Source organism: Helicoverpa zea, chromosome 7 (assembly GCF_022581195.2).
Source record: "Helicoverpa zea isolate HzStark_Cry1AcR chromosome 7, ilHelZeax1.1, whole genome shotgun sequence".
NCBI classification, from domain to species: Eukaryota; Metazoa; Arthropoda; class Insecta; order Lepidoptera; family Noctuidae; genus Helicoverpa; species Helicoverpa zea.
In genome coordinates, this window is record NC_061458.1 from 5,003,364 (window position 1) to 5,145,954 (window position 142,591).

General features: G+C 36.1%; 15 protein-coding genes and 1 long non-coding RNA gene across 17 annotated transcripts; 8 read left to right on the plus strand and 8 right to left on the minus strand.

Annotated features, from left to right (window-relative positions):
* Positions 1 to 4,372: 4,372 nt before the first annotated feature.
* On the plus strand, positions 4,373 to 7,317 carry LOC124632051. The gene is made up of 2 exons (XR_006984571.1): positions 4,373 to 4,492; positions 6,391 to 7,317. It is a non-coding gene; the product is annotated as an uncharacterized LOC124632051 (long non-coding RNA).
* A 123-nt stretch (positions 7,318 to 7,440) lies between these two features.
* On the minus strand, positions 7,441 to 9,074 carry LOC124632050 (signal peptidase complex catalytic subunit SEC11A). The gene is made up of 4 exons (XM_047166703.1): positions 8,911 to 9,074; positions 8,570 to 8,829; positions 8,240 to 8,417; positions 7,441 to 7,643 (listed from the first exon to the last, which is right to left on the minus strand). The coding sequence occupies exons 1-4, from the start codon at positions 8,956 to 8,958 to the stop codon at positions 7,593 to 7,595; spliced, it is 537 nt and encodes a 178-aa protein (XP_047022659.1). The 5' UTR covers positions 8,959 to 9,074; the 3' UTR covers positions 7,441 to 7,592.
* A 600-nt stretch (positions 9,075 to 9,674) lies between these two features.
* On the minus strand, positions 9,675 to 11,670 carry LOC124631805 (NEDD8-activating enzyme E1 catalytic subunit). The gene is made up of 6 exons (XM_047166414.1): positions 11,198 to 11,670; positions 10,959 to 11,119; positions 10,674 to 10,842; positions 10,345 to 10,594; positions 10,051 to 10,270; positions 9,675 to 9,971 (listed from the first exon to the last, which is right to left on the minus strand). Exons 1-6 carry the CDS (start codon positions 11,533 to 11,535, stop codon positions 9,757 to 9,759), a joined length of 1,353 nt encoding a protein of 450 aa, XP_047022370.1. The 5' UTR covers positions 11,536 to 11,670; the 3' UTR covers positions 9,675 to 9,756.
* Positions 11,671 to 12,108: 438 nt separating this feature from the next.
* Positions 12,109 to 18,092, plus strand: LOC124631804. Its single transcript, XM_047166412.1, has 10 exons — positions 12,109 to 12,247; positions 12,704 to 12,899; positions 13,015 to 13,176; positions 13,407 to 13,691; positions 14,054 to 14,216; positions 14,472 to 14,619; positions 14,763 to 14,922; positions 15,301 to 15,544; positions 15,829 to 16,569; positions 16,648 to 18,092. Exons 2-10 carry the CDS (start codon positions 12,711 to 12,713, stop codon positions 17,964 to 17,966), a joined length of 3,411 nt encoding a protein of 1,136 aa, XP_047022368.1. The 5' UTR covers positions 12,109 to 12,247; positions 12,704 to 12,710; the 3' UTR covers positions 17,967 to 18,092.
* Positions 18,093 to 19,488: 1,396 nt separating this feature from the next.
* On the minus strand, positions 19,489 to 21,245 carry LOC124631601 (ATP synthase subunit beta, mitochondrial-like). The gene has a single exon (XM_047166086.1). It carries the CDS (start codon positions 21,150 to 21,152, stop codon positions 19,602 to 19,604), a length of 1,551 nt encoding a protein of 516 aa, XP_047022042.1. The 5' UTR covers positions 21,153 to 21,245; the 3' UTR covers positions 19,489 to 19,601.
* Positions 21,246 to 21,655: 410 nt separating this feature from the next.
* On the plus strand, positions 21,656 to 23,602 carry LOC124631602 (ubiquinol-cytochrome-c reductase complex assembly factor 1). Its single transcript, XM_047166087.1, has 5 exons — positions 21,656 to 21,809; positions 21,976 to 22,143; positions 22,338 to 22,616; positions 22,977 to 23,171; positions 23,441 to 23,602. The coding sequence occupies exons 1-5, from the start codon at positions 21,783 to 21,785 to the stop codon at positions 23,519 to 23,521; spliced, it is 750 nt and encodes a 249-aa protein (XP_047022043.1). The 5' UTR covers positions 21,656 to 21,782; the 3' UTR covers positions 23,522 to 23,602.
* Positions 23,589 to 28,356, minus strand: LOC124631600 (sphingomyelin phosphodiesterase-like). Its single transcript, XM_047166085.1, has 10 exons — positions 28,212 to 28,356; positions 27,987 to 28,132; positions 26,997 to 27,158; positions 26,725 to 26,883; positions 26,257 to 26,637; positions 25,873 to 26,048; positions 25,461 to 25,655; positions 25,028 to 25,198; positions 24,414 to 24,591; positions 23,589 to 24,138 (listed from the first exon to the last, which is right to left on the minus strand). Exons 1-10 carry the CDS (start codon positions 28,273 to 28,275, stop codon positions 23,809 to 23,811), a joined length of 1,962 nt encoding a protein of 653 aa, XP_047022041.1. The 5' UTR covers positions 28,276 to 28,356; the 3' UTR covers positions 23,589 to 23,808.
* Positions 28,357 to 31,110: 2,754 nt separating this feature from the next.
* Positions 31,111 to 37,172, minus strand: LOC124631659 (60S ribosomal export protein NMD3). The gene is made up of 9 exons (XM_047166158.1): positions 36,977 to 37,172; positions 36,631 to 36,765; positions 35,130 to 35,280; positions 34,552 to 34,795; positions 34,100 to 34,393; positions 33,827 to 33,936; positions 33,381 to 33,538; positions 32,445 to 32,627; positions 31,111 to 31,373 (listed from the first exon to the last, which is right to left on the minus strand). Exons 1-9 carry the CDS (start codon positions 37,024 to 37,026, stop codon positions 31,187 to 31,189), a joined length of 1,512 nt encoding a protein of 503 aa, XP_047022114.1. The 5' UTR covers positions 37,027 to 37,172; the 3' UTR covers positions 31,111 to 31,186.
* Positions 37,173 to 37,590: 418 nt separating this feature from the next.
* LOC124631658 (ATP synthase subunit beta, mitochondrial) lies at positions 37,591 to 39,381 on the plus strand. The gene has a single exon (XM_047166157.1). It carries the CDS (start codon positions 37,708 to 37,710, stop codon positions 39,247 to 39,249), a length of 1,542 nt encoding a protein of 513 aa, XP_047022113.1. The 5' UTR covers positions 37,591 to 37,707; the 3' UTR covers positions 39,250 to 39,381.
* A 1,356-nt stretch (positions 39,382 to 40,737) lies between these two features.
* Positions 40,738 to 42,579, minus strand: LOC124631662 (60S ribosomal protein L24). The gene is made up of 5 exons (XM_047166162.1): positions 42,483 to 42,579; positions 42,282 to 42,357; positions 41,979 to 42,064; positions 41,250 to 41,411; positions 40,738 to 40,907 (listed from the first exon to the last, which is right to left on the minus strand). The coding sequence occupies exons 1-5, from the start codon at positions 42,485 to 42,487 to the stop codon at positions 40,769 to 40,771; spliced, it is 468 nt and encodes a 155-aa protein (XP_047022118.1). The 5' UTR covers positions 42,488 to 42,579; the 3' UTR covers positions 40,738 to 40,768.
* Positions 42,580 to 42,746: 167 nt separating this feature from the next.
* Positions 42,747 to 43,579, plus strand: LOC124631663 (protein MIX23). Its single transcript, XM_047166163.1, has 3 exons — positions 42,747 to 42,907; positions 43,033 to 43,305; positions 43,394 to 43,579. Exons 1-3 carry the CDS (start codon positions 42,866 to 42,868, stop codon positions 43,499 to 43,501), a joined length of 423 nt encoding a protein of 140 aa, XP_047022119.1. The 5' UTR covers positions 42,747 to 42,865; the 3' UTR covers positions 43,502 to 43,579.
* A 417-nt stretch (positions 43,580 to 43,996) lies between these two features.
* LOC124631664 (UPF0389 protein CG9231) lies at positions 43,997 to 45,373 on the minus strand. The gene is made up of 2 exons (XM_047166164.1): positions 44,993 to 45,373; positions 43,997 to 44,407 (listed from the first exon to the last, which is right to left on the minus strand). Exons 1-2 carry the CDS (start codon positions 45,202 to 45,204, stop codon positions 44,194 to 44,196), a joined length of 426 nt encoding a protein of 141 aa, XP_047022120.1. The 5' UTR covers positions 45,205 to 45,373; the 3' UTR covers positions 43,997 to 44,193.
* Positions 45,374 to 46,853: 1,480 nt separating this feature from the next.
* LOC124631661 (importin subunit alpha-7) lies at positions 46,854 to 55,321 on the plus strand. The gene is made up of 11 exons (XM_047166161.1): positions 46,854 to 47,009; positions 47,562 to 47,735; positions 48,110 to 48,322; positions 49,047 to 49,270; positions 49,568 to 49,677; positions 49,771 to 49,924; positions 51,094 to 51,298; positions 51,557 to 51,684; positions 51,793 to 51,959; positions 52,161 to 52,390; positions 55,012 to 55,321. Exons 2-10 carry the CDS (start codon positions 47,562 to 47,564, stop codon positions 52,349 to 52,351), a joined length of 1,566 nt encoding a protein of 521 aa, XP_047022117.1. The 5' UTR covers positions 46,854 to 47,009; the 3' UTR covers positions 52,352 to 52,390; positions 55,012 to 55,321.
* Positions 55,322 to 55,616: 295 nt separating this feature from the next.
* Positions 55,617 to 61,960, minus strand: LOC124631660 (juvenile hormone esterase-like). Its single transcript, XM_047166160.1, has 4 exons — positions 61,667 to 61,960; positions 60,669 to 60,832; positions 56,184 to 57,481; positions 55,617 to 56,100 (listed from the first exon to the last, which is right to left on the minus strand). The coding sequence occupies exons 2-4, from the start codon at positions 60,816 to 60,818 to the stop codon at positions 55,887 to 55,889; spliced, it is 1,662 nt and encodes a 553-aa protein (XP_047022116.1). The 5' UTR covers positions 60,819 to 60,832; positions 61,667 to 61,960; the 3' UTR covers positions 55,617 to 55,886.
* Positions 61,961 to 64,684: 2,724 nt separating this feature from the next.
* Positions 64,685 to 67,334, plus strand: LOC124631963. 2 transcript variants are annotated; one of them, XR_006984564.1, is made up of 3 exons: positions 64,685 to 65,596; positions 66,672 to 66,764; positions 67,057 to 67,334. XR_006984564.1 is itself a non-coding variant. In XM_047166611.1 (3 exons), exons 1-3 carry the CDS (start codon positions 66,269 to 66,271, stop codon positions 67,313 to 67,315), a joined length of 423 nt encoding a protein of 140 aa, XP_047022567.1. In that variant the 5' UTR covers positions 66,259 to 66,268; the 3' UTR covers positions 67,316 to 67,334. The 2 variants fall into 2 exon arrangements, 1 of the variants encoding a protein (XP_047022567.1); XM_047166611.1 differs by lacking the exon at positions 64,685 to 65,596 and adding an exon at positions 66,259 to 66,339.
* A 9,349-nt stretch (positions 67,335 to 76,683) lies between these two features.
* On the plus strand, positions 76,684 to 79,439 carry LOC124631916 (leucine-rich repeat-containing protein 40-like). The gene has a single exon (XM_047166551.1). The coding sequence runs from the start codon at positions 76,845 to 76,847 to the stop codon at positions 79,377 to 79,379; it is 2,535 nt and encodes an 844-aa protein (XP_047022507.1). The 5' UTR covers positions 76,684 to 76,844; the 3' UTR covers positions 79,380 to 79,439.
* Positions 79,440 to 142,591: the final 63,152 nt, after the last annotated feature.

The following is a 142,591-nucleotide window of genomic DNA, read 5'->3' on the forward strand; positions in this document are numbered from 1 at the left end:
TGTTATGTGTCGTGTAAAACAATAGCGAGACCAGTGTCGAACACTTGTGTCAGAGTTTCAAAACGCAGCTGAACGTTGGGCAAACGTCAACAGTGCGGAAATAGAACTCAAATGTACGGTGTTGCCATTTATCTCGTACTCTTAAGCGATTTCCAAGTATCAGATCGGCTTTCAGTGTTACCAGGATACAGCTGAATTTGAAAACAGATCCCTGTACAATAAAGATCGTTATTAATCGATTCAATGGTTGTGAGATTTGGAGTCCTTAATTAAATAAGTAGGTACCTAAGAATGTTGTAATAAAGATATTATCTAAATGCTACAAACTGAACGTACCATTTGTAGTTCAACAGAATAAACAGTTTCACTGCACTTAAAGTTCAACAAATAACACACAAAGTCATTTCATAGCCAGATGGCATTTCACAGTACCACGACCAGCTGCTATATATGTATACGTACACAGATATATAATATATTTGCTCCGTAAAGTTTCTTCGCTGTACATTTTGTAACGGTTGGCATACGACTTGGCACTAAATTGTTGATACTACACCTGCTTGAAATTAATCTGCTAAAACTTAGTGTCTACCTTTGTAAACAGCTTTAGTTTCTAAATTGAATAGAAAATTCAGTTTGTATTTAATGTCTTGTATAAATGAAGTGGTTTTTCTCTGAAATTACTGAACTGATCGTAAATTACGTCAAAAAAAGGAAGGAACGCGGGAGAAAACTACTATAGTTATTTTTGCAACCAGATCTTTTCTAGGGAAAATCGTCAATACTCATAACTCTGGGCGCCTAAAAAACCTTTGGCAAACTGATAATTGTATTCCGGTCCTTTTAAGGTTGATTAATACCGAAATATTATTGGTAAATAGGAACTTTCGTTATCTGAGATTAGGTGGTGGACTATAAATGAACACATAAAGTAATAAGTTCAAAATACATTTAGATATAAATGTTCTTCAATTATACTTACTGGCACTTACTTATGTATTTCAACAATAACAAGTCTCAAAACTGTAGGAGCTAGTTTCAATGTTTCTGTACGAATTGTTCCAATAAGTAGGTACACATTACAAATCTAAACTAACAGTCAGACACAAAACATTTTTCATTCAATAACCATCATGGTATTCGAACAAAAAAAGTTTTAAATTTTTATGCAACGGCAATGTTTGGCCATCATGTTTTATTTTTGAATCAGCCTTAAAAAGAAGGTTTAGAAGTTAGAAGCTTTCATTTATTCTACGCAAAAACTTTGTTTTTGTTTCGATCCTTCCGGTGCGGTAACAGTATAATACAATTAACCTTGTGGTATTTAATATAATGACCGTAAGGTATTTAACTAAATCACAAACACTATTGTTATTCGAAGCGTTAATTAATGCACACAGCATTCAGCAATGATGATTAATAAATGTGGCTGTTGTTGATTTATCTTGAAATACGATACATTATTGTGGATCATGTTCGGTTCCTAGTCATTCTGTAGCTTCAATCCTCTCCTAACCTAATTTAGTTTATTACAACGCTATCTAATCAACTCCTAGACTTGCCGTTGGTTATTTCAACAAATGTTTGCTTTTACATCCGCTTACAGGAAGCTACTATAATCCTGCTCTTCCTAAATTATACTAACATGATTTCAGTCTTTGTTTTATGTAGATGCACCGGTTAGCCTACTCTATCAGTCAGTTGCGACTGACATGCTCAGAAAGCAGACGGAGGCATTTGATAAAAGAACAAAGTTTAAATCTAGTAAGTAAAATCTGACAAATCTACTATTAAATTACGATGTTCCTGAGTTGTTTTTGTATAAACTGCGCAGGTAGCAACAGCAATTAAAGATTGTAAGCACAGAACAGCGATATCATATGCGGGTCACGAGCAGGAAGTGCAGTCGTGTGCAACTACAGATTCTGTTTGTACACTGCACTGTGCACTACATTCCTCGAATTCAGCAAGACGGAAGGTATGTACAAGTAGTGTTAGAGCAGCTAATTCGGAACTCTGTGCAAGCGAATTAAGGTGCCTTAAGAGTTGTAGTGAAGGAGTTTAAAGGCAGCTTTTCTTGCTCACAGCTTGCGTCGGTTAATTAGCTCCTCGGCACGCTTTGCCCGACGTATTTCGCATCCCACTTTGCCAAGGATCATCCAATGAAGCGTAACGCGCTACCCTAAATACTTGCCAGATAATAGTAGCACTGTTGTATTCTTTGACGTAACATTAAAAGTACAAAACGAAGAACAAAGCAACGAAAGAAAAATAGACAGATATGGATTTAGCAAGAAGTTGTTCCTTCCGTTGAACCAATTTTGAAAACTTAAAACAGATTCGTAGTTTCCTTTGGGATAACTAAACAATTTTGCAAGAGTTACAATAATAAAGGCGATGGCAGTAAAACTAGGAACAATAAAACTCTTACAGAGGAAGAATGAGGAGCACTATTGATATTAAACATTTAGGAAACAAAATGGCAGCCATTAGAGAGGCCATTCGTCTCGTGTTGGGGGAACATAACGCACCATGGTTACTGTAATGCTTGACACATACTTAATGAAGCGGTCAAATGTTGTACCTAAGAGGCTCTTGTAATTACACAGTTTTAGTTTATTGTTTTCGTTCAGACCACACGTCCACAGGTGCAAATTAACTTAGGCTGTTGTACTAACATTTTGTAAATAACTTTATTAAACTTCTAAGACATTATTACTTTTCAGGATAATTGTGTGTACCTAAGTATGTGTTACGTAACAATGAACATACAAAAGCAAGATTCCAATGAATTGAGAATCTTCTTTTTGGGAAGACGGTTAATAAGTTTCTTTATTAACAAGATAAAAATTGATTAGAAAACCACATTGAGGCGAATAACACTTAAAATGCAAATATTTAATATTAATCGTTGCTCTCCCTTATTTATTTCCCAAGTTACAGCTTGTTGACTTTGTAAAACGTCGCTGGGGAAATATGCTTTCTTGCTCTGAATTTGTTTCTTGACCGACTATGAGAAAGTTCAACACTTTTTATATTCTTTGATAATGCTGGTTAATTATTGGGTGATTAATACATGGATACTGTTTATATTTAAAAAAGTACCTAAAGATATTATAGGTACCTACTTACAAAAGTGAACTTGTTATTTTGATAATAGGAAACATAGATAGAGCTACACTTTCCATGATAGGTGCGTCCCAACCTACCTACCTAATGAACAGTAGGTAATTTGTACCAATTAAGTATCGGATCCCACGGCAGTTGAGGGAAAACAGATATCGCAACATTAGATGTTGGAATAATGGCTGATCTGATAAACAGATAAGAATTAAGAGATTGTTCTTGTTTTAGGTAACTACATAAACAAATAATTAAATTGAATAGGACATTTTCGATTTCTTAAAAAAAACTGCCAGATCCAAGCCGAGTCTGAAAACCTCATTTACGAGCAGGTACCTAGTTAGCTCTTCATAAACCTACAAGTAAAAAGTTTTCTCCCAGAAACACCTCAAAAGACTATTGCCAAACTACCTAAATCATAGTCAAGCTACATTTTTACAAACCGATAAGATAGATACATATTGTAACACCGATTGACAATTTTTACCGCCAAATTCTGGTAACGTTTGCCAAGTGCATACCTACGTAGTTGTATGATAGGGATTGGGAATTGGGATGCACCAGCGGGCCGGGCGCGCGACACCGTAAATACACAAAAACTTCCCTGCCAAACTTCCGCTGCACTTGTTTATGAATACGGCCACCGCCTGGGGATCGACCATCCGAATAAATGATGACCTGCGTTATTTTTGAACGCAACAACGTTTATATTGAAAAAAAATGGCGCCGATTTTGTTTTTAGTCCTTATAACACAGGTTTGTTTAACTAAATCGTAGATCACGACTGGTTCATCGAGATAGGAGAAAAAAGAGACCTACTATGCCGGTCAGTTGACTTTTTTTACTTTTGTGTGTAATTTGTGGTGTGTTTTTTCGAAGGGACATTCATATCCTAGGAGAAAAACCTTACTTACCCGCTATACTATGTAGGTGGGCAAATGATCATGTTCAAACTTAAATCAAACATTTCCAGTCAATTTCACCCAAATACATGTACAAAGTCACGCACGAACAACTCATAAGGAGATCAAAACATGGAAATTCGAAAGGCAATCAAATCATCGCGCCGTCCAGTGACGAGTAGAGAGTTGCACAGATTGAACTAGTAGGTACACAGTACACACAACCTACCCGTACGTGCTCATGTTGAACAAATCTACGGATGCAGGCAGTTCGTTTCATTTTCGAAACACGATTTCCCGCTCACTACCCTGCCGGTCATTTTTCATCATTCAGTGAACGAGACTCGTGGTCGCATCATGATCAATTTTCGATTGTATTCGCTGTGTTAGCTGGTGAGATTGTTTGGAGTTTTTCGTTTGTTAAAAGGATTCAGTAGATACCTGTCTATATTGTTTCCTTTGTCTAGGTAAGTTATAAGCTATGCAACTTTGAATTAAATAGTTCTTAATCGTTGCGTACCCCAATTTTCTTCAACCATGGCAAGGGGCTTTCCTCAAAGGCTCCCATCTATCCCTATCATACGCTTTTCGTGGCCATGTGGTAATGGTAAAGGAAAATTCTATTTAGGTACTCAAATTGACATACAACAAGTAGGTACCTGCTGACTTTGGCCCTGCTATGTTGAACTTGTAATGATCGTTGAATACTGTAATTTAATGTTTTCGTGTATCATGTTCCTTTACAAAAAATAGCTATTTGTCCATAAATAATAAATTGACGATGTGATCGAGCATTTGGCCGAATAGTTGAACCTAATGTCAATGGTTTGGAAATTATAATATTTTGTGTTAGTTTAATTATTGTGAGTAAATACGGCAAATGAGATATTTACTCTTTGTTACACACCACATTATATAGGTATATGTAGGTATCGTATTTCAATTTGCCAGGTAGTAAATATGTAGTTGAAAGTTGTGAACGGACACATTTAGAGTAGACGGTTGGATATTCGACAAGGTGCTCTTTACAAAGAACTTTCACACGCCCCGACGGATCCACGTAAACGCCCGCACGTGTTTGCACTAAGCTTTAACGAAACCGACTCAAGAACGAAATTGTTGGAGATATTCTAGGTACAGCAGGTCGTGGTAGTATGACACTATGGATAGATAGGTATGTAGGACTTTGGTCTTATATTTGTGAATGATTTGTAATTCCTGATTCGACTACGGCCGGTTTCTCCAGCTTTCTCTGTTAGATTTGCAAATCTATACTGGGAGATAATTGATGTGAAGTCGGAAATTCTTATATTTAATGTTTTACAAAACATCCTAGAAGAATACCTAAGGGGACCTCTACTATGTATGTAGGCTCTATCTATGTATTAACTCAGATATTCTACATCTGAAGAAAAAGTAGCGAATTGTACATTGCTACCCACATAAGGTATTTATAATGATGTGTCTGAAGATAAGTGAGTAATGACTTAACACTTTTTCAACTCAAGATGGTTTAAACCAGATCAGTGGTCCGTATCATTACCAGCTTCTAGCAAATGTCGGCCCGGGATGAAAAAACTATCAATCTTATGATTCTCAACGCACTTTTTTCTTGGCAGATTCCCACTTATAACTTAAATCTACTTAAATAAGTTGAAATCATTATGACCAAGCGATAAAAAGTAGGTAGGTGAGTGTATAGATAAGTCGCTACATAAGTCTATCTACGCGCTTAAGATGCAAGTCAGTGATAGGCCATGAAAGAATAACATATAAGTTCTAACTCAGATCAAAGATCTGAGAGTTCTAAGATCTTTTTACATAAAGTCGATGTGGTTCCTAGGTAAAACTATCAGGTGGCTAACACTAATGTAACCGAATAATATGTAACTACCTAGACACCTACGAAGGTAGTACCTACGTACATATCTGTGGGTTGTATTAGTCGGTTTCCTATAATTTATTAGTCTAGGTGGTCGCAATAGCGTTGTCATGCATGATGATGCACGGAATGTCGGGTCAATTCCTGGGTCGGGCCGAAATCACTCTGGGTTTTCCAATGCAACCCAGAGTCTGATAATTGTGATACACTCGTGCCTTTGGGCGCACGTAGTTAACTGTAAATCGTAATGGCTTGCGTCTGATCTCTCTCTGATCGTGTCGAATTAAATCCATCAAACAATGAGGGTGGGAAACAGTGTCTGCGCAGACAAGATAATAGATAAGGATAGAGATATTAGGGTTTCAGTCCTAGAACAGGCAATATCCAAGGGCTGAGCCATAGACAAAATTACAGGGTACCTACTTTGTCCACGAAATAAGTTTATGTCTCATTATTATTTTTTTTTACCTTTTTATTTCACAGATCACATAATGCAATATTAACGAGACTACCAGTTTATGGATTTCTTCATTGGAAACTACGAAGCACTATTATTCGGCCGAACAAGTAGTGTCAGCTTAACGCAATTTCAGCGCTAAAGTAGCAAGCAGGGACTGGAGCTAAAATGGATAGACTGAGCTTAGTACTGTACCTTGCGAGAGGCAATTCTTTCCAAGATTGTTAACGCGAGCGAATGGATTCGCTTCCTAGTTTTACATATATTATGAAGACGTTTTTTTTTTGTTTGTTTGTCTCTGCAACTGCTGAACCGATTTGTAAAATTCTTTCACTGTTGAGAAAGTATATTATCCTCGAATAACAGGCTATATTTTATCGGGCAGTACAGTAGTTCCCGCGGGACGCGAGTGAAACCGCGGGAAAACAGCTATTCTGGAATATGCATAGAAAAAGTCCACTATGTCTTTGCATAAATTGCCTAATTAAAATAACAGCAGTTAGCAGTTGAAACCAAAAAACTCATGTGTGTAGAGAAGACACATCTATATAGCAATTATAATGTAATATGATGGATGACTTTGGAAAAGAATAGGTACTCAATTTAGTTTAATCCTCCTCCTCCGAGCCTTTTCCCAACTATGTTGGAGTCGGCTTCCAGTCTAACCGGATTTCGCTGAGTACCAGTGCTTTAAAAGAAGCACTGCCTATCTGACCTCCTCAACCCAGTTCCTCAATTTAGTTTAATCTTTTCCTCAATATTTATAAAACTGGTTTTACAAACAAGTATTAGTACTTCTATAAATCTAGTTATGAATCATAGTGTCTTCCTATTTTGTACTAAAACATATCTTAAATTCAAGCATACAGCTACTTAATTTTACAGAATTTACGATCAGTTATTCAAATTTTAAACCTTTATCACATTGAAATTAAAAAGCTGTTGCTATTGTTTTTTCACTTGTTTTAATCCTTGTTTTGTTACACTTATTTCAAACAACTTTAACACTAGTTAGTGATTCTTATTTGAACTAAATGTCTAATAAATAATAACAGCGTCTTAAATAAAACCCCAAATAAGTCTTGAAATTGTTGCATTAAGTAAAACAATGGCTTTAAGTAACACTAGAGAGAACTTTCATTTAATCATAAAATTAAATACATCCACAGAGCCAAATGCATCTCTTTAGACGGCCATCTTAACAACACTTCAGATCAAATTAGAGCTGTCACTCCCTGTGTACCAATACGTACATTGCTAAGCATGCCAGCACCGCAAACTGCAACAAAAAAGTACATTTTAAGTGGGGACTTGAACTAATAATTACTTTTGTTAAGGGCAGATTTTTCAATCGCCAGATAGATTTCATCTAAGGAATATGTTTTGATATTTGACAGCTTTCAGACAGTAGGGTCAGTCAGGTCTGTTACATTAATTCCTCATATAGAACTTAACTGATGATTGAAAAAATGGCCCTAGTTGATTGTTAGCTTGTACAGTGGCTGCAGAGTAAAACATAATGTATGTTTTGTTATTTCTGCCATCTTTGAAATTGGATTGAATAAATTGATCATGTGATGCACTGAGCTAAAACATATTTACTATCATGTTTCAATTCCTGCAGCATGCTCACAAATTCTGCAAATGCTAGAAGTGGCATATGGCCATATGTATCATGATGATAAGGAAAAAAGGAATCTCTATAAAACAGGATCAACTCATCTAAGGATGGATACTTCTACATCCAATATTTCAAGGAAAATATTTGTTTGTTAAAAACAACACCTTTAGGTGAACAGAAACAATGATTTACCCATATGAATCTAAGCTTCATCTATTACTTGAAACAAATTCATGAAAATATGGACCATTTACCTTAAACTTTGGATATTCATTCATATAAATTGTGACCATTCCAACATAAGGCAGAAAACCTCTTGCACGGCCCACTACATCCTTCTTAGTGAGCCACAGCTGTCCCTGAGCGTACAAGCCCCGGTCATCAACACTGTTGTTGTCACCTTTAGTCAAGAATTTTACTGTACCATTGTTCCTGAAATATTAAACAATCAATCATTAGACAATAGGTCACCAGTATAATTAACTATTAATACCAAGTACAGCAGAGAAAATAACTGAGTTCATAAATTACCATAGGCAAAGATGCTTACTTTACTTAAATTGACTTTTAACAAAAGTACTCACTTTTCATGAAGCTTTAGAACTCTGTGAACGATTGGAATGTCGCGTCCCTCTACTTTGAATACAACAATCTCCCCGACACGCACGGGTTCCTCAGGATAGTTCGTCAAAAACAATAAATCACCTCTGTGGAAGGCAGGTTCCATACTACCAGACAACACCACAACTATCGGGCTTTCACTGCCAGTTACAACCATGAGTCCTTTCCATATCATAAGGGCTGAAGAAACTATCATACCAAAACTTAATACTTGGTAGATGAACTGAAAAATAAATGGCACAAACATAAAGTAACAGCCGGTAAAATACTGGCGTAGTTCTACAAATTTTCAATGAAACATTACCTGCCGTTTGTTCATGCGCTTCACATCATCGAATATGCTGTCCAACATTTTGGTTTTTGTAAATATTCTCTAACAACTACAGGAAAGGTATTTTATTTTTTGGTTATCGCCTTTCCCTGTTGTCGTCTTGTCGACAGCACCACGTCAGATATTTAGAGTAAACAACGTTTATCGATACAATTTTAGACACGCCTAAGCTTTCATTGCATATTTAACCGAAAAAATTAACGATAATTCTAATATATTTATATAAACAATATTATAAGAATAACAAAGAACGAATAAATTATTAACTTATTACTGTCGTCCTCACCAATAAATGTAACGATTGCAAAGTCCACCTCTAGTCTCACCGCCATTTCGATTTTCCACAGATCTACTAAATTATCTATACTCTATGACATGAACTATGCGGAAAAGGCGCGGAATTTTGAATTGTGGAAATGTTTCAGGACTGATGGCCCCTATTCATATTATAATATAATGAAGAGGAAACATTTTTTTGTTTGTATCACAAAGGCTTCAAAACTAGGTACTGAACCGATTTAAAAATTATTTAATTGATGTAAAGCTAGACTATCCTCACATAACATAGGCTGTGCATTGATTTACATTTTCAAACCTGTACATTATCTTAAAAAAAAACTAGATCTATACAAATATTTCCATAAGGCCATTGTTTTCTAAAGTTAATTAACTAAGGGTATTTTCGAGTGCAGTGATTTTTCTTATAAAAGAGGTAAAAGTAAAGAAAAAGTACAAAGTGAATCTGAAAAGCTTTATTCATGAATACAAGGCATAAAATAATTTATTTCAATTTTTCATCAGCTGAAAAGGAGTATATTCTTATCGCCCCATCTCAACATCTTGATTCTCCAGAAACTTCAGTTTTATTGTAATAGTGTTGGGAGTTGTAATATCAGCAACAAGAATATCAGCACCATTGTACAATCCTAATGCTGTTATTTTCTTCTTCAAATTATCTCTAGTTCTTTCTTCTATGCTTTTAATGGACGACATGTATAAAGTCTTGTTGCGGCCATTGATTACTGTAGTTATACCTGAAAAAAAAAAGATTTATTGTGTTAAGTTCTCTTTTAACTACAATTGCCATTTTGATGATTTACAAGTTTATCAAACCTGGGCTCTTCATTAAAAATGCAGGATCTTCACAGAGCTTGTCATAGATTGTTTGTAGAGTTGCATCAGGGTCAATCTCAACAATTCGAGTGGTGTTACTGCAAGCAACACAATCGGGTCTTCTCTCCGCATTAAACGTGTATGTGTACACACCATCGGCCATATTCATCACCATATAGTTGTTCATGTTTGTGCAGCATGATGAGGCCAATTTGAAAACCTGTAAGAAGGTTTATATATGTTACTTACACATTTGGATTTCTAATAGACAACTATTTTTTCTTCTAAACGTACCTCAGTAGCACAGCAAGCAGCAATTGCAGCATTGGTACTAGCAACCGCAGGAATAATATTTTTCAAGACACCTTGAGTTAGTCTATACGTGACATTGGATATGCCATGCTTCAATGCCCTATCCTGTGCTTTCTCAAACACCCAGGCTACATGCTGTGGATCATCACCATCTAAAGCTATATTGCCACCCCATGGGTTCTCTTTAGCCCATTGAATGACTTTCACATACTCAATGCAATGTTCTGGCAACCTGAAAAAAAAGCTAATGTTATTTCATGCCCAAAGTGAAGTTAATGTTCTAAAAATTATATCAGATATAAAAATGATACCTTGGCGTATTGGCAATGGTGCAAAGTGGGAAAGTTTTCTGTGGTGGATACAGATCTAGAGTACACTCGATACAAGCACTCATGCCAGGCAGTATTACTCGAGCATTGCCTTTGAAACCCTCTGTCCCTCCATCAACCAGGGGAATAACACTGCTTTGGTCTAAACTTCCTGAAAATTAATTAAGTATCTTTTTATTTCTAAATTATTTTGTCACAATAGGTCCCTGTAGTTCTTCACTATTGGAACTCTGGCATACTCATAAGAATAGTTCATAATATGCTTACTGTCATCGTTATACTGCAAAAGTGACATCAGCATGCCATTGAGCCAGCGTCTAGCAACAATGGAATCAAGACCACAGACAACTATGTGGAACTGTCTATAAAATCCCTCATCTAGATCTTGTATTGGACAATGATGGGCAACCGCTTCACAGCCAGGTACCCTGAAAGGAATCAGATTGTACTAGTAGCCATGTAACTAAGGTAGGAGGTTTCTGTATATTGTATATTCCCATATTTACCTTTTGTTGACAAATTCGACGGCACATTTAGCTTTAGATAATCCAATATCGTTTCGTCTAAAGAGGAACTGTCTATTTAAATTAGACAGTTCTATCGTATCCATGTCCACAATATGAAGCTTTTTGAATCCCATCAAAGCCAAGTCTTTGAGTAATTCACAGCCGAGGCCTCCCGCACCCACGATGAGCACTTTACAGGAATCCATAATGAAGTCCAGTATTTCTGGAGAAGGCTCAAAATCTGGATGGCAGAATGGTCCAGATCGTTCCAAAAGTTTTCTTATATGATGCCATCTTCTTTGCTGATTATCAGATGTTAGACTCTCGCCGGATGCCATGATACTAAGCAGATACGAATTAGATACTGCTGAAAGGGACCTTTTGGTAAATAAAACAATAGAAATTCCTTAGCCGGTATGGATTACAACAAACCCCAACATAAACTCGTCTGTCTGTTGTCTGTCACATTTAAGTTCATGTCAATGTCAGAAGTCGCATTTCCGCATTTTCTTTCTTGTATGTACAGGTAAAATATATCTTCAATCCTATTGTCATCAGAATTTGTATAGCATTTAATAAAATAACTAGGCAACAAAAGAACTAGATTTTATTAAATTTTGGCATTGTGCTAAAGTGGGTAGGTACTCTTTTAAAATCTTCATTATAAAACAAGTTTCAAAAAATACTTTAGTGGCGCCCTAGTCCTGGTAGCGGTAGATAATGGGAAACGTTCGAATGGAAACTGGGGTACTTTAATTAATCAATGAAAATACCACTATTGTAAACAACCATTATTGCTGTTTTTACCAAATAACATGAGTAATGTTAATAATAAATAATAGTGTTATTTATTTTATCATTAATAAAAATGTTACATAAAAACTCTATTCATATTTTTTTCTTTACATGCTATAGTTTACTCATGGCCATGAGAACTCAGTTACGTACTATAGCTGATATTCATTTGTTGAAAATGGAGGCGTGATGGAGGTGCAGTTGTCGCAAGACTAGGTTTTTCAAGTTTGCGGTTGTGAAGATTTACTCGTAACTGTAAGTGTATAAATACCTGTGTCGTAATCTTTATTGATTATTATGTTTATTAAATATCTTTATGTGGCATAAAATCTCATGTTATTGTGTATATTTGAGGGAGAGACGGCGAATGTCTTGGTGGCTGTGGAATATGATATTACCATGCTTGAGGTAGATAGAACTAATGAGTACGTTCCTCGGCCCAATATTTGAGGAAATCGTTAAATAATAGTATGGTTAAAGTTGAATGTATTGTTTATTTATATGTAAAGGTTTATCTGTTACTTCATTGTCAACATGGTTGGTCAGCGTTATACAAAACGGTGCCAACATAAAATGCGTGGTAGATGAATTTGAAATTTTCGGCAGTAATTTACTGATAAGTTACTTTTAATCGAACATTTTGCGTATTTTCGTACATATTCGCGTATAACACGTCATATGCATATCTAATAATAGTGCTTATCATTTTAGGTTCAGCATGGCTGGTAACAAGGTGAATACCAAAACAAAAGGTAAAGAAGATAGAAGTAAGACTAATTCAAAAACAATAGTCCAAACTACTGAAGAGGCAGAAGATACAGACTTTGCTTTGCTTAGAAAACCTATTCAAACTAGCATTACAGGGTTTGGCCAAGCAAGGAAAATATTTGACTTGGCTACTGAAGAAGTAAGTAAAAAAATACAAACAAATTCATTTTTATAAACCAAATTGTTTCATAAAAAATATTTTTTTTATTTTCAACACATTTCATGTCAATTAATTTATATTTTTACTCTTTCAGCTCAAAGACTTATTATCAAATGAGTGTGATTTACTATATGAATGCAAAGTCTGTAGAAATATATTTAGAAGCTTAGCAAATTTCATATCTCATAAACGTGTGTATTGCAAGGAGAAGTTCAACTCTGGCATTCATAGCCACTTTATCAATGCTACTTCAACGGTAAGTAATACCAAACTTCTTATGTATTACATATCTATGTTATACCAGTGATGGGATTCCCCCTTGTATTAAGAACACAAAACACATTATTATCTACTACCTATAGACTCAAGTATAAGGGGGATGTTACAAGTGAATAAATTTTTTATTTTATTTCCTCCACCCAATAAACAAACATTCCTTTTGACTATGATGATATGATACTTACAAGTGTAACTTTCTTATTACAGATTACAGAACTTATGAAAATAAAACACTTGGAGCAAGGTTATCAGGATTCTCTAAAGGAAGCTATTGAAAATGAAAATAAAGAACCTGATGAGGTTGATGACCGGGTACCATTAACAAAGGATTTGACAGCAATTGTAGAAAAAATTGCTAAAAATAAAGGTGTCTATGAAAATAATGACCAGGATCAACAAATTGAATTACATAAGATACCTAACAGTTCTGTAGCCGTGTTCCAAAATGTTCAGTCATGTGAAGACAAGCAGAAGGAAAACATGAAAGTACAGGTTTGTATTTTGTTTAAATTTTATTATAAATAATAATCTTACTATTCTCAAAAAACTATTTTTGGTGCCTACTGTCTCTGTACAAATTAAGGTAGGTACTCCTATGAACAGATGGCATTTTAACTTGCTTTACACAATATGCCATATTTTAATGCTTTTCATAGTAAAAGGTACATTAAATGTATATTTAAGATACCAATGTACTCTGCTGTTTTAAAATGGCAACTATTAACAAAATATGTATATGTAGAAGTCACATACACCAGGAATCAAACCGAAGACCAGAGGACCCAATTCCAAGATATTATACTAACCACTGTACACATATTTTATATTTAAAATTGAGTTACTTCTATTTTTAGGTGAATGAATTGGACAACATTCTATCAAGAGATATAGCTGTATTACAAAGTGATGGCAATTTCAAAATAAAGAGTTCTGTTACTGAGGAAGTTGATAATGTCATTCAAATAAGTGATGATGATGACAATAGTGATAACACTAATGTACTCAAATGTAAAATATGTAAGTAAACCTTATTATTTAATACTAGCCTCTGCTAGAAGTTTCACCCAGATAAAAAGTAGGTTACTTGTCATTCTGATGCATAAGCTATATTACTGCCAAGTTTCATCAAAATCTGTTCAGACGTTTACACATGAAGAAGTATCAAACGTTTTTATATTATAAGTGTGATATTTATTAAGATATTAGTTTACTGTTTTTACTCTTTTTCTTGTCTTTATGAATCCTAATTGAATCCGAAAAACTATGTTACAGGTGACATGCAGTTCTCAACTCAAAAGACATTGAAATTCCACATGAAATACAAACATGTTGAAAGTCGTTTGGTATATCCATGTCCTGATTGCTTGGAGATATTTTCCACTTCTTGGAGTGTATACAGGCATCTCTTCAAAGTACACAGGTGATTTTAGTTCATAGAACAAATTTTTTTTGTAAAAAGCCAACTAGCCTGAAGGCGCTAGTAAATTATTTAAACTTCTCTGAGTTTGAGTAACTTTTTAAAAGCACTTTTGACCTATTTCTTAAAAAGATATTAATTTTCAGAAAAACTGCAGCTCAAATCAGGAGACTGAGGGAATCAATTCAAGCGAAAGCTTTTAAAATGAACAATCCTCCCGCCTTCTATGAGAAACGTAAGAATAACATGAAGTCTGCTGCTGCTCAGAAAATTACTGAGGAAGAAAGATTGGAACAAGAAAATCAGGTTGGTCACAATCTTAAAATAATTTTCCTACATTGGGACAGCAATAATGCTGTCTGTATTTGCTGTATGTAAGCCTTGGGCTCTGATAACAAAAAGAGCTCCTAGACTCCTAGTACATATGGAACTCAGGGTAACCCCGACTTTACGCTTGTAAGTTGCTTCCATAAAAATTACATAAGTAACTTCTGTGAGTTCAAAGAAATGACTATAAATGACTTATGAAGGAGTTCAACATTTGTAAGTTAATTACGTACCTATGCTACTCGCGACCAAAACTTTCAGGTGTAAAACCGGCCTAAAAGGAGCCGGCAAAAGATTAACCCTATCAGACAGCCTTTAATTACGTTTACTTTAAAACTATTTCCTCATCTCCTGTAGGCGTGGATGGACAACATGGAGGGTGACGGCGAGCTGCCCCGCTGCGGCGGCTGCGGACGCGCGTTCGAGCGGCGCGCGGCGCTGGCGGCGCACACGCACACGTGCCAGCCGCGCTCCCGCGCCCTCTCGCGGAGGCCGCAAGAAACTAAAAAGATCGAAATTCAAATCCGCAAAGACTACCACAAAGGCCCACCTGCCAACATTCCTAATATGAACTTGCCTGCCAAAACTACTGATGCTAATGGTAATTGCTTGCTGTATTTGCTTGTCCTGTTTACCATTAATCTATACTTACATGCATAATAGCAAAAGATCACTCTCACTCACCATGGAATCTCAGAAACTGTGCAACTGTGTAACAAGTGCGGAGTAAGGAGTCTCAAATCTTGCACGGTGGTTAATTTTATGACGTTAGCGCTTATAACAAATCGATTATTGTTCTTAGCTACTAAAAGACCTTGTCAAAAAGCTTGTAGTACGCAAATAAATTATATTAATATTAATTACAAAAATGTATATTTTTTGCAGAAAACAAACTTCCCAAAGAAGATCCGCCAATGTTGTCTAAAGCAAGCAAAGAAGAAGAAAAGGAAATTGTGGAAGAAAGCAAAGATGACGGCGATGATGAAGAGGATAAAGATGGAGACGATGATGCCGCCATGGATGTTAGTGACGATGAACAAAAGTCCAACGATGCAACTGATTCACCAGAAAAAGAACCTGAAATAAATAAAATAGAAGCACCTAAACTTAATATAAGATTACCATTTGCACATCAAGCAGAAAAAAGTAACCTTGCAGCTTATAAGCAGAGAATCCAATCGGAAGTAGACATGAACAAACTGATCTGTAAGAGATGTGATGGCCAATTTAGTGAAATACAAGAATTATATGATCACGTAGCCGATCACATTAAATGGATGCGTTATGCTTGCAAATTGTGTAACTATAAACATTATTATTTCGAAAAGCTACCAGAGCATGTCAAAGTCGTGCATAAGCTGAAAGGTGATAAAGACTTCTATTTTAGTACCTTAAAAGCTATTGATGGTACTGAAGCATTAGAACTGTGTGAGTCTGTGGATGAATTGCCAGAAGCTAATGAAACTAGTCCTGATTCTAGGCGGCCTAGTCGATGCTCCAGTGATTCGAGTCGATTATCAGATGACAGTTCTTCAAGTAGTACCCGGTTAGAAGGAGTAAGTAGAAAACGAAAAATTTATCAGACTAAAACTGGTGCAAAACGAAGAAAAGAATTTGCGATTAAAGGTAGGTATAATCCTTGTTGGACTGAAATCGGACGTTTTTTCTTATTCCTCAATAATTTCATCAATTTTCCTATTTCAGCTAATCAAGACAAAGATGGCGATATAAATCTTGATAAAAATATAAATCTCGTGGAAAACTACACTTCGTCAAATATCAAGAACTTTGAAGAAAACTCCTCAGACATGGATGATATTGATGGCAAAAGACAATTACCAAATGACAATGCGCCGTCTGTGGCATCTAGAAGACCAGTAAGAAGGAAAGCAAAACCTAAAAATGCAGATTTTGAATATGATTTGTCAAACTTATTAAAGATGGAGGCACAGGGATATAGAGATTCTTTAACGATGGCGGTTGCGAAATCGGGTCAAACCAAGAAAAAGGTTCAGCAAGAAATTCAAACAAATTATGATAATGCTAACAGAGATTGCTGTGGCGCTCTAGTCACGATGTCAAAGAAATCTGTTGAGAAAGCTGGAGCACACATGAAAACTGATTTCTCTAACATTTATCCTCAAAAAGAGGCAAGACCTCCAAATATATTTGTGAGACCTATGTTGCCTAAGATTATTTCTAGGGGTGATAAAATTTCTCCTAAAAAAGACAATAACGAGGATCCAAAAGAGAGTGCTAGTCCTGTGAAAGAAGTCATTCCTAAGAAAGCCCCTGTTGAAGAAACTAGTACAAATGACGTTAACCCCGTTATTGAAGTAAATGAAAAGACTGTTTCACCTAAAGAACAAACCAGTTCAAAAAGTAAATTGAATGAAATAATAAAACCAAAAAGCCTTCCTGCCGTAGTCCCAATTAAATTTCGTCGTCAAAGTTTAGAAGTTATGAAAAATCCCATAATAAATAAAAATATCACAGATTTTACAAAATCTGGTTTGAAGACTAAAATATTAGTAATCAAGCCAATCAATAGAAATAAGGACGGAACACAAACGTTAAACACACCTCTTAAATTTCAAACAATCAAATTAAAGGATCCAAATAAAAGAAGCTCCAAAGACGATCAGGATCAAGTTGTAGTTGTAAAAGTTCCCAAAGTTGACTGTGCTATAGCTAGACCAATCACTGAAGGATCTAATAAAAATAATGAAGTACTAACTTCAGCGTCTTCCGAAACACCAATTGAATCCTCAACAGTAAATGATGGTGATAATGTAAAAAAATCTGCTGAGGTTGATGATGACGTTATTATAGAACCGCCTAAACTCGACGCAAGCACTGAACCCACCGATGCTGATGAGAGTGCTTCGACTGATAATGAGGATGTCAAAATTGTAAATGATGAATCAAGTACCGTTGACGATGGTGCTATTATACACGACGACAGTATTGAAGAATGTGTTACTCACAATAGCACATCAGAAATTGTTAATACAACCGTTTAAGTATGGTTGTGAGAAATTATTGAAACATTTATTTTTGTTCTTGCTTCGAAGCACATTTCGTTTTAACCATTAGTACCTATTACAATATGCTTTAGGTAGAATAACAAATTACATTACTATAAGGAATTTTCGTGATTTTATTTATCCCATCTCAGATTAAAGCTAAGATGTCTACGAGATCTCAAGTCCCTAGTACGAGTTATGAACTTAGCCCGGGCGCAACCATTGTAGGTACCTACTTAATTCGATTGATCACATTTTACGCATAATCCACAAACCGATTTTGATGAAATAGCCTAGATAGCGCTTTAAAAAGGAGACAACCTACTTTTATCGTAATGTTGTAAGTTCCTTCAGGATGTAGACGCGGACGAGGCACTAGCCCTACGAAAAGAAGTTGGTATTTCTCGAAGAGTAAATATTACCTTTATTAGCTATTGTTTTTGACCTTGGTTCAGTTCGCTTTAACTCATTATATACTTAGGTACCTAATGAAGTCGTGTTGTAATGCTGATAATGTGACAATGTTCATTTAAGATAGGCGCAATAAAGACTTCTACATCCGTGGTCAGTTGTTATAGGACAAGTTATTTACTGACCTACATCTAAAAAACTAAAGCTAACTATGGGTAGGAGGAGGAACGTTGTCCTGTGGGTTTACCTTTGTAATTTAACCTAGCCAATTACTATAAAATTAACCTTCGAAGGCTTTTAGGTGCTCTTTTTTGGAATTTTATCACACTATAAATAGATACCTTGTTTATTAGCTATTATCATAAAGTGAAGGATGGTCCTGTGATCACCCTATTCCGTAGGTACTAGATTTTTTTTAGTCCGTGAGGTGTAGAATTTTGCAAACAGTAGGTCAAATTCAGCAAATTATAATATTGCCTATATAACCAAATTCGTGGGATTTAGCAGGTATACCTACCTACGTTGCGATTGTTTTCATATTAAGTTGAGATTCTTAATATTTTGGTAGGTACCACTATTGCATAACTGTACAATTCGTGTTTTTTAGGTTAAGGTCGGTGTTAAAAAAAATGTTAGGTAGTAGGTAAACAGTAGAATAGGTACATAAATATAATGGCAATAATATAGCAAATTTTCAAGTAGATATCTAGAAGGAAGGATTTGATCGACTTATAGATCGGTGCAACCGATCTATAACCTAACCTAGAATATAAAATAATAGTATTAAAAACAAAACTCAATTTTATTTCGTTAATTTGTATCGGTAGTATTGGAAGCTTAGTACAGTCGGCAAGAGAAGTCCATCCCCACAATGAAAATTGCAAATTACCTGAATAATAAAATCTCCTATCTCTTCTCGTTACGACATCAAAACAAATTAACCTGGACATTTCAACTCGCTCAACAGAAGACAGCTTTTGCTTTAGAGCTTTGTGTTCAGGTATTTTATAATTTTGACCGTTATAATTGCTTAGTTTTGCTGCTGACTGTACTTCAAATACGTGTAACACGTTAAAACACGGGGACGTAAATAAAACATGATGAAATGTTATTTTCCACTAAGTTTATTTAGAAATAACATAACTCCCTCATGCATACATGTGCCAACAACTGATTACGGATTTATAATGGTGCCTGCCTCAACATCTCTCTCCCGGTGATTTACGACTTGGCCAGGGTTTCGGCCTTAGCCACAACTTCCTCAATGGGTCCAACCATGTAGAACGCTACTTCAGGTAGATGATCATACTCGCCCTGCAGGATTTTAGAGAAGCCCTTGATAGTTTCCTCAAGGGGGACCAATTTGCCAGCGTGTCCAGTGAACACCTCAGCCACTTGGAAAGGCTGAGACAAGAACCTCTGGATCTTACGGGCACGAGCCACAGTCAGCTTATCTTCTTCAGACAACTCATCCATACCCAGGATAGCAATAATGTCCTGGAGTGACTTGTAGTCCTGCAGGATCTTCTGGACACCACGGGCAACGTTGTAGTGCTCAGCTCCAATAATGTTGGGGTCCATGATACGGGAGGTGGAGTCGAGAGGGTCCACAGCAGGGTAGATACCCAGCTCAGCAATAGCACGGGACAGTACAGTGGTGGCGTCCAAGTGAGCAAAGGTGGTGGCAGGGGCAGGGTCAGTCAAGTCATCAGCAGGCACGTAGATAGCCTGCACAGAGGTGATGGATCCCTTCTTGGTGGTGGTAATACGCTCCTGCATGGTACCCATGTCAGTGGCCAAGGTGGGTTGGTAACCTACAGCAGAGGGGATACGACCCAGCAGGGCAGACACCTCAGAACCAGCCTGGGTGAAACGGAAAATGTTGTCAATGAACAGCAGCACATCCTGTCCCTCCTGATCACGGAAGTATTCAGCAACGGTCAGACCAGTCAGAGCGACACGGGCACGCGCGCCGGGGGGCTCGTTCATCTGACCATACACAAGAGATACCTTGGAGGTCTTGTCCTTCAGGGAGATGACTCCAGACTCAATCATTTCCTGGTACAAGTCGTTACCCTCACGGGTACGCTCGCCCACTCCGGCGAACACGGAGTAACCACCGTGAGCCTTGGCGACGTTGTTGATCAGCTCCATAATGAGTACAGTCTTACCGACTCCAGCACCACCGAACAGACCGATCTTTCCTCCCTTGGCGTAGGGGGCGAGCAGGTCGACGACCTTGATGCCGGTGACGAGGATCTCCTGCTGGACAGACATGTCTACGAACTCAGGCGCCTCGGCGTGGATGGCGGCGGTCTTGTCAGTGGGGATGGGGCCGCGCTCGTCGATGGGCTCACCGATGACGTTGATGATGCGGCCGAGGGTCTCCGCGCCCACGGGGATACGGATGGGCGAGCCGCAGTCTTGTACGGGCTGGCCGCGGACCAGACCCTCGGTACCGTCCATAGCGATGGTGCGGACGGTGTTCTCTCCCAAGTGCTGCGCCACCTCCAGCACCAGCCGGGGTTGGCGGTTTTGTACTTCGAGAGCATTTAGGATGGGTGGCAGGTTGTCTTCGAACTGAACGTCCACTACGGCACCGATAACAGCGACTACCTTACCTTGCCCTTTGCCAGCGGCGGCTTTAGCTGCATAATCCCTTTTGTTGATGGCCGACACAGTCGCGATTTTGCCACATTCGGTTAGGGTTTTCTCAGCTACCGACTTTACGGCTAAAAGGCCGCTTCCAACCCGACTTACAGCCCCCAACATTTTTGATAATTTAATGCACTTGGGCGTCGAATAGGCCGCCCGTAAATTATGTAACCTTAAAAATACTATAGACAAGACACGAAATAGCAAAACGTGAACTTATTGAACGGGCCAGTGTTGTCAAATTGTAATTGCATTGTCTATGCTATGTTCTCGAAAGTTAAAATAAATGTGTTTTTCAGAAACTAATTAGTTAATATTCGACTTATACTACAAATAATTGGTGAAATTAATGAAGTTACTTACCGGAAAAACTTCTACTCTTTCAAAGCTGTAAAATCTAAATAAATCCTCTGCTTTTTATACTGGTAATGCCCGGGATAGTGCAGTTGGTGTCTCAGTCAGCTTTATCAGGTGCCAGGGCATCGGGTATCTTTACGACATAGTTCTTGTTCATATGATATTTAACCCAGTTCGATGGTGTACCGATTTGAGGTTTCTTGCAATTTCCAATCAGTCAATCATTTTATAGTCTGTTAAAATTATGACATTTTACTCGGGCTTGTCAATTAGTGTCAGTGTCATGTCAAGCTAAAAATATTTCCTATGGAAATGTGATTGAATGTGATGGGAATGTTGTTTTCGAAGTGCTTGCATATTTTGAATTTGGTATAAAATTCTGTAAGCAGCATGTTCCGCTCACGTGCAATATCTCGAGTATGTGATGTGATAATTAATTTACAGAACCATTGACATTATTCACCTCATCTCCAGAGTTCTGTTTCAAACTAATTTTAGGTTCAGCTGACCGTTTTGGTCAGATAAGCTCTGAAAAAGACATTTTAGAGTTCTTCTTGTGTTAAAATTCTAACTTAAATTTCAGTTACTGTGGCAACAGCGGGGCTGCATCAATATCAACTATGCAAGACCGTGCGTTAGTGGCTTATGTATTACGAAAGCAAACACAAGAAATCTGAATACTGTGGCTGTTGAAGACAGCTATGTTAAGAAGTTTATGAATGCTATAGGATGGATGGACCAATCTAGAACGGTAAGTATTTTTAAGCCATCGAAATGTATCCCACTCAGATGTTCAGGAATATAAGTCACCTACAGTACCCTGCATATGTTTAGAATAAGGTTAAACTACGATCTTTTTATTCATTATTCAGTAAATAAGCAAACTTACATAAATAAAATGTATGTAGGAGCATCATAGACAATAACATCATTTTCTTTTTCCAGCGTTTAAAACTCACAGGCTACTTCCTCTATGAAGGCATACCTGAGAATGTCTCTTATGCAGACTGGTTTGAGAGCCTAGAACTTCCAGACACATTTGTCTCATGGTTCACAATCACAGAGTTGCATGTCTGGTTGCTTATGGTCCGATACATGGCTGAAGACGTTGTGTTACCAACTGGAGATAAGAAGAAGTACATAAAAGGAGATGGGCATTTTATTAGAAATTGTATCATTGAAGCCCTTTGGGCAGATGTGGCGAACAAAATTAAACTGTTGGAGGTAAAGCTCTTATTTTTAACACACTTTCATTGTTTATTCTTGTAAACATTTTTAGGAGTAGATTCTTATGTTATATTTTGGCTATAAAGTATATCAGAAGAGATACTATTTTACTGTATGTAAAAAGCTTTTTAGAGATAGGAAATTGATATTTTGGTATGACACTAATGTCAAAATTCTACTCTATTAAGCTATCCCTAATAAGCAAATGCAAAGATAGATTGTTTCTTGAAATCCATAGTGAGTGGAAATTGACAAGAATCCAGTAGATTGAACCTTTTACTCCATGAAATAAACCAATACAATATCAATACCAATATAACTATGTAATTATACGTCCCTTGTCCTATGTAATTTCAGGGAGCAAACCCAGCAATAGCAAGAAAGCAAGTGTCAGAGTTGTCGGAGCAGTTCCAAGCAGCCCTGGTAGCCTATGATGAAGGGCTCAGCGATGACAAAGTTCTGGCTGCAGCCATCTGGAGGAGGTTCTACTCCTTATCTGAAGATGTCAAAGCTGAACACATTGAGAGGCTTGTCAAGTTTATTAGACACCAGGTAACTAACAACCTAATAATAGTCTTTGCTAATATTTTAAATAATATGAAGGAAGAGCTTGTTTCCATAGGAGACCGTTGAACTACGGGCAGCTCCTAGTTTATTCACACAATAAATAGTTTTCTTAAATACATTAGCCTAAAATAAATTACTTGCATGTTTTCCATACGTAAGTCGAGATGTCTTAACTAAAACTCACTTGTAGCGCACTCAGAGATAAATCTATACATTAATTTCATGTCCTAAATATTTTTGTAATTTGTTTACAGATTTCACAATTAGATAAGATCCCAAGTGAAGACTTGAAGTCCAAGCCAAACATAACTTGGTTAAGTATATTAGATCACTAAAGTTATTTAGTTTGTAGGTAGTTAGAGAATTTAAGTTATGTAAAGAAAAAGAAAATAAAATCGATTGTTGTTTGATAAAAATATTATATTTCAGTTACCCTTCATACAATCATAGAGCATAGAATTAAATAATTAAACTGTACATTTTTGCTTTCATAATATCACTCAAAAGGTTTAAAAAGACTGGAGGTTGCAATTTTCTTTGTAGAATGGCTGTCTTCCAACATTCTGCTCAAGTTTCAAGCCTTTAAGCCATAATTAAAAAATAGGAGCCTCTCTCACTTTCCTTACCAGAAAAGCCTCTGTAATTCATCACACTTCTGCCTTTGCCATAATACAGTGACAACAGTTTTGCACAGATTATCTATTTTGCACCAATCGTTGCACCAGCCCATGCGATCATCGCTCACTTTTGAAAAGAAGGCTGAATACAAGTCTAACAATTCTCTATTGGTTGTGACCATTCTAAATACTAAGTCGTTCATGGAAGCAGCCGATAAGTCTACGAGTCCAAATGTGTTTTTTATGTCATAAAGTTGGAACCAATGCGGTGGGCGGTTTGGCCATAGATTCGCTTCAGTTAGGTTGTACACGTAGTTGACAATACTTTCTGGTTGCTGTGGATAGAAAAGGATAATTATTATAGTTTTGCAAGCTCATTAAGTTAATAATATTCAAAAACAAAGATTTGCGCCTTCGTGTCACGTCAGTGTATTTTTTAGTTATTTAAATTCATCATGTAAGTTCTGTTGGCTTCCCCTTATATGCTAGCCCGGTCTCTAACTGGACCTTAACTGGACCTTTTCGAAATTGCATAGAATAAGTAATCATTAAATGTCTCTGAGTGGGGAGGTAAGTCTTGAAAAGGACTGTAGCTCCCAAAAATACTTACATAAGTAACAGGGTTAAATTCAATAATTTTGTAGTTGACGTTGTAGAAAGTATAGCTAGTTGTGCTTCCAGCCCCCCACGCTACATTAATAGGGCTCCCATCCGTTAGACTGTAGAATATCTTGAACTCGTCCGAATGAGTGTGACCGTTAAATTCAGCCGCTATTGTCTTCGAAAACCTGCGCATAGTAGATATTATCAGATACAAAACTTATCGCATAATTAATCTTCTGTCCAAGTTATAATTGCGTCATTATAGGATTAACATGCAATAACATTCCTTAAAGGTACTGTGTGGGTACCTAAAATATGAATTCGCAAGTGTTCAAAAATGTTGAATCAATGTGAGAAGACTTCTTTTATGGGAAATCATCAAAGGACCCCTCCCGCTGTGGGTTAGCAGCGTGAGGGAGTGTCAGACTCTTATTGACTAAAACCCATCATGTCCCTTTCGAAGCCCTTTATGTCCCTGGGCCGCAGTAACTCTTTCGAACAATCCTGCAGCCCCGGCAGGCTTTGGCCTTGGATTTTAGTACCTTTTGACACACTCCCTAAAAATGAGGGAAGGTTCTCAATTCGGGTGTTTGTATACTTTTCAATCAATCTGTATTTTACCTGTTAACGATTTTGTTATATTCTCTGGTCCATGTGAGTGTAAGATCGCTGACTCCTGGAGGGATGTGAGCCAGAATATGAACCTTCTCTCCAGCCTGCTCTGCTTTGTATAGTTCTTCTATCAACCAGTCTAAGTGTCTTTTCTGGTCTAGGGGATCGTAGACTAGCCACCTTTAAGGAAAATATTACAGAGTTTGTATATAAAAAGGCAGTGATGTTATTCTATTTTTATTAACTCTGGAGACATTGATGTAGGATGTAGATGTGGAATAATTGAAGTTAAAACCTCTTTTGAAGATATTGCTTCTTGCAAAAATCAAAAGGTCCTTTTCTATTATTTAGAGATGCTAATGTGATCGAGTCAGCAATAAATGGGTCCTCTTAACTAACGCAATCGTTTAGGGGTATCCAGAAGTCCAAAATAGATCCTTACCAATTATATTTGTAAGCTACATTGTTATTTAAGGTAATAACTCGTAACCCCGGTCTGACCATTAAAGAGAATTCCCCTCGATCACGTAAATGTTTCTTTGCTTCTTCAGTCAGATAATAACGCCATTTCCTGGCAAGGCCTTCATATAACCAGGTTGTGTTTAAATGATCGCCCACCACAGAAGAAGGTGCAAATCTGAAAAAAATAAAAGATCCTGTGAAATTTTTGCTTTGGACTTTCGTTCGTTTTTGCTTCCTTTCGACTCCTCAATATGTTTCTTTTGTCTATTATATTCAGACTTATGTTTCGTCTGGCAACACCCTTTGGCATTGAAATATTGTTCAAGGGACACTTCGTACATTTGCGTAGGTCATCTACTAAAAACTTGTAAGTACTTGTATGAGCGACTTACTGGTTTGTAGGCTGAGATTCATGATTTCCTATAACTGGAATGACAGGTACATTGTCGCCGAAGTTCTTTCTGATTTTGTCAATGACGTGCCTGTTCATATCTTCGATCAGCTCATACGATGTTTCCCAAACGCCATGGTCGATAGTGTCTCCTATGTAGTATACTACGTCAATTCCCTGAAATACCATTAAACGAGGTTTAAAAACATCAGAAAATAAGGCTGATTTGGTAGATTTGAATTATGTATCCCTATTGGAGCTCTATTACAGAGTTACCCCTTTCACTTTATCAAAGATAGGATACCTACTATCACTCATGTTTTTGCTACCGATCCAGTTAAGAATTTCCTAACAATTTACAAGATTATAAAATTCGTTCAGTTACCTTATGTGAGTCAGTAATGGTATCAATAACGTTATCAAATGCCCAAAGTGGTGTATCACAGTTTCTATAATCGCCCCAATATCCGGCCGGTTGTGCGTTTCGTGGCGCCGCAAATCGTGTTTGGGAAGACTTTCTTAATTCACGTATTTTTGAAGCCACACTCAAATCTAGTACAACATCAACGGTACTGTTCTTAATACTTTCTTCAATTATAGATTCTTCTATGTTAGATTTGTAGGTGTATCGTAGAGCGGGTTTTTGTCCTTTTCGGCAGCAAACAGGTTCGTCGCAATCGGCTACTCCATGGGCTTCGTACATTGGGTCAATGTGAGCGTCAGTGATGACAGCGACTTTCAGTGGTAAACGATCGGGGGTTGGTGCCTGTTTGGGAGTAGTTACAAGGATCGTCTTAGAAGTTAATCCAGAAAATACAGAGCAAATAATTTACGCTATGAAAGCTTGTCTTACATTCGTTGTCGGCGCCGGATCGGGTAGTTCAACCTGCCATTCGAACCTAGGGTCGTCAATTTTGCAGGCATCGGGGCTACCAGCATTTTGTTGTACTAGTCCACAAAATGCTCTGGGTGTAGCAGCTGGTGTTGTTCTGATGATGTGTGTTATTATAGGCTGTAAATAAGTTTTGAAAATAATTGAAACAAATTATATTTTATTTTCGCAAAAACATATAGATAATGTTTTGAATAGAATGTTCTGAGTAGAGTAAGTTTTATACTTCTTACCACATTAGTCCCAACAGCTCCCTCGCAAACGTGGAAAGATTCAATTCCCAAAACTGAGCAGAGGTTAATAACTACTTGTGTGATTTCCTCATCTGATTGACCGTTCTTCACACCTTCAAAAACAGTAGCAAACGCACTTCGACAAATCAAGCAGTCCAGGGTCTGGAAATTTATGTAAGTAAATACGAAGTAATATAATTTTTAAACCTATTTAAACTGTCATTTTCAGTAGGTACATGTATCTTCTAAATAAGTTTCTTAGACTCGATAAATAATTTTGCCGCCCCAAGGGTGGCTACTAATGAATACTAGATAGTGAACGTATTATGAAAACGTTGCGCATGACGAGGTGTCTATAAGCTGATTTCAGAGGGATGAAGTTTTTTAGACGATCTTTTCTAGGGCTTTGTCATGGATGTATGCAGGTATGTAACGTAACAATGCGCAACCAGATATTTTTGTTTATAATCCATAAACCGCCGATTTGATTTGATGATAATCGTGATTTTAAGTACCACGATCCCATAATGTGTTACGATAAGATACAAACTAGCCGTCTTTACGTTATTTACCTACATACTGATATCGAATTAATACATGCAATACATAAAGCTTTGCATACTTAGGAAGTAAGTATTACTGTAGGATGAATGAACTTACATTGCACCTAAGTTTCACATTATGAAATGTCAAAAGTCTAGCAGGCGTTTTTGCAGACTATGGGAAGATAGCGATGTTTTACGTTTAACCGGTGCATTTTAAAAGCACCGATTTGATATGGAAATAAGAGGAAATCCGGAGAACTATGTATAGGAAAAGTTGGTAAAACTACATTAAAAAAATAGCTGGAGGCAGTGCCTGTTAATTATGGACTTCTAATAAGGCAACTTTATCAAGTACCTACTTCATTTATTTTGATGTGCCCTGCACTCAGAATTTCTGCACATTGAAAAAGTGTTTCCTATGAGACTAGAAGTAAGTGGACCTTACCGTTCTGAATTCTGGAGCGTCCTCGAAATTCGCTCTGGATATATGCTCTGGTCGGTGCAGTATATCAATGACATCCTGCAGCTGTTGAGATTCCGGCTCACTCAACTCATTTTTTACGTATTTTTTAAACAATTCCTCTATGCCATCTAAAACACGAATACGCACTTTCTAGTTTTGGAACACAATTTTTTTTTTAATTTTAATTAATTTATTTTTAAACATTACCTATAGACAACTGAGTTGCAAAAGTCGTAGTTAATAGCGTTAATAATAATACTAACGCCCTCATCTTGCCAGGCTGATTGCTCGACAACGAATGATAACAATATAATTCCACCTTATATGGATAAACGAGATAAGCGATAAATAGCGATAGAATTTATTGTAATTTTTTGAATATCGCCATTTATTGATACTATGCGGGCTACACTATTTACATTAGATAGCCCAAGTATGTTTATTTATATAGGGTGCATTTTCTGCCAGTGGAAACTTGATAACAAAAAGAAAATTCATTTTTAATAGAAAGAATAATTGAGAGAGAGTTTTTGTTATAAAAGAGTGCAAAGTTGCTTTTTAACCGCGGGCTAAATTTTTACCACCGAGCAAGCGAAGACTAGACTGGTGTCAGACTTACTGGCTTCTGGCTACACGTAACGACTGCCAAGGATGTTCAATGACAGCCGGGACCCACAGTTTAATGTGCCATCCGAAACACAGTCATTGGTGTCTAAGACAAGATATACTTAGAAAATACATAGGGGAAGTCCGGGAGACTTGAACCGCTATTAATATAAAATATCATAATTATTTGTTTATTGGATTTAGAGAATCGATTATACACTTATGTGATGCCTTACTTTAGTAGGTATATTTGTGCTTAATTATATTGCTAATAAATGCGCTAATAAAATTTTATTGGCATTTTACAAAAAAATGAAAGATGAGTCAAGTCTCCCTACCAACAGGGACACTTGAACCGAGGTATGGGGAGAGTTGACCATATGATTTTTGTGGAAAATAAAAATCATTTTCAGCTTCAATCAGAGTTTTAATATCTTACCTTATACAATAATTAACTTGTTTTTAATACTGACATCAAAGAAAATGTAATTAACGTAACAAATTTATGTAAAATTGTTTCAAAATAAACATAATCACAATAGTAACTTTTTATTAATAAACCAATCTTTCCTAGCGGAGTTGTTCTTCGTCCAGTTCTCAGGAAACTTCTTTGAATTCACTGTCAAAAGCCTATAGCATTGCTTGTTTTCTTGTCAAACCATAATGCATTTTACTGCATGTCAATGACAATAATTGACAAGAAGCTTTTCCTCGGCCGTTGTAAACACCTGTGATGCTTTATATTGACTGTTTTCTTCTTCAAATTTATTAATTTCATCTTCATAGATAGATAGATAGATATATTCTTTATTATGCACACCAATTAAAAATCAACAAGAACAAACAAAAATGTTGAAGTCGTCATCTAATTCATATCGCCTCAAAGTAGTTCTATCTATGCCATATTTATTTGAAGTTTGTCGAATAGAAGCGCCTCCCTTAATTTCATCTATGGCATTTTGCAATTCCATTTTTGTGAGTTTTTTTCGTTTGCGAGCATTTTCAGGAGGCTTTTATTGAAAAGGCATCGTACAAGTTGGCACTGCAAATACAATAAATTATATAAAGAAAGAAAAAAATAAATAAAATTAAGTAGGTATAATTTCCCTGCACAGGGAGACATGAACCACTGAGCAAGTCTCCCGCAACCACCCTGGTGCAACTCTCCCGCTCACACAAATTCCCCATTTAGGTTATGACAAAGAAAAACCTTAGATCGTAGAGAAAAAACACTAAGCATACGTCAAACTACATTTGTTTGGCAATATAATAATAGCAACACACAATACGTACCTCAATAAATACGACAGCAATTACAAAACTACTTAAAACAAGAAAATACACTCCGCAGCAACAAAAACACGTTTTACATTGTCACTGACGAACTACACCACTAAGATGCAAAATGGCTGCATACTTATGGTTGGCCTCTTGAGTGTGACCAATGAACGCTTTGACGTTTCGTTCGCGCTAAATTCAGATACAATTTTGAAAGGTGGTTCAACTCTCCCACCTGGGCAAGTCTCCCGGTTTTCCCCTACAAACTTAGAAAAGTTGCATTGGAACTTGCCTGACCTGGAATCGAACCCACGCCCTCATACTTGAGAGGTTGTTTCTTTACCCACTAGGCCAGGCCACCACGACTAAAACCAGTACCAAGTACCACAAAACAATATGCCTAGCATAGCAAATATTTATGAATACCGATTTACCGCATTACAAAATTACCTATAGTGTTTCTAAATAATTTTCCACTATTGTACAATGTATGTACATACCTAGATGCATAAAAATACTTATTTTCTATTTATAATATGATTTGTTATGGGTCGGAACAAAAGTTGTATAGAAAGAATAACATCCAAAGTGCGATTCAGCGCACAAAGTAGTTCAACACAGATTTTGAGTGGTGATAAATGAGTGTACCACCGAATTTCGTTGACTGTTTTCAGCAGGTAGGTAAATCTATAGGTACTAATAATATAATATTAGGATATTTTTTGTTCTAAAGGCTCTGAAACTGCTGATCAATTTGGAAAATTATTTTACTGTTGGGACCGGGTGAGTATATGGCTAGAGAAAGTAGTTAGAGAAAGTAAAAGTAGTATCTAGAGAAAGTAGTTTCCAAAGGACGCAAGCGAAATCGTGGAAAACGGCTAGTTAAAAAAATGCCACCTTACAAGACGCCTGAGATAAACTTCAGATAGACATATGTACGTATCCGGTATCAATCATTATCTACACTATTCACGTGCGTGTCCTATGGAAACTCCCATAGCGCTTCTAACATCGATAGAAATGTTCTATTATCTTCAGTAGTTTATCTACAATATCAATGTTTATCTCAAGCTTTGATATTCTCAATCAGATAAATTCATAGATGACTCATCTTGAGCGCCACTTAGGTAATTAACTAGAGACCAAAAACTAAGATCTGGATAGGACAAACTACTGCCTAAAAATAATGTTTTGTTATACCCAATACAAATGAAACAAAATCTAAATAAATAATATACATACATATTTATTAACCTTTTAAAAAACAGCGTATTTATACAGAACATAACACTCAAAATCTACACTTCTGTCATATCAACGTCTTCAATGACCAAATCGTCCAACATTTCTGCGAGTGTAATGCGCGGGAGTGCCGGGTCGATCTCATCGGTGTCCACAGGTATCTTGTTCTCATCCTTAAATATATTGACGTTCTGTCTAAATGCCGGATCTTCCTCTAAATCATCCAAGAAGTCGTTGTAATCCCTGCAAAGATTGCGACATTAAATATTTTGATAAAATCAAAAGCAATTATACGATAGACATCTGTTTTTTTTGCAATGTACGTGATAGGTAATTATCTACGTCAATATAATAAGGGGGATAACTTTCTTACAAGTCATTGATTAGTTTTTGTTGGGAGCATTTTTTATTATGGTATTATGATCAGATAGCTCATTTATCGAGGAGTGGACTTTTTATCCTACAGTCTACGTTTTAGTACAGCCCATTTATCTCGCACTCAAGAATCGATAAGAAATAAGAATATAGGCCTTATGATTATCTTGAGTGTTTTTATTAATTTCATATTGTCATTTCTTCATCAAAGTTTGTTCAAAGTAAAAATTGCGAAAGTCAGTCAATATGAATTGTATCACGCGGGTAATATTATTTCCACTTAAAAAAGATGGAGTAAGGATTACGAAATATTGTACGATAGCAATATGTCAAGGGTTTTACTATGTTATGTACGATATTGTTTGCTCAAAAGAAATAAACGCGATAAGCTGAAGATAACATGATTATAATCAATATTGGCTGTAGATTATATTGATTTTAGTAGTAACTACTACTGACTGGCACTCTTGATTAAAAAAGAAATACGTAAATATGTTCCAGTCTATATAACCGGATGCAGCTGAGTATAAGGGGCGACTGTGCATCTGACCTCCTCAACCCAGTTACGGGTAACCCAATACCCCTTAGTAAGGGTGTTATTAGACCAATCGATCAATCGTCGATCGACGGCATCGATCGATGGCAGAATGGATAAGTAGACGCCGCCGTCACGTCACCCGCTGCCCGCCCGCTATTAGACCAGTGAAGCTATTAGACCAGTCGATCAACGATTGATCGATTGGTTAGTCTAACGGTATCCGTCAATCAATGAAAGCTATTAGACCAGTCGATCGACATCGATCTACGTTGATCGATGCTGTCGATCGACGATTGATCGATTGGTCTAATAACACCCTAAGACTGGTGTCAGATTTACCGGCTTCTAGCTACCCATAACGACTGCCAAAGATGCTACAACTTATCGAAGATTATACTTACTCGTTAGTAGAGCTAAGTCCTTCATGTAACTCCTCAGCCATATGTTTGAGTTTCCAAGCGCGGGCGCGTCTTCTGGCGGACTTCTCACCATAGTGCTTCTTGACCAAAAATACGTCGGGAATGACGCTGCGGTCTAACTTATCAAAGTTTACATCGTTTACGTTTGAATCGCCGATGTTGTAGCTAAAACAAGAATATTCGATATAAAACATCAACAGGACAAACAAAGGTGTTGGTAAAAATAAGTAGGTAAATAAGTTTGAATTATAAAAATAAACAGTTATGTTCTACTTATCAGTACCGCAAAAACTTGAAAATAGCTCGACAGATTCTGATTATGTTTTCTGAGCAATTAAGCCTTTACGTACCCACTCCCGCTGTGATGCTGCGGTTGGTAAGATAGTTTAAGCCAGTTTTACTATTACGCATTTAATATTCGTTGTTATAAAATAATTGAATCGTTTTCTATAATTTTACCACAACATTAAAGATTAAGATAAGTAAAGTAGAGCGGACATCTCGCCTAACTGTATTCTGTATTAACCCATAATTTGATATAATCGTATCCTTATGAATTATTGTTTACATATCTTTCCACTTTTAGATAACAAAGGAGGATGTCCTGAAAAGCAAAGAAGACCGTATACAGGAGGTCACAAATATGTAATTCGTTTTGCATAAAACTATAATCGAACTGGCCAGCAGCATCTAACAATAACTGGAGGAGTGTGCCTTGAATAATTGTTTTTTTTTTTAGTATTGTTATTGAACCTCCTTGGCAATTTTGGTGTAGGATGGGCATTTTGGGGGCTATGTCTTGGTTACAAGAATTTTATTTTGCAGCAAAAGCGCTGTTTTGCAGCCAAGTCCGAATAAGTGAATTTGGGTTTGAATCTGCCAGGTTTGTATCTGATAAGTAAATTATTGACGTCTTACCCGAGTACGGTATCGCCAGGCTTCAAAATATGACCCAGATGTGTTCTAGTGTGTACTGGGTTGACATCTAAACCAAGTTCACTGGCTTTGACCACCCACACATCTGCGACCACATGCTTGCTGGATACCATGCCTTGGCCCGGGAATGACTTCTTTTCCTGCAACAACATAGTAAAGTAAAGCCCCAGTATTCTTCATGATAAACTTTTGTTTAAACAGAGTCTAAGGGTGCATCTACACGTTGCAAGTAGCTTGCACATGTTGAGGCTCATGCGCAGGCTACATGCATTATAAAAACGTGCGGGTCCAGCTACTCGCGCATGTACCTAAGCAAAATGTATAATAAAAACTAAAGCACATTCATCTATGATGCAGACTGATTGAGTATGTTACAGTTTGTTAATGAACTGGATACAAATTAAAATTCACGTTGTTCACATACTTACATGTTCTTTTAATATATCAATGTCCATCACAATATATTCCACAAGTTGCTTAGGATTACAAATTGGAGAGAACGGATTCCTCCAATAAACTGTTGCTAACACATCACAAACTGGAAGGGAACAATTAAATTATTTATCAAAAATAAAATTATGAGTAAATTGAAATAAATCATAATTTATGGGAGTGAAAGCTTACTGCTTATCAATTAAATTGTGTAATAACTAATATACATCATATACATGGATTAAGTATATATAGATCTCTCAAATTACCTTGTCCAGTCCTGGCATCTATCAAGTGAATAGTACTGGTAACTCTGTTAACTAAACAGATCGGCGATATAGATCCCAGCTGCTGGGTCAGTTTCTTAGGCAGGCACACAACACTGTCCTTAGACAAAGGCACAATCTCAATACTAAATGTGAATTTGTAGTTATAAATGTTGCTGTGTATGTCATGTGATATAAGCTTCTTGGAATGTTGGCATTTAATAGGCAGCACTGATTGGATGAAGTCCACCATTTTGCGAGCATGGTTTTCTGATGAGTAGAAGAAATCTAATCCGTCTGAAAAAGGGAACAAGTATATTATTATATAATTGTCATATAGGTGCATCACTGTTTTCAAAAAAGAAGTTTTGCAATATTTGACTTTAACAGTACATTGCAAGAAGGTGCAATAGAAAGTTGAATACCATATAAAAATTACAGGCAGCAACACTAACCATGTTTAGGCTTAATACCAAGAGTATTTTCATGAGCCTTATGTTTCAGAATAAGCTGTTCCAAGTAGTAGAATGTCTTTCTGTTGTTTGCTCTCTGCCTCACTTGTACTAAAGCACGCCAGTAGTCTTGTGCCTCAGAGCGGTGGCAGGCATCACACATCTGATGTTGTATGCAGAATTCAACAATGAATGTCTGCTGAAGCACTGCACCCCCCATTACTTCTCCTTGTACTGTCAGTTTGACCTGAGAAAGAGATTCATATAAATTTAATGGAAGATGTTACTTATAGAGATTGAGAGCATTGAGCAATCAAGCTGGTCATTATCAGATTTAAAAGAATATTATATAATTGAAATCAATTCATGATTAGAAAATAAAATTTTTGATAAAATATTGGTGTGTTATGTGTGTAGCCTGCTCAAGGCCTACAAACTCGCAACTTCCAAACCATAAAAGGGCTAATACGCCTTTTGAAAAGCCATATGGAGTAATCTGAACAAGCTCAGTACTCATGCATTATTTATTAGAAACCTAAATATTGCACCATATTATGTTAAAAATTATGCAGTTTTGGTACCTTTATTCTCTTGGAATGTGGTTCAGTCCAAGCAAAACCTGCATCAATGAGTTTAACTCGGTTTAAACCCTTAAGCTTCTTAAGGCAGAGAGCAAGAAGTTCCCTGGACTCCAAGGCTGCTACCACCCATTCTGCTGGTGGTTGTAAATACCTAAAATAACATTTTGTATCAAATTATTTATTTGTGTAATTTATATTATTCACTATAAACTCTATACAGCCTTGGCCAAAAGTATTGAGCACCTTACAAATTTCGCTAGATCACGGTAATTATGGGAGAAACCCGAATCTATCGTTGAAGTATTCTTTTATCGGTTATCTACAAAGATTTTAAAACAATGACTTATGCCGCACGCAGCTGACAATAAAACACCTGGGTGCAAAAAAAATGTGTCTTTTACAATTTTTGAATTTATTTTTTAGATCGCTACCATCGCTCGTTGTGACAAAATCCAATGATCTAGTGCGCCTTTGGTTTTTTATTTCAAAGTTTTAAGTGTTATAGTTGCGATATGCCAAAACAAAACGAACTTTCTTTAGAATAACGAGTGCAGATACAGCTTCTGCATGAGCAAGGGAAATCACAAGTAGAGATTTCCAAAACTGTGAAATGTTCGTGCAGATCCGTGCATTATGCTATTCAGTGATTCTCTGATACCGGATCACATCAAAATAGACCGAGAACTGGGCGAAGAATTTAAGCCAGAGTGTGGGGTCCCAACTGTGAAACACGGCGGCGGCAGTATAATGGTCTGGGGTTGCATGACCGATTCTGGAGTTGGCGAATTGTTCGTGTGTGAGGGCCGCAAGGACTCTTCTAAGTACACAAAAGTGCTAGAAACTGCGTTGCTGCCTTCATTCACGAAACTTTTCAGTGACACGAACATGGATAGTGATAAAGTCCAGCAGGATAATGCGCCTTGCCACAAATCTGCCCGCACTATGACATGGTTTCGGGAAAATAGCATAGAGCTTCTTGACTGGCCTGCCTAGTCGCCAGATCTGAACCCCATAGAACATTTATGGGGTTTATTAAAGCGTCGAGTTATGCGCCACACAATTAACAACAGAGAAGAATTGAAACGCTTCCTGCGTCTAGAATGGAATGCGATTACTGCTGAAGACTGTAAAAATCTTGTTAGCTGTTTACTAAAAAGAATTTCTGCTGTAATTAAGGCAAAGGGTGGACCCACAAAATATTAATTTTCAATTAATAAATAGTAAATTACAAATAAAAAAAAGTTTTGTTTTATTTCTATTTGATATTCCGCATAGAACTGAAAGATGTCATGGGTGCTCAATACTTTTGGCCAAGGCTGTATGCATTAAGTAGATTATTTACAAAATGTACTGTTGAGTGTTTACACTTGATATAAGTAATGATAGTTAATATACACCTGATTACAGAAGTTGCAGAAGTGAGAAACTGTATTCTTCTATAGTGCTTTATTGCAGAATAATAAAGTAGCGGGTTTAAACGATAATATAGAAGGAAAATTACCTCTCACATCCTCTGCAGAAGAAAAGGGTTGCCTGCTTGGGTATACCTTCAGAAATATCCACATTAGCCCGGAGGCATGCCACACACATATTGGAGGGGTTGGGCTCTATAGGCACTGCACATTGGCAACATAATCTGAAAAAATAAAAGAAAATGATTGTTTGGTTGCAATTCAAATAAAATAATACGAAGACCATAAAAACATTGTGCAATATTGCACCATTATATGTTTGCAATGTTGTGGTATTTCTTGAGCAGTAAATAATGACGATTAATAAAATTAGTAATCATTTTCACATTTTGTGTACAATAGGCGCAACTTTAATAACCTAAAAACTCAACTTACATTCGTGCCCCACTCAGAGCGGATTCACTTTCAGGCGATATGTATTCCATTTTGAATAACTGAACTCTAAGTTACGATGCTGATGGTATTTATTAAAGTTATTATAAGTTTTAGCAAATAAAATAAAGTAATAACGAACGCACGCCTTTTGCGTGCGATGTTATCGTGCTTCAGTTAATGTCATCAATGTCATGTCATCACAATGTCAATGTCATTCTCAATCTACATCTCCATCATCCTCCGAGACCTTTTCCATGCCTTTTCCCATCATTCATTCTCAATCTACCAAGAATAAAAAAAATATGGAGGACCGCGAGAAATCAAGAAATCTATTTAATGAATCTTACATTCTTAATTCAAAGTAATTAATTTCTAAGCTGTGAACCTCAAAGTACCAAATGACAATAAAACAAAGAATATCAACAATAGTTTTGAGCTTTTGAAGTAAAATCTAGTATTCATCCATTTTTAGTATCTAAATAGATCGATAAAAATCGTGAAGAATGCCATTACAATGTACAAAATAGTATTTTTGCAAAGCCATCAACTAGGGTTGAGAATATCATCCAATTTTTTATCTGTGCATCCGGATACGGCAATGCCGTAATCATCCTGTAAAACTGATTTCCGAACGTCTAATTGTTACGTAAAGAATCCGACCGACCGAACCTCTTTCGTGACCTCTCCGACCATCTACTGTGCATTTATTCGATCGAGTCTCCTAAACGAAAATGTTCTCTACCGCCTGCAGGGCCGGCCGTTTGGCCACAAGGACGGTAGTCAATAATACCTCCGACAAAGCACCTTTAGTCGCAGCACCCATCGTGAACAAACGTGATTATGCAGCTAAAGCCGCCGCTGGCAAAGGGCAAGGTAAGGTAGTCGCTGTTATCGGTGCCGTAGTGGACGTTCAGTTCGAAGACAACCTGCCACCCATCCTAAATGCCCTCGAAGTACAAAACCGTCAACCCCGGCTGGTGCTGGAGGTGGCGCAGCACTTGGGAGAGAACACCGTCCGCACCATCGCTATGGACGGTACCGAGGGTCTGGTCCGCGGCCAGCCCGTACAGGACTGCGGCTCGCCCATCCGTATCCCCGTGGGCGCGGAGACCCTCGGCCGCATCATCAACGTCATCGGTGAGCCCATCGACGAGCGCGGCCCCATCCCCACTGACAAGACCGCCGCCATCCACGCCGAGGCGCCCGAGTTCGTAGACATGTCTGTCCAGCAGGAGATCCTCGTCACCGGCATCAAGGTCGTCGACCTGCTCGCCCCCTACGCCAAGGGAGGAAAGATCGGTCTGTTCGGTGGTGCTGGAGTCGGTAAGACTGTACTCATTATGGAGCTGATCAACAACGTCGCCAAGGCTCACGGTGGTTACTCCGTGTTCGCCGGAGTGGGCGAGCGTACCCGTGAGGGTAACGACTTGTACCAGGAAATGATTGAGTCTGGAGTCATCTCCCTGAAGGACAAGACCTCCAAGGTATCTCTTGTGTACGGTCAGATGAATGAGCCCCCCGGCGCGCGTGCCCGTGTCGCTCTGACTGGTCTGACCGTGGCTGAATACTTCCGTGATCAGGAGGGACAGGATGTGCTGCTGTTCATTGACAACATTTTCCGTTTCACCCAGGCTGGTTCTGAGGTGTCTGCTCTGCTGGGTCGTATCCCCTCTGCTGTAGGTTACCAACCCACCTTGGCCACTGACATGGGTACCATGCAGGAGCGTATTACCACCACCAAGAAGGGATCCATCACCTCTGTGCAGGCTATCTACGTGCCTGCTGATGACTTGACTGACCCTGCCCCTGCCACCACCTTTGCTCACTTGGACGCCACCACTGTACTGTCCCGTGCCATTGCTGAGCTGGGTATCTACCCTGCTGTGGACCCTCTTGACTCCACCTCCCGTATCATGGACCCCAACATCATTGGAGCTGAGCACTACAATGTTGCCCGTGGTGTTCAGAAGATCCTGCAGGACTACAAGTCACTCCAGGACATTATTGCTATCCTGGGTATGGATGAGTTGTCTGAAGAAGATAAGCTGACTGTGGCTCGTGCCCGTAAGATCCAGAGGTTCTTGTCTCAGCCTTTCCAGGTGGCTGAGGTGTTCACTGGACATGCTGGCAAACTGGTCCCCCTTGAGGAAACTATCAAGGGCTTCTCTAAAATCCTGCAGGGCGAGTATGATCATCTGCCTGAAGTAGCCTTCTACATGGTCGGACCCATTGAGGAAGTTGTGGCTAAGGCTGAAACCCTTGCCAAATCGTAAATTAATTAAACTTTTAGTGTTTCCATTATGAACATAAGTTATTGCTTATGCATACAGTAAATTATGTGAACGACAAGCGCAGATATTGTAGATAACATTCTGTACCAATAAAAATAAAATTTATAAGTAAAATTCTGTTTTATTATTTTGTACCATGTTACATAATATGCATTACCTATTTTATAAGAAGAGGAAAGAGATTTAGGTTGAGATACTCTTACACTCAAGTTAGCATTAGTACAGAACATTAAAATTTGTTGTTTCAGTAACAACTGTGGGTTTGACTCCTAAATTGTGTAATATTTGCATTTTGTCTGGAATTTTGGTCAGTACGCTAGATTGGAAATGTGCCAAACTCGGAAGAGATTGGAGTTAGTACCTAACTAATGGTTAGGAGAGGGGAATGGTGTATTGATCTGTCGTGTTCATCGTCATGGTACCGACGTTATATCATTGTTCTCACAATGAGCTTCGTGAAAAAGGTATGTGGGTAGACCAAATTTCTTGCAGAGTATCTCATGGGGGTCTTGGAAAGCAAGGACGGATTCAGCACTCAACAACGGTTTTCGAGACATCTGATAGAGCTGAAATTACATGCAATAATTCGTGTACATAAGTGCATAACATAAGCATAAAATTGAGGGTACACGTAAAAATCAAATAGTGCACATAAGGGAGTACAAAGGGGTTGAACATTGTAGATCTAGGGGCCGCCTAGGTAGTAGGTACATCGGGAGGCAGTTTATCATCGGTGTGTATGCCCACTGTCTTCTTCGGTAGGTATATCGGCAAGGTGGGGAGGGCGACAACTTCCCAGTCACCATGATGATGTGGTTTAGAGTTACTGGGGATCGTTGAAACGAGGCAATCAATGCAACGGCAATATAGCCAACTGCATAACACTCGCATACTTTCGAGGTGTACGCGTAATGTAACATAAACATATTATACTAGTTTTTTGATGGGAAATCATCAAATGACCCCTCCCGCTGTAGGTGCAGCGTGAATCAGACTTACTACCCGTCATGTTCCGTCTTAACCCCTTTATATATCTTAGCCCACGATGCACCCTGCTGAAAAACGGACGAAGATTTGGCGACTCATTAGTAGCAGTATAACCAGTGTTGCACAATGTGCGATATTAAATGCTTTGCTCAGACAAAAAATATTTTTAGGTGTATATCTCGTTCATTTTTTTCCCCTTTTTCTTTTTGTGTACCCGTAGATATAGACTAATCTGGCGTCTTTAATGTAAATGTTGTGTTTACTCTTAATTGGCATATATATTAGAATAGTACTTAAGCTTCTATGTATTGTGTATATATATGCTGTGGGTGAACCTAATAATAAACAAATAAAATATCCCACACGAATGCCCAACACAGTATAGGCAATTCCCCCAAGCTTGGGGGAGGCCTGTTTCTAGCAGACGTTTTTACACTGTGACAATAACATATAAAAAAGGAATCATGAAAATAAACTCAAGACTGTGTTTTACAAATCAGTTTATTCTAGGTTCTTATCGCTTGCCTCCTACTCTGGGGGCAGATTTCTGACTGACTTTAGCCGCCTTGGCTTTTGGTGCAGCCTTAGCCTTGGGTGCTGGTGCTGAAGCCTTCTTGGCGGCCTTTGTGGACTTCTTCTGTTCCTTGGCGGCTCTGAAAATTAAGATGGTATGTCAGATATAGCATAACAAAATATATATAGCATTGGTCATAATAGAACGGACTTTATTATAATTTTAATCTAGATTTTCTATGTATAATTATATTCTAGAATAATTATAATTGTTTAACTGACCAATTTTTACCTCTTTTGCAATAATACATGTCAAAATGTTGTGAAACTATTTAGAAATACAAATTACAATTGCACGACAAACTATAGTATACTTGATGCCCATTGGTCAAATCGCTGATTTGACAACTTCAAATGTTTAGGCTATCATTACAGTAGAATGGTGTAAGAGTAATATCATTAGGCATAACAGTATAACTTACTTGATAGCTTGATCTCTCTGAGCTTTGCGCACTTCAGGCTTCATGTTACGCTTGGCCATGATGTCACTGAGGGAAGCACCAACAATAGCACGCTGGTACTTCTGGGTCCTCCTTGTGCGCTTTTTGGTCTGCTCTTCCTCTTGACCCTTCTTGAACTTGCGCCTGGAAGTTTGAAAATAATTTAAACATGATTTACTGGTCTGAAAAAACATGTCTAATTTGACTTTACTACTTATATTTATGCTTTAGGTTATTAAAGTGTTTTCAGCAAAAGGAACTATTTCCTTTACCTTATGTTTATCTGATGTGTCAGCTTTATTAAAGCAGAATTGATTGAAAACTAATAAAAAGCCACACATACAAACATTAATGTTTATAATATCAGGGTGATTAAATTGGTCTTACAGGAAAATAATAAGAAAGACTATTGGCCCTGGAAGCAATACTATTAATACAAAACATTATATAACTTGTTACTAATTTGCAGGTTATATTTTAGACATTCACTGCAAAATGAACCATATGTCAACGTCATAATTTGACATTTTTTTAGACAAGGCATAAACTGACGTTTAAAACTTTTTGTGGTAAGACGGTCATAGGTTACATGAATGTATTAAGGTGTAGCACCAATACAAAGGCTACTATACCATACAAACTGACTATGTATTCTTACAACATACTCTAGCTACCTATAACCCTGAACATAATACGAAAGTAAAATTTTACCTGTACAGCACAGTCCATGTCACTTTACGAGGATTCCTCCTCATCAAATGTGCAGCCTCACATTTTGAGTTCAAGAATGTGAAGGTCTGAAAGCAAAACCACAACACTTACAGTAAATAAAGGCTACAAAATATAGAAATCATGACTAATAGTGAGGTTATGACAGAAAGTTGAACAAGTGTTTACGAATGTTTTTATTTGAAGAGCCGGCAATTTAAAGAACTCTAAACTGAAAGGCAGTAACATAAAAGGGTCAGATCACAAAACAATTGCTAATATAAGAAGAATATAAGAGCAACAAACCTTGCCGTCCACCTTAACCATGGTCTTTCCATGGCCAGGATAGATCTTGTAACCACTGTACGCGCACAGTCCGATCCTGAAAATCAATCACACACTATAATAAGCCATCACATCACTTTTAGGCAATACCATATTTTCAATAAAATAGCTATTGATCATTTAGATACATGAAAATATATTTGCAATATCGGAAAAACGTACTTCATTTTGACTTGTCGAAACGAAAAGGAGAATCACATAGACAAAGATAGAGTTAACTTAACCACAGACAGTGTAAAAATCATCAATAGTCTATGGAATCTATGATGAAAAAAGCAGTAAGGCGACCAAAATACATATTACATTACACATTTTGCATATTATTGTTATTAAATTATATATTTACCACACGTAAAAATAACAAGGATTCTTGCGCTTTTATTTAAAATAAATATATTTTGAGTTTTGAACCTCGTAATTTTTACCACTCTATTCCTCTGTTGTCTATTTTCAGATTTCCTAACCTCAAAAATATTTGTTGCCTCTGAAATATATCGTATCGAACAAAAATAACCAACAAATTTCTGATTGATAGCTAATAAACAATGTTTAGCCAAATGAGTTGCCCAGATTTTTTAGAATTTCAAGTAAGTTTTGGGTGCTTTCAATAACATACTTTCATAGATTATATAGTATCATAACACTTTTTGTCCTTATCATTCGCCCGAAATGAGCTTTGTTTCTCATTCTAAAACTGTTTGTTCCTTCCCAGGATATCCTGAAAAAAATGCGTGTTATGGATGATAAAATACTGTACGCCCTTAATACTTCCATACCAACAGAATCATTTGCAAGTAAAGTTGATGCTCATTCGGCTTGTGAAGACCTATACTCCCAAATCCAAAAAGGTCATTCTGACAGGGAGAACGTTATCAAAAATTGTATCTTAGCTACTGCGGAAACTGTTAAACATTTGAAAACAGCAAAAGATAAAAAACCTGATGATTATGAAGTTTTGAAAAATTTAAAAGCTGAACAGAAAAAGGTATGCCAACAGTCATTGCTAAACAATCCAATTATTTTTTAGAATAATGTAAATTGTCTTGCCATTAATCTGAACCATTTTTTTGCAGTTGAGACTATTGCAAACAGAGCTGAGTGTAGAGGAAGTTATCAAAGAAAAGACTACAAAGTTATTTACAGAGAAATGTAGAAGTTATTACAAACCCAACAACTTATGAAGACTGACATGCATTTTATGTGACCTTGTTTTGGAATTTCTAGTGTATATAATTATATAAATAGAATATAGACTGTTACTGTTCTTTTATTTGTTTTCCTGATTGAAAGTTCAATAAACTTTGTCTTCTCCAGCCAATGAGGTTCCTTTTGCTAGCCATAAACAAGATCTGATTGCTGATGTACTTATATACTTATACATCAGTGTTAATCAATACACTATTCAAAAACTTGAATCAGTTCTTACTTACTATTACATCATTGTCTTCTATGTGATAAGATTACTCTTGGAAGAAAATTATCTGATAATTCATTATCATACCAGTATAAACAGCAAAACAACTTACTATTGTACTTACTAGTCTAGTAAAGACTGTGTTTAGTATAAATAAGTATACTAATACAAAATACTGTATACAAAAATATATCAATTCTAGTGTTTTACAGATTATCTTACTTATTATTTGGTTATTTACAGATACAAAATAAAATATATATTGCATAATTCACTTTTATTGAAAAATAAAACTATCCAAGTAGTAAATATAACTATACAGTATTATACATGGCGCACTAAGCAGTTACACAAGTTGCTAAAGAACGATAGTATTCAAAGCCAGGAAACAAACAGTATGTTGGAGAAAATACTACCAACTAAATATTATAATTTACACAATTTATTGCAATTCTCACATTAGTTATTTTTTGCCTTAGCAGCCTCCTTTGCTTTGAACTCTTCTTCATATTTTTTGTGCCAGTCAAGGTTGTATTGATGGACAGATTCGCCTCTCTTCGCTGCAGATTTTCCCACCAAAATAGCTCCAAAACTAGCAAGTGCTGTGAGTAGCATGAGCACATTAGCTATCTTAATCCTGGCCTGACTGCGAGCTTTGTCTATCATTTCACCCCTGAAACAGAAACAAAATCATGTGAGATAATTACACAGATTATAGTTCGGCCATTCAGAGAATGCGTTCCTGACACGTCGCGATTGAACTGACGACGTAACTTTGCAATGGCGTTGCAGTTACGATAAAAATATTTTTGCTGGTTGTTTACCGTTTTAACAATTGAGGAGCATTAAAACAACATTATTATATCAATAATCAATGAATGTAGTTACGTCGTCAGTTCAATCGCGACGTGTCAGGAACGCATTCTCTGAATGGCCGAACTATAGTTATACTCAGTAATAAACAGAAGATACGTGACAACAAGCACATAAAAAACTAAGTTAACATTGCATGGAAAAGGACAGCAGACTAACAACACAACGTAGGTGTGTTACAAGTGGTCAAAATTACATTGATGAGATTTAAATTCAAGGTCATATAGGACATTGTTGTTATTCTATTTATAATCCAGATTTTTGTGAATAACTTGTATGAAACTGAAATTATTTATTTAACCCAGCACAATAATATTTTGTTTTCACAAATCTATAAGCGCCTTTAGCGATTACATAAAATATACTTAAAAAGTATTTAACATACGAAACGTATTTGGGGATTTCTTCTTTGCTTTTGTACTTTTTGGTCCATACTAAAATGAACTTCTGGAAGTCAGTAGGTTGATATCTTGGTGCCATACTCATATTAGGATTTGATCCAGAAGCCGAACTAGGGTTGCTGGGAGGTGGTGCGCAAAAATTCCTCCTTACAGAACTAACACACGTTCGTAATCGAAAAGACAGTATTTTATTCATTTTTGAAATTTTATTGTATTTGTTAAAAATAGATATTTTTCTTTTACAAAATCAATGAAATTAAACTATTCACAATCACAACTCCCACAACTTTATTATTAACTTTTGACAGATTGTCAGAAAAGCACAGTGACACTGTGACAGAACGTGAACTATAACCACAGATCATGCGCAGATAAGGTAAACAAACGTCACCTTGGAATAAAACGAGAGGTGTGCAAGAGCCTGAAGTGATGTGTGCAAAAAAAGATGAAATATAAAGAGAATAATCTTGCGTTTTGCAAGTGAAACCTCACCACCCCGTCACGCGGTGTGAGAGAAATAATTACTAGGAAAGACCCAAAGAAGAGGAAAGATAGAAAGAAGTAGAGAGAGTCTTGTCCTTCTTTAATTCCCTCTTAATGTGGCCGTACATATATGGAATTCTGAAAGCTGAATCCGGTTAGACTGGAAGCCGACCCCAACATGATTGGGAAAAAGGCTCGGAGGATGATGACATATATGGAATTCTCTCAAAGGATTTCGGTCCGGGATTACATCAGACTTAAGGGTTTATTTCAATCCGGAATAAAGAGTTATAACGCTAGTTACCGAGTTCGACTTCTCTCAATCACAAACGTGCACTGAGAAAGAGATAGAGAGGGACTCTTCGTGCAGTAATTAAGCTCGATGAGTAATCGTTCTTGCCTCGTGTGACACCTTTTGTCATCGTCTACCTAGCCCTTTCTCAAGTATGTAAGGGTTTGTGAGAGCCGTTTGTGAGAGGGGGTTTTACATGGGGAGTAGATAGCTGTGCTCTATCGTCCTACATACATACCAATAGTTATTTGACGAGATCTCGCCCGGTTGTTGGATGGGTGACATAGCATACATACATAGCTAGCCTTTTTTTTTTTTTAGAGGGTACGTTAAGTGAATTCTAGGCCAGCTTGCGTTTGAACAACTTGGCAGTCTTTTTAGGTAGTCAGAAGCCAGAAAGTCTGTCAAGTAGTAGTAGTTAGTATTACCAATAAAAGGGTATCGACTAGCTCGAAAGTAGCGGGTAACTGGGTTGAGGAAGTTGAATAGGCAGTCTCTCCATGTAAAAAACGTATACTTCCTACGTATTATCAGCCACATGCATGTACTATACCTTTGACTTCCTCGTTGGTCTTATAGTCCCATGGTGTTACTGCTCTACACGGTGACTTGGGTTCGACTCCCGGGTTGGGTAGAAAACTGTTTAATTTGGTTTCGAGAAACATTCACAAAGTAACTCCCCTATGTACTCCTTTTTAAATATACTTATACTCCCATTAAATATTATTTTACATCGCCAGTGCGGTATTTTGTCATAATAATATATGAATTCTGTGGTCTGTGGTCTCCGCTCTCCACTTATCTGTGAATTGACAGCTAGTGTTGCTGTTTAACTAAGTTTTCCCAGAATTGTGCTACAATAATCAAAAATATTTTGTAGTATCTTAGGCCTTAATTTTCATTGCATTTGTGTGTACGAAGTATAAAATAAAATAAGTACCCAATAAAGTCTTTGTTTGTGTTTTTATCACTCAAGAACATCAAAAAACATATTTTAGTTTGAATTTTACTATCCCAAATGGATTTTTAACTAAAGTTTCTTGCAACACAAGTGACGTGATTGTTCAGGTAGGTATTTGAGTGCTTTCTGTCTCATCTGTTCGATGACAAAATTTAGTAACACCTATAATCTACATGCAACTTATTTTTTTGAAGTAATCGATGGTGAATTGATTTGCAGGATATATTAATTTTCTTTATTTTCCACACTTCTGGTTCCTACAAATGTAAGTACAATTTTGTAAAGATGCATCAATTAGCAATACATACGTTGTTTGTAATTCGGTTGCAGTTTTTTCCTTTACAATGTCGTCGGTCGAGTTGCTTTCAATTTTTAGTTGTCGATTATTTTCATTTGTTTCATACTTGTAGCTCTTGATAACCATAAAAACTGTTTTTTCTAAAAATAGATGTGTATGCGTTTTACATTATAGACTCCTAAATGGCATATGTGATATTACTATTACTACGAAGTTGACAGTAATATTGATAGTGATAGGCTACCTCAGTATGTGACCCTATAGATAATTATTCTGGCAGTGCATTTCTGATACGTGTGATGAAAGAGGGAAATGAGTCCTTTACATTGCCTGATGAGAGTCATTATATTTTTCTTTGTACACATTTTCAGTGTGTGATTACATACAAGTACAAGGCACCCAATACAATGGTTTGTGTAATGTTATTGTAAGAAAAGTCATATAGGATTATTTGTAGGTTTATTTGGTTAAGTAATTATACTTCAGTAAGTTTATTGTGAAATTACTTTGCCTTTTAAGATGTCTGGTGGACACAAGCATCGTTACAAGAACGCAGGCTTGAGCGCAGATGAGCTGCGTCGTCGCCGAGAAGAAGAAGGGGTACAACTGCGGAAACAAAAAAGGGAACAGCAGCTTTTCAAGCGTAGAAATGTTAATCTTCCAGCGCCCAATGCACCAGACATTACTTTGCAGGTAAAGATTCATTTGATGCTTACTTTATAGAACAATCATTTTATTAGCTACAAATGTAATTAAGAGTGTTAAAAACATTGTACAACCTTGGATACAGAAAGTCTTCACACAAACTTGTAGATGCCACAGTGTTTCCTAGAAGCTTGTGTTAGACAAATAAAAGAAGACAATTCCTATTATGAAGTTCTTGGCTCAATATTCACCTTAACCTTATCTCACCTTATTCAATATAAGATTTTGATGTGTGTCTAACTTGCAAAACAGATTCTTACCATGCAGAATTTTGTCATAAGACATCATTGGGATGATTAAAAGTACCAAGAGCTAGTTAAACCTGTTTATCATTATTTAAAGATTTTCCTGTTTATTTTCAGGATGATATCAGTATATCACCATCAGATGACATTACTCCAGCGATGGTTGCGGCTCTCTATGGGGATAATCCACAGGAGCAAGTTATGGCAACCCAAAAGTTTAGAAAGCTTTTGAGTCAAGAGCCTAATCCGCCAATAGATGAAGTGATACGGACTGGAATAGTTCCTAAATTTGTGGAATTCCTGACCAATAGCACTAATCCAACATTGCAGGTAATATGAAACTAGAAGTTTGCAGATTGTATTATTGTGGAATCAAAGGTTTCTGAATGTGATAGATAATGTGTAATGCCGAATGCACATTGAATGCAAAAAGTTTAATTAGGCTGTTGTCAGGTGCATAGATTCTCACAATATCAACTGAATTAATATTCAGCCTGTCTGATTGCAATAAATGTGCATTCACAATAATAATCATCATTTCAATGAAATAGAATAATGTAGGTACTTATGATTATATCTCATGTATTTTAGTTCCTGCTAACTAATTATCTTCTGATAAGCTGTATATCATTAAATTATTCTCAGTTGCATATCAATAGGAAGGTGTGTCTGGCATACTAATTAGGTTGGATAGTAGTTTTATGCATGGTTTTGTATAGTATTATTGGTGTATACAGTACTCGTTAAGTAATACTTACTCAAAGACAAGAAAATTATTAATTCAAAGATTATACATTTTTTTAATTAACCTTGGCTGCTTTTATTAAATGAAACATGTTTTATTACTGTCTACAATGTTAAAAAAATTTAGCTTATTGTTTAAAGTCTTTATAGAACAGCAAACATATTTGGTATCTAAGTATGAATTAATTTGTAAATAAAATATAGAAGACGAGCCAGGATCAAATTCAACTATAGGAGGTGCTCTATCACTATGTCATAGGTGGTTTCACATGTGAAGTACTGGGGACTAGCATAACAAACATTGTTACAGTTCGAAGCAGCGTGGGCACTGACGAACATTGCTTCGGGATCGTCAGAGCAAACGCGCGTGGTTGTAGAATGTGGCGCGGTTGGCGTGTTGGTGGCGTTAGTGGCGGGCGGCGCGAGTGACGATGTTCGCGAACAAGCCGTGTGGGCGCTCGGCAACGTGGCCGGCGACTCGCCGCGCTGTCGGGACACGGTGCTCGCTGCTGGCATACTGCCGCCGCTTTTAGAGTAAGGTTTCAATTTGATTTTCGAACAGACTGCCAGACTGTCAATCTTTGTGCAGGTTGAATAGTCTGGACTGATTTTTGTACGATTTTCAGTGTGATCCGTTTTTCTTCTTCAAAAGCGAAGCCTTACCCAGCTTTTATTGTCTTGAGACACATAAGTTAACTTTGCTCTTCTAAGGATTCTTACCAATTAGTTCTGGGTTTCTAATCCGCAATTTCGTACTATGTAAATGCGCTCAAAGTGACCTTAATAGGTTTGTGTTATGATTTATTAAAATCATATTTATTTTTGTTTCAGGATATTAAATAAGTATACCAGGTTATCTATGACGAAGAATGCTGTTTGGACACTTTCAAATTTGTGTAGAGGCAAAAACCCCCCTACGAACTTTGAAGCTGTTGCACCTGGTAAGTTCATAGCATATGTACTTTATTAAAGAATCATTACAAAGTACACATTAATTAAGGATATTTAAATTATTTTTTATATTGTTTTCCCAGGTATTCCAGTTTTAGCGCGGTTGTTACATCACACTGATGCAGATGTACTGAGCGACGCGTGTTGGGCTCTCTCCTACCTATCCGACGGACCTAACGAGAAGATACAGTCGGTGATCGATGCTGGAGTTTGTAGGCGACTTGTTGAACTACTTATGTAAGTAGCATTTAAAATAGTGTCTTTATTTAATTCTCAATTCTATATTAGCAGTCATTCTGTTCACAAAAAAAATCTTTTTTATAACATTAGTACAGAACACCTTCGTCCCGGGAATAGGCATGATGACAGTAATCAAAAATCATTAAAATAATATATTTATTAAATTAAACTTGAAGCTTGGAATATAAAACGCGCATTGTTTTCTTTATTAATAATGTGATTAATATGTATTTTTATAAAATAAAATTACGAAATAAGGCAATCCGCCATGATATCTTGAACACCAATCAGAGCTCGTGACGTCATTTCTCAAAACAACTCGCGCGAAAGCGCGCGAACGTCACATTTCGTTATTGTGAACTTCCACTGCGATCTTTGTTTTTAATTAATTAATTGTTTATAACACGAGTTATGGAGCCCAGATTTATCAAGGCAAACAGCGCTAATTTGCCTAGAATTGATATCATAATGCTGGGAAAGTTTTTGGCATCAAATAAAGATTTTTGTTCAGCTGAATTTAGAAATGTTAAAACTTCCATGTAAGTATACTAGTTTAATTAAAAAACAATGAGAGATGAAACCTAACCTCGAAATAGTTATTTACATTATAAACTATGCTAGAATCTAGAGAACTATGTAATAACTTACATCAAAGTGATCTTCACAAAAATAAAGTTGTACCCTGGGCAATATTGCTTTTGAATCTCGCCTTGCAAGTTTAAGCCACTTGTTTCGTATTTTTTTATTGTGAGGAACGTACACAAATAACTCATCAGGAGTTGTTTTGGATGTGTTCTTACACTGGGGGACCCCACAACACCTATGCCCTTTCGAATTCATATTTAATAACACAAAAAACTTAATTATTGCACGAGCGTTGTTTACTTGCGTCTTGTAATTTCAGTTGTGACGTCACAAGTGACGACATGACACTGACAAGCGTTTTCGCGCCGGATTCAAAGTGGACAGAGAAAAATGCAATTATTTGATAAAAAAACTTCGCATTTTCTTAAAATTAATGATTTTTCATATAAAATAGACGTATACCTACATCATACAAAGGAATTTAAAAATTTGTCATCATGCCTATTGCTTCATCCTTTCAGCAGTTTATGCGTTTAGCCAAACTGTTGAATTAATTTAGTGTGATGTTATAATGTGCACAGGCACAATAAATCGACGGTGGTATCGGCGGCGCTGCGGGCGGTGGGCAACATCGTGACGGGCAACGACGCCCAGACGCAGGCAGTCCTCAACTGCAATCCGCTGCCCAACCTGCACGCGCTGCTCCGCTCCAGCACCGAGGCGCTGCGCAAGGAGGCCTGCTGGACGCTCTCCAACATCACCGCCGGCAATGCGGCGCAGATACAGGTACGCTATACTATAGCCTCTTTATACCATGAAAATGTCGATAACTGATCGTTTTGGTCATGCCCACCATACCTATCTATCTATTTGACCTAGAAGAAGGCTCCTGACAGACTTGCATTATCTCAGCTTCGCTCATCTTTGTTGAGCGGGATGATTCTTGGTACTAGTGCGCTTTTAACTACCAACTTGTATTATTACTATATTGGATAGAAAAAAGAACCAAATTATACTTATTTCGCCATTGTCTTCCCTTTGCAGGCAGTAATAGACGCCAACATCTTCCCAGCACTAATTGAAATTTTAAGGCAAGCTGAATTCAAGACAAGGAAAGAAGCGGCTTGGGCAATAACGAACGCGACTAGCGGAGGCACTCATGACCAAATTAGGTACAAACTATCACTTATGTAGAATAAAAAAATATTCATTTATCCAAAGTGTCCTTCGAAACCAAAAAGGTTTTATGGTATTCATTGAGCATGTGATTTTTTTTGCAGATATTTAGTTGAACAAGGTTGTATACCACCTCTATGTGACTTATTAACATTAACGGACGCTAAGACAGTCCAAGTTGCTCTAAATGGATTAGACAATGTATTAAAAGCTGGCCAACAATCTGATCATCGTGATAATCCGTATGCTGTACTAATTGAGGAGTGCTTTGGTAAGTTCTTTTTAATCTTTTTACAAGTTTAAATTCTGGTTAATCCAAAAATTGTTGAGTCGATTATTTGCCATGGAGCCCAGTTTATAGCTTGACTCATAGTTATTTGAATTAACTCTTCTTAGTTTTTCACTCCATCACAATAGCAACCAGTCTGCCTAGATACAACATTTTTTTGTACAAACATGTAATTTGTTCCAGGTTTGGATAAGATAGAATTTCTTCAGTCACACGAAAATCTGGATATTTATCAAAAATCTTTTGAGATTATCGAGAATTACTTTGGATCTGAAGAGGAGGACGGCAGACTTGCGCCTACGGTGTCGTCGACTACGGACCAATATCAGTTCAGCGCCGACCAATCTGTTCCAATGGGTGGCTTCCAATTCTAACCTAGGCTTATTATTCTACTTTATTATGCTGACCGTGCAGTGAGTATACTTGTGATGTTTTGTATAATTTATCGTACTTTTAAAGTCTCAATTTATAAATTAGGTAAAAAACTAATCAATGCTTCTCTATATTTTAGTTATCATCGTTTTATGAATCAAGTGCAGCATCGTATATTCATGTTTAATTATATTCTCGAATTGTATGTAATTCATATTTATATATTAGCGTTAATATTTAACATGGACATTATATTATAGCCTTTACCCTATTGGCAAATAGGACAGTGTCGTAAAAATCGAAGTTGAGACAGACACTCCTTCGTTTGTGTTGTGATAAGAATAAAAGAAAAAAAGTTAAAAAAAGAAAATTTTAAAGAATGTATCAGTGCTTTCTATTATTTTTTCTCTTTAGCATAAATAGTGTAAATGTTACGAAATTCGTAAAAAAAAATGCCTTACGAACGAACGGCAATCGGCAAATTAACGTGCTAATATTATCGATACTTGTGATTATATTTATTCATGTAAACTCTGCCTTTTAGTTTATGATCAATTTTTGCAACAAACAATGTAGGCCCATTTATAGTGGTGTAATAATTCATAACTTGACGATAACTCAGTAAAACCTAGCCTATATTAAAATAAGACAAATGTAGATAGCGCCGCATGTAAATCCTAATAATAATTTTAAATATTCTCTGAATGCAATAATTATCATAGTTAACGTAGAATTAGTGTGCATTGCCAGGATTAGATATCGTGTAGGAATTTCAAGAATTTTATATCAAATTCTATATTAAAAACTATTCCTTCATTAGAAACCAATTTTGAAACTATTACACTGTCTGGCAAGCTTGTTAAAGACACTCCCATCGTCCACGCTGGTGTGCGGGGGACGTGACGTCGTAATAGTCAGAGGGTTGCTCTCATGTGCTTCCATAAAACTAAAACTATTCTATGTTCTATGTGACAGATGACAGGAATAAAATATAATAAAATTAGTTATTTAAATATTCCAATACTTACTCGACGACCTCGAAACTGTACTCGTTTACTCATCATCATCATCATCAGCCTATCGCAGTCCACTGCTGGACATAGGCCTCTCCAAGTGCACGCCACTGAGATCGATTTTCGGCTTCTCGCATCCAGCTCCTGCCAGCCGTCTTGCGCAAGTCATCACTCCACCGTGCCTGAGGACGTCCTACACTACGTTTACCGAGGCGTGGTCTCCACTCTAGAACTCGTTTACCCCAACGGTTATCGGTTCTTCGGCTAATATGGCCAGCCCACTGCCACTTCAGCTTGCTGATTCGGTGGGCTATGTCGATGACCTTGGTTCTCTGACGGATTACCTCATTTCTGATGCGATCCCTCAGAGAAATGCCGAGCATAGCCCTTTCCATAGCCCGCTGAGCGACTTTAAACTTGTGAACCAGCCGTACCGACAGTGTCCACGTTTCGGCTCCGTAAGTCATGACAGGTAGGACGCACTGATTGAAGACTTTTGTCTTTAGGCACTGTGGGATCGACGATGTTAGGACTCGACGTAGCTTCCCAAATGCAGCCCAACCCAACTGAATTCTCCTATTCACCTCGTCCTCAAAGTTGTTTCTACCTAACTGCAATGTCTGCACTCGTTTACTGAATTTGCTAAAAATGATTGCAAATTGCTGCAAACATTTCGTACATAACATTTTTTCTTTCTGTCCTGCTATCGAAAAAAATACTTTTGAAATAATACACATTTTTGGAGTAATTGGGAACCCACGACTGACAGTCCTGTCAGCTGTCACCGTCCCGGGCGCCCCGTAGTCACCTGCCTACGTCCCGTTTCCCGCATGGACCATGCAAGTGTCTTTAACGAGCTTGCTAGACTCTGATATCAAAATGACATTAAAAAATATTTGAACCCTCTTTGGCTGTGCCAATAAGACCTGAGAAAGTACATAATATAATACTTTCTCAAGGCTGCTATATATTTCGAAGAATTCGAAAGATTATTTATTCAATGATTTATCCATAATCTATCGACTCGAATGGCTGAAAGGAGTCATCAATTGTTTTTTACCCATGAGGGATTGAGCCCCAGTCCATATTGCTTTTCACGTCTCAAAAAAGTATGAGGTTTGTCATATTATAAATAAATGCTGACCTGTCTAGTTGATTTGGATGAAGTGTGTATACTGACCAAATTATGCTTTATAATGTAATGTATCGTATAGTTAACACTAAAACGTGTTATTAATTGAATTATAGTTTAAATTGTTAAAGCTGATTGGCTCTGCAATTGAATAATGCTTTTTACTTAAATTCCATTCTACTTACATGTATCTTTCAATACTACAATTAATTCATTCTTGATTGGTTGATTACAATGCAATTGAGTGTTAAATGTACATTAAGTCGGTGAAATATACTAAGTACTAGAGAGGTTGTGTCAAAATAAAATCTTGGGATTTTTCGATGACCACACATAAAATCTGTTTTAGATCTCATTTGATTTTTATTGGGAAGGAGATGTAGGCATCTAGTACATAGTAATGTGGCCTCTGTTGTTTAAATTGTCTTGCGGGAGATAGCTCGCACTAAGTATTTACATGTATAATGTAAAACCAGCGTGTTGCTCTATGGTGATTCAAGAAAATTTCTTTTTTCAGATATCTATGTGTATACAGAAGTGGGTAGTATCTACAACTACGATAAAATGTTTTCTGATCAAACCTATCTACACGATGTGTATGTAATTATATAATGCACCCATTATGTATAGATTTTATTAATTTATATAGTTAACAAAGGAATTCGCCTTCTTATTTTTTTACTGTAGATAATGGCGTATCTAGTTCATTTATTTTGTAGTATGTATTTGTTGGCCTTCTCAAGCTTTTGTTACTAAAATAATTAAACTTGTATATTGTTATGTGAAAAGTATCATTTCATAATGTATTACAGATTGGTACCAACAAATGGCCCTTTAATTTAACCCTAAGTTTCTCTTTTCAGCAAAACTTACTTCATATCCTAAACTCAGTTATGATGTAAGTCCATTATCGATTTATAGATCATATCAGACTCCTTGCTTTAAAAACGATGTGAGCTATCATACTAAAATTAATGTAACAGTCCAGGTAATTTCATCATCCTTGATGACGCCGTCTTAAAGAAATTATTACCGGTAGTTCGAATTTATTTTTAGAACTTACATTATTAGGAACTGCAATATATGTTATAAGGTTTCTTTTTAATGAATAAAAAACATAAGAGCAATTGAGATTGCTGTATTAATATTTCTATTTCCGCGATACTTTTAATTCTGGAGGTTCTTGTTACATGATATCTGATTTCTGTAAATTTTACGCTTTTAATATTTTGTAAAGAATTTATATATAAAAAATACATTTATTTTTAATCTCCAACAATCTCAACATCAAAAAGAGAAACAGTGACTTAACAGTTGTAAATACACGAACACTTGACAAATATGTGTAAAAAAAACGTATCTAAAGCTTGCCTACAATCTAATGAGTTTGTGTTACCATGATACACCTATGTCATTGAAATAAACAAGTGTTCTTAGAAACGCATGTTCTTGGTGAAGAGAATCCCAGAATTTCATTCTTTCTTCAAAAGGGTTTCTACCTTTAGTAAGCTCTGACCCAATGCTAAGGTAGTTTAGCTTATCTTGATTTTCAACAGGATCCCAAGTTATTTTCAATAGTCCGTCGCTCTCATCAGGTGTTGGATTACTAGAAACAGTATTTTACATTAGAATACAATAAGCACTAAACTCACTTCTAACTTGATTAATCATAAATTGTGTCATAAATACCTGGTTTTAGCGAAATTTGTCCACATTTTGACTACTCGTCTCCTTGTTGTCATTGAATCTCTGCTACCTTTGCAAATATCTGGCAATCTAAGGCGGAATATAAATGGAATTTCTGCACAATGACCAGCAGAGTTTAAAAATCTCATGTCTGCGGGTACTGACCATTCACCAGCATAATTAACAATGTAATAATATATTGGACAATTCGGTGCCATATTACTGTGTATTCTTACAGTTTTATTAACATAATATATAAAAAAATAATCACTTATCAATTGTAAATATTGTGTTCTTGTGTCTTCCCGTAAATGTTCTTCTCCACCCAAATAAAATTTGAGTAATTGGTGACCTATGACTTTTGTCAATTTATCTTCTCTCGCCAATGATCTTGGTACTAAAAGACTAGCGTTTTCGTTAAACTTTTCGTAATCTGAGTAAAAGTCTTCTTTTATGAATTCAAATAAAGCAGCCTCTATATTATTGCTTCCGATTATTAATGGCACTTTATTGAAATTACCGGACTTCATGATGAGAAGCGGACTTTTTGTGATAAACGCAGGTTGGCCCTCAAAATCAACTTCAATGCATGGTTTAAAGATTGCATCAATAACATCTTGGTTAGTCATCAGACTGGCTTCAAAATTCATATTAAAAAATGTATTCATAATGTCCTCCGCAGGTAAGGAGCGTAACTCTTCAACTACTTCTACACTAGAAGTTTTTGTTATTTTCAATTCATTTGCGAGGTCCATAACTGCCTGAGAGGGATTTTTGGCTATTGCCCAATTATTTAATGCACTAGCGCTTTGTATGATTGCCTTATGGAAAAGACCTGTTGCCATTGGGGACAACATCATTAGGTGGACAATAGCTCCTCCAGACGAACCCCCAAATATAGTTACATTATCTGGATCACCACCAAAGGCACTTATGTTTTTTTGAACCCATTTCAGGGCCATTACTACATCTTTCAGTCCACAATTACCAGGGGCCGTAAAATCATTAATAGAGAGGAAGCCAAAGGGTCCTATTCGAAATCCACATCTAACAAATACAACTTCTTGATCATTGATAAGTGAAGGATCAAATACATTGTCCAGAATCCCTGTATATGCATATGTCCCTATCCAGAACATAACAGGCATGGGCTTTGCAGGCTGCGTACTTGGAGTAGAAACTTCTATGTATAGGCAGTCTTCAGAACCATGTATACTTTTGTTAGGGATTAAACATAACGGCAAAGGTGCCTCTTTAGTGGCATCAAGTACCTGCTTCCATGGTTCGATTTGCGATGGAGGCTGGAAACAAATATACTATTGTTTATTGTTGTTAGTTACAGCTTGGCAAAAAAGAGTCTGACGCGGTGACAGTTGGAACTAAAAATCAAAATCAAATAAAAATTGTTAACATCGTTAATACTGGACATTCAAGTGTCCAAGGGACATCGCCTACTTAGGATTGAATATCTTCAAAAATAACAAATATCAAAATCTGTGAGTCGTAGTACTCCGGGTTGCCACAGGTGCGATAGTGCTGACCTCATTTATTCCACACTCTTTTTTGCCAAGCTGTATGTGATAATATTGGACGTATCTCTAAAAATAGTAATTAATTAATATTTAATTATCGTAAATATGAAAAAAGTCAGCATTACAAAGCATTAAATAATCTTATTTTTATGATTCATGGTGAATAAGTAGGTATTAGTTATACCTATCTAAGATATTATGTTATTTATAGTATCAGAAAGATTGTAAATGTTGTAATAATTATTAGTTTTTACGTCTTTTCTTTTTTCCTCAAGTCCTCACCATCAGGCTCACTATTCTATAATATGTTAATGCAAAAGTTACTCTTGTCTGTCGCGTTTTCCAGAGTTTGAGGCTACTTTTTCCTGTTTGCGGGAAGTATTTCTCTCGGGACTTGGGAAAGTACGGGAAACAGCTAGTAGACGGGATAAAGAATATACAAATATCCGAATTGAGGACCTCCTCACTTTTGGAAGTCGTTTAAAAATAATACATTTTTTAGATAAACTTGATGACTTCAATGGGGATTGCTTCAAAGTTAAGGTAATGCTATTCCTACATTAAGCCTTTATTTAATTGGCTGAATCACGAAAGTATCAGTTACCCGGCAACTCTTTAACATCTGACATTCAAGGATCAGACTTTACCTATCGCAAATTGGTAAACATAGATAAGCATAAGCCAAAATAACGTGATGTCTGCTTTGCGTGGGTCTACAATAAGACAAGAGGTCACTTTTTATCTTTTAGTTAAATACTAAATTAGTAGTAAGACTTAACAAATTACTAGCAGCAAATAATATCTCAGTTTGGGTGATCAAGGATCGAGCGTTGAGCGTTTATTTGAAGGATTTAACTAACTTAATTATAAATTAAGTACCTAGCGGTTTTTAAATGTCCTCACGAGTTTATAGGGATTCCGTGGGTACTCCTTCGCACCCCAGGCAATAACAGCATAAACATTGCCATCTAAACGGACAAATAAGTAACTAGCATTGGGCCAGGCCACAACAGTGCGTTGCGGCGTCGCATCGCAAAAATCAACGACGCATATCATATTAATCGCATAGCTGTGCAATGTTGTTTTTGCGATGCGACGCCGCAACGCACTGTTGTGGCCTGGCCCATTCTTTTGCTGCATTTTATGATTAGATATTCTTACGTTGATTTCTCTAAAAGAATTAGGCGCGGAATGCATGAGCATTCGTTATTTTGGTTTAAACGCACCCCTGGAAAGAAACGAAAAACGCATATCTTCACGCTTGTCGATTTCAGACTACGGTATCGGTATTATGCTATTAAATTCAACGGTCCCGAGAGATTTAGAAAGTGTATTTTGCAACTGTAGCGTATACCTACTATCCTAGCTATATGTTTCTATGTAGGTATCTACTTGCTTGTGAACCCATTACTTTATTACTTTTTGACCTTAGTGTCATCGTGACCATGGCATTAACGTATTATAATACTGTAATCAATAATCTATTTATAGAGTTTTGTACGGTTCAAGTATATAAATGAAATTATCATTTAGAGGTAGATGATAACTATAGGTGTAGGGCAAGAGACATTATTACCTAGGAAAAGCTGGAATTTAAAATCAAAGGATGGTCCTTCAAATAAATCATCAATACTCCAAAATTGCAGTCAATGCCTTAGGGTCAATTCCCACTGAAAGAGCAGCGGCCGGCAGCGGCCGTAAGAGCACGGACAATGTAAGAGCGCGGCGCGACGCGGCCCAGCGCGGCGCGCTCGCGCGGCCCGCCGCGCTCGCGCTCAATCACTTGCATTTACGGCCGCTGCCGGCCGCTGCCGGCCGCCCCTAAGGGTCAATTCCCACTGAAAGAGCAGCGGCCGGCAGCGGCCGGCAGCGGCCGTAAATGCAAGTGATTGAGCGCGAGCGCGGCGGGCCGCGCGGCGCCGCGCTGGGCCGCGTCGCGCCGCGCTCTTACATTGTCCGTGCTCTTACGGCCGCTGCCGGCCGCTGCTCTTTCAGTGGGAATTGACCCTTAATGTTTGACTTGAATATAAAATTGATGACTAAAAATCTCTTTTTTTACTATGGGTGATTGAAAACCCAACATCTGGTAGGTCTAACGTAAATATGTTGTCAAACAAAACATTAACTCCTATCCCATCTGCACAGCTGGCTCAGTTCAACTCAGTTGTAGTCCTCTACATCTTTGAGCCGTCATCAATCAAGCTAAATTATAAGAAGTATGAATAAAGCATACAATATATATACCTAATTAACATTTTCAAGTTCAAGCTCTTGAAGCTACTTCATGAATTGTTTATTGATATTCATGACAGTAGACATATTATCCAAAACTGTGATTTTCAGGACCTTGTAAATTAAAGTAGCAATTGGCTTTGAGTGTTTCAAGGTTCATCATTTGATTGGTGTCTAACAAAAAATATTGTTTGTTATGTTTTTCCGTGCAGATATTAAAGTGCTAAAGTGTTTGCATCATTTGTAAAGGATGCACATTTATCGCACTAACTTACACTAATGTGTTTGTTTTATAGTATTTGACTAGAAAATACAGGATTCAGGAATAAAAAAAAGTGTTTTGAATAATGGATATGGTCAAATCATAACATGCATAATTTAGTCAGATGTCTGAGATACATAAGTCATTCGGCAATAACACAACATTTTATTACAATTAAAATTTAGATAACACAGTAATTATGTAGTTTGTTTATACTTGATGAATTGTCTGCAATCAGAGTAACACTTATTTGTACCTAAATAATTAATTCATAAAACTGGTGCGGATCATTGGCATGTCTCATCTACATATAAAAAGTAGTTTGCAGCATGACTAGAAACTGGAGCAAATGTGAGATTACTTTATAAGTTATTTCTTAAAATGCTAACAATTCTTGTGTTAATCTGGTTAAGGTCTAAAATCCAAATTATCCTAAAAAAAATTAATATTAAAACTACTCACCAAAAATCTCAGGCGTCCGAGGGGAGGTTTGGCATAAGGGATACTTCTAAATTTATAATAAGTTCCTTCATCACTCTTATCAATTAATCCACAAACAGGGCCATCTTTTGTTTCTACAATGCATTTTGAGTCTTCTGGTATAGAATCCATCTTGTTTGTTTAACCTGAAAGATTTGTATTAGTAGGATGCTTACATAAAGAAACAGATTTTTGGTACAGACAAACTGTATGGGTTGGCACCAAGTGGCACAGGTATAATACATAAGTATTTCAATATAATCAACACTCTCTTATAAAGAAACAGGTTGTAACTTGTTGGTGCAGACTACCTGGACCGAGTCATACAAGTTTAATTTTGATGGTCACTATGGACAGTTTCACCTTTCTTTAGGTGAGTTAACACTGTATCAGTACTGCTCTGTACAGAATTATCTGTACTGGAAACCTGTTTCTTTTATATAAGCACCCATATGTATGAAGTGTTTTTATAGGAGGTATGTGAATGATTTTTTTATGTTTTGAAATAAAATTAAACTGAACAAACAATTATGAAACAAACTTTTTTCATTCTACTCAAATATTATTTTTTTGCCTGAAAACGAAACTGTAAGTATAGTTATCGGCACGGATATTGAGCCCTGACCTTCACCTGCACAGAAGCGATTTACTGCCTTATTGCCTTATGTGTACGGTGCGCAAAGCGATCCCCACTCTTCTGCCGAGAGCTCAATATCCGTGCCGGTAACTATACCTACCTATCTAATCCTTCTTGAATGAATTTGAAATAAACTTTTGGTAGGTATAAGGCACAATCTAGATTAGAGTGATAAAGTTACAGATTATCTTTTTGTAAATAAACATAAACTTCGTAGTTTTCGATTCATATAATTTTATTAGATTACTGAATAATAAAATTTAAGTCTGTATCTATAGATGTGTGTTGGTATTCATGATTAATCTAAAAATAATGATCTTAGAAGTTTGTAGTAGGTACTTACAAAACCCGAAGAGATATTTCGTCACCAACGCGTATATGATGAAGATATACGAAGAAGTAGCGAACTGACATAAACTTTCTTAACTAAAATATTTGATACAAAAACAACGTCTAGAATAGTGTTAACGAGTATTACGTTTTGTGGCATTGACAAAATAGTTTTATCAACACACGAGATATTACGTCAGTATGTTTTTAAGTACTGATTCAAGAAACGTACTGCTCAATGCTCTTGGAAACGAAATTATTTACACAATTAAATATTTGTGATAAGTGTTATCATGTTAGTGCCTGTCAAAAAGTTGCCATACTTGCCACATGTCATGTCAAAAATACCATATGAATATAGTAGTTTTTGGGCCGCGTTTTGTTGTTTATTGTTTTTATGAGAAACCAACTGTTCTTGTTACTTGTACTTGTTATAAAACCAACTGTTTTACTTTATATTATATTAAGTGAGATTATTTTAATGTAACATCAAACTAACAATACAAGACTTCCTGGGGCCCGATTCTCCTAAGTTAATATTGTCAAAATCGAATAGAAATCGAATCGAATATGATCGCAATAGCAGTTTTAACCATATCGGGCATTCTGCTACTAATAAAAGACCAATCGTATTCGATTGACATTTGATTGGTGTGCGATTGGTCTGCTATTTTGGTGATTTTGGTCTATACGGTAGTTTGCTGTACAATCATTTTGCAATCGTAAATCATTTGCAGACAAAATGATTCATTATTGAATGACAGAAAAGGATAAAAATGTTTATTTCAAAGAAAAAATAGCGGAATGCCACATACGCTTCAATCGTAATCGAGTCGGGATTGGACCTCAGTCGAATCGAGTCGAACGTGAATCGTATGACGCTTAAGAAAAATTAGGAGAATCGGGGCCCTGATAATGTATACATAATAGGCAGTGTCTTAATAAATACCTACATTATACCTACTTTCTGCTAAAAAATACAATTAATTAATTAATTAATTAGGTATTTAGGTACGGTAAAATCTCTATAAATCACTGTGTAAAACAGTGTAGTAACTTGTGACTTTGATTGTCGTAAGGTAATTGCTTAGATTGGGAGCGGGAAATTCAAAATAAAATGTTTATTTGAAAATGTTGCCTAAGTGAACACCAACCAACAACATAGGTAGGTCGTCGATATATATACATATGTATACAGGTGGGTACAGGCGTACAGCAGCCAATTTTCGTGACGCTATGAACCCTGAAAGATGGTTAAATAAGATATCTAGTACAATCTACACTACCCTACCTACCTTAGATTCCATTACCTACATAGGTACAGGTTGACGTAATAAAAGCGTGTTAAAATAATGCTTATAACCGCAGAACAAGAAACTAACTAATGAGCTCTCGGCGGAAGAGTGGGGATCGCTTTGCGCACTGTACACTTAAGGCAATAAACCAATAAATCACTTCTGCGCAGGTGAACGTCAGGGCTCAATATCCTTGCCGATGATTTATAGTGCTGTGGAAATGCAGATATTTAGTGTGGCGCGCAGAAAAAACAGCAAATCAAAATCGGTTATAGATTCATCAATTTCGAATTGTCAATTTGGCCTAAATTTGTGATATAGTAATCAGCACATCTGCGCAGAAGTGATTTATTGGCAAAGAACCAATCCCGAGTGACGGCTATGACGCAATGCACTGCGGGTCAATCACCGCTTTAGCCTGCCCCCGCGCCTCACTTCATACCACAAAAGGGACCCAATAAATTACTTCTGCGCAGGTGAAGGTCAGAGCTCAAGATTCATGCCGATAACTATACCTAAAAAGCTACCTATAGTATGTAGGTAGGTACCTCGTAGGGGAGAGATGTAAATAGGTATGTCTAAATTGCTTCCCCATTACATTTATTATTCAGTATATTGTCAATAAGTGAGACAATAAAGTGATTTCATTTTCAATAGGTTTTATAATCTCATTTCCATAAGCATGCAGCAAGCCACCTCCCTCGAATTGAACGTTGTCAAAATTTAATAGGAAATTGAGCGAAATATTCATTGCCGGAATCCAGCCCCTGACGAATTCGTTATCAGATAGCTAATAATCCAATCGGAATGGGCTGTTCTTGGGTGGGGCAGAATTGCTTCAATCGTTTGCCGACAAAATAGAGTTAATATCCCTACACAAAAAATGAAGCAACTCAAGGTTTGCTGCCTTTGCCTAACACCACACACTTTCGGTAGCCTAGTATTTATAGACAACAAGCATTACGTACTTAGGTACCTACACATAAAGTTATTGCAGGTACTTACCTATGCTTTTTGTTTGTCATAAAAGAAAAACTAAACTGAAACTTATTAGGTTCCTCATGATATTAGCTATATTTTACTTAGAGCAGTGGTTCTTAACCTTTTTGACATGAGGGACCACTTTAACTAAAGTTTGTCTTGCCGGGGACCACCCCATCGGTTTACCTAAATTGAGAGTTCTTTGATAAAGAATACAAGCATACTTTATAACGTTTATAATTATTTTAGCACTCATTTCTTTATTATTTAGGAAAAATCTAAAACTTACAGATTTTAATTTAGTGAGATTTTTGTAACTGCATTCTCTTTACTAATTTCTGAATTTTTGGTTCGAGCTAAACATATGTCGGCAGTTGTAGATAAGCAAATGCAAAGAAAGAAAAACACATGCCTATGTAGTTTCCAAATGCGCGAGCGAAGCGACCGCGAAATTTTTATCGGACTTAAACCAAATATTACGTAAAATTTATACTTAACTTTTTGTTTGTTGACAAATGCAAAAATAAGGGCATATATTTTCTGAATACGCGAGCGAAGCGAGCGCGAAATTTTAATTATTTTTTAAGACTCAATACCAAATTTACGTAAAATGTAGCCCAAACATACATTTTCATTAATGGGGGGACTAGGTACGACACACCCGATATACGTCCATGCGAAAACCCCCGCTCGCATAGATAAGTTGATAAAAATAAAGTTGGATAACGTATGGCAACGTCGCGAAGCAAAGCTTCGCGGACCACTTGGAATGCCTCCAGGGACCACCAGTGGTCCGCGGACCACCGGTTAAGAACCACTGACTTAGAGAAAGAAAAAAAGTAGGTAGTACCTAAAGTAGGTTCTTACTTAATTAAATACATCAGTCAAAACAAACAAACACAATTAAATACCTACCTACAATAGTGTAGGTACCTACATACATTATTACCTGTAATGAAATGATTAGCTTGTAACACCTACCTACTGTTACACGAATATTGTAATTAGCTACAAAACAGCATTTAAATTGTATTATAACTCGGGTAACGCGTACGCGAATCCCGAAGGCTATGTCTCGGCTTGTTCAGCCTCGATAGAACATGGGAACGACTAATTGCCGGGCTGACAAGCGCGTGCGATTGGCAGCTCGTAGGCACGCGTGTGTGACAGATCAAAGCTCCACTAATTAATATCACCTATCAATGTCCCCAACAGAACATTGCTGCCTCTGCAAATGAGAAAATTTTCCAACAAAAATCGAACGAGCGACAGCAGTTGTATGGCTAGATAAGTAGGTACATTATGCCTGTCTATATTTTCAGGAAGCGTGTCAGAATTTGATCACAAAATAAAGATTACAAAACGTCATAGCTTGTCACCTAAAACCAAAGCTTAAAACATGGAATTTTTCCTTGCAAGCAAACTGATGGGGAACGGACTGAACGTAGGTACTTACCTAATATATTTCCAGACATTTCTGTTTTGCTGCTACGAATACGGCATGAAGGAAGAGAATTACTATTATCCAGCCAATGTTCCAATCGAATGCCTCCGGAGACAACGCAGATTGTGACGGAAATTTGTTTCAAACGTCATTTCAAAATGTAACCACCCACCCTGCCACGTCGACACTGCAAGAAAAATAGTAATTTCCTTACTCGCCATAGGTAGGTACTTCGTGTTTAAGATATTTTGTATTTTATTTAAATAAGGCTGAAAATAATGTAAAAATTGAAGGCTAAAATTCAGCAGAATTTATATGATTAATTTATAGTCATGAAACTTGGGATAATGTAGTTTAATTGTAACATTTTGTAACATTAGTATATATTACGACGTCACCAGATGTCATAGCTTCATGCAGACATGATTTACATAAAAACTATCTAACTTAGTAAATTCCTTTTACCAAATTCGAAAGGAATGGAAGTTTGGAAGCGATCGTTCAATTTCTCGATGCGACGCACCAAGGCAGAGGGATCCAAATTGAAAGTCACTTGAGAAATGATTTTCCGAGTTTATCGGATCTTCTGATAAACTGCAGACGCTTCCTGACTGCTCATTGCTTCACAAGTTAAATGTGTAATATGAAGGTCTATATGTACCTATAAATATATAAACGAGTAACTTTTACTACTGAGTCTTGGTTTTCCATTTCTATTTATATTTTCCTTCGCCTCTTATACCATCTTAGCCTTTAATGCAAAACGGCATGAAACATAAAATAAAACCCACTTTACGACTCAAATTGAAATCCCCAATCTCATACATAAATATTGACTGTAAAGTGTTTTTTTAAGTCCAATAAATATTATCAGAAAAGGCAATGTTAACTTAAAATGTGCATAACTAAAGTGGTTTTGTGTAGTGTTTTAATACTTGCATCACTTTCGTTATGTCAAGCATCAAAGTATGAAAAAATTACATTCTAAAAATAATACATTTCGCCTAAGGTTACGCCTTTCTTCCCAATTGATATCTGAAATGTTCTTTACTACCACCTAAGTACATTTGAGTTATTTAAAATATCTGGTGGCCACAAGGTACACTTTAATCAACGAAAATTAAAATTGTCCTGGTTTTTTGGGTTTGACAATAGGTACAATATTATCGAATACTAATTCAGTTGAATCCAGTGTTCTTCAATATGAAGAGTGGATCAATGAATTACAAAATTTAATAATATTTGAAAATTAAAACGAACGACTTTGGTGTAGTATAAGAGTTCACACCTTTTTTCAGGAGTGCCGATGCTTTAGCAATAACATTCGATACGACTGTTGCTTTCTACGAAATGTACATGACGTGTGTAAACTCAGAGATTCCTTCAATGAAGTGAGTTTTTTTGAGATAATTTGTTGCTTTATAGTTATTCGTTATTTTGCGAAAAGATGAATAAGTTTAAATACAAGTGTTTGTAATTATTAGGTACTTATTTGTATATTTTATGGCCAAAGTCCGGAATGCCGCTACACCTAGGCTAAGTGTAGCCGGCTACATGTTAAATAGTTTTACGGTCGTTAGGTAATAAAAAAGCTGTGACCTCCTCTATCATTAATTAATTACGACAGAGAAGATTAAGAATAGCTATAATTAATTTTAAGCGACTTTGTTTATTAATTTTCAGGTTTGCAACAGACGATCTTAAAAGCTTCGTAAACTATCCATCCAAAACGACGGTGGGGTTTGCACCGAAATTTACAAGTAACCGTAGGTTTTTTGCAAATATGGTAAGCCATCCAGAATTCAGAAATACGCTTGCTAGAGATGAAGAGGAACTCAGAGCGGCCATGATAAGGAAGATGAGATATTGTGACTCAGTTGTAATGGATCAAGAATTGCTACAACCCATGTATGAAAGAGAAGTGGACCAGTCGAAAATATAGACCTATTTTGATGAGCAAATGTTTTTTATTATTTATCTGAGTTAGGTTAGCAACGGGGGGCTGCTAGAATGTTCGAAAGTGTTTCTGCGGCCCTAGTTCCTAGCTTTAACCATTTTTAATGGCGATGGTCGCTCGGAAAGTTAACATATTTATATTTGAACTAGATGCAACAAAGTGGACTGATTTATAAAGTACTGGCATGTAGGGCCATTTATACCTTACCAAACAAATATTTTAGCAAGGCTACTTTCTGCGAGATTGGTATTTTAGTTGAGATCTTATTTTGTAATTAGTGAAGAATGTAAATTGATTACATTGTTCGCAGCGACTTAAAAAAACGTTATGCATGTGTTCGACAATTCGAGTAACTGTTATGCTTGCCGTATTTTTTTGTAATTACAATGTTTTAAACCAAATATCAAGCTGGAATTTCCCGCTTCGAATTTCCTTGGGCAATTTGTTTCTGCTTTTCGCCCCTCCACAATTAAATTTAAAGTGAACCACCGGAGACTTTGGAGAAACGTTGTTTTGATTTAAGAGAATTAATTAATGTAACTTCCAAGTATACGCTCTCTGAATAGCGGGAGCTTAATGTGTAATAATCGTTATGCTTAGTCTCGATATAATTAAAACGAGTACTTTGCTAACTTCAAGCTCCTTTGAAACATTTTTTAAGCCAGTTTACAAATAAAGGAGTGAGGAGTTCGTACCGAAAAGGTTATGTAGGTACATATGCAACGCGATGGAAGTTTTTTTTCTTGGATTAAATTTAAGTACATTCTATTAGGAAATAAATATGCGCAATTCTTGAAAAAATAACTGGCTTTAGAACTACCTTACCTTACATGATCCAAGGGTTGCAATCCCATAGTGACAGGTTAGAATAACATTACGAAATATTTATAGGGGTGCCAATTACGAATTCGTCCGACAGCTGCGCTCTAATGGAGTATTTCGTAGTCGCTCTAGCTTCAAATGAACGGGCAACGTCGCAGATGTGGCGTCGACGTCGACGACTTTGGTTGCCACTGCTCAAGGGACAAGCGGTTACGGTTGTCTATGAAGAAAGATGAAGTAAGGCCAGCCGACAGATGCTAAGCAACAGAGGGATGCCCATGTCGCGTCATTTGTACCAACTTTTGTTTGTTTATTGTCATCAACATTACGTGTACCTAGTAACAAGAATAATCTAAATGATATGAAATCATAATAATTCTGAAGTTCCATAGCATAGACAAAGTATGTGCCTATATTTTCTGTATGAAAATCACACGAAACGAGTTCGATGCCACGTTGGGCACGTACTAATCAAACTTACGTAGGTAAAGTTATCGGCACGGATATCGAGCCCTGACCTTCACCTGCGCAGAAGCGATTTACTGCCTTATTGCCTTATGCGTACGGTGCGCAAAGCGATCCCCACTCTTCCGCCGAGAGCTCAATATCCGTGCCGGTAACTATATCATAAAAGCAATGATTTTAATTTAACCAGGGAATTTAAATTCCGAAATCACCAATCCGTCTTGAGAAAGCATATTGATTAACGCTCATTCCTTTTAGACTTGTGCACTGCAAAGGGACAACAAAAAGGCTGATGGTGACGATGAATAAAAAATATATATTTTTTTATCAGTATTGAGCTATGTACAAATCCCAAAATTATCGTGCACGCTTCAGTTTCAAACTTGGACTAAAGTAAAAATGTTCCGGTACTGCGGCCACCTAGTCGTCTCCTTTGAACGTTTTCTTGCATGTAATTTTAATTTTATTTTAGCTAAAATTTAATTTTGAATAAGCCTTCGTTATTTTAATGAAGGAGTTAAAGAAATTAAGCGCTTAAGTATCATTAAAACGATAACCTAGTTGATTCCGTGTTGTGATTATAGCAGAGACTATATCGTGACAATAATAGTGTGTGTTTCGCTTTAATGGGGCGAGTACCAGCATTTCGGTGAGGGCTGCGGGACATTGCAGGCTGAACAAACATAATGTTCAATCTCAAAGCACTTGAGTGTGCAGATTCTGCCAACAAGCAAATGAAACGCCCAGGCTGCACGTTTTGTGTACAACCCTATGATGCATAAACCATACATTGGTAAGCGCTCATTATTCCGCAACCTTACTTTAGCGATGTCCTGAAAGATTATCTTTTGAAAAATAAAATCTTTCAGTTCTGCTTTTGGGTATTAATTAGAAGACTGGTTGATTACAAAAATGTAATGAAATAGTACTTTCTATTGAATTTTGATATTGTAAACGTATTATGTAAAAATGAAATCGTGTAACCTAAGAACTAAGGCAAAATAGGCGGTGTGGAAAATGGAAGTAAATATTTGACAACCTATACGTAAATATTACATAAGCAAAGTACTTACGACGTAGATGCGTAGACGCCAAACTGTCGCCAATAATAGCCGGGGATGTTGAGGTTTGTTTGTGCAGATAACAGCACCGGATGGAGTCCGATCTTGGGCTCCGGGCTCCGAGACCCGAGCCCGCCCCACCCATCGCATTGTGACGCTCGCCAACCAACTAATTATCTAATTCGGATATCATAAAACAAGTTGACTGGAAATCTACATAAGCCCTTTTTCAAACAACCTTATCCGATCTCACTTCGTTAACTTTGTTCAAAGTATCTGTCAGTTTTATAGCGCATATTTCTAACAGATATATTTGAACAGAGTTGCGTCTTGGATTAAAAAAGAATTTATAGGTTGGCGAGCCCTTTCCCCTGATATAGATAGGTAACTCTTATTTGTAATATATAGGATGGAAAGACATTGTGCTATTCTAGTCTTTTCATGCAAAAACAGATGGTAATGGTCTCAGGGGCTGCGGACAAACGATCACCTTTCACACCATTAGGTTTTTCAGCTATGAGCTTATCACGATTTGAAAAAATAAGTAACCTATGAAGTAAGCATCGTATATTTCCCTTGAGCCTTTTCCCTAGTCCAGTATTGGATACCTATGTATAAGTTCGGCTTTGGCTTGTTAAGGCTTTGAAATCATATTTTATGACCGAATTCTTCTGAAACTGTCAACTCGCAAATGATGATGCATAATTTTCATGATGAAAGAAAATGAGCATTATGTAGGTACCTTAGGTACATGTTGGTGTTTATAACTGTCTACTCATACAAGCATGAAAGTAAACTTATTTATTTTTTTATGTTATAGGCAGGTACTTGATGACGAAGTAAGTGAAGGTTAGATAGGTTTAACGTTTTCATCGGATTTTAGTTCAATCTCATAAAGGGAGCAGGCATCCGTTCTGAGACACAATATTTCACTTTTTATGACGTAGGTGGCATCCAGAGCGCTATAAAAATATAAAGAGAAAGAAAGTGTGGCGGCTTTTTACGATGCCTTTAATAGTGTTACTGTACCTACTAGGCACGTAGTTGAACAGCTTTTAATGAAAAGTGTAAAAATATACTAATTGAAACGTGACTTGTTTTCCTTACTGCCAACTTTGTTGTAACGTATTTAATTTGCAGCACCGCATTCATTTGTGTAAACTTCCACAAACAAATGAATTAAGTTCCCGAGGGGGAACAAATCATAAAACCGTAACTTCGCAGCTTCGATACGATATTACCTACCTCAACATCACATGGGGAATATTAAACCATTTATTTGTTACGCTTCGTGAATTATCCAACTTGAGTTGAACATTACACAAAGAAGCGGTGGCAAACTTTTAGTTGGTGACCAGAACGTAATCTGTCAGGCAATAAGTCAGGAGTGTCAATACAACGATAGAATATAAAACATTAGTTCCCCGGGGCGGGCTCATATTTCAAGAAGGCGTGTACGTGCATTTTGAAACGAACCGAGTGTGATTGATTAAAGTGTCGACCTTCAGGATTTCTGTTTGCCACTGACCGATCCAGTACATAACTCTTGGCTCGACACAAAATTAATTCTGTACACTTACGACTTTCTTTACAATATGCTTTCGGATTTCAGACAGCTTTACTTAATATTTTGAAGGCGATTTATGGCCTTGAGAATGTGACAAATAATGGAAGATTTATTGAGAATTTTGGTCCCATCACCAGTTCTAACTTCTTATAAGTAGTTTACATTTATATGACGCAGTCGCAAAGTTTTATTTCTCTTGCTTTTGTAAACTAAAGTGGGCTTGTTAGTTAAATTAGTTTAAATAATATTTTTTACCAGAAAACTTCCAGATTTAGGAACATATGAGTTCTTTTTTTATATGGTTCTACCGTTTAGCCGAAATAGATGTTTTGCGTACATCAAGGGTTTTTGTTTGTACAAGGAAACAAGCATTGATACAAGCGAGGTGGCGGAGGCGAGGTTAATGAGAATGATAGTCGTTTCGCATCCGCTTTTGGCCCGAGGTGGGCAAGTAATAAAGTTTTACGCCACGACCCTTATTACAGTTCCCACGTTCAACCGCCTCTTTGCTGGACAGCCCGATTAACAATGCGTAAACGGATTTAGTTGCTATAGTTCGGCCATTCAGAGAATGCGTTCCTGACACGTCGCGATTGAACTGACGACGTAACTACATTCATTGATTATTGATATAATAATGTTGTTTTAATGCTCCTCAATTGTTAAAACGGTAAACAACCAGCAAAAATATTTTTATCGTAACTGCAACGCCATTGCAAAGTTACGTCGTCAGTTCAATCGCGACGTGTCAGGAACGCATTCTCTGAATGGCCGAACTATACCAGATTACTGACACATTATTGTTCATTTTGTTTTACGTAACACTAGCCTTCATTTGTTTCGCATCATTCATAAAGACTTGTATTTTTCTGCTTAGTTGTAAGTGGTTATTAGTCTAGCTTGGGAGTATGCTTTTATACATTCAAGATTTTTTCCAGAAAGGGCATTAGCAACTTCCTTTCGCATTAGACATTTATTTTTTAGTAAAAACTTGTCGCTTAAGTGCCTCTTTCACGTTCGGGGATACGTAAATTGAGGAGTCGTATTAGCGCTCTAGGGAATTTTCTAGAGCTGGCACAGCAGCTTAATGAACGCAATGTATTTTTTATGTAATTCAGGAATTTAAAATAAAATGTGACTCGATTTTTATTAAATATGACAGGTCCATTATCCTTTTAGGAATATTATTAGAATTGATATTCATGAAATGTACAACTTAACTAGAAAAATCTTAAAGAAATGTTCCTGAATAATCTTATTTGTCGACTGTTACTTTCATATTGATACAGTAGTCTGTATTGAATATATTACCAAGAAGCTTTGCAAACGTTATGAATATATTTTCTGGGATAGTTACTTCAGACACTGTCAATACCAGTTGGGGAAATTGAAAAGTTATAAAAAATTGATAAATGAGACGAGTTCTCTATAGGTTATTAAATCAATAAGTAATGGAAAATTTACTGGCAAATATTCATTGACTTAGCATTACACGATAATTTTCTTCTATAGTGCGACTACAGGTATCAATGAACAGGAACTGAACCCAAGGAATTAACCAACCTATTTTCAACGAAACAAGCAGAATTACTGGCTAGTTAGCTTTAAAAAGCAAGACGAACAATTAGCTTTTTACCTCTAGAAAAAACCGTACGGTTAGCAGCAATCAGCGCTCGTCCAGTGAGGCGGACGGTCGAGGATGGCCGGGGCTCTCGGCTCGGGGCTCCCGGTTCATTAGGTCTTGCAAGCTAAAGAGTTACGTCGGCCACTCCCGCTGCGTCAGCAGGCGTCCCTCGTTACCCTAATGACAGCGATTTTGTTCCACTGAAGGCGCACTTTTAGTTCCACGAAACCGTTTAGTGTTACCCGTCGCTAATGGCCTAATGCTTGCTTGTTCCACGGTTATTTCGTTACTTAATCACCTTTATCTAGCGTCGGTAAATACGGCGTTCACTTCGATAGGAGTAGAAAGCCTGGTACCTTTTTTTGTTCCAAATTCATTCTGTAATCGATGTTCCGATGTCTATTAGGGTTAATTAGTGATACGATGTGCGGGTATCGATACTCTGGCATTTGAATAGTTTATCATGCTTTTAACTAAGTTACACTACTAGGAATAACACAGGTACGCAGAAAATTCAAATGGAAACGTTTGTTTGTTAGAAGTACACAGGTAAGATCTTAAAGCCCAGATGGCGCTGTTTTCTGCTTGCATGCAGGTGTCCTGTTTTTTGTCATTTTCATGTGTACTTTTCCTTAAAATACTTAGATATATATGTGTTACGGTAACTTATCATCTAAGAGCATTAATTTCGATATTCCATAAATATTATAACTTACTAAATGATTATATACCTCTACATTGTATTTTGTTTATACAATGTATATATATCATTTAAGTAATAATTTTAACTCTTTTGGCAATATTAAACGTAAGTAGGTGCATATTAAACAATTTTCTCATACAAGGGATTTACGTTCGTATACTGTAGATTTTCATAGGTACGTAGTTTGTACTTACCAACTTTATTGCTTTTTTACAGTAGCCATTACCTGGCTGTATAATACATAGCAACGTCGCATTAAAAGGGTTTTATGAAATAAAACTAGAATAAAACCCATACCTATTTTTTAACACACAATAAACTGGCATTGTCAGCAACCATTACTTTATAAGAAATATATAATTTAAACATAAAATAGTTTTGTTTTTTACCGAACACTTTACTATGATAAAAAGTGAAATTGCTCAATTTAAAAATAATAAACATCACTTCATTGAACCCGACTCCACCCGACTATGTGTCTCAAAGTCACAAGTCAAATCATTTATTTCATTAAGGCTTTATGAACACGTATGAAAGTCAAAAATAATAAATAGGTTTGATTCTAGTTGCCCATTCCAAAAGTAGACTCCTATGGAGAAGAACGGGCAAGAAACTCCATTTGTGGTCGTTTTCATGATTAGAACATGGAATTAGGTAACAGGAACTTTGCCTGAATTAGGACATTATTGAATCTAGGTATAAATTACTTAAAGCTAAATTGAAACTACATTGTCATTCAAAAGTAAATCAATGGAGAATTCCACGTAATTTTACTAGTAGGCTTCAAGGATGCGGCTATTGTATTGTAGCCTTAAGACAGCTAACTATTTATACCTAGAATCTGCCCCTACACTAATATTATTTTATTGAAATAAATAGAATCAGAATTACGTAGATACTAGGTTACCTATATGTCGGTTATCATGAATTAAATACAAGGTAGGATACATAAGATGTAACTTCGGTCGCGATTTCGATAAGACACTGACAGATCGCTCTTAGCGATAAGATCGCCCATTATGTCACCTACTTTAATAAAATTGGTGTATCAGAGTATATATCTCTTTATACCTATCTTAAGAAGTTATCTTCGTTTTGCATAGTAGCTTATTTTGAAGAATATTGAATATTGATTGAGCGTCCCAGCCCGTCCACTAGGGACAGTTACTTGGTACATAATTTGCCTAAGTAGATGCCCACATACGATGATAATTCGTAATAGGTTAGGGATTTGATTGTAGTTCAAAATTAACATTAAAGGAAAATGTAGTGAGGAATCCTGGTCTCAAAAGGATCACTTGAAGAAGAAGTATGGTGATTAACGCTAATTCTTTCTTGCTATGAGAAGTTACCTGTGCTGTTGTAACATTTACAATTATAGTAGAAGGGCCAGAAATTATTAGGGTCTTAAAGGCCTAAAGTTACATAAGTACGAGTAGGCATACCTAATGATGGATGTAGGCAATATTTGTTCTCAGCCGTTCAAACTTTGCATCCGTTTGAATTAAGTAAAAAAAATGGTGCGACTATGTATGAGTGTGCGTCAAGTACTTATGTACTATCACCGCATGGTACTACATGCACATATGTTATTATGTACAGTCGAGGTTTTCCTTTTTATTTGGTTTACCGCGAAAACCCGCCATTTCCTGACTATGATTTATCTTGCGGCCTCTAAGCTGAGGGTCACTTTAATAAATGTATTCGGGAAAGGTGCTCTTAGAATGGATGGGAATATTCTGGATGCAATAATCTAATATACAGAAAATATAGATGTTTCCGACGTGGCAGTATTCAATGTATTACATTATTAATACACTCGCAGCGTCCAGAATTATTGCGGGCCCCTAAGCGCAATCTTGCATCGTGTCATGATTTCTCCCTTCACAGATGAACACTATTTATCAATATGTCTATTAGGGATGGTAATTTATCTGCTAAATCGAATACATTATATACGCACATATGTATTACCTATGCATTTAACTTTATTTAAGTAGATACCATCAGCGAATATTGAAACGTGTACATAATCTTAGTCATGTTTATAAAAGTGATAGTTCACATATGTGCGTCGTATTCATAACGTTTCCATTGCGGTCTATTTGATAGCGCGAGCCTTCACAAAAAAAGTCATAACTTTGGCATTAGGCGGCTAACATACAACATGTTAGAGGTGCTTGAAATACGATGTTTTCCTCCTCAAGTTATTCAGGGAGGGACAAGAAAAGTTCAAATAACCCAAATTAAGGAGTGCAATAAAGAGACCCTTCGAAAAGCCTTGCGGGAGCAATTCATGAAAATGCTAGTCGAACGTTACGGTGAAGATGTTTGAAACAGTACGCATAAAGGGTTAAATAAGGTAGGCCTTACAAAAAAAACTTTTTTCTTTTCAGATACCTAGAAATATTATAAGATCGGTTGGAAGAAACAACTCAAGTGTCAGTTGAATGCAGTCATCAAAACTCGCAGTAAAACAGTTTCAATATTGGCCTGTTTGCTTTATTTAACAACATAGTGGCAAAGATTGTTTCCCGTTCTTATTATTATAACACCATTTCTTTTATTTCGCTTCAATCGCGGAAAAGTACACAAGGCTATAAACTGTATACCTTCATAAGATAGTTATGAATAAAAAACTGCTGCATTGTCGCACAATAATAACTTATCGTTTAAATCATGCTGTCCCTCCTAGAAAGCCCAACAGGGAGCAATCTCAGCCGTACCGACCGAAAAATATAACGCACACTTACAAATACTCGCGTCCTTAAAATAACGTATTAAGGAGCGCCGAGTATGACATAAATAGTGGTGGTGTGGAAGTCAGTTGACTATATAAAAATGAGGTTGTGAGGGATGTAAAAGCGGCGGCAGGGCGCCGGCGCCGCGCCTCTCGGCTCGCATCGCACAGTTCGCAGACAGACCCGGTGGCGCCGGCAGTGCCGCCCAGCCGCGCTGCGATCTCGCACGACACACCACGCTACGTACCCGAGTCACGTGGTGCCGGACTTTCGTCGCTCGCCCCACCAGGTAGCCCGTCTGCACCTGAGCCTCAGGCCTCCCACACACTATGAGTGACACCAATGTGACTGACACTGCGCCTACTTGAGTTTTCGTGTGTGTGTTAACTTACAAGATGTTTTGTTCATATAAAATAAACTCGATAAGTGCTAATGTGATTCTAAGAAATATGTGTCGCCTGTGTGAACTTCAATACCATTTAACATTCAACCCGGCTTAAATTCAAGGAGATTCAAGCGATATTGTCAGAAATGGCTGTATTTTTTAAACGGTGTTTATTTTTAACGGTTATATTTTGGTGGAAAGTAACTAATTTGGCCTCAATTTGTCTGGATAGTTGTGTGTGTACTTCCAACACAACTTTATGTCAACAATGTTCGTATAACATCACGTTGAAGGAATACACAGAGGTGCATCATCAGCTGTCTGTGTGCTGCAATGAGGAGACGCCAGTGTTATGGTCTCAAGAGTATGCCAATAAAACAATAGCCCAAGTAACCGCACATTTTGCTACAACATGTAATGCGAGTATTGTTTACTTCGACATTCCACTACTAGACACGTATTCGCTACAAATAAGAAATAACAGTTTTATTCAAATAAGGATAAATGTAAGAAGACAGAACTTGAGAGAAATTGATTTATCCTCCAATAACTTGCAATACGTTACCAAGGGAGTCTTTAATAACTTCCTGAATCTCCGGAAACTTATTTTAAGCAGAAATAAAATTATTAATATATTTGAAGAGAGTTTCAATGGATTGACGAAATTAGAAACTTTGGACTTGTCAGAAAATAATTTGACTATATTGACGAACGTGTTTACACCACTGAAAAATCTTCAGCATCTCAACTTGAGTAGAAATAACCTCGAGTTTATTCATGAGAATTATTTTAATAATTGGTTATTGCAACACTTAGATGTATCTCACAATAACTTAAGGAAATTAGCGCCTGGTGCTTTACAATTACTACCAAATCTGGCGCGATTGCTACTCACGGATAATCCGCATCTCGGCATCACACAATTGGATACACAATTATTGGTTGGCACCGGCCGGCGGCTGCAACAAATAGATGCGTCAAGAACAGGCCTGCACCAAGTCCCTGAAGCATTTACACATTCAGTACGGTTTCTGTCGCTCGTCGGGAACAGAATATCAAGCGTCAGGTGCGGGGATTTCGATAGTTATCCTTTACTGCAGTCACTAGATTTTTCAGAAAATAAAGTAGTTTCTGTAGAAGATGATTCACTCGGTAGATTGGAGATGCTTCTGTTCTTGAACATAAATAAAAACCTCCTCACAACAGTTCCAAGATCGTTACCAGATGAATTAAAGTATTTATCGATTAATAACAATCTCATCAGGAATTTGTCAATACCCGATTTGAAGAACTTGCCCAATTTGAGAATTTTATTGTTACAAAACAACGACATACATTACATTCAAGATCATGTTTTTGACGACTTGCTTTCGCTGGAAATGCTAGATTTGTCTAACAACCCGATACAAACATTGTCGTGGAGTACATTCGATGGGCCACTATCGCTTCGAGATTTAAGACTTTGTTACTTAAACTTATCAGTGCCAGAACGAGATGGCTCGTTTCCAATGTCGTCGCCGGAGAGCGTTCAAATGTTACATCTGCAGTCCAGTCCCGGCCTGGCCCGGCAATTGCTCGCTGACTCCGCGGCTTTAGCTGCCTTCTCACATTTACAATACCTAGACTTGAGAATGAATAATTTATCGGAGATCAGAAATGATTTGTTATTTTACTTGGCCCAACTTAAAACTTTGAGATTGCATGGCAACAATATAAATTGTAGCGCAGAATTATGGTTAAAAGACTGGATGAACTGGAACAAGAGTTTGTCCAACAGTGAAACTTGTTACTATTCCACTTCCGAAGCTAAAGTTGAGATAACCAAATATAATTGTACATTTCCCGAAACGTTTACTATAAGTGACAGTCTTCCTCCAGTCAACCTGTACAGTACTGAAATGATAAATAAGTTGTTGAGATACTACGGATATCTGAACAATAAAACCGAAAAATCTAATAAATACGGGAACAGTAAAAACAAACACGAATATAAACACGAGATCATGAAAATCAAAAACTTGAAATCTCCTCCGCAGTTTAAAAATACAACCGTAAAGAACACCGATAAACGAGATAACTTTTCCGAATTAGTAAAAGGAATTGAAAGAAATGAAAACAAAATTTCCATAAACGACTACATAAATGAAACAACTATTGTCAAAGCAAGGGAGTCCTCTAAAATTTTGGATCAAAATAAGCTCCAAAACGATCAGCTTAATATTGATCATAGATTTTTAGACATAGAACCGTATTTCTCAGTGCCAACTCGTTATTATAAAAAAGATCCTAAAGATGATGACAACCAAATTTATCAAAAGAATAGATCAGGAAAGCGTTTAAACACGCCACTGAATATAACTAAAAAACTTGAAAGCATAGTCCTTGAGTCCAAATCGAGTCTCGTTTTAAGTAAGAATTTCAGCGAGTCGGAAAATGTGACCGTACAAGAGTTGGAGACTGCACAACCAAAATACAAAATTGAATATTCGCCGTATCAGTCGGCCGATAAAAGTTATGCCCAGTACATAGGCACAGTCGCAGTAATTGGGCTAATAGTGATGTCCTTGATACTATGGCTGAGTTTCCGCCTAAGGTACAGAAGAAGAAACGTGCCCGTTGTCAACACGGAGGCCGAGGACCAAATAGAGGTGTCGAATATCTCCGGAGGGGTGTTGTGGTGACACCTGCGGGCAGCCGACCCCACGCCCTTCGAATACGATTCTCTCCTAACGTAGAACTCATGCAATGTAAGTATACTTATAATTAATCAACAAATCTTAAAGTACTTCATGTAAACATAGATTAATGGAAGCTCGACAAACAACTGACATTTATGAATTTGGGATACATTTAATATTCAGACTGAAGTATAAAAGCAACTAATGGCGGTTCGTTATGAAAAGGTATACATTTAAACATTTAGTATGACAGTGTTGTAGATACAATGCTCTTTTGTTTCAGTTCGAAGCGGTCGGCTGCACGAGGTATGGACGGCGTTTTGTGATATAATTGGACGTACATATTTTTTTATGAAATAAGTACAAATAGATTGGTTAACTGGGCAGCGGGGCTATGAATCGTTTTGTCAGTGTAAATAAATTGTTTTGTTAACTTATGGTGACCGTAGGTTTATAGACCTATTTTTATGTAAAGTCGTTGTAGCATCGTGATTTTAATTTAGATACCTAACCTAGCTGACTTCATCTACTATGCCGTACATAAGGGCTTTTTGTGGTTAGGCTGCAACTTACTGTACATAATTATGATATATCGCAATACGTAATGTTAAGTCACCATATCGAAGATAAGATTCTTGGTGTAGAGTGAATGGTTGTATGTCTATGGCCGAAACTGTATTGCGCAAAATATCGTGAAAGCAGATCATGTCTTCCCTTTAAACCTTGTAATTATAACGTAAACAATTTATCGCGTAACAAGCTCTTCTTAAGTGCCAAAATATTTTATTTCGTACTGAAGACTTTGTATCTTGACTGTCATTACAAATTCATTAAAATGTAGTTCCATTTGTTATACCTATATTTTGTACTGTCATGTCAGTATACTGGGTGGTCATCATATTACTAATGTGCACGTAATGAGTCAAACTAAATCTGTGGGCCTTCAAATATTTGTCCAGATGCGGGATGCTAACCCGAAGTAAACACACAAGTTGACAGCCACTATTGCATTTATGAATCAACGGTAGTGATATGTATAGAATGAAACAATAAAAGGCATTAAAAACACATGTTCGACACAACATAAGGCTAATTACGAGAAAAAACTTCATGTAAATTGAATTATTTGTGCACGAAATCTTTTAACAACCGTGAAATATACTATTGTTGCTGCCTTAAAGTTGAATATGAAAACAAACCCTATCAAGCTATTGAAATTAAAAATAATGTTGAGAAAATCGTAATACAATTCCGACAGACATAAATGTAATTATTATGCTGAAATGTATGAAAATATCCTCTAAACTGTGTTTATTTTATGATGAAAATGTTGTGAAGAATTTCAAACACACTTTTGTAAAAAGAAATCAGCTTTTGATATGAAGGAATGTGTAGGTATTGATATAAATAATTGAATCAACTGATTTGCGACTTGTATTAAGTTTTTCTTTATTGAATCAGTGTGTACAGAATGTTCATAAGTTATTTCAGTTCAATATGTATAGCTTACGTAAAAGAACATAAACACTATTTTAAGTAAGTATGTAAAAGTACTGTATATTACTAACAAAAACTAAATAGCCACGGATTAATTTGTTGATCAGTAGTTTATATTATACGCAGTGTTTCACTTAATACTTAATGTTATTTCATTCATCATTCTGAAACCTAAGGTTGTAACTTGATATATAAACATTTTGACGAAAATGATGTGTAGATATATGTTTTTACGTGAATCGTAGTTTATGATGTACAAACAGATAGCCAAAGATTTAATAAATAATAGATTGAGTAAAATATTTTTATTTATTCAAAGACAATCAAAAATCCATATGGAAAGACTCTTTTAGACTAAAAATTCGTGAACGCGTCCGATATTTGGAATAACAAAATCCAGATTACAATGTTCGACTTGCTTACACACCTGAAGAGTCAAATATGAATAAAAAGTCTCTGAGATATACATTTGTTCGAAATAAGAATAAGTCGACTAAAATGTAGCAACTGAACCGAAAGTAATTTTCTTTAAGACTCATCTGAAGAAAAATTGTGATTATTTGAATAGAAAAAAGAGAACGCTGGTAATGATTTTCACACCGACTTGAAAGAAGAAGGTACCTATAGAAAGAAAATGTTATTTTTTGTGAATGTTTACTGATTACTTTGAAACAGAGTGATAGATTTGCATTGCAGTAAAAGGTAAGTTTAATTACGATTTGGGTATTTTATTTACCTACATAATTATTTAATTTTTTGCAACATAAATACTATTGTATCTGAAAATATTTTTCTTTTTAAAATATCTGAACATGAAACATTTTTTTACATTCATTTATTTAACAAGTTTTTTTACTTACTCATATTTACTTTTATTTTACATTTATTTATCAACAACACAAACACTTTTACAGCTTTTTCTCACTGGCGTATTTTTCGAGCATGTTTCCGCGCGACACCGCTTGTATAGCGGAAAAACCGATTGGAAAATCTGCCAATGTGAAAAATCTATAGGTAATTTGTGTGAATGGAGGAAGCATACACAGTAAGACATATGTGACATAAGTTTATAGTTACAATGGAACATCTTTTCACGGTCAGCCATTCCTGTCAGACAACCTTTAACAGATGTTACCTAATGCAATCTTAACGATCAACGTAAACTCAGAACTTATATAGATAGTCATATAAACATAGTTTCATAAGAAAAGTAATTTTGTAGAGAACTATAAACTAGATATATTATACAGGTCACGAAGATACGGTCGGGGTAAGTTCGAAACATATTCTTAAATAAGCATTTACATTATGCCGTGGTATTTAATTAAATAAGCATTTACATTATGCCGTGGTATTTAATTAACGGTGAAGTTGGCTCAAGTTTCTTTAAATCTAGAACAAGATATAAAGTGATTTCTTCTGCAGAGAGCGGGGATTACTGGCAAGGTAAGTACAAAACGATAGGTAAAATTTAGTATCCGTATTTTTTTTCTGTTTTATTAACTTTTTTTCTTTGATTAAACTATAAATGGCGATGTAAGGTATTCAACCAACTCGCTATTGGTAAGTACGTTGTCTCACGGACTTGCAAAAGATTACACTTCAAAAACTAAAAGTCAAGTAAATTACAAAAATAATGAACTGTAAATAATTAAATGGGCTTCATTTATGAACTTTCAATGCAATACCGATAATTTGCGGCAAGTACTAAACTTGGTCATAAATCAACTTTCAGTGGCTAACTTTCGATACTGTTATTAATTTAGCGAAGTTGTTAATCAATTGCCAATAAGCTTTAGAAGGTCAAAGGTGGATCACACATTTCAATTTTGCTATTTATTCATATTCTGTGTACCTTGTAGGTATTCTTAATAAAAACTCATTTTATAATAATATGTTACTTTCTCCATCAAATAAAAGTTCTTCGGTACATAGTTCTAGTATGAAAGCCAATATTTACCTAACTTAAACTACTTCAGAAAATATAATAAGAGCTACCAATAATTATGAAAAATAGGATAGGGCTCTTAAAGTGTACTTCATTCGAGTTGTGTCGAGAGTGATTAAAATCTTTCTAAAAGGGCGCTGAATTAATAAAGCGTTGTTTCATTTCAAGAATTATTTGTTGATTAATTAAGTTTTAAATGTTTACCACTAATCAAGAGCTTTGTTGTGGAGAACCCTGGGCTATTTTGTACGAAAAAGTCGATATTATTTTTTGCATTGGTCTACCTATCTATAGGTATATACCTAGGCTGTTTCTAAACGGTATGATAAATAAGCTATTATGTTGTACTTATTCCACCAATAATGATGAACTCGTCATATTTAAACAAAATATAATGCTACGTAAGTTCAAACTTCCTTTATCGAGAGCGAAAGCGATGAGCATTATGACAAGGAACTCGACGATAGCCATTTCATTATGTCTAGGAAACCCAATCGTCTGACAAGCACCTTTGAGCAATCCACTCCCTGATCCTCATGAGTCAGCACTTTCTGTTCAAATCAATATAGTTGCCCCACATCGTGGAGTCTAGGTGGACTACTTCAATCCCTCTCCACGAGTTCCAACCTATTTAAATATGTCGGACTTTTCTCATTCCCGAATACAATTAAGACAATCGTTAACAAAAGTAGTTGTTATTAAAACTATATGGACTATAAATGAGAAATTACTTCATACCCCATTTTATTTACTAGATGAGCATATTAAAATTTTACAATCATAGTTGTCGAATTGGGCCACAAGTAATTAACTTTTGCAGCAGGTTCTGTTAACTGACATAATTAAGGATTTAAGTAGTCAATTTAATCGTAGTTGAATGGGAAGATTATATCAGAAAAGCGCAAGCGTACCAACGTGAAATGTAGTAGTCCGTGGAGTAACGTAATACTAAATTATTTAGGTGCTCCAGAGAACTATTAGGGAAATCGCTGTCCCTAAGTTGTTTTTCTAGACGGAGACTTATTCTCGGTAAATTAAAAGTAGTTTAGTACCGAGCAGATAATGTCACTTTCCTGAAAGTAGATTATCTACTTTCGTGAAATATTCTGGCTAAATGTAAGACAAAATTACTTGCGTTAAGGCTTGGAAGAAATTGTAATGGGTAACTATGGTACATTCTTCGAAATGTATGTGTACGTAACATGCTATTTACCATTTAATAAGTAGATACCATATAAAGATACGTTCTATTGAGCAAACAAAACCGAATGTCTCTGTTCGGCAAATTGATGAGCACATTACAGGAAGGCGTAAGGCGAATGATCCGACGTAGGCGGAACACGAAAATGTTAATAAGGTTATTTCAGATTGTATAGTGAAATGTAAACAGCCCTTTGGCTATTATGAGTCGTGGTACACAAGACAAACAGTCTTGGAGCAGTCCCGGCGTCTCCCGCTTAAATATTGATATGGCGGCTCAATTCCTCAACTAGCTGTTCCTGATTCCTGCCCTTCTCAGACGTTCCCACTTAATTATTTAATTTTATTAATACCAAGATTCATGCCTGCTGTTTGACTTGTATAATAATTGGGGTCCTAAACTTAGCAATTACGAAATGTTTACTGAAAGCCAAAGTGATTTGTTTTGTCTTTTTGTTACATTTCTATAGAAATAGGTTTATTGGTGTTTATATTTATTTATGACATGACATACAAGGTGAACAATCGAACGTATTATTAACTAACATCACTAATTACTGTCTGATGAAAAAAAATTAATGGTAAAACAATTTTTTATTTCAGCATACCCAAAATTTACCTAGGAATCTTAGGTGCGTAATTACTTTCACGGCATTATGTAAAATATTAAAATTTACTTTGACTTATAATAGCAAATTTATAACAACAAGTTGACGTTTTTAATTAATTTGTAGTGACACAGCTGTTGTTCATGATTAATGCACTTATGAATTAAACCCTTAAGAGCACCCTTCAATCGCAGATGAAGCCTGACCCTCTTTATACAAAGCTAACATGTACCTATAGAAATATGGAGCACCACTTCCAAACAAATCACTACTTCGAAATCCAATTTTCTTGATAAGCAAAACAAACAAAAATCATTTCCAATTCGCTTTAACAAACGTTTCCAATTAAAAACTCTAGCGCGGGTTAATAGCGGTTTACAAGCATGTACCGACATAACGCAGCTTAATAGATATATAATGTTCGAATTACTAATATTAGCGTACAAATGACATATTCAATATTAACGATATAAATTAAACGTATTGACTAATTATAATTAGGCGCTGTACTGACACAATTAAGCTTTCTAATGATTACGCCGCAAGCTCAGATGTGGTACGAGGCACTGGTTTCATGGTCTGACTTAATAAATCATAATTATAGTAGACAAAGGTCGTTTATTCTGGTCGGCTTTAATTACCAACCCCTTTAATCCCGCGCTCCAATAAAAGCATTTAATTAAAATTGTAGCTGTAAATACATCAACAACGCTTGACTACGAAACCAATGTTGTAAGGTAAAATTTAATAAACAACGCTAACGAGTGATTGGGTTTCAATGAAATAGGAGCCCTTTTATTAATTCTCCGAATGACTAGCTGAGTTAACAGATTATGAGGGTACCTAATTACTTCCTTTGGTTTAATTTTAATAATATATGAGTTCACTATTCACTTTGTGTAGATTATAGAGGAATTTCAATTATTTCAATTGTTTCACTCGTCCAGACTAACCTGATATGAAGCATAGCTTTAGTTAAATTGAACATTCTAGCATCAAAATACATTATTCCAAATGTATCACTTACGCTAATCTAGCTCAAACAACCGGACTGTTCCGTGATCTAATATTAGGTCGCGTCATTAATATTTCAAGGCTTAGCTTGGTTACAACTCCATAGGTTTGAAGCAAAACATCATGCACACAGATAATGTTTCTCTGTGTGAGTTAGTATACAGATACACTGGATATTGTGGGGAAATTTACACACAGGTAAGGCAAGGCGCTACCCATTTACCTCATTTGACTTTCGAGAGCTTAAGGATTGTCTATAAAGGTAAGTCCGATAAACCCGATTGTTGAATTCGGGGTTCAAAGTGAATTTACGGCGAACTTTATGCAAGCCGGACAACTTTATATAAGTTAGGTGAAGGAATTCAACTTCACTTTGAAACCTATTTTCATGACACGCAAATAGGAACGTTATGAACATGGAACGTATGAATGTTGACAAATAACTATCTTAATTTAAACGGTAAAGTGCCAACCCATGTGGTTTTAGTATTAATGCATATAGCTCTGTTACTGCTTACTGTTCTATTCATACGGAACCTGAAGTTAAGTGAGTGCATTAGGCAAATTATTGCCATTTATTAGCGCTAGTGCGGGGTTGGATATTTATGCATACATTATTTAGTATTAAGTAGTTCCACGTTTCTACACTCGAGGTAAAAAATAGTTGTTTATTAAAGTTAATAATGTTGTAGTTTTATTTATTCACTAACTCGCATTGAGCAAGCGTGGTGATTAATGCTCAATGCTTCTCCGTGTGAGAGAAGGCCTGTGCCCAGCAGTGGGACGATAAAAAGGCTGTAACAGTTTTATTTAACAGTGCTTTAGTTACAGACATAAACTTGCTATGCAAAGCAATTTCTCGCATTAGAAAGTCAGTACAATGAAAGTTGGGCGGGTCAATCTTGGGTATAAATCTGACACAGCATATCGCGGCTCCGAAGTCCGGCTGGAGCGCCACTGAATTATTCATCTATTCCTAACTAAAGTTGCGATTCATTCTTTTGTTTTACTACCAGAATATCGTATAACTTGTATACTATGTGTATTATTAGATACGTTTTTTACGAAAGAATTTGCGCTTTATTTGCGCTGAAACTACGACAATTTGATGTAACAAAACGAAATTGCTGGATTTGAATGATTCTGTTATTTGACAGATCACGTCCTAGCGCTTGTGTCTATTTAGTACTCGTATTGGGAAAATACAGAAAACTCTTTGTGTAGGAGCGTGAATTTTCCTGGAATATGTAGGTATAGACTTTTATTTATAGTCTGTATTTTAATAGACTAAGTACACGCTTGTGTCCCGTTTTTTATCTAAAACATTCAAAGTGTTACGAAAAAATACACCTATGGACACTTCACTCCATTTGACTCATTAAAATAGACCAAAAGCATCAACAAAAAATAGAGTGCTAAACCTTCCATTACAGTAATAAATGAAATAATAGTATAGTTAAAGTTTAATACCGTTATATGAGGAAGGTGTGGTCAGCTGTGACCGCGGCGCGGCGCCGGGCGCGCATTCAGCGACCCTGAATAATTCATACAGGCTTTTGCTGTCACGACCTTACTTTGCTTCGAATAACGTCTACTTCCAACTACCTTATTTACCTGTTTAAATAACTTCACTTACGTATACTTCTCACTTCAAAATATTACCAGACACAATTTTAAGCTAGGAAATGGAAGGTGTGACTTTACGCTTAATGCACTCAAGTGCACTTGTGTCCAAGAATTTATTCGACTGTCTCGGAAATGTTTCAGCTCGACTTCTTTATTTGGATATAATATATTGTATTCAAAAGCATTCGTTGTCTTGACAATTTAATGACTTTAATGAAAGTTTCTTTAGGAAAGGTCGTTCAAACTTTCATCGAAATTACGGTTTGACTTTGAATCTCTAATTTAACCTCAGTATTAATTAAACGCCAATTATGATTTAATCATACTACGATATCTCAAGAACATATTCACCATATTTATGCTATTAGGTATAATTCGAATAAAAACTATGTCATCTCAAACAATATAAGTGTTTGCATAGTGTCGTTAGTTAAGACTATTTGGCACATAAATTGGAACACGAAGACAATAGAAGAAGAGTCATAAACACCATAGAGTGGAGCAGGAATCAACAGAAATTGGCATCAGCGTTTATGGACCGCACCACGTTTTGTGGCGCCGAGAAGATACTATTTATACTGTGGTAATGTCTGCTTTTAAGTAATAGTACTAATATACACGTAACTCCATAGGTTGTGTGGTGGCAAGATAGGGTTCTTACTTTACCATCTTACAACCTTTGCTTTCCCATGTATTCGTCCCTTGAAGCGAAAGCGTTTGATTGACATCTTCATCTTTAACTCCGAAATGAATGAGTAGGCTATACTTACCAACATTTTTACCATGGTTAAAGTTTTTTATCAGTGATGGCCCATGGTGGTAAATCAGACTTACTTTGAGGTGATATTTTATGGAACCCAGGAGAGGTTTCTCAAAGTCATCCGTTGTATTGTTGGCACTAAAATATTATTTGTGTGACCTTTTCTTAACAGTGAGACAAGACTTTTATGTAATAGTACGGTGGGTAAGATATCCACTGGGATAACAAATATTATACGGTTATAACATAAAGTTTGTTTTATAAAGGTCAGTTGTGGATCTGTAACAACATTTCTTTGGAGAAATAACCTTTGTGGGTTGCTTAGTACTTTTGCTACTATATCAGAAAATAGAAACTGTTTTTTTTTTAAAGACGAGTTGCTAATGATACATAAAATATTTTAAGATTTTATATTTAATAGAGGCAGAAAATGTGTTATTTAAATTGCGGAAGAGGTCCTATATTTTTTTTAAATATGTAAGTATAAACTCCTCATATGAGGAATACCTGCATACAGCGGACACATATTTGTGGGCTCAAATACTTGTCTCAATTCAGGAATGGAATCCGGAACCCTGAGCGCGGTTGACGCTTCAAATCTGCGGGATATGCCACATACCCTCGATTAAATAATTCACTAATTTTATTACATAAGGCAAAAGCTGGTAATGATTAACTGATACAGTAATATAGACAAAAAAAACTGTTTCGGAATATGTTTGAATATTATAATTTATTAATAACTCATTATACCACACATCCGTTAATAAAACTAACTCGAAACTAATTGAAACTGATTATGTTCTGTGTATAGTCCCCAGGCCGGCGAACAAATTTTTTTTTGATACATATACATTTAAGACTTTGTGAGTGTCTTCCTTACGATGAGTCCGACAAACTTTTCGAATGCGCAAATTTTGGTGCCGCTGCGTTTTTTAATGCTTGACTCCTGAAATTGTCGATATGACGTCACTATGGCTCTTCGTACATACACGTTTCATTTTTTGAGATTCGTTTAATAAAGTTAACTAGAGAATGGTGGTCAACTTGTCCGATAAAGATCGTGCTGCGTTTGGAGTGTCCACCATCCTGAAAATGTCGGTATGACGTCACTACGACTCTTCGTACATACACGTTTCATTTTTTGAGGTTTGTTTAATAAAGTTAACTAGAAAATTGTGGTCAACTTGTCCGATAAAGATCATGCTGCGTTTGGAGTGTCCACCATCCGAAACATGTCGATATGACGTCACTGTGTCTCCCCATACATACATGTCGGTCAAATACAACAATGATAGATAATACTATTCTTATTGCAAATATCGACTTGTCCGACAAATGTAGTGAGGCAAATAGTCAGTTCGACAAGAAAATGAGGAAAAAATATTACAATTGGAAGAAGTTTATTCTTTTTGTCAATTTCTGACTTAAATATTCACGTGCATTATTTAAGTATATTAAATTGGCATACTACTTACCAATTTTAATTACTATTTTAGAAAAAGTAGCCTGACTAAGACGTATTGTTGATAGTTTATATTATGTTAAGGAATAATATCCCACATCTATTAATGGACTATATATCAATCAAAAGGTCTTTTTAAGTGCAACATTTTGTCTCAACATACCACTTATCAATTCTTAGTATTTTAGAAGATATAGCCCAAATAAGGCGTATTATCGATAGGTTTTACTATGTTAGGGAATAATGTCCCACCTCTAGGTATGAACCATATGTCAATCGAAAGATCTTTTTAAGCGCTATATTCCGTCTTAACATACCACTTACCGATTCTTAGTATTTTGGAAGACATAACTGACCTAAGGCATATTATTGATACTTTACATTGTGTTAAGGAATAACATCTCACTTGAAGTTATGAGCCATATTTCAATCAAAAGATCTTTTTAAGCGCAAGGTTGTATTAGCATAACTCCGACAAATTGTTAGTACTTTAAAAGCTAGAGCTTTTCTAAGAATATATTATCGGTAGGTTCTGTCAAGCTTATCCATTACTTCTTTAGTAACAAATTATATATTATTTGAAAACCCTTTCCAAATGAAACATTTCGTGTTAACATACTTCCGACAAATTGTTAGTAGTTTAGAAGCTAGAGCTTATTTAAAATTATAATTATTGATAGATGTTTTCAAGTAAATAAATCCCATCTCTAGTAATGAGTTATACATCATTCAAAAGACGTTTTTAAATGCAACATTTCATATTAAAAAAACTTCGGCGAATTGTTAGTATTTCAGAAGCTAGAGCTTATATAAGATTATTTTATCGATAGGTGTTTTCAAGTTAATAAATCCCTCCTGTAGTAATGATACATATATCATTCGAAACGACTTTCTAAATGCAACATTTACTATTAACATACTTCACACCAATTGTCAGTACTTTATACCAAATCTTAAAATATATCTATATTTTCCGGACGGTGGACACTCCATATGCAGCATGATCTTTGTCGGACAAGCTTACCACAATTTTCTAGTTAACTTTATTAAACAAATCTCAAAAAATGAAACAGGTATGTACGAAGAGTCGTAGTGACATCATATCGACATTTTCAGGATGGTGGACACTCCAAACGCAGCACGATCTTTATCGGACAAGTTGACCACCATTTTCTAGTTAACTTTGTTAAACGAATCTCAAAAAATGAAACAGGTATGTACGAAGAGTCATAGTGACATCATATCGACATTTTCAGGATGGTGGCCACTCCAAACGCAGCACGATCTTTATCGGACAAGTTGACCACCATTCTCTAGTTAACTTTATTAAACGAATCTCAAAAGATGAAACGTGTATGTACGAAGAGCCATAGTGACGTCATATCGACAATTTCAGGAGTCAAGCATTAAAAAACGCAGCGGCACCAAAATTTGCGCATTCGAAAAGTTTGTCGGACTCATCGTAAGGAAGGCACTCACAAAGTCTTAAATGTATATGTATCAAAAAAAAATTTGTTCGCCGGCCTGGGGACTAGTAGCTGTTAGTACGAAATATTTTGTTATTCAAAACTATTTTATTTACCTAGATTCTGAACCCATACGGTACAAGAACACCGATTTTATTCACCAAAAACAAGCAACAGCAAATATCACTTTTTGGAGCAGATAGCCACATGCGACCGACTACGGCGTAGTCTCGTAGCAAATGCTAACGTAGCAACATTGGGTGAATGCGAAGCAAATTCTACGAAAGGAAGCGTAGCCGTAGGCTGAAGGCGTAGCTTTGCTTTGACAAGCCAACAATGTTAGTTCCTATGTGGTTGCAGATGATTTCTGGTGTGAATTATCATGTTTCTGTTCATTAGTTATTCAATATTTGATCGAAGGTATGTTTGTTACCCTTATCAAGCGTCACTAAAATAGTTCGTAGATATTGCTAAATAATACATCAAATGGTAACTTGGCATAGAATATTTATTTAAAATGAAAGACAGAATTATGATTTAATTTATTGTAACAAGTATACTTGGTACCATAAATTAAATCAATTTATTGTACTAAGTATTATATACTTTATCCTAGCTAAGGACAACATTAATACAACATCAACATTAATACAATAATTATAAGAACATAGGTTCTTTATATTGTCTTTAGGTTGTATTGATGTTGTCGACTTACGCTAAAACGCGTCTCTGCGATGCATATGGCAAGTAAGTAGATACCCCCAATATTGAAAATAAATTAGGTCACCTTTGGCAACAATATTCCACCCAAAAATACAATGATCGATGATGACATGTCATTCGGAATACGATGTAAATTACATACGTCTCGGAGCGCGGCTCGTGTCAACCGACTTCGGCAGGAATGTCCCGACGCCGTATTTTTGATAAGTACGTGAATATTATCAGCTTATGCCGATGAAGTGGAACCTCATATCCTCTTCGCAAAACCTTATTTATTCTCCCTGCCAATTCCGAAGCCATCTAATTTTATTGACTATTGTTCCTGTTATTTATGATTCGGTGAATTGTGTTTTGATCAGACAAAGGCTGTAGCCATCCCCTATCTCTCGTAATTGTACTAATAAATCAGATAGATTTTCTTTTGTTACCATATTGGTATTTAATGGAATTTCGCAGATTTTTGGCCAATTGTGTCTGCGCCCGTGAAGGGTTTTGTGAACGTTTCCATTGTATCTATATTGTTGTATTTGCGAACAAACGAGTGTAGTACAGGCAGAAACTCACGACAAGATTTATTGTATCCAGATGCTGTTGAAACAACTTTTATATTTACGAATACAATCTTATACAATTTATTTTGTTTGGTCACTGTTTATATGTCTTCTCTAAACATTGAACATTGTTATATTGTAAATAAGTTATGTTATTTATCCTGATTCATTTCTATATATATATTATATTAATTCTTAAATTGCCATGTTTATTCGTTCATTTAAAATTATTGAAAGTTTCAAGCAAAAATAGTTTTCGATACTTTTATACCATACGATACTTTTCACGATCGTTATTAAAATAACAAATTGCACAATATCAGTTAAGGAGAATAACGATAAAAGCTCAACAAAGTATTACTTTCGCATTATTAAATGTAATGAAAACCTTTAGCTAGGATAAAGTACGTTTTCCTTGTAAAAGATGTCTACTTTATTAAATATAATATGTCGAAAGCATTCTTAGAAACTTGTTTAAACTAAAGTAGGACGCGACTACAAGAAGGATACAGACTAAATAGTAAGCGTACTTAAGGATCATTCAAAAACGTGAACACTGAATATCCAATCCCGTAGATTGACCACGTTCAGCACACCTATACCATACACATACTCACACACACACAAAAATTGTATGACTTACCAGCTAATTAATGTCACAATTCTATTCTGTGTACTTTGTAATTGGCGTTATGTCGATCTAATATTTTATGGACTGTAAAGCTGTAAAGTAACATCTCATAAAATAAAATAAAAATTTGTAAAATTCAAGTCTTAAATATAACCTTAAAAGGTGTCAACATAATCAAACTTAACAACGACAAATATTAAAGCTGGCAATTCAAAATAAAATCTGTTCTCACCTTATTTATATACAGCAAACTTCGGACGTTAAAAACTTAATTATACCAATCCTGAATTGATACAGTCTGAAATAAAATCCTGAAATAGCTCAAAGTATTTTTCACTTCGCAGAAGTAAAAATAATAGCGACGTTGAACTCTGAAAATAAATGTAGGCTTTCGTATAAATTCTTGCCTACGTATCGGATTTTAAGCATGCCTATTCAAATGTTTTCAATTTATTTAGTGTTAAAAGAGGTTTATGTACTTAGAAATACAATACCTTAACCTTAAGAGAATCTTAACCTTTGTTAATGCCTAAAAATATTTATTTGTTAGTCTTCAACCTTAGTATCAACTTATATAGATTAGCTGTTTCGTGTGGGGATCCTTAAATTACTCCTTACAACGTCACGTATTCATAAATACTTATTTCTAATAGATACAACATATAAGTAAGTAACACAGCTGTTCTTGACTCCCCGGTACTCACGTTGTCTCATAAAATCTAGGCTAAAGCCTGAATATTATTAATAATCTGTATATTAGTTATAAATCGACAAGGCCTCTTCCCGTGGGTGATATAAGAGCAGATTAAAGGGATTATACGTATCATAAATCGCGAGACTAAGTGTGGTGGTACTGGCAGCCCCACAAGAACAAATCCTTGTGATTATCTGAAGGGCACTAATGCTTACAGTCCGTCTGTCTATGACTGTGAATTAAACATTGTGACTTTTTACGTGAACGACTATACAGGCACGATGAGAGTCAGGAGTTACTAATTAGAAAAATATTTATATTTATCCAAAAGTTAAAACCAACAAAATTATTGAATCTGAACGCGTGTAAATATGGACATATTTTATTTATAAATTGAATACACGTAATAGCTCAGAATGGATATTCTCGTGATGGATCTTTTACAAGGTATTTAAATCATGCTACTGAAAATATTTTTTGTACCCCAGCTTAATTTTACTGGTAAAAGCGTGGCGTAATGTAATGAAAAAAGAAAGCCAGTATCAAAAAGATAAGTAACGTTCTCATACATTATTAAAATATTAATACAATATTTTCTTTTCGGATACCTACACGAAATAAATATCAAACAACTTTTTTGTTTTTCGTAAACAAGAATAAGTCATAACATCCAAATATTTTACGTATTCATACTTATCAGACTGGCAGACATTTAACATGGCCTGACATAATGTAAACGAGAGAATAAAACACGAAAACAAAAGTGAAATAATATTACTTCGGGTCACTTTTGTATATTATGATCTATGTATTTTGTATCGTCAAATTCCCTGGAGGTCGCCCGGTCCAGCAAAATTGTATTCCCAGCAACGACATAAAAGGGTATTAAATGACTACCTAAATATTAATTTATTAATTCTGGGGAAATTGTTAATTTGTATGTAATGGAATTTTCTGCGATTCAAATACAGTTTCTGCTGACTTGATCAGTTCGTGTAAATAATGGAGTAAATATGTGTATTTGTAATTTCACGGGCGATATCACAGCAAATAGTGGTATATGTATGTAGTCGAGGTGTGACAATAGATGTAATTCAATAGGCTTTCTGAAGTCGGGTTCTTGTTTCTCGGATTGTATGATGATTACATAGAAATGTGGTTTGGCACGTATCTTGTTAGAACAAAGAGAAAAACTATTTAGATCCGTCCCATATATTATGTACAATGTAATCTATACTAAATCAAGGAGGCTAGAAGTGTTGTGTCTTTAAGAAACGATTTATGTGAAATTGTATCCAAAAGCGTAGTAATAATTATTATTGTCATAACAGAGTAGATAAAATATCATAGCGCAAAAAGCTTTTTTGTGAACCCAATTCGTGAAACTATTTCTTAAATTACATTTCATTTTAGATAACGTCTCCCGTAAAAAATCGATTGCTGTGATATCTATCGGTTTTATAAAATACTGCTGTATAAAATAAGGGACGCTGCGACCTAGAAATTCAAGGCATTCCAGCTAGCCTCGCTGCTAAAGAATGATATGTCAGCTTGACCTCGTACGTAGTTTTTATTGCACGGCGCTCTGGACTCGAAGGTCCCTGGAGAGGGCACTCCTAGCGCTGTATTCACTCCACAATTTAATAGAAAACAATAATTGAAAACAAAACACTCCTTGTTGTTACTTAAACCCCTGTAATTATAACTGTCGCGGTTGATGTTTTCAATCGACTAAAATTGACATAAACGCAAATATCAAAGATTGTTTTGATTCATTACAAACATATTCGCTTAAATGTAAGCTTTATGTGTACACAAAATGTATTCAATCGTATTAAACATTTATGAAAATGTGTTATTGAAATACCATAAATCGTGATTTTTTCATCAACGGTGTACATTTTAAATCCGGCACACAATAAATAAACGAATCTAATATGGATGGCAAATATTTGTTTCATTTTGTTGGAATAATTTCAATATTTGATAACTAAACTTAATTGTAATAACTTAGCAAAATACTGCATAACTGTATAATAGGTTGGAGCTATTTCGATACCTACTAACAGTGGTTTTAGCATGTTTGGAATTATTATTATAGCCCAATGATATTTTTGAAGAAGCTATATTGTATTGGCAGTCAATAAAAGGATCAGAAACCCGTAATAAGTAACTACACATCTCATTTTTTTTTATTTCTAAAATTAAGTGCCATTAAGTACTAGTATTTTTCAACATGTTTCAACATAAACAAATGTGTGAGCTTATTGCCTCGTTGAATAGTGTTCCAAGCTTCAGAAGTTAACTGGCAACTGGCTAGCGTGTTGCAAACAAACAACTGACTGATGTTACCATTATGCTGCAGAGAGGGATACCGCAACTGTCGGCGTTACTAAATATTCCGTTTTAGAGATATAAACGGAATGAGCTGGCCAGAAATAAATAATTAAATATGCAGACTTGCATTTTATATATAGCTTTATTATCACTTAAATGTTTTCTCACTGGACGTTCATCTAGTGTAGGTGTTATTTTAATGTACAGATGCTGCCTATGTATTATGGGCTACAAGCAAAGCCTAAACGCTGCGTAAGCGTAGACGTCGCCTGAACGCTATTATTATAATGATTAATAATGACTACAAAATGCCATTGTTGGCTTTGTTCTTAATGAATTATGACGTTAACTAAAATGTGGAGAGATTATGGCCGCATTTTTACGCGTTGAATTTATTTTCATCGATTTCCAAATTGTTTGTTGCGGAAACTTTAGCTTACTTTTTGGATAGCAGCCAAAGACGCTCATAATGAATAAATAAATGTAATTCAGCAAATTACTTAGCAAGACAAAACAATATGTAACACGAAACCTTAATTATAGCAGAAAGAAAACCACACAATTATCATTCTGTTCCAATCCCAAACTGTTTCGCTTGGCTTCCAATATAAGCCGAAGTAACAGAAAATCAGTATTCTACACGACAAAGGACAACAAGGTTGATAATTAAGATTTACGTTAACACAAAAACCTTGTTTCTATGTTCGTAAATTGGGCAAAAATGTGCCGCATCGAACGCGGTGGGTATTTCTATCTCGTTAGCAACTAGTTTATTTTGGAGTTGTAACTTTACTGCTGACATAACTGTCCTCGTAATTTTACATCCCTTTATCTTATTCAGCAGAAGTTTGTGATACCTTTGTCCACATTCCCCAACTTTATCCTGATAATACGGAGGGACGTAGTTTGTTGAAATAATAAGCCCTTCGTGTTCGAAAATGTTGCATTGATTTATGAATAGAACTAAAAACGGAGTGAGTTTTGGTATTTTTGATTGTTGTTTAAATTATTTCTTTTCACCCCAAAATATTTGACATAAACTGGTTTAACAAGGAACGTGATCAAAATAGATATTGTGTTCTATAAATAAAACCATAGGCGTTTAAACAATAGCAGTGACAATAGTTACTTTGTTAGACGGCTGTTTATGTTAAACTGGTTTCCGTTCAAAAGGCTACTTTTAATAGACAACGACAACTATTTAGACGTAATTCAAGGAGAAAGAATCCAGCACAAAGTTTTGCAAACTAATCCAATTAGAGGGTGAACGGGAGACGTCTGGTGCACTCACTTTGTTCTCCTTGCTCCCTTCGGACCTTGTAAGCTGAACGGTTTGTATCAGTTAGCTCATTTATTAAAATCGTGTGTGCTAACTAGGTTTATGATGTACTGAAATATGAACTTTCTAATAAAATATTCTTTGTATGCCACAGGTGATGGGTTTGAATTTTAAATGACTATGTTATGAAACTCTAATATCAATACTCCAAATAAGAAAACTGTTCTATCTGGAAGGCATACCTATAAATAAACGTAGTTGTATTACAACAATAAGAGACCCACAAAGTTAGTCCATTTACAATAACAACAAACCGAGTATCTAGGATATTTCAGTAAGCTTATGCTAATTAAATTAGTTTGGTTTCTAAGTTATAGGTCCGGTCTGGCCGATAGCTGACCAAGATGCTTACTTGCGACCAACTGTTAGAACACAAACTATTTGCTTCGTTTCGTATTCCGAACCGGCAACTTAGTAATCGCAAGGATAAAATACACTGCATTCCAGAGCTCTCCCTGAAGATACAAATTAAAAACACTGAGTTATTTAACGTAAAGAAATTTGTTCCGCGCTAAGCAATTTTTAAAATATTATATCTTATGAATATCAAAGGAAAGAGCATAATTAAGGTCTATATTCCCGTAACACGTGCCTGCTACAGACGTTTTGTCTAAATTGACTTTTCGTCCATTGAATTATGTTTTTGTCCGGAGCCAAGGCCGAGGCCGAGGAAATTAAGCACCTACGTCTTTTCGTGGAGATGATTCTTTGAAACCGTCTGATCAAAGTAAACAGTAGCGACGTACACACGCACACGCAGACGTTGGAACAACTTTGGAAGGAAAGTGAGAGTGTTTCTGTGGTGATCGTTGTCAGTTCCGAAGTCGTTGGAGGTGTCAAACGTCGGCTTGTTGTTCCCAGGACAGACAAACTCCAACAACTTTGGCAAGTTTGCTCCTGTCTGCCCCTACGACACCTCAGAATTTTAAACAAGCGCCAGGTGAACGAGTTTATTCTAAAATATTTAAGATATAACTCGCTAAGATTTCGTGTAGCAAAACTTTCAAGGTATTCAGAACATATTTTTCGAAAAGAGAGAGGCTTGAATACCGAAGTTTTGATTACTTACATATGAATAAAAGTAGAAGTTTAAGTTGTTACAATTTGGAGAAGTAGAAGATTAGGCACCTATCTACATACAATTATTTGTACATTACATACATTGGAGGAGATGGGGGAATATGGTTATTGTTTGAAACTCAGGTACCTGAATGTGTAATATTAATAGGTACGCATATGCTCCACTCAATTAACGCAAAAACAAACTCGCAACGACTGTTCTTTGTCACAGATGCGACCCAAACAACGGTATTAAATAACGCGATATCTGTAGGGAAATGCGCCGCGATACCATCGCAACCCGTTGCCAAATTACACCCTTGTTGCGTTTTACAATAGCCACGAGGGTAGGGGTAGTGCCAGACTACCTACCAACTCCCATAAAACCGATAATTGTGTGTAGGTAATTACAATTAAAAATTTGTAATTTCGGCGAGGACAAATGATATTTTTGTGTCCATTTTTACCTATCTGAAAGGCAACGTAATTTCACGTTGTTCATATTCGCACGTTTTCTAATAAGACAGCAAAAATATGAATCTGCTTTTACGAGAGAACAATTTACTCGTAAAGATAACATAGTTAAAATAAATCTTCATTACATTAAACCCGAGCTGTACTCATATTTTCAAACGGGACGGTTTTAACGTTCTTACCGCTTGCGGTAAGCGGGTGTGCAACAAATTTTCCGAATAATAGTGTGAAGAAAAAATGTAGCCGGTAAAAACGGTAATATAGGAGAGGAAAAGGGTAAAATATATGGTGCCTTAAAGTATCTCCGCTGGCAATATGAAATGTTTAATTTATAGCTGTGTTTACTTTATAGCCACTCTATGATACTTATTTACATAGATGAAATAAAAAATAAATATTCTGAGTTTAGCTTGAAAGTGGTAACTTTATTTCATGTTTAATTCGTGTACTTAGTTTAAATTCGTAATAGACATTTAAGAGATGGGTCTAGTGGTTTACCTAAGACCCATTTTATCAAATTAAGTGTTTAGTTTGGGATAGTTTCGAATTGATCGTAGTTGACCGTTACAGGATAGTATTAGTTTTCGAACACAGAATTTAGAAAATAATTTGAATGTTCTCAGTATATTTGTATAAAACTAAAATGACTTTATGTAGTTTGCTTCAGAAGGTATTGTTTTATTTTAAATACTGTTGTTAAGTTTTTTTAATCTACTTATAAACATAGATCAGTTGCTCTATTGATGTATTATCAAGTAAAATAAACTTTTTCTTTTAGAAAACTTAGTAGTGCCCAGAGTAGCTTCACGTAGTTTATAACTGAATCTCATTCAGTTGCTATTTATTCTGTCCATTAATGTACACTTGCTTAGTAATGACGTACTGTTAGTATAACCCTTTTTAAGAAAGACCTTTCTTGGGTCGTCGGCCGTTTGGTATTACCTTTTAGTACGACCCGTCCTCACTCACCTAGCATTCGATGTGCGTGACCTGTACATAGGACTTAAGATGTATTAGTCCAGATTCAAACATATTTTTCACGTCAAATAAATCTAATTTTCAAATTCATAACAGCACGCTTTTTGCATGAAGGGTTTGACAGAGGTAGATCCATGGTAGATCTACATATTAATGGTACGTTCAGATTACGTTAGTTTTGCATAGGGCTCACGGAATATGTCATACTAGAAAAAAAATGGATCATTGAAGTGATTCGGAAAATTATTAAAATTCTGAATGCCGCTGATGTATCAATGAACCAAATCACGTCTAAAAATAAAATCATAATTCCGGGACTCTACAATTTTATGATTAAAACCAAGTCCTCTTACCTAGTCAGCAGCAACGCTTGCCTTTAACGGAGCAACGAGACAAAATGTATAATACTGCGTAAGTATAATTAGTCACGCACGTTGTTTAAAAGGCAGAATGAGCCGGTGCTTGTCAAAACAAGGTTTTTGCTGACATCGAGTGGATAATGAGATTGTTTTAATTCGGTGAACTTCTCCACGGCTTTTGCGGGCTATCCTTTTAACTTGCTAATCAGCTATTCTCATGAATTTGTGTACGTAGGTATAGAACAGTCGGATTTCCCTTTTGGTCTCCCGATTTAACAATCTCATTATTTGCTCTAGGAAAAGCGGGGACAGTTGAGCTCAAATTATTAAAAAAATACTGGTTTGTAATCAAAATTCTTCAAGTCCTGGCTTTCCAAATTGAGTCTAATGAATCTAGACTTAAGTTAATTAGTATATGTTAATCAATCAAATTAAACTTGTTTGTTTACTGCATTAGGTACGTACAAACAATATGTTATTTTGAATATGACTTTCGTATTACACAAGTTTTGCTTGTTTGACAAATGATTGATAATGTAATCAAAGAGCTGTAAATACTCGTTCTTTGACGTACTTTGCTGTACGTACTACGTACAATGTTATGCCAGAAACAGTGAGTTCTTAGTCAGGGACACTATTTCAGCAGTGATCAGTTACTCCTTGTGTGAAATATCGTCCAAAGGATACGGGTTGGCAATGCAAATCTTTATTACCGACGATATTTATTATTCACGCAGAGTACCAAAGTAAGCAGCGTACCAAAATAAAAAATTGCAAACTGTTTTCATTAAATTACATAAATTAAAACTTATACACTTCTTTTAAAAAAATCTGATTAAATATTTGATTTTCGACAATCAAAGTTGAACTTGACCCTCAATTTCTATATAAATAAAGTTTATTTTACAAAATATTTGATTTATATCTAAAATGTTCGTAATTTAATAGAATCACGTTGTGGTATCACTTTCAATATTTTTCTTTGATACTGAAAAGATTGCCGAGTATAGGCAGTTTCTCTAATGTACCTAATATACCTTATTTAACACATCAGCGACATTTATTTCACATCTACGGTTTTTGCGATTTATACACTTCGTTTAATTTTACAAATGTGTGTAAGACTTTCTTTTATATTCTCGGGCTTATGTGGCATTAAGTAATTAGGTACATTGTTATATAAATTAGTATCACGATGTAGTTTTATTTTTTAGGATGGTTTTATTTTAACGTAGGTCAACTAGGTAACTACCAGCGGGGCCCAGCAGGGCCAAGGCCTGCCGGGGCTGCGGGTTGTTCGAAAGAGATACCGCGGCCCTGGTACATAAAAGGCCTATGACGGAACACGACGGTTTTTAGTCAGTAAGAGTCTGACACTCCCTTACCGCTGCTAACCCACAGCGGGAGGGGTCATTTGATGATTTTTGACGTCGTTAAAAAAAAAAAAGAAAAAAAAGCCCTCTTAACTATGTTTGCCTACTTATTTAAATTAATTTAAAAAACCTTCAAGTTGTAAACATAAATGCCGACGTAAAAAACAGTATTGCTATTTTCCGTCCTTTTTAACGAACTTCTAGCTCAACATAATCTTGCGTAAAACGGACAGTTTTTATCCGGCGAGTTTGTTTTTTATATCGATGTTCAGCTATAAGTCTAGATTTTATAATCTTCTGTTAATAAATATAGCCTTTTGCGCGCAATTTCCAACGAACACAATTAGTTTAAATTGTAGGACTAGGAAGATGCTGATGTAGACGTTAGATAAAATAGATCCCAGCGTTGTGAGAGCAAAATAGGTGAACGTAGCTTTTTTGTCGTTACGAGGTAGATTTATATTGTAATCTAGTACAAAAATAGTGCTGCGTCTTGCGGGACCATTTTAGTGTCTTTATTGGCTAATATTTCGTTTGTCTTTAGGGGATATCTCACACTAATGCCTCTGTTGTGTCTGCAGTATTACAATTGCTGTGACTGTCGCTGCAGTATTTGGTAGTAAAAGAAGTTATTCTAAATTGAATGTTTCTTTCGCATACATTTCATTGTTGTCAAATAGGTACTAAATGACTTTGAATTCAAAAAAAATAACCAAGTAGTTTAATGTTTCTTCTTACAAAACGGCTAAACAAGTATTTTAATTTAAGAACCTAATATGTATCTATGAAACATGAAAACATTTTTGCATTAAAAATAAAAGTCTAAACTGATAAACGCATTCACTGATTTACCATTATAGGAACTATAACTCTAGAAGACTTACGATACATAATATTCAAAATGTGAACACTCCCAAGCCAGGATGCGATATATGCTAAAATATGAATACTAAAATAAATACCTATACATACCTACATACATAATGTACGCAGCATGCATCGAGTGGTTTTTCACGCGAGCAACCACTGTAGAGCCCTCGTGATAGGGGCGGCACGGCCACTTTAACAGTAAATGCAGGCGCGTTATTGAGCTACAAAGTGCTCCTACATCAGCTCTAAAAGGCTCGTCAAGTTTAAGCTCAAGTTAAAATAAAAATACCTTAAAATGTCACGATGTTCAGATCTAAAGCTTAGACCACACTACTTACTCTCATCTTAAAATCTAACCAACAATTTAATTTGCCAATAAACAAGATGGTTTCAAGCAAGGAAACAGAAACATTTCATATTTCGTTCGCAAAATAAGAACGGCCGAGTTATTGTATTTAAAGAATCAATGAAATACACAATATTCGGGACACGTATCTTGACGTTAACTCCGAATGACGTGGAGCACTAAAAGCGACGTTATGTACTACAATATGACGTGAAATAAAATATTATCTTGGGACATAAATATGATGTCATCACCAATTTTTTACGAAGTTTATTACCTATTTTGTGGTATGCCTGTGTATTATGGTAATAGTTTATTGCGGTGGTAGACACGGGTGGCTTCGTTTACAACATTAGTCCTCTTATTAAATTGTTGAACCAATTTTTATAGAAGGTATGTCTTAGTAAGTGTAGATTTTTTTCTACCTAAAAGAAAAACCTTAGTTTGATAAATTTGTGGTAGTGATACGAAAGAAATAATATTCACAAAATAAGTATATCAAAAATAACTCAGTTTTTACCCTACAGCGTTTTGAAAGGTTATTCAACTCTAATACAGCAAGCCCCAACAATAGTGAAATTCGTTTGAACACTCAAATTGAATAAATCCTTTATTATAGTGCATTGAGGTAAAATTCCTGGCGATATTGTGAGCAGCACGAGGCAGGGCGAGCTCGCATCGGCCGGCGCACACAGGGTTAACTTAGAGCTGAGAACACAATGGACTTGGGGGACACGTCACGTCCTACACGTGCCTTGACAATCGTCTGATTAGGATCTCATGCCCTCTCTCCTTTAGCGCACACCGGTATGTATTTGCTGATTGATATACCTGCGTTCCGAGACACGTCATCTGTGTCCGATGTAACGTAGCACCGGATTGCACTGAATGTTGTGTCCAATATTCAGTATGGAGTTTCTACTATCATGAAATGTAAACTCAATTAAATGTGCGGTGAGCGACCGCAATTTTCATAGGAGTAACGCTGATTTTGTCTAAAAAAATTACATTATTTTTCGGCCGGCCTGGTTGGTTCATTGCATGGTAAAAAATGTGATAGATATTTTTAGATCCTAAAACGCGTTTTTCAAATCATAGGTACAATGTCAACAATACTTTTAAATAGCATAGGACAGTAGCAACCCTGTTTCAGGTTTAGGGTTTACACTTTTTATGCACGACGTAGATACACCTTTGCAGAATTCATCGAAGAATTCAGGCGTTTATCTTAGCTAGTTTGAATAGTCATGAAACTAATAAAGGACCACTAAGTAACAAGATGAGTCAACACAGAACTCTAACTCACAGTAACACGACCGCTTAACTTGCATGTTTGTCAAAGAGTGAAGAGCAAAGTTATTTTAATCAGTCAACTTGTTACGATAATACCGGGTGTCGGTCAGCGGTGGTTGCACCACGTGCAGATGCGGTCGACTTTCGGGCAAAGCCACCCGCTGTGTATATTGCCAATGACTGTATGCCAATGGATGTATAAATAATTTAATATCATGAGGGGAAACAAGAATGAATTAAAATGATTGAACTCGGTTTGTCACGAATGAAAACGTTTATTGAAACTTTTGATTGAATATTTCTATAGAAATTTTTTTGTTCAGCGTTGTGTTCAGGTTAAGTATTTACCGTAGCTGAACAACAACCTTATTTTTATAAAAGTAAATAAGGGTCTTTTCGTGGTCGTAGCACATAAAAGGTACCTTACTTTTTTGGCTTAAAACGGTAAAATAACATTATCAACGCGAAAAATTGTACTTAAAAATGAAAAATGGTAGCTCTCTTATAAATGAGCTTAAAAAGAACAACAAAGTTTTCGTAAGCTACCGTTACGTATCGAAAAGCCGTCAAAGACCTAATATAGATGGTTGTTAGCTTTCGAAGCACATTCCGCGCAGCTTTCTTCTCTGCCACGTCTCGATGAAGGCAGATTTCGCGTCGATTTTATCGCGGAGAAGATAAAATCGATTGCACTGAGGTGAACTTTGCCTTCCTACTCGGAGAACACGGAGTACGATTCAAGAGGAGACTTTACTAAATAAAGTAGAATACATAAATAAATGTCCCTAGAAAAAACTACATCCAGCGATTCTTAAAAGGGCCGTCGCTACGTTACCTTTTACGATATCCACGGGAGTGATGGAATCCGTTTTTCGATTAACATTTTTTGTTGCTTTAAAATGGGAGACCTCTACGACTTTTAAATTGAGTGAGTCTTTTCCCGTCGGGCAATAAATGTAAATCACGTCATTGAATGAACTATATTGGACAGTGTGCAGTGTGCCCATTGAATGCAGTCGGTGCATGGTAAGCACAATGCTTTTCGTTCAATTCATTCGCTATTGAATCACTATTCGATTGTCCCCAACTTGGACGTTTTTACATAAATTTATGAATAAGCTTCCGTTTATATGATTTTATGATTCACTTTGCGTGGGAAAAGCGGTTGTGTTGTTTTTTTTAATTCGTTTTCAACTGTAAAGTTATAATTTCAGAGCTTTTTTTGCGAGATCCATTTCCAGTGTTATATCACTAATTGAAGCATATTGAACTTTTTTTATTAAACAGTTCGTAACCTCTTCAATTATTCACGTTTTTAGTTTTGTTGAGTACCCAATTATTTCTTGCTCGATTGCGTTGTACAAATGATAAGTCTCGTGACCTATATATCTTTCATAATTTTATTTTTTCTGTTATTTTATTCTCAGAGTTTTAATACGAATAACGAAAAAAACATTCATATCCAGTTAACCTATTTCATGAAAATTGAATGAGCTAGAAAGCAATGAAATTACAGTGATCTTATTTGAATTGATACGGAAAGTAACAAAGAAAATTACCATTTACAAGGATGTATAAAGTTAGGAGTATGGTAGTTTTCAAAAGTGTGTTAGAAATAGAATAATGTTTTAAGCATTGGAAAAACATAATGTGACTTACATATTTGTCTAACGTACGTAGGTACTCGTATATTGTGTTCAGAAAATAAGTTTAACCAAAAAACAGTTGAAAATTATTTAAGTAAAATGCACTGCACTTGCATAATTTAATAACGGAATATTGTGTCCGAGATTTATGATTTCATTCGTACTAAGTGCGGACAAATAAAAAGTAATGAACAAAGAGGACTGTACGTAATACAGTATTCGCATTTAATATACAAAGACATTTGTACGTTTGCACATTCACCCTCATTTACAAGGGAACCACAAAGACATTCGCAATACAAAACCGAGAAAAAGCTCATAACAAACGCAATTCAAACATCATTCCAGCAAATAAGAAATAAATCTTGTCGGGCGAAGAAACTTAGTAATTCGTAGCTTCATGATTCAGGGGTGTCCGTTACATGGCCAGCTCCCGGCGGACGTCCACGGAATATTAACTCAGAATAGGATAAAAATGGCGCCAGCAGCCCGCCCCGGCTCAGGTGACACTGGAATTTGACGTTGGTAATTTGACGCCTTTATCCGGGTCACCTTCCAACAAATGGCGGATAGACGCTGAATGAAGTAGTCGCCATGTTTTGCATAAGTCCGCCGAGCGCTGGCGTGTGATTGTCAAACAAATATAAACCATACGTGTATATGCTATTGTTTGACCAGGTTTTATTACAGTGTATTTTAATAATTATTTTGTTAATAAAGATACCAAAATTTAATCCAATTCACCATGCACAGCAATAATCGTTTCTCAGCTTAAATAAATTTGAGCTTTTACATTCGATATAAAAGGTGAAAATTAAGTTAGCGTCAGGACCGCCGTCACAATTCTCCGATCCTCTCGAAATACATATAGAGAGTTGCTACCTAATTGCTACCAGCTACCATTAGTTGCTACCAATTGCTACCCTCGTGGTTTTGAAGATATTCAGCATCCAAAGGTGACAGCCATTCTGATATCAGGATGGCTGTCACTTTTCCCAGTGTGAAGAAACGGCGCAAAAGTATTGAGTTTTTTTTTCACCCAGAGTTGCTACCTAATTGCTACCCTCCGGAATTAAATTTTGGGCCACAACGATTCCCTGGATAAAAAGATATTTAAAAAATGAGTTTTTACGCCCTGCCAAATTAAATTAGCAAGCAGTTAGTTAATACAAATGAGTACTTTTGACGTAGGCGCTATCTATTATAATCCGACAGCTGATATAAATGCGGCCGAAAAGTGAACTAAAGCAAGCCGCCATCTTTGAACATCATTTTTGATTAGGTGTATTTATAAATGTTACCTGTTGAATGAAATTTCCCGAAATGCATGAAAAAGTATTTATTATAATTACCTCAGCCTTCGATTGTTAACACGAAATAATTCAAAATTTATTAAATCATGTCAGGGTATGATATACACTCTTTTGCAAAAAAAGCGGGCACCTATGCGATATCTTAGTTTTAAGGACTTTATGTGTGTTTCAAAGGGTTTTAATGATTGTAGTATGTTTCTAGCATCAAAAAGGTTAGCCAAGCATGCGTGAGAGTGTATTCTAAATTTGAATATTTTAAAATTGCTAAAAAATTGGTAAACCTTGTTTTGGACTAATCGCTGGCAGAATGTTCGTCGGTGTTTTGAAAATTTTTTAGTCCTTAAAACTAAGATTTCGCATAGGATTTCGCTTTTTTTGCAAAAGAGTCTATTTTAAGTCAGTGACTGAAATAAAAATATTTTTTAATAAAATCAATATTGTTTTACTGTGACCAAATCAGTTCATGTTTTACGTAGAGTTGGGTATGATTTTTACACGACTGGCCTTATTGGATGTTTTCGTGTTATACTTCGGCCGTTCAGAGAATGCGTTCCTGACACCTATCAGTTAGTCACGACTAGTGATGGGCACAACATAACACTGAGTTCGTTACCGTTCCTTCAAAATGAACCGCCGCATTATTTTAAGATTATTTTCGTTTTAAATTGGCGGAATCATTTGTTTTATATTTTAGTTATTTAAGTGGAAACCAAAAAAAGGTAATATTCATATAATAAAATTGTTTTATTTATTCTTTGTTACAAGTACATTGAATTGAATGTGCGAACAGAATATTAATCAGACTCCGATTTGCTTGAGGAGGTGGTGTCTTCATCATCATCTTCGCCTACATGTATAATTATATTATTATCAATAACAGAATCAATCCTGATATCTCGGTCTAACAAAAGCCGGGTAATCAAATAAAAACAGATCGAAAACACTTGAAAAACGTGGTCTATGCGCACGAAACGACAACGGACGACTGTTTTAGCGTCACAAAATGGCGGCCCATAACGCCATTTGGGGTTACCATTTTTAATCTAAGTATAAAAATGCGGTTTGGTCATAGTTTTATTTTTATATTTCATAAACGTTATAATTAAGTCTTATAGTCCATTATTTTCCAATTCTTAAAAAGAAAATCAAAACGTATTATTTTATATTATAACTGTATAAGAACAGATTACGATACTTGCCTGTTATTTTTAGCACAGCACTACAAAATATAAACCGCTGACATAACCTTGTAATAGCGCAGTATAGATTTAGAAAAATATTGTTTACCAAGTTATTTGACACTCAGTTTGGCACAAAATTATAACATTCATTGATTATTGATATAATAATGTTGTTTTAATGCTCCTCAATTGTTAAAACGGTAAACAACCAGCAAAAATATTTTTGTCGTAACTGCAACGCCATTGCAAAGTTACGTCGTCAGTTCAATCGCGACGTGTCAGGAACGCATTCTCTGAATGGCCGAACTATAACAATCGAAGGCTGAGGTAATTATAATAAATACTTTTTTCATACATTTCGGGAAATTTCATTTAACAGGTAACATTTATAAATACACCTAATCAAAAATGATGTTCAAAGATGGCGGCTTGCTTTAGTTCACTTTTCGGCCGCATTTATATCAGCTGTCGGATTATAATAGATAGCGCCTACGTCAAAAGTACTCATTTGTATTAACTGACAGCTTGCTAATTTAATTTGGCAGGGCGTAAAAACTCATTTTTTTAATATCTTTTTATCCAGGAAATCTTTGTGGCCCAAAATTTAATTCAGGAGGGTAGCAATTAGGTAGCAACTCTGGGTGAAAAAAAAACTCAATACTTTTGCGCCGTTTCTTCACACTGGGAAAAGTGACAGCCATCCTGATATCAGAATGGCTGTCACCTTTGGATGCTGAATATCTTCAAAACCACGAGGGTAGCAATTGGTAGCAACTAATGGTAGCTGGTAGCAATTAGGTAGCAACTCTCTATATGTATTTCGAGAGGATCGGAGAATTGTGACGGCGCTCCTGACGCTAACAAAATTAAACAGGATTATCGACCAAATTTGATTAATACGAACGTTTTCGAAAACGTTGGTGCGGAATTATATTTAATATTAATGCGAAATTATAATGAGCGAACACAACCATCTTACGAATAAATGGGGAAAGAGAGCAATAAAAGTAATTACGGATGAACGAGTGAAACTTGGCCGCGGTCTCGCATTAGGCAGACTTAGTGCCTGCCGCGCGGAAAAGTTGTGCCAATTAATGTAAGGGAGTGTATCAGAGGGGAGCCCCGACAGATCGGACACTAACAAGCCCCCCGGATGCACCATACTCTGAAACTAATAGTACTTAATCAATAAAGAAGGCGATAAATCCCCTTTATCAAGTGCCATTTCAATATAAGAAGTTTGGGATCTCGCTGCCAATTTGCGATATACGTATTTATTAAGAGGCAAAGAAATACTACGTACTCGTAAATGTGGAAAATTTTACGAACGTTTTCAACTCAATTATATTTGTAATAAATCTGAAAAAGTTCTAACAAGTATTTGACGTTTCATATCACGAAGCTACAGACGTGATTTACTATTTGTAAATGAAAAACTTAATCTTTGGATGCCTTAGCAAAAAACCGACCACGATAACTTTCCTTTTAGTCTGTCTCCGCATTTTTACACTGAAGAATACCTACTTACATTATAGGCTGTAATTGACATCGCTGTGATAAAAACTGTGATGTCAGCTGAAAGACGTTACATATTACCTTTAGTATGTAATATTTATATAATTTATATTTTCTTTTAAAAGCTATGTTATCTGTGAGTGATATTAATCCACATTGAAGCGATACGGGCGGGTGGCTAATATACATAATATATTTAATACATATAAATAAAGTTTAACTTATTGACACTAATGGACAGAGGCTATACCTAAATGTTAATTGCAACACATCTTGTTTAAATATTTATGGTTTTTGTGAACCTAATCCAAGTATATAAGTTAGAAAATATATTCCACTGATCTTCAAACTCCGAACTAAATTGAATATTCTGACGCAATTTGCAGATTTAATATTCCTAGTCTGTTATCTCTTTCTTAGGTTTTTGTGTTTAAGACATCAAACTCATACATTATTCAGCACAAATAGATGTTTTTTTCTTCGATGGATTTTCTGTTCTTATATTGGTTCAATAAATAAATATCCATTTCGAAAACCGTGTTGCAATAAGTGCTTAAAGAATTTTACAAATACATTTTTATTGGGGAGTATTTTGTTCTAGTTGATATAGGTCTGTCGGGTTTATTGGTTAGCCGCTGAAATTATTGGTCATGTGTGAAGAATAAAAGTAAAGATTACTCGCAGCTAAAATGAAAGCGACATAAAATGTTTCACAGTTGAAGATCGGCGAGTTTTTTCCGACGCATTTCGTAAATTTTATTACGTACTACACGAGAGGCCTTCATCGTTTCGGATCAGCGATAATCCCATTACATTTCCAGTTTCGGCAATTTGAGTGCCGTCTTCATGGCAATAAAAAGTTATTATTGAAAACCAGGTGAGGGCGGCCCGGCTGGACGCCCTCCATCTTTAAACTTACCTCCGAATTTAACGTGAACCGAGAAATTATTCTATTCAACAACGGTGATCGAAGGGAAGGCAAAGTAATCAATATAACAATTTTCGCCTAATGACTTTCATTGTTTCATGCAGCCTACTTTCTTAAAAGTACATTAGTTATTTTTTAATTGTGTGCTTTTGATTTTGTTTCTCATTTTGATAATGGCCTGGAGAATGGACTATAAACAAACCACGTGAGCAAGTCCATGCGACAGAGCATACTGTGCTTTTACTACTATTTTTGCCGATAAGTATCGTAGCTGTCCACCCATCACTTGATTTATGGAGCTTACGAAATAAAACCGATCTAAAAAGAACCTCGCTGCTTTAAAAAGTTCTCTGAATTAAAAGTGTTAGAAGGGACGATAGGGGTCATAGTTCACTGGTGGGTAGATAGCGCATAGATGGTGAGTCATCTGACGCAGTTCGGAAAGCAAAGGAACATGATATCGCGGCGGGAATCCAATCTCCCAAATATATGCCATTAATATAATATTATACAATACATAAGTGCAAATGTATTTTTCCTTTTGCTGTTCTCATGGGGTGAATACATTTGGAAAACATATTTTAGGAATGTAATTGTTATCTATGTGCATTGATGATGATGATAGATGATGTAATGTGTACCCTATTTAACCATTTAGGTTGTTCATACACTAACATTTAGACAAGTTCGGAAATACTAAGATGATGTTCTGATTCTATGGCCTAGTTTGTGTTGATAGTTGGTGCCAACAATTGTTGGTCGTTAGTAGATAAGTATTTTCAGGAACTTGTCAGCTACATCTGCTAGCAGCGAACCAGAAAAAATATGACCAACGCGGACAGTCGCGAACAATCTGTTACTTTTAAGAACTTTTTTTACGTAATTAGGACGGAAGGGAATGACTCAAAACTACATTTATTTTGTTTGTTTGTTGTATCTTAAACGTGCAGTTGCCTGCAATTAATTCGCGTCGTTTCATACAATTTATATAAGGTTAAATAAGTTTAGTAGTGGACCAAGGTATTCAGCTCTCTACATATCTGACGCTGTTTAGAGCTACGTATTTTCTTTCCACGGAATTAAAACATTTGTACATGTTGTTGCATACCTTTGCAAACGGGAGCGTTAAATGCATCGGCACTACGGTTGTGAAGCGCCTTTTTTTGATAAAAAATCTGATTAAATTCGAGTCGCATCCGAACGTCGAGGGCTTTTAGAATACGCATCATGCAGTACGGGATTACAGACCGTTATAGATGTACAAATCTGTGTATTCCTTATTTTTGCTAGCCTTTTCGTGGAAATCAATGAGCCTGGTCAATGTAAAAAAAATCTTTTGCGATACAACAAAAATGACTTCCGAAAAGCCATTGCAATGTATTTTAAATGTGTTTTTATTGGAATTGTGGTAGTAAAGTTACTGAAAACTATTAATGGTTCCATTAAATCAGTATTCATGTAAGTAATACAAGTAAGTTTTATGACATATATTTTTTTGTTTTTTTCCATGAAATAAATAAATTATATAGGTAACATGTACCAAAACATCATTAACGTCAATGTTAAAAAAAATTAACACTATTTCTGTAACTAATACATCACTAGAAATGAAAAGGTTCACGGAAGTTCCTTCATTGTGACCCAGAGAGCTTAGATGAAGAGAATACTTAGAAACAAACTTCCTTCTGATCTTCAACAATGTTTTTCAAGAATCTTTTCCTCTTTGCATATTATGTAGGAAATAGAAATTTCTTCGCAAAGTAAGGTGAACGCTAACAAATCTCACCAGCACAATTGGAGGAACGTAGTTACTGTTTCTTGGATTCTACTCTCAGGTCCTGAATATTAGATAGACCCAAGAACGTATGCTTGCCTTTTCAGGTATCGATAACAATAAAGACTGGGAAAATAGGGGCAGGACGAGACTACATGAAAATCCAATTACCTTTTTTGTATTTATTACGAATGGAGGAGAATTAAAAAATACGAATTTCATGTCATTACTTGGCAAAAATGCTTGGTAACCACACGCCATTGTTTCAATCCATAAATATGTCTATTGACTGCGGCATTCCACACAATTTTTACTTTGTGTCAGTTTAACGAACGGTGAAATATACAATGATGAAACGTTTATGCAAACAGACAGTGTGACAATGTGTTTTTATTCGTACTTTCCACTTTGTCTTTTGTTCATGTTTTTGTGCAAACAGTTACAGTGACGGTAATTTTTTTATTATTTTTTAGGAACGCTTTCAAATAGTATGTAAAATTCTTTAAATATTTCAATAAAGAAAAATTGTGCTAAATTTAACTTAACTCTTTGTTGTAATTATACATCTCTACGTTGTGTTAATTCAATTAAAGATGGCACAACAGAAACGCTTTAAGTAACCTAAGTAGAGTAGTGAAAGAATAAGTTTTATCACAAAAGAGAGCAACAAACAAAAAGATCATAAAAGAACAAAGCGCAAGTAGCACACTTTCCAGGTATATAGTCTCAGTTTTTTCTTAATCCCATGAAAATAGTACGAACTGGATAATTTACTGTGGCTAAAGAGTAAATTCATTACCGTAGTCGCGGGTAAAATAAACCAGCGCAATCTGAGCCAACTCTCTCGATGTTTTCATAAGGAAAATATCCTCAGCTACGAAAAACTTCATCTGCAACTTTTTCTTTTTCCCTTATTAGCTTCCCGCTCTTAACTAAGATTCTTCTGCTTTTCTTCAAATTTAATTTCGCATTTGTTTCAAGAAACTCAGTACTGCATCTTTTTAAATGTCCACTACAGCTTCATCTTTAAATAATAGCCAAGTTTTATAATCTCGACAAGTTGAATGTCTTTGTTAAGAGAAACGCCATCACTTCGTTTAAAGCGACTCCGTTTAGTTTACTTAAGTAATTAGGTGTCTATTTAATTTTGTTCAAACTACACTTTTTTTGCTGCTCAACAAAAGGAAAAGAAATAGAAAACAGAAAAGTTTGAAAAAAGTATATTAATGTCAAAAGATGTAAAACAAAAGCTGTTTCAGTTTATGAGAATAATCAGGGGTTGCGCGTGGAAACAAAGGACTGTGGACGCATCAAATCGAAACGGTTATTTTATCTCTGAGAAATCGTGAAAACTTTTGTGTGTTATATAGATGTAAAACTGATTTTTACAAGGTACTCGTAAAATATGTATGATACGTTAGTATTTTCTTTTTTTTATTATAATGAAATTAAAAAACTTTGATCACAAATTCTACTAATACAAATTGTTATTAAAACATTCACTTAATTCATCTAAATTATATTTCGTTATTCATGAAAGCTGGGCTCGCAAAGAAAATATAAATTATTTAATGGAATTAGGTACGTAATTTGCATGATCCTTTACATCACAAAATGTTGTTTTATTCTTGTGTACATTTGGTACATTAGCGAAGAATAAATGATTCACACTAGACAGCTCTCTTCGTAAACATTTAGTGGTACTCTAAACAGGGTTGAACCTTATAAGCAAATGTAATGGCAACAGTAATTTAATGCAAATTGAAAAAGCATTTTTAATTGGTATCAATTCGTAAATGAGACGTTTCTATAAACAATATTAGTTACTTAAAATATGTCAAAAATAATGAGACCCAAACAACAAAAGATAACGTCGATCATGTTGTTAACCAATAACAATCAAGGAAAATCTAAAGAAAATGGGGCGGAATACGACATAGAACATTGTTATGGAGAAAACTGGGCCCTTGGCTGACAAACATACTCCTGTTTATGTATATGGAGTTACAGAAAGTAAACAACCCACATGTTTACACTTTTAGCCAACCAACAATCGATACTTCCCGTTTGTGTTGGGAACTTATTTTATTAATCGCGCCGGTAAAGTCCAAAAATTTAATCTGATAACTTTGTATGGAGGTACGGTAGTCAAACAATAGGCATTTGACGTCATCGATCATAAAGTTAGGCGGCTATTCGTGCGGTGTATTTCATTGTTATTGTCATAAAGTATAGCCATCAGAGGTAAACAAGCCTCGGCGTGTATGGGGAGGTGTAGCGGTGATGCGATGTAGTGTGGGCGTGCCAAACGCTGAAATAACGAGCACACGATATCGCGTTGTTATTTTATTCTTATGTTATGATTCTTGTTAGGTCGACACCCTGTTTCGTTAGTGTGTCGGCCGCTGACGCTCTTTATTGTGTCACAAATCGATGTTATATAATATTACCAGACTGCGTTTATAGGACAAATAAAGCTCGCAAAACTCAAGTTAAGTATCTATTTTTAAAAAAGGAAGTCATTATACTTTTCTTAGTACATATTTAAAAATGCGTCAGATTATAAAGTACATTCCAATTAGGAGTGATCTCGTAAACATGTCTAAGTGATAGAGTTGAACAAAGCGGTGCGGCTGTAACGACATCAGTCGGCAACACAATTACCATTAGTGTCGGTTTTATTGTGACAACTTAAATTACCTGCCATCCCGCCATCCCGCCACCCTCGTCTTGTTCTAATTTCCAGTTTAACTCAAGTAGCCCAAGTGGCAAACACGGAACGTTTCGCTAATGATAATTTTAAAAACGTTATAAAAGAGAAATGCTGAATCCGCTGCGTTACAGTCTAGCGGGTAACAGTTCAAATAAAACGAAATGAAATCGCACACGATGCCGACTGGGAATGTACCGCCCTATAAAAGCTACGTACCTATATTTATTATGCTCCGTATTGCCACTATTATAAGACTGCGATGGCAATACATGTCCGCCAATACATTATTACAGCTATCCGATCGAAGCCGGTATCCTCTAGTAATACCTACTGTATTACGTAAGATACTATTTAAAACTTTTAAATTTTATAGCGAGGATGAATTTTAACGAGGTTGATCATAGACATAAAGAGTGTTAATGTCCTCTGTGAACCATAAGCCTCCCCTTGAACAACCAAAATAAACGTTCCTGGGGGACAATGTCATAATTCGTCTGGTGAGATTGGCGGTTTTATTCTGTTAGATTCAAATATTTGCGCAAGTTAATTAATTTCTCGTCTATGTTATTAATTTTTAATTATTACTGTATGCAAAAGCTTTTATAAATGGCCGTCCCGTTTGAGGGATGCAACAACGTGGGGTAGGTATTTAATATTTTATGCTATGCTGGCTATTGTCAAGTATAAAAACATGGACTTAAATTGCGATCTATTCAGTTTATACTGTATATTGTGCGTAATATTTATCAATGGTAATAATATGGACTACAAGTAAGGAAAATAATATGTATATTGTAAAGGCACAACTTCAAGCACTAAATAAGCGGTCGGTTTCACTAGAGTTCAAATAACATGTACCGAATTACGTGTACTTAGGCTAGTCTTGACGTAAGCTAAATGGGTCTCCGCTAATTGAACACTACAACGGTTAATTACTAATGTAGGTGCGGCGTTTTCGTCGGACAATCTTCCAAACTAAACACACATAGTTCCTACTGTTGAACAACATTCAACTCGAAACGAGTTTAGCATTCAAACGGCTCAAGTTAAACCAATTTAATCGAACTTGTTTTAGATCTAGATTGTATTGGCAAGGTCGTGAAACTTTATGTGACCATTTTCCAATCTTTTTTTTCTAGATCGTCCTGAAAGTCGTAGCTAAACCAATAAAGAGAGTCGAAGGTGATCGATGTTGACTCTAGGGCGGCGGCATAAATCTGTTTCGACTGGGACGCCCGCAACATCCATAAAATATAAATGAAACAGCAATCGTATGAAAACCGAGATTTTATTAGAGGTGGTGTTAAATAAAGTATTGAAATTTTTAAAGACCCAAAATTAAATAACCTTTAATTTTGGAAGTACCTATATACTTCAGAGGCGACGTATTAGTAGGGATATTAAGCGCAAGACTTTACACAAGACTACATGCAAGCCTTTATAATAATTTTGTCATCACCTTGGATCTCCAACGGCGCGTATAATGAAGTTTAGAAACTTGAAATTAGTTGGGTCATAATCTCACATCCCACATTATATGAGCCAGCAAGCAAACTCTACTCGTAATTCCATCCAGCTTGCTTGGCTATTCGACAAATATTTCGGAACAGCATTGTTAACTAATTGGCGTGAACTTGCTTATTGAAAATGTTTTACAATCCGTTTAACAATTTCGATCGAAGAAGAATTTGAGGAATCGAGTGTGTTTAGTATCAGACAGTTAGGTATGTAAAGAATTTGTTTAGTTTATAGAATCATTATTAAACGCTAGATCATCATCCTCCGTGCCTTTTTCCCAATCATGTTGGGGTCGGCTTCCAGTCTCACCGGATTCAGCTGAGTACCAGTGCTTTACAAGAAGCGACTGCCTATCGGACCTCCTCAAACCGGTGACCCGGGCAACACAATACCCCTTGGTTAGACTGGTGTCAGACTTACTGGCTTCTGACTACCCGTAACGACTGCCAAGGATGTTCACTGACAGCCGGCATTATTAAACGCTAGATACCGCTACTTATTGTTAACGTATACTTAGTATACGTACGTATGTCGCGTTGTTTTATCACATGTAGGGGTTTATAAGGAACACACAAACCCGCTATCGTAAGCCTTGAAAACGGACCTAACCCCGAGCAATGACCGTGAACAAAGCGCGGGTGCCGAATCATTGGAACGCGAAGAATTGACCGATTTCTTCGGATGACGAGCTAATATTTTTTGCTGAAAATACGTCATTTTTCCCTTCAATATTGAATTTCAAAAAATTGAGCATTGTTAATAAATTAAATTTTACTTAAAATATAATTGTTTGCTTGAATAGACGGTGCATTTTCACGTTTCTTCCTTTCGTAGCCGCAAAATAAATATGTAAGTAAGACCACCTTGCGAAAAGAAGGCCACCATCAGACATTAAGGCTTGAAAAATTCAAGACGTTTGCATGTGACCAGTCCATTTGCTTGATGTCTCAACCGTGTCTTGAATAACAAAGGACACGAAATGATTACAATATCAAGTGGAGCGGATATCAAAAGTTCTGCGAAAATAACTCGGCCGTCAGATGAAGCGTACCAATCCTTTTTGACAATTGAGTTTTGTTCCCCAAAAACTAATTTACCTTCTATTGTTCCTCCATATTTACGGACTTATTACATTTGCCTTGATCAGATATTAAATTGCCTTCTCGAGAGGAACGACCCTTTCTTTTATAAGATTTATCGACACATGAGGGTTGCATTAATAGTGTGTAAACAATTTTAGATTTCGTACTCCAATGAAGCATGATGAAAAGAAATGTCCGACAGAACTAGATTGGTACTTGTACCAAAAAGTTGTTTTTAAATAATAATAGCAAGAACATTCTAAAATTCTAAGTAAAGTATTATAAATTTCTCGAAAGTTACATAGAAATACCAAGCAGATCAATTCACACGAACAGTTATAGGAAAACTATAAGTCCTATTTCCTACAAAATACGTTTTTAAATTTTGCAACATTTTTAACGAACTCTGTTATAGCAACTTTTGATGAATACACAGATTAGCTTACTTTTGAGAGATCATCAAAGCTTCCAATTTAAAAGATTATTTGATTTATAGACTAGTTGTTCCTATCTTCTTTTGAAAAGCAATTAAATCGGACTATTTGGAGATATACGAAATAATAAAGGTAGTTTAAAAGTAGCTTATATTTTTCCTGTTTATTATGACTTTAAAGTTTAATTTATTTACTTGACTTTTATTTGTTTTAAGGATTATTTCATAAGTACAATGTTACCGATGACGTGCAAGTAAGACGTAAAAGTCGTAACAAAAGCAAACACAAACTAATTCATTGAAACGAAATACGTGTCTTGTTTAAAACAAACGTGAATAAATCACTAATTAGATGTCCCTGCGAGGAGTACCGATAATTGAAATTATCTGTGCTCTCCCCACCGGCGGCGACATACCGAGGGCCACCCGAACCCACGGCTGACGGGATAATCCGGCTAAACTTTGACGTTATCTTTGTCGCCGACAGATATTATAACAAACGAAACATTGAAATCAACCAAATTAATACACAGATAGCTTCAGAATTGTCTTCATCTCCTGGGAACATCAAATTAAGTTTGAAACGACTCTCAAGCTATTTTCGGCAAGAGATTTTATCGCGGCGTCGTTATGTAAGTTTTTTTATGTAGGTACCCATGTTAACCCCTGAGTTATGTAAAAAATGGTTAGAACCATGATTAAATTGACAAGCAAGTCATACGAGTGCACTTAGAATATGATCTAGCTATGAGTCTAGTATGTAAATGCATTAGTAAGTACCTATGTTAATTGTAGACGTAGCTTCAAAGCAAAACATTTTGACTTTGATTTCTCTTATAAGGAAAAAAAATGTGTAAAGGTAATAAATTCACAGTATGAGTTTATTTATGGTTTGGTAAGTAAGTATATATATAATAATAAAACCTTTTGACTGGCTGTGTGGTCCCTGAGATTAAGCTGCCATATCTCATGAGAGTGGTACGAGTAAGTGGCGAACAACGGATTATATTGATTTTGTAGACATTAGAATCCATTATGCGGTGAAAATGTACCACAGAGAATTCTTACTCGAATGGCTTTCTTTAAGGAATGAGGTTGAACTGTTCTTGTGCAAGATGATGATGTCCTGTTATATACCTACGGATAATGGAAATAATGTCATTGTTAGGTAAATTAAGGTATCACAGCCTGTACCCCTAAGCTCAAGAATCTCTGAGATGTATACCTATAAACAGAATCAATTGCTTTCACATTGAAAATATAGCATTGTTATTGCGATTGTGCAATAAATCGTATTTTAATTACGTTCATATCATTATACACATGAAACTCAATCTGGCTGTCGGACGGCGCGAGGCTTTAATTTTAAAATGATTGCAAATCGAACGTTAAAGAGTTTTTCACACAGTGACAGTGATGTATTCGGTTCGGCGAATGCCTGCTATAGTTCACTAACGATGATAATTATTATGAAAAGCTCGTCCCACACTTGCGCACGTACCGAACGACTACTAACGTACCGTCGTCGCTTGCGTCAAAGGGGAAACTTTACTAATTAGCAAATAAAGCAAATTGAACTCGCGTTCGCCTAAACGTGAGAGTTCACATCCTAGCGTAATGTATTTCATGTTGTATTATCGAATGTGGAACTTTGTATAAGTATTTGATATGAAATAGTTTCTAAGGCACTGATGTGCTCAGTTAAAGCACTTTGCATACGATATCGTGAAATTATATGCGTGACTCGTTACCAATACACACAATTAAATTATGTTTGTGTGTTATATTTAACTTGAAGGTGAATTTTATACGTATGAAGTTCTTGCCGACTTTTAACCCTATTTACTCTTAATTAAAAATTGCTCTTTACTGGAAAATATAACTTTATATTAATAACAGTGTAAAATGTAGTTTAATATGAGTTCATGTTTAATATTAGTGGAACTTGTTTGAAGGCTACACCAACTTGGAAAGGCTTCGTAATGAATTTGTGTTGTTGTTACATCATATGAATTCTAATTAGTACCTAAATATAAATGTTTTCTGTGGTCATATTATATTCACATATTTAAGTTATGTTTTATAAGCAAAACAACAACAGTTGAATGAACATTAACAAGTACCAACCTACACCGAAAAATGTATAAACGGGTCACATAAAAACTTTTTATTTCATCATAGATTGCGGTTATTTGGATAACAATCAAAAACGTTGTTCATGTGTTGAAATGATTAAGGAATGTTTTGTACAAATGAATAAATAATACCTGTTCATTTTGATGAAGCGGGTTTTTATCACATACGAGTTTGGGTGGTGTTTAACTAAAATGCGCGCAAGTTTGTTGGAGCGTGTAGAATAGGACCGGGCCGGGCGCTCGGGGCGCGGGCCTCAGATCCTGTCATAATCCTTTAGTGAGGGACCCACCGGGTTTCTTCGGAAATACGTTCTGCCATTCGGACTAATGTTTATGTGATACGTAAGTAGGTAAGTTTGGGTAAAGGATTATTTTATAGTTCCTTGTAAGATGTTGGTAGCTGTAAAATACTTAGGTAATTTGTACCTGCTATTAAAATGCGTAAGGCCCAAGAACAACGACACACATAAACAGAAACTTAAAACTAAAATAGTTTAGTTTGAAACTTGAAAATGTATAATATATAGTCAACAATTTTTTTAAGAAAACTGACGTTGATAATGTCAAAGATCTTAAAATATGTCCTTCCCACGTGGAGATATGTATTTAAGTTCTTTTAGAACAGACATTATTTTCCACATGAATTCTAAGCTATATTCCAGTCAGGTAAGCACATAATACGTCCAGTGGAATTGCTGGATCATCCAGCTGTGTACTGATAACATTTCGCTGTGATCACTACAAACTCGCCCCAAGCGTGCTGATGGCATTATCTCCCTATATCGTGCGTTTCAGGCATTTTCAGAAAGGTTTCCATTTACAGGATGTTTGAGCACGCCTAGATATATGAGGTATGATTTATTTAAGGATTTATTATGTAAAGCTTGAACTGATTACCAACAGACTTCACTTTCTTTCCTAAGCTAGCGAGTTTCATCCTGTACTTAAATTTTTGAGCACGCCTCGATAATTTTTAATGAAGTCTAAAGTTAACAGAACAACGAAACTCAGTCGTTACCATCAAAGTTATTCCCTCATTAACTTATTCTCTAATAAGTTAACTTTGATGTACTTTTATAAACCTTAAGTCGAGGCCGAGTTTAAAGCTGCAAAGTTACTAAACATAATTAGAATATGAACCCCGCGAAAGTAAGATATTATCTTCTTAAGCACTTAATTATTATAATAACTATCGCGACATGGTTCTATGTAAAGTCACAAGCCATGTATAATTGTAGATGTCACGGGTATATTAGGTGCAAGTTACGACAGCATTATTGTTACTTAAATCTACATATCTCAACCTCTTAATTATCCCAGCATTACAGTTGGTTTAAAATTTAGTGTTCATTATAAAAAGCATAAAAAGTTCAACCCTACTTAGAAGGTTAGAACAACATTTGGGAACCTTATTTACATGAGGTAAGTTTTTGAAATGAAACTGTTTTACATAAAGTACAATAGTACATCTGTTATTCAGTCTTGGCACTGAGCGGGTGCATTTGACACGGGATTTATGATTTTAATAAAACTCCACAGTCGAGGCGATAACGCTTACGAATATTATATCATAATATTTCTTCACTTTGCGATGTAATTACGAAAATCCAGAATGAGCAGACACATCCCGTTTTAATTAAATCCATTATGTAATGTAAACAAAGTGCCAAGTGTTTATATAAGCCAAAATTCGCCTTTTGCATTTTGTAGGTGTATTACGCAAACAGTGGAAACATTGTGTATGGGTACCACACATTGTATTTGCATTTGCTCATTACGTACAAAGTACATTTTATTACCAACTTCTAAAACTCCATTACGGCCAATTCTAGTAAACAGTATTCATTTACATAGTTTACTGTCGTTATATGTAAAACTGTCTTGCATTTGTGCAGAAGACGTTGTATCTCTGTATGTTTATGATTTTTTTCCTCTAATCTGTGTGACCAATGTCGCTCAACAGCTGATAAGGGCGTGTATACAAAAATATTGAGTCACATATACGGGTACATTTATTCAAAAAGGGATGGCGGGCGACGACAATGAAACATTAGAGTGTAACGTGTGTCGTTTATTTACAGCGGCGGTAGAGTTAATGTTCTAGAAAAGCCTAATGTGCGTTATCCTTTAATCCTGTTTGACAATAAACATGGGAACAGTGCTTCAGTAACGTGATATGTGCGGATTAGCGGCTTATAAAGTTCATGAAAAATAACTACGCGGTGCGTGGGTACTTGCTGAAACTTGCAAACTGTGTTTTGTTGGGAACTATTCTAGCCAGCGGTATAATAGTGGCCTGTAAACTGTGCTTACTATTGTACATCAGGTACTGTTACTTACAACGCAAATTGTGTTATCCATATTTTAATACCTGAAATGTATGAGTGTACTTGTGAACTCGTGTATCGACACACGGTGGATTGTTGGTCTTGTAATACAATATTCATTACATATTGTTTTCATCCTCAAGAGGTCAGATTACCATCATAAAAAATGGCAGATGTAGTGAACGTTGTTGATATTTCATTATCCGTATTGTACTCCCTTGGGGCATGACTTATATTAGATATTTTTGCGAAGCTGTTGTAAAGGCGACAAGGTTGGAATTAGAGTCTGTAAGACGCACCCTAATTTTATGTAATCAAATTTTCTACTCGCATTTAAAACGCGGTGAAGGTGATATTAGACGCGTAAGTAAAAATGTTTTTTTTTTGTGTATCTAATTTTGACTCTAGTTACGTCTTTGTTTACGACGATCTAGTCCTCACTTCTAATTAAATAAGGAAAATAATTTTCACCAACCGAAGCAGAATGTAGGTTTAAATTAATAAGCAGGTGCATGATTATACTAAAACTTCAATATTTTCATAACATTAGATGAGGTTTAATAAATATTTTGAATAATTGAGGTATCATCATTTGCTCGCCAATTAATGCGTGTACACCGTTGAGTAAACACTCGTTTGTGTTGAGCAATAAATTATTGTAAAAATTCTGAACAATAAAAATGCGCTGGTTTTATTATGAAGTATATGGAGACTCTGATTTTTGTCATGAACGCTATTGACTCTGCTGGTCATGTATTTTCGATAAAATGTGAATGTACAATGTATGTTTCGAGTGATAGTTTATTTTTTGTTGTTGGTTAAATTATCCCTTGAATAATTTAATAACAAGACACGCCACGTGTTCGTGTAGGCCCTACTGTGGTAACATTGTATATCACTACACATTTCGATTGGCCATATCTACTTAAAAATCGTATTTATTGAGTGCTTACTCAAGTGTAAATAAATCCTACTTTCCATCACTTTTCAGATACTTAAAGTTACGAACATTTTGTATGGAAAATACTACAATAAAACTACTAAAACGAGTTTGAAGCTATATTTGCATCAAGTGTTGGCGTCGAGTTCGCAAATCACGCTACTTAGAACTGTTAAGAAAGTTTGTTGCACGCCCATTTACATACTTATTTACTCGTGAATAATATAATGGAAACTTTTTCAAACGGATGCTTCCTTGGAACGTCTCAACAAAATGGAGAGAGATCTTCATAGTTTTAATTATGCATCAGGTATTATACAGAGATATGGATAAGTCTGTTTTCTTAAATAATTTTTACTTAAGTAAATTATATTTTTCAGTAGAAAAAATTTGCAAACAGATGATGCCAGCAAAGCGGTCGGACCAGGGTAGCGTCACGTAGGTAGGTAGGTATTTGTAGGTACTCTGTATTGGGCACTCTATATTTTGAATGGCCCGAATCTCGACCCCGTTCTCACCTGGTGCGCAACGATATCTTTATTACTCAACGTTCATAAAGCACAATGCATATTATTATGAAAGGACGATGGGCGTTTTGGTACCCTGTCCAACAGTGTTGATTTTAGTACCATTGCGTAGGTCTTGGCAAGGCAAAAAATGTTTACTATGACGATTAGTCCCAAATCCTTGTCCATTTCGCGTGGCATCGACTAATAGAATGTGTAATGTTCATAAATCGTCAAAGTAGATGTAGTTCTTAAATCCAACTGTATTGAATAAAAACTGGTAAAGTAACAAAAAAACAGGAATTTGGCCTTCTTAGAATGTTTGCCTGCCCACTGCTTTAAATAAAGACTGTGCAAAACCTTTGCAGTTCACGCAGAACTAGCTTATGTATTTGATGAAAGTCTTTCAGTATCTACAATCAATTAAAGTTGAAAAGTCAGAAGACGATGTTTACATAGTACATATTACGACTCAATCTTGCTCCTCAAGAGGTGCTGAGAAAATGATGAATTTCTTCTTAAAAAAAGATGAATAGAAATGTTTTGAACTTTCGTCAAATCAGATGACGATTGTGTTTCCGTAGTAAGACTCCATAGACTATTACAATCTTTAGATTATAATAGAGTGTATCTCAAACAATGTAAGATATATATTAACTTAGTTTAAAATTATTACACTGACGACATATGCCTCTTAATGATTTTGCATATATGGATGACATACTTGTTGCTATGTCGATTCAATTTTTATCGTCACTCGGATCGGACAGCTAATTGAGGCAAGCCCCATAGTTTTTATTATTCTTCACGTAAATACCTTTCTAATGATATATCATACGTTACTGTTGGAGCGGGTACCAAATCCCATACAAAGTGCCCATTGTCCTTTATTGTTATTCACTTTTAAAGGTTGTTTCTCTTTAATAACTCGTGTGCATTGTGCACTGCGTCTGTTAAGAGCTGCACAAATGTTTGTTATGTAGCGGCTCGGTTATTTTGGAGAATGCACTATGCAAACGTCTAGTTTTCCAACTATAACATTAACTACGTCTTGTCCTTTTGGTAAACAGGATTTTTTTTAAATCGGAGCCTAGCGATAAAGATTCTATTGCGTACAAAGCTTTTTGTGCGTGTCAGGCAGTGGAATGGAAAATTCCCTAATATGATTTTTAATTTTTTAAGGTAAGCCAGGTCCAATGGCTCTCAAGTCAAACAATATATCGGTGCGGGAGCGACGCTGCAAGCGACCAATAATGCGCAGCGGTCGACACACAAAGCCCCGCCAAGATAATGGATATTGCTTTTCTTGCGAGTTTCAAAGCAGCCTACTTCGGAACCTCTCATAATCCGCTTACAGCTCCTCGCAAGTACGTTATTGTGCTTTAGTGGAAACATTTCCTTGGGAGCACTGAGAATTCGTGCTTACAGTTACTTGTGACGCCGACACGCGTCACCAATTAAATATAAATCGCCTATTTATTTCAAGCTTCACCTTTTTTAGATAAAAGTTATAAAGAAAAATATGTATTACTAGCTGTTGCCCGCAACTTCGTCTGCGTGGGCAATATAGAATAGTCAAAATACTACTTATCCCGTAGGTGCATTCTTTCACGTGACAGTATAATTAGGATTAGCACTTAGCAGTCGCATAGATTCATTGATCAAGGTTGTGTTATGGATGTGACCATTTATCTAAACAAAAGATGTAAAGTTTGTGTCGTTGTGAATATCTCTGGATCTAGTCAGCCAATTTGAAAAATTATTACGTATGGTGCGTAAGTAATTTTCACAGGAAACAGCTATAATCTATGTCTATATGCTTTGAGTCTGACAAAGCTGTCATTTGTACATTTTCTGCAGCTGCTGCGACTAATCAGAAGCCAGAAAGTCTGTCAGTCTTACCATGGATATCGTCTTGTGTAGTTGATTGGATTGAAGATAGGTAAATAGGTAGTTAGCTCCAAGCAAAATATTGGTACTCAAACAGATTCGATGACTGGAAGCCAACAACAACATAGTTGGGGAATAGCTGGATGGATGATAAAATGAGTCATCATCATCAGCAGGCGCATAGGGTAGGATAGTTTCACTTATTCACTATGGTAAGGCTGACCCCACATTAGGCGTGCGCGATCCTCGGGCGTGTGAGTAGCGCGGGCGTGTGAGTAGCGCGGGCGTCGCGAGCGCGCTGTGTGAACGTCGCGTTTTGCTGCCCTGCGGCATGTGTGAAGAGTGCAAGCGACGCGCTCGCGGCGAGCACGCGGCGCTCGACTTACCCCTTCGCCCGCTATCCCCGCCGCCCGCTAAACGCCTTAGCAGTTAAACGTCAAGGAGAGCGGCGCGTGCGCGCCGTGAGCGCGCTGCAAATGCCGCAGGGCAGCAAAACGCGACGCTCACGCAACGCGCTCGCGACGCACGCGCGGCGCCCGCGCTACTCACACGCCCGAGGATCGCGCACGCCTAATGTGGTGGCCTAAGCCGGGACTCCACCGAAATGTTTGCATTAGTTCACGAATAGGCAAAATGTACGTATCTGTGAGAGTCCACTTCATGTGTTCGTACTTGAAACCTGCAGTTTTGCCAAGATTTTCAGAATGTACGCTTGCAATTTGTCATTTCTTGGTGGAGCCAGCAAATCAAAAGAAACATAAGTGTTGTATACTGTGCGTCACTACCGCACACCGGGAAAATTTCGCTCTTGCGGAGGACGTTTATATACTATATTTTGTGTCACACGTAAACAGGACGACAGTAAGTATCCACCGAAACACTTTCAAAGATCTGATGAACGAACAAATCAGACCTGACTTGGTCACCTGGGGCCAATCAGAGCTCTATGAAGCGATAATACGCTTTGGCTCCTACTGTTATTGTGGTTTCTGAACATTTATTCACCTCATTCAACGATGAATGTAATTCTGATGGTACTATTAAGAACACTTGCTTAGCGCAGAAGCTGACGTTGGCAGGTCAACTCTTTTGACTTCTCGAATAGGATACCATTGGTTTTTGTGCAATGCACACCTGCAATGCATTCTGGATTAGGATAGGATATAGGTGGATAGGATTTGCAACAGAGAACAATTCTGTCTTTGTGATTAAATGACATCAAACGTAGTTTTATATAAAAGGTGTTTTTTAGGGTTTTTAGACTTGGCTCGGGTCTTACAGAGACTGTTCGTAATCGTGAACAGTGTATATGCGATCAGAAGTTGAAAGTAAGCATGTCTCTGGTATGCGGCGCGTAATTTGTACGTTTTCAGACGCATAAAGCATTTTACGTGTGTATGGTATTAAATAGAGAAAGCTCCCATTTCTTATCTGCTCTTTGTATCTGGGCTTGTTTTTAAAGCTACAGAATCCTACATTACCTACCTCACGCTTAGCAGCGCTTGCGAGAGATAGATCCTCATTTCTTCTAGGATTAAGTTTACATATTTTGCATCAGAAAAAATAATTAAGGTCTACTTAATACTACTCACTCAAAGTAATTTGTTTTAAGGCCACCACATTAGTGGAAGATAAGCTAAACTATGTTTATGAAAAAATCCTGATATGAACTCCATCTGTAACTTTAAATGATAATTAATTGTTCCACTAAAGTCATCATTTTTGACATAATGTTCAAACAATAATTTAGATGGCACCGTTTTAAATTTGGCTGAGAACTATTAATTTTCTTTTCATCAAGGTAATAATTAGGCGATTATCACACTGCCCCGCATGATGCAGCGTAGTGCGTGGATGCGTTTTTTTTCGTTGTATGGAAATATCTCCGTTTGTATGGAAAACACGCATAGTCCAACACACTGAAAATGCATCCACGCGCGTTCATGCGGGTCACGCACATACATGCGGAGAAACACGCACCCCCGCGCGTAGGTGCGGGGCGAGACGCAAGGTATGACACACTGAATCCCGCAATGCCGCGCGTGATTTTGAATGGGCGTGACGTGTATATTTGAAAATGGAACTCGCTGTGCGTGAATTTACAAAACGCACCTACGCGCGTGAGTGCGTGAAAAACCCGCACGATGATGCAGATCTGCACTCCCGCAGGAACGCGCGTAGGTGCGTCGACACGCAAGATGCAGCGTGATGCGGGGCAGTGTGAAGATCACCTTATAGTTGGATTTTGATGTGGCACGGCAAACTGACAAACACTATTGAAATGTCTATCGAAAAATTACACTACGTGTTAAAATATGGTGAATTACGGAAAATACACAACTCCATCTGTTGAAATAATAATCCTCTATAAAGAATGTATGGTAATATTGTCATTTACCACCTCGCTCCTTTGACAAATTTGATGTATTTTTGTATTTTATTTACCACAGATGGAGCTACTTTAACCCTGGCTAAACAAAATTTTCATTTTTTTTTTCGTCCGAAGTTCCTTATGAAGGTGTGATTTTCTGTGTAAAGATTAATAATAGGCCGATCAACTAATATAAGTACAACATTCAAATGTAGAGTTTTGACAAATAGATTGCGTGTCGTAATATTTTACATCTTGAATTCACAAAATTAATTATATCTTTTGATAGAGTGAATCGATTTCGATGAAACAAAAACTAAGTAATACCCCAAGTTACGTAGAATTTTTGTATATAAGCATTGTCTGCATTTAATTTGTAGATTTTACGTGAATCCCGAACAAACAAACAGATAAACAGACAAACAGACAAACAGACAAACAGACAAAAATGACAAAAATGATAGAAATGGGTTCTGTTAGTTATCCTTTAAAACGCTGGCTATTTTTTTTGTCAATTTCTTCAATGTACAAAAATTACTTTTCTACAGATTTATTATATGTATAGATTTAATGACATGAAGTTTGAAATAGGAGGTGGAATTCACGCAATAACGTAATTATTTTGACCAGTATTTGAACTGTGTGTATAGCTTATCAATCGAGAAACGCGTCCGTTCCCGTTAAACCGAACCTTATAGATAGATATCAGACATTTAAAGTTGTTGGTTTTACTTCATTTGATAATAAGTAAAATTTAATTTACCGAAACATTAGTCTTATTATATAACCTAAAACATACCCATCTAAAGAAAATGCTAAGTACATAAGACATCTTGCAGAACTAATTATTGTGAGTGCATTTTATACGGTGAACCACTTAAACTAATGTATGTAAATTATTTTAATTTTTAAATACACTTGGATACATTCTCTCTGCTTTCATAATTACCTCATCTTGTGCATTATTGGTTCATAAGTGAACGGAGGTGTGTAAGGTTGTGTAATACAGGATAATAGAAAATGCGATTACCAAGCGAAGGGCGACATTAACCTGTTTAAGTTACCTTAACCAGAATCGTTATAGGTAATGTTCAACTTCAGGAGTTTAAAGAGATTAAAATAATTTTATAAACTCGAACACGGTTGTAGCTGTAGGTACTGAAACTTTTTTAAACATATTTTTAAGCTTCATGAGAAGAAAACAAAAGGCGTATGCTAAATGCATTTTAGATAGAAGAAGCACATTGTTTTGTTTTCCGTAATGATGAAGTTTTTTCCTCATAAGGGCGTCGTGTGTTTGGCAGGTGTCGCGGGGACCACACAGTAACTAGCGACTCGACTCAATTACCCGCACTGAGCGCCATAAATTTTGTGTCCGCACGCCGACATGGCAATTACTGTCGCCGCTCATCCGCAAAACGATGTTAATAGCCCTCTGATTCGTACATTTATCTCGGCTACACTGTATCTTTTTATTATTTCTAGTGAATCGTGAACTTGGAACGTAACGGTTCCTGGCTGCCTAACATCACAATTTCCTCTTATCGTTATGGTCGTGGGGTTGCTAGCCCGCTGCCATTTTCGTAACGCATAATGACGCTAGAAAATGTTCGTCGGGTAACCGCGCATAATCACTCTCCGAGTACTTTACCCGTCGATCTTCTGATATTAGTCTATAGATAAGGATGGATGTGACGTGAAATGTGTCCCTATTAAAGTTACGACGCAGATACGGCCACCGTTACTCCGTTTTAATGTAGATATTATGGTCTTAACATTCTACTCTTGAGTGCTAGTTGTACCATTTATATCTTTTAGAAGAGCCACTCTTTTTCACCTTCTAACTAGTTACCTCGCAATTACGTTTGTTCGTGATTTAGAGGACCATTAATTGGCGACCCGGTAATAGACATAACTTTTCCCGACTCTATATATTTTATTTAATGTGTCAATAGGTCTTCAGACAAGTTAAACTACCAGAAGTATAATGGGCAGTTTGCTTTTTCAGTACGAGGAATTATAAATAGGAATAAACAAACTAAAAACAATGTACCAGTGTTGTATTGTGTAATCATGGAGATCCCGCGAAGGTCAAAAAAGCCAGCGGTTTCTTACAATATCAGTAGTGGAATAGGGAATGTTTCGCAGTCGGCGAGGGTAATGCTCATTCGTTTCATCTCGAGGGACGTGATACAAGAGGCAGCGAGCCGTGTGCGACCCATCATTGCTGGCAATATGCCTTTATTTATCCAACAACGTTACGATATATCCTGACCCGATGCTCAGATAACTTTCGATACAGTTTTTCTTCGCCTATTTGTGAGGAGATGATGAGAAGTTCCTGCATAGTGGCCGTTCCGTCCCACAAAACGTGTTACGGAAATAAAAGGCTGTTTTATTCGTAATGTAATGACACTCGGCGTTAGATTTCCCGCGAGGGTTCCCAAAAAGGTGTTCCTGAATGCCTTACTCGGTTTTGTCCTCGTGAAAAGTGCTTGTTTGATAATTTATTATTGGATGTCTTATTCTTTGTGTTTATATAAAGACGAAGAAAAATTCAAAGTATAGTCTCTAAAAATATAATAGTCCCTAAAATATTTGAGCGAAACGTAAATTGTATCATAACATTTTCCAGAGACATCGACCAACTTCGAACTTCCATTTTGTGAGCGTAATCCTCTGAAGCTATAAATTTATATACGGAACCGTTTCTTACAAACTTGTGGGGTTAGAAAATAGAGAGTTAAGTAGCGCGCTCGTAGGCAAAGTTTAACTCCAACATCTGGACTATCTCGCGTCTTGTCGACTCGTTCCTTCATCACGGCGGGACACCTCCATACCGCGCTAGATCCTTCTACTTATTATTTAATGTTTTATTTAAACACTTAATGGATACTCCGAAATTATGATCATGGGTTTTTTTTTATTTGAATAATTACTGTATTTCAAGAACTGAGAGTGCATATAGTTCGTAGGTGAATAGCAAATTATAGAGGAGCTAAATACATGTGCAATACATGAATGAATGCCGGATTGCTTCACACTTTAGAGGGGATGCCAAATACAGAATTGCACCTAAAATCTATTTCTACTATATATATAAAAGAAAGTCGTGTTAGTTACTCCACTTATAACTCAAGAACGGCTGAACCGATTTAGATGAAAACTGGCAGGGAGGTAGTTTAGAGCCAGGAAAAGGACATATGATAGTTTTTATTACAAAAAATAAAAATAAAAATACAATTGATTCCGGACATACAGCGCCATCATTGCAAGGCAAGCATTGGTATTGTTCAAACCAAAAATCTGCCGGATGCCACTATTCCACGCGAACGAAGTCGCGGGCAAAAGCTAGTTATTTATTAACTTCATTGTAAGTACTAAGCGAGATTCTTTACTCGGAGAAAATCTGCGATTTTAGACTCCACTTCCTCAAGAAAACTTAATTCGGAGAACTACCTCAAACTTAACACATAAGTCATCTACACTATGAAACATCATTACAGATCAAAGTTCGTATACGCTAGAAACCAACACCCTTTGTATCTGTAGTACAGAGCGCCTCCCGTCAATGTATTTAGATTTGCACCGAGCCGTGCGATCAGCCTTAAGTGGCCATGACAGTGTAACACTTGCTTTGTAGTATAGCGAATCAACAGCTCTATAACTGGAATGTGCACGGCTAGAGCTGAATTTGAAACCGGTTTAAACTAGTTTAGAGGTTAACGTTTGAAATGTCCAACTGGGGATATGGCTTTAGTTGGTAGGTGTAAGAATGAGGCTTGATAAATTATTGGTTATTAATGAAAAGGGAACATTCCCTTTGTATCAGTAGTACAGAGCGGCCTCCCGTCAATGTATTTAGATTCGCACCGAGCCGTGCGATCAGCCTTAAGTGGCCATGACAGTGTAACACTTGCTTTGTAGTGTAGCGAATCAACAGCTCTATAACTGAAATGTGCACGGCTAGAGCTGAATTTGAAACTGGTTTAATGTGATATAGGTAACTGTTAATGTTTGAGTTGTACGACTGGGGATATGACTAAGGTATGGTCATTGGTTGTTTTACAAAGACAAGGAGATGCTATCATTATGTTTATTTATCTGAGAAAATATGACTCTTAAAATATAATATTACGGTTAAATAGACTGATAAGGTCCATGTTCATATATTTTTTTTCTATAGAAAAACTATTAAAGTACCTTGCTTACTAGACTTAACAAATGTCAGTGGGTAGAAGTAATCATTGGTATCATTATCGTGACTACGTTTGGTGAGCATTGAAATGAAAACACGAAGAATGACTATAAAAAACGAAATCTCGATTGAATGATATATAGTTGTAAATTGCTTGTAATGGAAAATATATGAATAGGAAGAAAAGCAAGAAAAGTGACAGTCAATCACACATAAGCTTAAAGAAACAAACAAAAGACAATCTGATACGACTCTAGGCTAAAATGACACAAACCAGACGAAACACATAAAATCGTTTAATTTAATACTTCATTGTAGTTGGCACGAGTCTCACAATGCCTTCAAATTTGTACAAAGTCCAGATTTATCTTGTTTTCCAAGATAAATACTTGCGCAGAAGCGCTCAGACTAATATCGAGATATTCGCGGATAACTTTTCCGTCGTTAAGTTAGCCAAACTTCTTGCAACTCGCATGCATTGTGTAAACTTGGCTTAAACGGAACTTTAAAAAGTTATCTCGTTAAATTCAAACGTCAACGTTTGACTGATGAATTACTGGAACTTATGCAAACATCGGCATGTAGCGAGCGAAACTTCTCGAGCGTCTGTAGTATTAGACATTCGGGAACAGCAGATTCGAATGAGTTTCAGATTACATGTGAGTAGATAACGAGTACGTCAGCCAAGAATGTCTAAACGAGCGTGTTGAGTAATGGCTCAGACGCCTGAACCATTCGCAGTTGATTAAGCGAGCCTTTGAAGTTGCACGGGTGACACGATGATTAATAACTGTTTATGACAACCATCTCAAACGTGGGTTTTCATACTGTACGTACGCAACACAAACATAAAGGACATTGTTCCGGCTCCATACATGTTCTGCCTAAGAACCGTTCGAATGGAAAGTGACTTCTATAAACTCTTAAAATTATATGGAATCCTATGAAATAAGTTTTCACGAACGGACACTTCAGGAAACTAAAATAATTACGAAAAAAGTTAATATTTTGAGGTTATAAATAAAAAATAACCAAGCTTGCGTGAAATATCAGAGTAGTATTATCAAACTACACTATACAAAAAATCAACAATCAACAATACTATGTACAGCTCTATATGTTCTCTTCTAGATCTAGGAAAAGACTACTCTACTAGATACTAGGAAAAGAGATAGTAAATAGTCAAGTTTAAGATAATTCTTTGACAATGATCATTTTATAAAGTTGCATTTTCGGTCTGTCCCTTTGAATGCTTTAGATCTTTAAAACTACGCAATGGATTTGGGTGCGATTTTTTTTAATAGATAGAGTAGGTCAAGAGGAAGGTTTACACCAAGGTTTTACATTGCCACCGTGCGAAGACGGGGCGTGTGACTAGTTTTCATAAATGCTTAGAATTTTTATGAAAAACAACTACCTAAACGCTTTTGCTTTCAACGTTACGTTTCTTAATATATAGTGAATCCACTTTGGATTTGTGATAAAACGCATAAGTTTCCAAAATGGAAGAGTTCCATTCACCACAATTCATAAAATATCGATATTATTACGATGGAGAATTATTTATTTAAATGATTGTTACTACTTTTATATTAGACAGTTACCTAGCTATCTACATGCCATAAGGCGGGAATCGAACCCGCGGTCTATTACCAAGAAGGCACAGACCATACTAAAAATGTCATTACCACACAAAATAATTTAACAGTTAAAGTAAGGTTTACCAATAACAAAGAAAGAGGTTTTCGAGGATGTGCAATAAAAACAATATTTATATTCAATTAAAGGTTTTTAATCATCAATATTTCTCAATAATATATCTAAGAACTGAGCTTTGGTATCTCGCCCAGCTTAAATACCAGATAATAGTCATTATGTGGGCACAACAGCCCACTGTTCTACGCCCAACGATACAATTGCAACAGTATGCCTGATGGTAGGAGCTTCTTACAAAGTACACAATTGCGTCCAACAGTGCATTGCATCTTATTATGCTCGACTGCTTCAGACCAACACGTCGTACATATAAGGTCATGAGCTTCAACCTGTAATAATAAATACAAAAAATCATTAGTAAATATCAAGTAACTTGCAATTGTGGCAATTGATTTGAAAACCGAGAAATTGTGTGCTTATGAAAACATAAGTAGGTAGTAACATTCTTATCAAAATTAGAAAAACACTTTCGTAGACCACTTACCATACGGGGAACAGTCCATTGTTGTATGCAACGAAGTATATCTTCGTTTTCTAATACCAAAGAACCTCCAGCAGATCCACAATTTATACAATATACTATATTCTGCATCCATTGTTGTAATTATAATATAACTAAATTCGATCACAGACAGAGCAATATCCGAAAATGCTAGTAAAATCCAGTTCTTTACACAAAGCCGAGTCTACCAAGTACGCAATCTAATCGGAGTCCGTAATCAAGCCAAAGTTGTTAGAATAAAACCATGAAACGCATAGAAAATCACAAAAGAAACGATAGTCGCAAAGCAATCAAACCAATCAAACTGACTTCTAGCAAACTGACTGAAGTACACCAGTGTTGCCAATTACGAAAACTATAATCCTACTCGAATGCCAAGCTAGAAATTCGCGATTCGCTCAAAACCATCTTAAAACATTATACAGAATACTAGCTTTTTTCTAGCTAGTCAGTTTAGGTATTTAAATGAATAAAGTGTTACCAACTAATTTTAATAACCGACTTCGGAAAGTAGGTTCTCAATTCGATCCGTATTTACCGAAATCCCGAAAACTTCCGAAACTGGCAGCACTGGCTGACGGAAACATTTTATAAGGCATCAATAATTGTGACCCTACTTTTTATTTGGAATTTATTTATTTGAAGTGTCCGTGGAATACTAAAATATGTTTCAAACAATATAAAAATAAATAAAAATTATAGTATAATTTATATTCACATCGGTTCTTAGGCCAAAATTGAACAATGTCCTTTGAGGAAAACATTACTGCTGCTGACGTTTTTCCCGCTTCGCATAATCCTAAAAAGCCGTCGACAACAGTAAATAATATTAAGCGTAATAAATATTTTCATTACCTCGTTATGCCATTAATATTCAAATAACTTAAAATGAGCATCAGATTATATCTGGAGAATTACACTTTGCAAAGACGATTTGAATCTAAAATGTGTAAATAACAAGAATTACAATTGTGAGTCTGTTTTATAGAAAATAACAGTTTCTATTCGTAGCACTTTCGTAGCACTTTCGTAGCAGATTTGTAGCCACAGCTACGATTATTATTATTCATCAGGCTTTGGCACAGTTTACATTAGCAAGTGTGAAGTATAGGTTTCACAGTGTACGTACATACATAGCATTTGAATTAGGACATATATTCACGGAGAGCAGTCGAGTGGCTGCATTAGTCTGTATCGTAAATATGTGAACATTTGCACTGCGATTCTCTCGGATCACAAACACAAAGTATTTTGCTTAAGCAATCAGCAGAAAAGCAATATATATTATTTTGGTCAAAGTAAATTTAATTAAATTGTATTTTAATAGAACTCATTTAAGTGTAAATTAAAGCATAGCTATTCATCTTTGTATTTTCATTATTTTAAAATGTTCTGCAGTAATTTCACAAAGAATCCTTTGAATACAATTTCAATATCTAAATCTATATTATTATTTGAATCAGGTCCTGCAAAATATAAAATTCTATGATAAGATACATTAAACATTTTAAAAACAAGATTGATTTGTGCAATTGTAAAACGTTTCATTTTATATATTGTTTTAAATTACTATTGTAGTTTAAACGGAAATGGCATTTATGTCAACATATAATACAATCCATTATATTTTTTTCTCTACTCGCTTTGTAACTATTATAAAAGAGGCTTTTTTTGTTTCTGTAACCCACAGTGTAACCATTCAGAATTTGTATTCTTCTTATCAATATGTCGTAGTTTCGTTTCACCACACCACGATCAGTACACGTGACAAAATGAGTCATCCTACATATGTCAGGGTACATATAAGTATTTTCTTCAATAACAGAACCGCACGGGAGGTTGTGAAAAGGTCTCGTTGGCAACGCAAGTCACGTGCGTATTATTGGCAGCAGGAATCAGAGACTACCGTCAACGCCTCACGCGCTCTAAGACCCACAGACCAGTAATACGACGACACATTACAACTCGCACTCAAACCCTCTTAAACATACAAAATACGGAAACAGAATTCGACATAAGCTTGCAAATTAAGTCATTCGTAAATTAATACCCATTTACGTTTACATTAGGTGTATGTAATTTTCCTAAGTAGACGATTTAGACAGCCGTTTGTCGAGAATAGAAGTATCTCCGTGGGTGGATGACGCACTTTAGCTATCCCCGAGTCTGTTCACAAAGACACACGTACACAAGAGACGTCATTATCGACTCTCCGATCGTGGATTATTGTGTTCTAGTGTGTTCTATATTATATGTCATAAGTACACATTATGATAACTTACCTATATAATATTATCCAGATAAATACCTTTCAAATAACAAAAAAAAACATTTTTCTATGGGAAATGGGATGTAGTTTAGCTACTGACAGAATTAAAAATATACTCCTACGCAAAGATCATATTGATATTTTTCTCTGAAAACATTGTATAAATACAAAATCGAATTCCACGTATGCAATATGCATCGCGTCCGTAACGTAGGTAATAGACCTAGGTCTTAGATCGTAATGCGCGTCTCAAACATTACCTCGGCTCTAGCGTAATGTTACGTCGTACCATTCAGATAATGTGCCATATAAAGGAATTCTTATTAACAAAATCTACCGAAACCAGGTAGGAAGTTCCCTGGGAATGTTTGCTAGTTCATTTGCAATTTACCCGAGCTCCGTAGCTGTGTAGTTAGAACATTAACGTGATGGACGGAACCCGCCAAAATAGGGGCTTATAACTAATACCGTTAAATGAAACCGACTCATTTTCATCTCCTTTACGAATATGTGTAGGTGTAAGTTTTGATTCTCTGAGATTAAAGCTAATGGATTACTTAGTCTGTATCATAAATGTTAAATCTGATGGGATGATTCTGACCGAAATGGCAGTCTCTTTAAACTTTGCTCTCTAAGTAACCAAATCGACATGAAAGCAAGGTTGAAAATATGCTTGCATGAGTTTTTTCGCTTAATTAACTTCGCAAATTGCAGACCTTTTCATCGAGATCCACACAATTAATAATTTTAAATCGCTGAACCATGCCGAGTTAAGTGGATCGAAAGCGCACCTGCTGAGTATATCATTCTCGGTTAGACTCCCGTGTTTTGACTTGTATGAAATTACTCATTAGTTGACCAATATGTTATGTTTTGAAAGCGTAAACAATTGAACTGTGGGACATAGACATTTTAAAGCATTTATTTATTATTTATTTATTTATTTAACAATTTATGTACACACACACAGAATACAGAGAAGAAGAAAAATAGAAAAGATAGTACAAAGGCACAGCTTATTTCATTAGAAATCTCTTCCAGCTGGCCCGTTATGAGAGAGTTAGAATAGAAAGAGATGCAGATAGAGTGCGTAAAAAGAAAAGAAGCTATAACTAACATAACTTGCATCGTTGCAAGCATTGAAGCAGTTTTGTTTTGTGTCGTTTAATGTAGTTTTTAAGACCACAAAGCCAATGTGGACTCATCGCCTCAGTAGGTAGTGTATGTATTTCATATTTTTCGGTATTAGAATTAGTCAGTTGTAAATTATATGTATTTTAATATTTCAGTTCATTGAATGTGTTTGAATTTAATTTGTGTGTTTGTTGATAATTATTTAATTAGTTGCTAAAAATATTGCAGTATTTGTATACCTACTTATGTAAAACTATTCATCTGTATGTTTTCATAAGTTTGTTGCCGGCTGACTAGACCCATAAAGGCTAGAGTAGATTGGAAAATTGGTAAATCATATGACGAAAGTTTTATACCTAAACGGATGTAAAACTGAATTTAATGTTTGGAAATATACATCTGCCGTTGGTAATCAAAGTTTTTTTAAAATTACGCGTAGCCCTACAAAAACATGTCCTTTAATTTGTTGGCACAACGCACGCAGCAACCCGACGGAACATTTTCCGCCAGTTTAACACTGACTATAAAACGGCATACGCTGTTTCTATTAATTAGTTGTTGTAACGTACTACCGCGCTCTTAATTACAAGTAAATTTCATGTTTATTATTACCCGGAGCGTAAGATATTAGTTAGTGAGCTATAATTACTATGTATGTGGGCTGTGCGACCTACTTGGATTATAGCGTAACAACCAAACTGTTGGCTGGGGTTAGCGGGATAACTCACGCAAAGCGATAAGAAACTTGTACAGAAGACCATCCATTCTTGTTCTTAGAACAATGCTCGAGATAGTTATCGTACGTATACGCTTTGTTCACTTAATTAACTTCACAAATTGTCGTCCTTTACATCGATAAGACGACGACGACGGACGGTTTTAAATCTCTAAAACCAATTCTGTGTCGGACGGAGGACTTAAGATGAAAACCGACGGGAACTTTTATTAGGGCCCATGAGGAAAATGATTGAACATTGAATGTAATCAAAGGGATATAATTCCTGGTAGCGGGCCAGCAGTGTTGAATTTAATTTATGAATAATTGAAAATAGAGGTTAGAGGTATGTACGGTCGTTATCGGCGTGCCTCGGGGAAATGAACGACGATAGCTTTTTATGGAGTTCACGTTCAATTGACATAATCAATGCCTAGGCATTGGATATTCTTTTGAATTTGATTATAATATTTATGCATTTATAGACGCAGTAATACAAAAGGAAAATTAGGCACCCATTGGATAAATATTACGGTACCTACATAAGAAACAATGCTTACCGGCATTGTGATCTGCACATTACTGTTTTCCTGTTAACCCGTACGTTACTGAGCATTGGCACATTGTAGCCGCATCGTAAACAAAACGAAGAAATAAGCCCACGGGTCTCTTTAACTAAAGCCTGACTTTGTGGATAAGGCAAAAAGGCTTCTTTTATAATACACCCTTCATAAAATGTAAGTAAATATAATATACAAGAGAGTGGGTACTCACATTCCTAAGTACTCGCAAAGAGAAGCTTTAGTTTTAATTTTCTAATGATGTAGCCTTAATCGTGCTAGTGTTCTCAAGAAACTGGTTAGTAGGAGAGATTGTTTTAAAATTTAATTCGATGTACAGATACTTCAAAGAAACTGAAGGATCCAAATTAATTAATTCTGAGAAATGATTAATTTCGCGCTATGATAAAATATCTCCGCCGCAGTTGCGCTCGTCACGGTAATTCGTTATATTCTAAAATGAATTAACGATAACATTGAGCTTTTACGTCGAGCTCATTTAACAGTGTTATTGTAATTAATACAATAACGTTTTAGTCCAATCAGCAACGTGCGGCTAGAACGAATGTAGTGCACTATTATGATAAAAGATTAGTCGCGTGGCGTTCGCTTGTCGCGGCGAGGCGCGGCGGTGCGCGGCGCGGCGCGGTGCGCTCGGCCGCACTCTACAAACGTTTGCTCTCATACAACTCCCCACAACTGTTCACTCATTTGCATTTCGCAGTCTGTTAGGTAAGCCTTCGCCACAGAATTTGGTCTGCATTGCTGCTTAAGTAGGTATAACACTAACACACAGACACCAAAGTACATAGGTTGACGCAACGTGGCTTTTCTGGCTGCCTTATCTTAATACGTGTCAAGTAAGCTACTGTTATTACGTTATTTTACACGATTTGCTTTATCTTAAGCTACTGGTAATATAAAGGCACTTTCCAAGTGTCTCATGAAGCGTAAAATTATGGTCGCTAGTGGAGAACTGGCGCTCAGTTCCAATGTATTCGGAATACGTTCATAAAATTGAAGCTGTCTGTGACCGATATTTATGGGCATGCACGGTGTCTATTTGTATCCAAGCCAGTCCGATAGTGGGAATTTTACATTCTGATTTTTGAATTTATTAGGTACGATTCACGCCCACGTAATACGTGCCCACGAAGATATTAAGTCCTTATCTTAAAAATAAACTTCGTACTACAACTTTTTCTGCTAATCATATTCAAGAGGATATTTTTATGCAAACTAGTTCAGTTCTGGGTTCGTTTAAGATCTCCGTATTACTTTCTTTGAGTCTAAAACTAGAACAGTGTTTTCACAACACGTGCACATTGTTTATATAAACCGCATTTGAATTGGATTATTTTTCCTTGTTAGAGGACTTTCATGTATGAGTGCTGAATAACAATTTCATATACAGTCCAGTAAGAAGTATTTCTTACTTTACTTATAACTTTAATTATCTCAAACTATATCCCTATGCATAAACTCTTTGTTTAACTTTACTTTCCTAGCTTTTAATACTTTTGCTCTCGGAAAAGAAATTAAAAGTATATTCTTGGTTTGGCTTCACTCTTAGAAATGTAAGAGTCAATAAAAATAATTTGGGCCCCTTGTTGCAGTCCCCTTCACTGAGAGAGGGTGCGTTTTGATATCGCGCTAGAGACGGATTATATCGGATACGTCTAAGATACTCGTTTTACGACTTTGGTCACTAATACAAAACTTGTCGAGCGTTATGGCTAGAACAACGATTTTGAAGTTGTATGGCTTTTTCATCGTAGTACATCGTCTTAACATCATTTGGAAGTATTTTGTTTAGAATATAAGTATAAACGCGTACTAAGAAAGCCCAGTAATTTTATTTAGAATTTCAAGAAATAAACTCTGTAATACATAGTATGTGCCTTAAGCTAGATTAAACTTTTTTGTTTAAGTAAGTAGTTTCTTTTATAAATTCCCCAAAAAATAGGTTATGTAAATTTCCAAGACTATCAATTTCCTTAAAAAATTAGAGCACATTACATAAAAAGAAGTATCTCCAAGCAGCGGAAAGAAACAATATATTGAGCTCATTAATCAATGTCAGGCCCCAACAATGACCGGATACCTTTTAAAGATTGATCTCGTGTCGTGCACAGAAATATGAAAAACAATAGACGTGATCATATAGATGTTATAGTTTTAGTTCCAAACTAAAATAAATTGTAAGAAATGAAAACGTTATTGGAAAGCTACTCCACTAAGGTGTAAAGTTTACTTTGTAAAGTAAAATGCAAATGCATAAAACATTCAGGAGCACATACCCATAAAAATCTTTACTCCACCATTTTATACTCGAAATAAAATAAAAAAAACCGGCCAAGTGCGAGTCGGACTCGTGCACGAAGGGTTCCGTAAATTACAGTTAAATCAACCTATCTCAAAAACTATAAGAGATACTTTGATCAAACCAAAAATCGTTGAAAGAGTTAATTAGCATGCATCACCTCTATTTTTTTTAGAATTTTATACCCCGTAGTTATAAAAATAGAGGGGGGGGACATACTTTTTACGACTTTGAGAGCTGATATCTCAAAAACCGTTCACTTTAAGAAAAATGTTTTTTAGAAAACTTTATATCATTTTAAAAGACCTTTCCATTGATACCCCACACGGGTATGTACATCGAAAAAAAAAATTTCATCCCTCAGTTACATGTATGGGGGGCCCCACCCCCAATTCTTTTTTTTACTATTTAGTGTCATATTTTTGTAGCGGTTCATACAACACATATTCCCATCAAATTTCATCACTGTAGTACTTATAGTTTCCGAGTAAATCGGCTGTGACAGACGGACAGACGGACAGACGGACAGACGGACATGACGAAACTATAAGGGTTCCGTTTTTGCCATTTTGGCTACGGAACCCTAATAAAAAATAGCGAATTTGTAAAAGCGAACGATTTTCTGGCTACACACAATAAAATACAGCAGCTATAGCCATGCAAACGTTAAAAGCTACGGTCGCTTCCCCATTCCTATTGTTTCGCGCGAGACAGACGAAATTAAGGCACATCGTTTTATATTTTCGTTTTTAATTCACGCAGTTGAGAGCGAAGTTTAAAAAGCAGATAATAACCTTTACAGGAGTATAACGCCGCGGTCGAAAGCTGTAAAATGTGCTCTTTTATTGCTGTTTTAATTACATTCTTCGCATTCACCCTCCTTCCTTTATTTTCGCGTATTTCATTTTCATAACA

What these genes read in the sequence shown, in the direction of transcription:
- LOC124632050 (XM_047166703.1), bottom strand. Translation starts at nt 8,958, where the DNA reads ATGTTGGACAGCATATTCGATGATGTGAAGCGCATGAACAAACGGCAG. An exon ending in GTTCTAAAGCTTCATGAAAA is followed by an intron (nt 8,418 to 8,569) that starts GTGAGTACTTTT and finishes TTAATATTTCAG; the next exon opens with GAACAATGGTACAGTAAAAT. An exon ending in ATGAATATCCAAAGTTTAAG is followed by an intron (nt 7,644 to 8,239) that starts GTAAATGGTCCA and finishes TTTTTGTTGCAG; the next exon opens with TTTGCGGTGCTGGCATGCTT.
- LOC124631805 (XM_047166414.1), bottom strand. Translation starts at nt 11,535, where the DNA reads ATGGCATCCGGCGAGAGTCTAACATCTGATAATCAGCAAAGAAGATGG. An exon ending in TTTGCAGTATAACGATGACA is followed by an intron (nt 10,843 to 10,958) that starts GTAAGCATATTA and finishes ATTAATTTTCAG; the next exon opens with GAAGTTTAGACCAAAGCAGT. An exon ending in ACCATTGCCAATACGCCAAG is followed by an intron (nt 10,595 to 10,673) that starts GTATCATTTTTA and finishes CTTTTTTTTCAG; the next exon opens with GTTGCCAGAACATTGCATTG.
- LOC124631804 (XM_047166412.1), top strand. Translation starts at nt 12,711, where the DNA reads ATGGCTGGTAACAAGGTGAATACCAAAACAAAAGGTAAAGAAGATAGA. An exon ending in TTATCAATGCTACTTCAACG is followed by an intron (nt 13,177 to 13,406) that starts GTAAGTAATACC and finishes TTCTTATTACAG; the next exon opens with ATTACAGAACTTATGAAAAT. An exon ending in CAAAACTACTGATGCTAATG is followed by an intron (nt 15,545 to 15,828) that starts GTAATTGCTTGC and finishes TATTTTTTGCAG; the next exon opens with AAAACAAACTTCCCAAAGAA.
- LOC124631601 (XM_047166086.1), bottom strand. Translation starts at nt 21,152, where the DNA reads ATGTTGGGGGCTGTAAGTCGGGTTGGAAGCGGCCTTTTAGCCGTAAAG.
- LOC124631602 (XM_047166087.1), top strand. Translation starts at nt 21,783, where the DNA reads ATGTTCCGCTCACGTGCAATATCTCGA. An exon ending in GCTCACGTGCAATATCTCGA is followed by an intron (nt 21,810 to 21,975) that starts GTATGTGATGTG and finishes CTTAAATTTCAG; the next exon opens with TTACTGTGGCAACAGCGGGG. An exon ending in GGATGGACCAATCTAGAACG is followed by an intron (nt 22,144 to 22,337) that starts GTAAGTATTTTT and finishes TTCTTTTTCCAG; the next exon opens with CGTTTAAAACTCACAGGCTA.
- LOC124631600 (XM_047166085.1), bottom strand. Translation starts at nt 28,275, where the DNA reads ATGAGGGCGTTAGTATTATTATTAACGCTATTAACTACGACTTTTGCA. An exon ending in GAATCTCAGCCTACAAACCA is followed by an intron (nt 25,656 to 25,872) that starts GTAAGTCGCTCA and finishes TATTTTTTTCAG; the next exon opens with ATTTGCACCTTCTTCTGTGG. An exon ending in GTAGCTTACAAATATAATTG is followed by an intron (nt 25,199 to 25,460) that starts GTAAGGATCTAT and finishes TTTTCCTTAAAG; the next exon opens with GTGGCTAGTCTACGATCCCC.
- LOC124631659 (XM_047166158.1), bottom strand. Translation starts at nt 37,026, where the DNA reads ATGGAATACATATCGCCTGAAAGTGAATCCGCTCTGAGTGGGGCACGA. An exon ending in CACATTCCAAGAGAATAAAG is followed by an intron (nt 34,796 to 35,129) that starts GTACCAAAACTG and finishes TCTCTTTCTCAG; the next exon opens with GTCAAACTGACAGTACAAGG. An exon ending in CCTGGCGATACCGTACTCGG is followed by an intron (nt 32,628 to 33,380) that starts GTAAGACGTCAA and finishes TTCTTGTTTTAG; the next exon opens with CTACAACATCGGCGATTCAA.
- LOC124631658 (XM_047166157.1), top strand. Translation starts at nt 37,708, where the DNA reads ATGTTCTCTACCGCCTGCAGGGCCGGCCGTTTGGCCACAAGGACGGTA.
- LOC124631662 (XM_047166162.1), bottom strand. An exon ending in ACATGGACTGTGCTGTACAG is followed by an intron (nt 41,412 to 41,978) that starts GTAAAATTTTAC and finishes TCAAACTTCCAG; the next exon opens with GCGCAAGTTCAAGAAGGGTC. An exon ending in CAGAGAGATCAAGCTATCAA is followed by an intron (nt 40,908 to 41,249) that starts GTAAGTTATACT and finishes CTTAATTTTCAG; the next exon opens with AGCCGCCAAGGAACAGAAGA.
- LOC124631663 (XM_047166163.1), top strand. Translation starts at nt 42,866, where the DNA reads ATGTTTAGCCAAATGAGTTGCCCAGATTTTTTAGAATTTCAA. An exon ending in CAGATTTTTTAGAATTTCAA is followed by an intron (nt 42,908 to 43,032) that starts GTAAGTTTTGGG and finishes GTTCCTTCCCAG; the next exon opens with GATATCCTGAAAAAAATGCG. An exon ending in TAAAAGCTGAACAGAAAAAG is followed by an intron (nt 43,306 to 43,393) that starts GTATGCCAACAG and finishes ATTTTTTTGCAG; the next exon opens with TTGAGACTATTGCAAACAGA.
- LOC124631664 (XM_047166164.1), bottom strand. Translation starts at nt 45,204, where the DNA reads ATGAATAAAATACTGTCTTTTCGATTACGAACGTGTGTTAGTTCTGTA. An exon ending in GAAATCCCCAAATACGTTTC is followed by an intron (nt 44,408 to 44,992) that starts GTATGTTAAATA and finishes TTTCTGTTTCAG; the next exon opens with GGGTGAAATGATAGACAAAG.
- LOC124631661 (XM_047166161.1), top strand. Translation starts at nt 47,562, where the DNA reads ATGTCTGGTGGACACAAGCATCGTTACAAGAACGCAGGCTTGAGCGCA. An exon ending in GCACTAATCCAACATTGCAG is followed by an intron (nt 48,323 to 49,046) that starts GTAATATGAAAC and finishes ACATTGTTACAG; the next exon opens with TTCGAAGCAGCGTGGGCACT. An exon ending in CGACTTGTTGAACTACTTAT is followed by an intron (nt 49,925 to 51,093) that starts GTAAGTAGCATT and finishes TAATGTGCACAG; the next exon opens with GCACAATAAATCGACGGTGG.
- LOC124631660 (XM_047166160.1), bottom strand. Translation starts at nt 60,818, where the DNA reads ATGGATTCTATACCAGAAGACTCAAAATGCATTGTAGAAACAAAAGAT. An exon ending in TCGGACGCCTGAGATTTTTG is followed by an intron (nt 57,482 to 60,668) that starts GTGAGTAGTTTT and finishes ATTTGTTTCCAG; the next exon opens with CCTCCATCGCAAATCGAACC. An exon ending in ACAAATTTCGCTAAAACCAG is followed by an intron (nt 56,101 to 56,183) that starts GTATTTATGACA and finishes TACTGTTTCTAG; the next exon opens with TAATCCAACACCTGATGAGA.
- LOC124631963 (XM_047166611.1), top strand. Translation starts at nt 66,269, where the DNA reads ATGTGCATAACTAAAGTGGTTTTGTGTAGTGTTTTAATACTTGCATCA. An exon ending in TCGTTATGTCAAGCATCAAA is followed by an intron (nt 66,340 to 66,671) that starts GTATGAAAAAAT and finishes ACCTTTTTTCAG; the next exon opens with GAGTGCCGATGCTTTAGCAA. An exon ending in TCAGAGATTCCTTCAATGAA is followed by an intron (nt 66,765 to 67,056) that starts GTGAGTTTTTTT and finishes ATTAATTTTCAG; the next exon opens with GTTTGCAACAGACGATCTTA.
- LOC124631916 (XM_047166551.1), top strand. Translation starts at nt 76,845, where the DNA reads ATGGCTGTATTTTTTAAACGGTGTTTATTTTTAACGGTTATATTTTGG.